The 144,179-nt window shown below is 41.3% G+C and overlaps 3 protein-coding genes and 1 pseudogene across 4 annotated transcripts in view; 2 read left to right on the forward strand and 2 right to left on the reverse strand.

Moving 5' to 3' along the window:
* Positions 1-2,563, forward strand: part of Trappc6b (trafficking protein particle complex subunit 6B) — a 17,600-nt gene extending 15,037 nt beyond the window's left edge. The window contains exons 5-6 of the mRNA XM_075947768.1: positions 470-563; positions 1,322-2,563. Coding sequence (XP_075803883.1) covers positions 470-563; positions 1,322-1,353 — 126 coding nt within the window. The 3' untranslated portion in view covers positions 1,354-2,563. The remainder of the gene's footprint in view (positions 1-469; positions 564-1,321) is intronic.
* Positions 2,564-10,180: 7,617 nt separating this feature from the next.
* Gemin2 (gem nuclear organelle associated protein 2) lies at positions 10,181-24,175 on the reverse strand. The gene is made up of 10 exons (XM_075948333.1): positions 23,979-24,175; positions 23,549-23,633; positions 20,795-20,884; positions 20,524-20,583; positions 18,312-18,425; positions 17,330-17,374; positions 16,075-16,143; positions 14,356-14,466; positions 11,827-11,885; positions 10,181-10,579 (listed from the first exon to the last, which is right to left on the reverse strand). Exons 1-10 carry the CDS (start codon positions 24,113-24,115, stop codon positions 10,540-10,542), a joined length of 810 nt encoding a protein of 269 aa, XP_075804448.1. The 5' UTR covers positions 24,116-24,175; the 3' UTR covers positions 10,181-10,539.
* A 2,476-nt stretch (positions 24,176-26,651) lies between these two features.
* On the forward strand, positions 26,652-82,502 carry Sec23a (SEC23 homolog A, COPII component). Of its 2 annotated transcripts, none has more exons than XM_075948334.1 (20): positions 26,652-26,973; positions 32,054-32,299; positions 33,846-33,903; positions 34,445-34,531; positions 36,857-37,093; positions 38,846-38,925; positions 40,234-40,378; positions 41,813-41,971; positions 42,965-43,080; positions 45,780-45,903; positions 49,128-49,208; positions 52,993-53,082; positions 54,928-55,034; positions 57,243-57,396; positions 58,813-58,890; positions 60,383-60,544; positions 62,622-62,708; positions 71,222-71,377; positions 73,436-73,501; positions 81,114-82,502. In XM_075948334.1, the coding sequence occupies exons 2-20, from the start codon at positions 32,079-32,081 to the stop codon at positions 81,201-81,203; spliced, it is 2,298 nt and encodes a 765-aa protein (XP_075804449.1). In that variant the 5' UTR covers positions 26,652-26,973; positions 32,054-32,078; the 3' UTR covers positions 81,204-82,502. The 2 variants fall into 2 exon arrangements, with proteins under 2 accessions (XP_075804449.1, XP_075804451.1); XM_075948336.1 differs by having other exon boundaries at positions 26,808-26,973; positions 32,058-32,299.
* A 37,828-nt stretch (positions 82,503-120,330) lies between these two features.
* On the reverse strand, positions 120,331-141,624 carry LOC142834731 (PRELI domain-containing protein 1, mitochondrial pseudogene; annotated as a pseudogene).
* Between the last annotated feature and the right edge of the window lie 2,555 nt (positions 141,625-144,179).

Below are 144,179 nucleotides of genomic sequence, written 5' to 3' on the forward strand. Positions count from 1 at the left end.
GCTGGATCCCTGTGCACAGCATGGAGAACACTCACAGGCCAACGCTATTGTTTCTTGACCTAAACTTAACCTGTTGCTGTTCTGTGGTTACACTAGATTCCGAGCCTTGTTCTGCAGCCCCCGGTTGGTTAAGCTTAGTCATTTGCCCATGTGCTTTAGTACAGTTAGCTTTCCTCCAACTGCCTTTTTACAATGTCTGCGCTGTTTCTTTCTTTCTAGTTAGAGGTTGTGTGGCCTTGAACTCAGAGGTCAGCCTGCTTCTGGATTAAAGGCCAGCTTCACAGCTTCATTCTTGATTACCTCTGCCTTTTCTTCTTGCTCTCACTTCCTTGTCCTCCCCTTCTCTCATTCTCCTGTTTAAATACAGCAATGATGTATTGACGCCACAGCTTAAATCAATTCCCTGTTTACCGATACCTTATTGTTTTAGTAAATCCTTAATATTTTTTGTATGTTTTCCTTTTTTTAGTATCTAGCATTTACATGTGGCTTAATCAGAGGTGGCTTATCAAACTTGGGAATAAAAAGTATTGTAACAGCTGAAGTATCTTCAATGCCTGCCTGTAAGTTTGTTCATCTTACATATGTTTTACATCATTTTTTTTCCAGGTCTGTTTCTTTTAAATGTAGAAGAAACTAAAAATTCTGAAACTTTCATTTTAGTATCATTTATTTCACATTTATTTTGGTAATATGTAATATCTTTTCACTCAAGGACTAACCAAAAACAAAATTTAATTGAGTTTCAATATATTTCTTTTCTTTTCCTTTTTATTTCTTTTTCCTCCCCCCCCCCCCCCAGTACAGGGTTTCTCTGTGTAACTTTGGGACCTATCCTGGAACTCTGTCTGTGTACCAGGCTGCCTTGAACTCAAAGATATCCTCCTGTCTCTGTCTCCCAAGTGTTGGTATTAAAGGCGTGTACCACCACTGCCCAACTGGATTTCTTTTTTATCAACTGACAAATTAGTAATGAAATACTCAGAATTGCTAGGCATGGTGACTCACGCCTTTAACCCTAGCACTGAGGAAGCAGAGGCAGGCAGTATCTGTGAGTTCGAAGCTTGCCTGGTCTGGTCTACATGTGAACTCGAATCCAGGGCTACATAATGAGACCTCCTTGTCTCAGAAACACACACACACACACACGGGGTCGGGGGGGGGACACCCAGGATGTAGGAAGGACAGACAACTGTCCAATGGGATAGACTTTATTGGCTACCTTAAGGAGCATGAAAAGACCTTTGACACAGCAAGTTCTTTGAGTGAAACTACTTCCTGAATGGAAATGAATATGCCTGTTTTCTGTTCTGTTCTTCAGGCAAATTCCAGGTGATGATACAGAAGCTGTAGAGTGCAGTGAAACGCGAGAGAGGCTGCTCCTGTGCAAAGTGTTGCAAGTGCTGATCTCTGCTCACTGTTGGCGGTCTGTGCTGGAGCAGAGGGCTTACCTCACCCATCGAAGGCTATCAATAAGGTCCTTTCACCATGATGTAAACTAGCTGAACTGTTTGACTAATGTCAGTGAACACGACACCAAGATGTACAGCTCTTTATTTTAAACATCTTTATTTCGTAGTGTTATATGTATTTAACCATAGATTGAGAAGTGAAACTCAGGGTGTGTTGAATTGCTGTATAGAAAAATATGTACCAATCAGAATAGTTTCTATTCAAATGACCAAAATTTGTTAAAGTATAAATGTGTTTTAGTTATTTAAAAAAAGAAACCACTATGCTAAATTAAGCTTAATTTTTATTGTATGTTTATAATTTATTTCTGTCGAGAATTTGTATGCCTATATAAGGATTTCATTTATACATTGTATGTTTATATGTATATATAAATACATATGTTACTGTCTAAATTGTTTGAAGACTTAATTTTACTTTAATAGATTTCAGTCATGAGCCCTCCACCGATTAATCGAAGTGAAATGTAGATTAGCTTGGTAACTGTAGCAGTAGAGAATATTAGGTATGTTGGAAGTAATTTTTATACTTACTCCTGCTCACATTATCCCTTTAAAAATATTTCATTTTAGTTTTTATGTGTGTGTATCAATTTTCCTATCTGTTCTGTTGGTGAAACTTAGGTTGATCCCATAACTTAGTGCTTGATATCAAGTTGACAAAAAAATCCAACCAGCTCATCTCTTCTACAAATGCTAGGAAAGTAATAACCATATGCAAAAGAGTGAAACCGGATCATTAGACTAAAAATACACTCAGGAATCAACTTGTGTGGATCAATATAAAATACTTGAGACTCCAGTGATTATGCAAAAGTAGACTCACTGGTTGTGGTGGTGCATGCCGGTAGAATTTGCTGAAGGAGGCTGAGGCAGGAGGATCACAAGTTCGAGGCCAGTATGAACTACATTTTTTTTTTTGCCGGCGGTGGTGGCGCACGCCTTTAACTTCAGCACTTAGGAGGCAGAGGCAGGCATATCTCTGAGTTCCAGACCAGCCTGGTCTACAAGAGCTAGTTCCAGGACAGGCTCCAAAGCCACAGAGAAACCCTGTCTCGAAAAACAAAACAAAACAAAAAAGAAACAAGAAACTCCGTAATCTATACCATTGTGGATATAATAGATGGAACATCTTGTTTTTTTTTTTTTTTTTTGGTTTTTTTTTGAGGCAGGGTTTCTCTGTGGTTTTGGAGCCTGTCCTGGAACTAGCTCTTGTAGACCAGGCTGGTCTCGAACTCACAAAGATCCTCCTGCCTCTGCCTCCCGAGTGCTGGGATTAAAGGCGTGCGCCACCACCGCCCGGCCTGATAGAACATCTTGGTATTCCCCCAGGTATGATACGATACTGCCCTTCTGTGTGCAGGTTCATGTAACAAGGGCAATTGACTAGTCACTCTGGATGCTTCACTGACATCCTGCTGGCATCGTCTATGGACGGTCTCGGGAAGTCCTTTGCAGTAACTCCCCTGCTGCTGGGATAAATGGTATTTATCCAAAATAACTGAAATGAAGGACCCTGGAGTGATCACTGCCAGGTTGACGACATTCTCACAATAGCCAAGAAGGGGAAATAGTAAGTATGCAGGAATGGAGACAGAAGGAAAATATGGTGGTTGGGAAATAGTATTTTCAGGTGTGTGACTTTTGTTTATGCTGCATTTGTTTAACTCTGTGAAGCTGTGTTACTGTACCTGTCTAAAACACTGATGGTCTAATAAAGAGAAGAATGGTGAATAGTGAGGCAGGAGCAAGGATAGGCGGGGCTGCCAGGCAGAGAGGATAAATAGAAGGAGAAATCTGGGAGGAGGGAGAACAAGCAGCAATGAGTGAAGGCCATCAGGGGCCAGCCACACAGCAAGTCACGGAGTAAGAAGAAAAGTAAGATATACAGAAGTTAGGTAAAAGTCTAGAGGGGTTAATGTAGGTCAAGAACAGCTGGCAAGAAACAAGCCAAGCTAAGGCCAGGCATTCATAATGCAGAATAAGATCCATGTGTTATTATTTGGGAATTGGGTGGTGGGTCCCTCAAAAAGTTAAAAGAATAAAACATACAACATATGGTATATACATACTAAATATTAACAGCCTTTAAGAAAATTTCTGGAACTATGGATATAGCAGAGTTGGTAGAGTATTCGTCTCGTATGCATGAAGCTGGGTGTCACCCCAGCACCACACACTGGACATGATGGGGCACAGCATCCCAGAGCTTGGTAGCTAAATGCAGCAGAATCAAGAGTTCAAAGCCATTCACCAGAACACTGTAGACACCAACTGTAGTCTTTGTGGGGTTTGAAACTAGCCCGTTTGTTCTACATGAGACTTTAAAAGAAAAAGTAAAGGAGTTTCTGCCATACTTCAACATGGATGAACTTTGCAAATATATGTTAAATGAAATAAGCCAGTCACTGTTTTCATTAAGATTCTAAATCCAGTCATACTGACAATGAAGATTGTCAAAATCTCCAATCCTTGTCCACTTGAAAACCTGACAATTACTTTAAATCATAAAATTCTTTTCATCCTATAATACAATATATGTTTAATTAATTTTTGCAAATGCCCATAATCCTTAGTATTCTCATAATTGTCCCATAGTCCAAAGTCAAGGCAACCTCATAAAACATGAGTTACATATTTGCAACATATAACGAATGGCAGAATAAATCTTCCTATTCCAAAAGGGAGGAATGGGGGCAAATCCAGAAAAGACAGACCTGAGCAAGACCAAAACCTAGCAGGGCAAACACCATATCCTCCACTTACACATTTCCCATCTAAGGAATCATGACCACTCCAAAGAACTTGGGTAGATGGCAACATGTTCTAACTTCTCTTGGGCCAGCAGTTCTCCATGTCCACAGCTTTCCTTTGTTGATATCTTATGGTCTTGGCATCTCCAACATCTCTGGGTCTCCATGGCACCTTAAGCCTCACTTAGTTTCATGTACCAGGTGATGATTCTACCATACATTGCTTAGCCTCAGCCTGGAACCTTAAAAATAATTATTGGTACATGCCTGTAATCCTAACACTCAGAGGGTTGAGACATAAGATCATTAATCTGCCTGGGCAGAGTTATTAAAAATTTGCTTCAAAAACAACAAACCCGGGCTGGAGAGATGGCTCAGAGGTTAAGGGCACTGACTGCTCCAGAGGTCCTGAGTTCAATTCCCAGCAACCACATGGTGGCTCACAGCCATCTGTAATGAGATATGGTGCCCTCTTCTGGCCTGCAGGCATTCATGGAGCCTGAACACTGTGTACATAATAAATAAATAAATCTTAAAAAAAAAAACCTAATATAATTCAGGTATGGAGGCACACGTCTGTAATTCCAGCACTCAGGAGGATCAGGAATTCAAGCTCATTCTCTTTACATAAGTTTTAGGCCAGCTTGTGATATGCACATGAGATACTATTTCAAAAGATTAAAAGCAGAGCATAATAAAAATAGGTTTGGATGCTTGGTATGATGTTGCATGCCTATAATCCAAACATTCAGGATGCTGAAGTTGGAAAAGGCTACAAATTTGAGTCCAGTATTGGTTACATATCTTGCTGGCTAGTTTTATGTCAACTTCACAAACTATACTCATCTGAAAGGAAGGACCTGCATTTGGGAAAATGCCACCATAAGAATGGGCTGTAAGCAGAGGGGCCCATAAGGCATTTTCTTAATTAGTGACTATAGGTGGGGACATCCCTGGGCTGGTGATTCTAGGTTCTGTAAGAAAGCACTCTGAAGAGCCGGGCGGTGGTGGCACATGCCTTTAATCCCAGCACTTGAGAGGCAGAGGCAGGAGGATCTCTGAGTTCGAGCCAGCCTGGTCTACAAAGCTAGTTCTGGGGCTGTTACACAGAGAAACCCTATCTCAAAAAAAAACAAAACAAAAAAAAGCACTCTGATCTAGGGAATAAGCAGCATTCCTCCATGGCCTCTGCATTAGCTCCTGCCTCTGTGTTCCCTCCCTGCTTGAGTTCCTACACTGATTTCCTTTGATGATGAACTGTGATATGGAAGCACAAGTCAAATAAATCCTTTCCTCTCTAAGTTGCTTGTGGTCATGGTGTTTCTAGCAATAGTAACCTTAATTAAGACAGAGATTGGTACCAGGAGTAGGGTATTGCTGTGACAGACCTCACATTTGGGAGAATTGTGAAAGAACTTTGGAACTCTCGGGATAGAAAAGCCACTGAGTGTTCAAAGCTTGGCGAATGTTCTGTGGGAGCTTGGAAGATAAGTATTTTATTGAGAGAAATGCAGACATTGGAGGGAGGCCTGGCTTATGAAGTTCCAGAGAAGTTTGAGAGTTATTCCAAGTCTTTCTGGGAAGTTGCACTTCGAGACCACTGCATATTTTAAATTAAGAATCTGTGGTTCTGGTTATCTGGGGCTGAAGAATGGTTATGATTACAAGATACCAGAACCACTAAAGTGAAACCCTTGCTTTGCTGGGATACTTGATGCTGGTCAGCTGGAGCTGAGAAGTTAGCAGTGATTAAGAAGAGGCCGGCATCATTGAAGTGAAATCTGGGAAGTGTTTGATAAGTCAGCACATAAAAGCCGTGTTCCAGAGGTGGTCAAGATTGTACTTCATTCATAGCTGGGTGTTGGGGCGCACACCTTTTTTTTTTTAATGTATTTTTTTATTGATAAAAGGAGAATAAAGAAAAGAAAGAAAAAAAAAACAAATTTCCACCTCCTCCCAGCCTCCCATTTCCCTCCCCCTCCTCCCATTCTTCTCCCCCTCCTCCCACCCCTCTCCCCTTCCCCCCACTTTTCTCCCCCTCCCTCTCCAGTCCAAAGAGCAGTCAGGGTTCCCTGCCCTGTGGTAAATCCTAGGTCCTCCCCGCTCCGTCCATATCTAGGAAGGTGAACATCCAAACTGGCTAGGCTCCCACCAAGCCAGCACATTGCGTTGGATCAAAACCTGGGGCGCACACCTTTAATACCAGCATTCAAGAGGCAGAGGCAGGTGAATCTGTGAATTTGAAGCCAACCTGGTCTACAAAGTGAGTTCTGGGACAGCCAAGGAGCCAAGGATGTTACAGAGAAACTGTCTCAAAAAACCAGATCTCAGCATTTTGGAGATGCCAGTACCATGGGACAGCCGTCAAGAACTGCAGCAGCAGTGGAATGGAGCTGGCCTGAGCTTAGGAGACAGTCTGTGTAGGCTACAGTGGGTGGAGCCCGAGAAGTGACCCAGGCCTTTTGGAGGAGCCCAGAAGTTTGTGAGTGGATCCTAGGCATCGGACACTGAGTTACTCACACAGTTGGAGTTTGGTTTCATATTGTGACTATGCCCTGGTTCTTCCCTTGAATTGCCTTTTTGATTTTATAGTCCACAGTTGTCGACTTTGGTTTTTTTTTTGAATTATTTTTTTAAAGAGACTAAACTTTCTAAGTGAATTTGTAAGAAGACTGTGGGACTTTAAAATTTGTAAAGTACTTTATATTAGTAGTTCTCAATCTGTGGGTCATGATCACTTTGATGTCGCATCAGATATCTTGTAATCATATATCTACATTACGATTTACTGTGTGATCTTGGGGATGAACAAGAAAGGGAAGGTTGTGGCTAATAGTGATATTTGTGTGTCAAGGTGACAAGAGGTTAGTTGTACTGGCTAAGGGAACACAGGGAAATCCTATCTTCAAAAGCCCAAATCTCTCTCTGTCTCTCTCTCTCTCTCACACACACACACACAGTAAAAGTATAATAAAAAATTGTCAGGCTGCAGAGATGGCCCAGAGGTTAAGAACACTAGCTGCTCTCCCAGAGGTCCTGAATTCAATTTCCAGCAACCACATGATCGATCGCTCACAGCCATCTATAATGAGATCTGGTGCCCTCTTCTGGCATGCAGGCAAATATGGAGGTAGAACACTGAATATATAATAAATAAATCTTAAAAAAAGAACAAAAAAACACCCCCCCATATTGTCACAAAATACTGCACTATATATAGAAGTATACATACGAACAGTTAACATCAATGCTCCAGGCATAAAAGTTACAAATAAATTGTGAAGTCGTTCTCCAAGGCTTTTGACACCCAGCCTTTACTTTTTTTTTTTTTTTCGAGACAGGGTTTCTCTGTAGCTTTGGTTCCTGTCTGGAACTAGCTCTTGTAGACCAGGCTGGCCTCGAACTCAGAGATCCGCCTGCCTCTGCCTCCCGAGTGCTGGGATTAAAGGCCTGTGCCACCACCGCCCGGCCAGCCTTTACATTTTGTGTGTGTCTTGGTGCTGAAGTAGGAGCCGAGAGGAATGGGCAGGCAGCAGGAAGAGACACTGGGACTGGTTTGGGCTTTTGAAACTCTCAGTGACACACTTCCTTCAACAGAGTCACACCTCCTAATGCCACACCCTAAGCATTCAACTATAGGAGCCTATGGGGACCACCTTCTTCAGACCACCACAGTGGATATTAATTACCTCCACAATAACTGTACTTCTGTTATGAGAAGTCAGGAGCTGGATGAAGGGTGCGGACAGTTCTAGAGTCCTGAAAACACCCGTGGGGTTACTGTGCAAAGGTCTTATGGTTCAAAATGTTTACTTCTAATTGTCTCCAGCACCCAAAATATCCCTACACCAAATTAAATCATTATAAAATGGTTTCTCACTTTTGTTCACAATCCTCAAGCCAAATCAGGTATGGTGGCTCATAACTGTTATAGTATTTGGGAAACTGAGGCATGGATTAACAAACTTGAGACCATGTTGGGCTACAGAGTAACTTCCAGGTCAGGCTGAACTATGGAGTAACATCCTATCTTAGCAATAACAATCCTTTAGCTTGCTAGTGGAGATGGAATTGCATTAAGGTAATAGTTTATTATCTCTTAATCCACTCCATAAGGAAAACTGCTTTGTAAATGTTACCTACTCAGGAATTTTACTGTAAGTAGTATATATAACTTTATGCTACTGGCTATAGAAACTAAAACAAACAAACCATAACTGACACTTCATCTGTATCGTATCATCAGTTCCCAGTGCATCCTTCCTTATTTATGTATATGAGTGCTCTATCTGCATGTACACCTTTATGTGAGAAGGGCATCAGATTGTACTATACATACTATCTATCATTGTGAGCCACCATGTGGTTGTTGAGAACTGAACTCAGGACCTCTCTAAGAGCAGCCAGTGCGCTTAGTGGCTGAGCCGTCTCTCCAGTCCCACAATGTGAAGCTTTAGGTCCAGCTGTGGTGCATGTTCTTGTTTTTAGACTTTATTGTTTAGATTTGTTTATTTTTAATGTATAGAAGTGTTTTGCCTTTATGTAACCCAGTATGCATGCCCAGCACCTGGAGGGCAGACCACGATATAAGATCCTGACATGCCACCTCCTGCGGAGTCTGTATGATCTCTCACGTAGGCTGTAGCACAAACTTCAAGGAAGAGTGCCTGCAGAGAAGGCGTGTGTGTACTGTGCTTCCTGCATCGGAGCCCTTGCACCTTTGGCATTACCTGCTTATGTCCTAAGGAACGCAGTCTGGTTTCTTCTGGAAGGGAAGATAGTATGTTTAAGTTTCCAGAGTCTACTGACGAAACACTGCCATATATAGGAGTACATGATGCTAATGGAGAAAGATGGGTTAACATTTAAAGCAAAAAGGTTTCCAAGTTTAATCTGGTGCTGAGTAAATAAAGAACAAAAGACAAACTTAATTAAGCAATTAAGACAGAATCAGCAAAGATGGGATAAGAAGAGAGAGATAACTGCCTGTAACTTCTTGAGATTGGTTTTGGGGAAGGTTTGAGGAGTTAGAAATATGGAGGAGAAGAAAAGAAGTTCTGCATAGATGACAGAAATATAAAAAGACTGTACACCGTGTGACTGTTAACCACAACCACTTGCCCTTAGCTCAAAATGCCATAAACTCATGACCTAGATAAAGATTTATATCGACCAGCCTGGTCTACAAGAGCTAGTTCCAGGACAGGCTCCAAAACCACAGAGAAACCCTGTCTTGAAAAACCAAAAAAAAAAAAAAAGATTTATATCGAAACTAATGCCAAGCCATGTATAGCATGACCAACTGCAGACTCACCCCAGGGACATCTGTCTGATGAAATTCTATTCTCATGTATCTGATATAATTATTCTAATAATCTGTATCACATGAAAAAATAATACATGCTGTTAAGCAATTTTTTTCTGTATAAGGATGAGTCTCATGCCTAGTAAAGATGCATTCAGATGCAATTCCTTTGAGTCTTGGGTCTGTTTTTCATTTGCTGACTCCTCACCCACCTGTTCCTGAGACCCTGTCCTGTCTGAGCTGGTCTATCACAAGATGCTATGAAACTGACGGCACAGATGGTTGGCAGCTGCTATGCAGGTTCTGGGAACTGAACGTACGTCCTCTGCAAGAGCAGCAAGCGCTCCTAACCGCTCATCATCCATCTCTACTCCCTTGTTTTTTTGAGGTAGAGTCTTATTATGTAGCCTAAATTGGCTTAGACCTCCAAATGCTGGGACTACAAGTTCGTACCATCATTAGGACACTACTGAAAATGATCTGCTAGAAAGATCTGGTGGTACAATTAAATGACTGAGTTTAAACCTGAACATTTAGTTAGTTTTGTTGACTATGAACATATTTGCCATTTCATCTGTATGAATTCTAATTATAAGGACACCCAGTCTTTTATTTTGTTCAAGAGTCAAACAAAATTTGAGTAGTCAAAATACATTTAACATAAATACATATGTATATTTGTAAACAAACAATGAAACAGCACCAGGGACCGGTATAAAATTTCATCAGTTTTTATGCAAGCTGCTTAAGTAATAAGTCACACTTGATCTATTTTCAACGCACATGACTGAAGAAACTATCCCAACTGTTCATCAGATACCCGTGGGCTTTTCCTTAGCTATTTCAATACTGTCTACATTTTGAATATCAACTTGAGCTGCAGATTAAGATGAAACACTTCACAGAGTGTGGAAGAAGTGATGTACTCTGTTCTCAAACTGGCATTATGCTTCCTCGGACTCAGGCCGCCTTCGACGAACTATCTTCCATCCCCAGGAGTTAAGCTCTATCAAGATGGCTCATCAGCTAAATCACGCTGGTCAAAATACCTAGTAATAAAAGGAATTCAGTATATGCATTCATATCAAGTATAGCACTACCTGTAGCAGTAAAAGCTCTCAACTCTATAATAAAGAGATTAAACTACAGCCTTCTACCTGATGGGAAAACAGCTTACACATGAAAAAAATGGGGCGAGGGAGGGGGATGCTGAGTTCTTCAGTAAAGCTGCCTGGGTTTGGATGCTATCTACCATACTACATCTGTGATGTTCAGGAAGGAGGAAAGTTACTTTTCATCTTTTTGCCATAGTTTCTTCATCTCTAAATCAATGGTGTAGGGTTAAATGAGTACCTATTATGAAACACTAAGAAAAAAGAGTGATATAAAGCACTCAGTAAAATTAAATCTATTAAACAGTGTAATTATTAATAGACCAAGAAACTAGATGAGCTGGGTAGCAGTGGTGGATGCCTTTAGTCCCAGCACTTGGGAGGCAGAAGCAGGGGGATGTCTCAGTTTGACACCAGCCTGTTCTACGGAGTAAATTGTAGTATAGCAATTGGGACTAGCTAGACAAAGAAACCTTGTCTCAAAAAAACAAAACAAAACAACAAAACAAAGAAAAACCCCTAGAAGTTCAGTTCAGTTCAGCATATGTGTATTCTCCAATCCTATCTTGTCTATGAAAGGGAATGGCATCTGGGTATTTAGTTAAGCATTATTTATGAAGCTTTAGAAAGGTGCTAGCAAAAACAGGACAAAGCAAACAAACAACAATAACAAACCACTGATCAACAATTAAAAACATGTCCAGAAAGAGACCTAAAATCAATGTGTGCCTTTTGTTTAGATTTAGAATATATTTCCAAATCAATCCAGGTGAAACCCTGATACAAGGTATTCAACCAAACAAGGAATGGAGAAGCAGCTTAGCTGGTAGACCCTCGCCTGTCATACAAGACAATGGGTTATTTCCCCAGTACTGATAAAGGGCTGGAGAGACTGCTCAGCAGTTGAGAGAGCAAGGGCTGCTCTTTCAGAGGTCCCGAGTCCAATTCCCAGCAACCACATGGTGGCTCTCAACCATGTCTAGTAGGGACTAATGCCCTCTTCTAGCATAAAGGTTACATGCAGATAGAACACTTGCATAAAATAAATAAATCTTAAAAAGAAGATATCTATCTTTAAAAAAAGAAAATGAAATTAAACATACTAGAAAAAAATATACAGCAACTGAAAATGAATGTTCTACCTTATGTGGATAACAAACAGGAAGTCAGATCTCCTAATTTACCTGCTAACTAAGCAGATCAGTAAATTCAAAGCAGGAACTCTTTCGTCATCTTTACTGCCCTGGAAAACAGAAAAAGTACAGTTTTTCCTTAATAAATTTCCTTTTAAGATGAAAACGTGAAAATTTTATTAGGTGATAGCCGTCACCACATGGAATAAACATCGGTGCTGGTGTTTGACTCACGCCTTGGGCAGCAGAGACTGGGAAGCAGAGGCAGGCGGAGCTGTGAATTTAAGGCCAGCCTTGTCCTCAAAAGGGACAGACAAAAGAAAACTGAACTTACATATTCCCTGAAAACATTGGGGTATTTTTTTTTTTTTGAGGCAAGTTTGCACTGTATACCCCAGCTGGCCTGGAACTCCTTATGTACACTGGACTGCGTATGTAGACAGGGACCTGTCTGTTTGGTCTCCTGAGTGCTTAAAGGCATGTCACTACATCTGGGCCATCTTTTATTTATAAAATAAAATTAAATATAAACACATTATTTTCCCTGATCCCAAATTTCCTCCCTCCAATCATTTCCAAGTACTCCTATCTTACTCTCTTAAATTCATGGCTTCTTCTCCTCTTTACACACACACACACACACACACACAACCTGCTTAGTCCATATGCTGTTACCTATGCACACAATTTCGGGGCTGGCCAATTGGTGTTGGATAACCAATTTGGGGGCCTCCAGGTATCTGCATTCTTTAGTTACTAACAAGAGGCCCTTTATTTTACTCTCAGGCTTAGGTTCCATGTAGTTCAGTGGGGCCTAAAATTCCTATGTAGTCTCCAGGCTGTCCTTGATCCTCCTGCCTCCACCTCCCCAGTGCTGACAAGATTGGGTCATCACACTTAAAATATGCAGTGCTATGGCTAGAACCCTGTGCATGCTGGATGAACACTGTAATCAACAGGCTATAGCCCCAGCTACAATCTCTTATTTTACTGGTTTTTCAAGACAGGGTTTCTCTGTGTAATAGTCCTGGAACTCACTTTGTATACCAGGCTGGCCTTGAACTCAGAGATTCTCCTGCCTCTGCATCTTAAATGCTGGAATTAAAGGCATGTGCTACCACCATGCAGCTTTATTTTATTTAATTATGTTTCTATTTAGTGTGTGTGTATTTCCCAGTATATCAAACTCAGGTCATCAGCCCAAGATCATTATCTAAAGAAAGATGCTGTTCAGAAAGATTAACAATTAATGATGGGGCAGTGGGGGCGCACGCTTTTAATCCCAGCCCTTAGGAAGCTGAGGCAGGCGACCTTTTGAATTGGAGGTCAGCCTGGTCTACAGAATGAGTTCTAGGACAGCCAGGGCTACACGGAGAGACCCTGTCTCAGGTTAAAAAAAAATTAATGCTGTTTCCAAGGGTTCTAGGTTTATGGGCACTACAACAGGGGTTGTTACATACGCTCCCGTTAGGTGAGCCTCCCCATTATATCACGATGTAGCTGGGAGGTAGAATAGATGGGGCCTCTGAGCTTCCAAAACTGAACTAAAATCAGTTTCTTTTCAGGCTGGGAGAGTGCTTGCCCAGCACACTCAGGTCCCTGGATTCGACTCCCCGGTACTTAGTAAACACCGGCTTTAGGCACTTTGCTACCGCAGCACAAAACAGACTAAGAGGAGGATAGAAGTCACGAGCATCAGAGCCGAAGTTCTGGGACTCGGCCACTTTAGATCTTGTCTGTGTACCTTCACACTTCCTTTACCTGGGGGAAAAATCTTCACTGTACTTTTTTTCCACATTCTTCTTTTTTTTGAGACAGGTCTTACTCTGTAGCCATGGTTGGCCTGAAGCTCACTTGCAGACTAGGCTGGCCTTACAGAGATCCACCTGCCTCTGCCTTCTAAGTGCTAGGATTAAAGGTGTATGCCATCATGCTTGCTCCCTCCCCCTTTTTTAAAAAAATATTTATTTATTTATTATGTATACAATATTCTGTATACATGTATGCCTGCAGGCCAGAAGAGGGCACCAGATCTCATTACAGATGGTTGTGAGCCACCATGTGGTTGCTGGGAATTGAACTCAGGACCTCTGGAAGAGCAGGCAATGCTCTTAACCGCTGAGCCATCTCTCCAGCCCTCCCCCTTTTTTTGAGAGGGTCTTTTGTATAGCCCAGGCTGGACTTAAATTGCATTACTCCCCTTTCCACCTCCTAGGTGACAGGATTACAGTCTTGCCCACCATATTTGGCTTTACATTATTTAATTTAGCATATTTGAGACTTATTTTTGTGGCCGCTTTATTCTCAACTAATAACATATCCCACATTTTTTTTAAAATTTTTCGAGACAAGAGTTTCTCTGTAGCTTTGGAGCCTGTCCTGGAACTAGCTCTTGTAGACCAGGCTGGCCTTGAACTCAGAGATCCGCCTGCCTCTGCATCCTGAGTGCTGGGATTAAAGGCACGTGCCACCACCGCCTGGCTAATCCCACATTTTTCTACTTCATATATCACTGATATCTTCTCTCCCACCATATACACAAGTAGACAATAAGAATCTGAAATATACACTGTAACTCACCACGAGGAGTCTAACTTCAGAGCATCTTCTTGCAAGCTGTCGAATCAGTGAATGAGCCTCAGGCAATAAAGGCTTTTCAAGACAAGCCAGCAAAGCATAAAACCATCTTCCCTAAGTAAAAATTAAGAAGTAATAAATAAACAATGAAGCACCTATTTAATCTGCTTTTCTAAATGCCTAATGCTGTTATCTGCCTACATGCTATGAACAAATCAAAGGACAAATAAATCAAATGATAGTTCTTCTGTCTTGTAGCCACAGACCTAGACCACTAGCTCCTTTAAAATAGCACCCAATTCCCAACAAACTCATTTCTGCTATTTGTACTATCGTTTATTTCCCTCCCCACCTTTTTTGTGGATACAGAGTCTCATTGTGTAGCCATGGCTGGCCTGGAAATCACAGAAATCTACTTGATTCTGCCTCATGAATGCTGGGATTAAAGGGGATCTTAAACCATGCCTTGTTCTGAGGATATCAATTATAAGAAAAATCATTTTTGTTTTTTGAGACAAAGTTTCATTATGTATCTCTGGCTGGTCTCCAGCTTGCCTCTGCCTCTACAATGCTGTGATTAAAGGTGTGTATCGTGTATCACCACACTGGGGTGTATTATCTCATTAAAAAATAGGCTAAAGAATTGTTTTTGTTGAGACAGGGCCTACTTTGTAGACCTTGCTGGCCTTAGACTTGCTATGTAGTCCAGGCAGGCCTTGAACTCATGAGTGATCTGCCTGCCTCTGCCCTCAGTGCTAGGATTTCATTACTACATGTGCTACTACACCTGCCTGAAGATTGAAAGAGTGACTCTCAGAGAAGACCACATCCAGGTTCCTGGTGAGTATTAATTTTCTTTGAGAAAATTTTTTTCTCTTAATACCCACGTTTAAAACCTGCATCATATATATATATTAAATATATTTTATAGATATAGAAACACTTTACATATATTATTTCATATGTTACTGTATTATAGATTATATATTTATACATATCAATTTAATTTATAAACATATTAATGTATAATTAATACATTTCTAAAAGTTTTTCCCCTTCAAGACAGGTTTCTCTGTGTAGCTTTGAAGCCTGTCCTAGAACTCACTGTGTAGACCAGGCTGGCCTCAAACTCACAGAGACCTGCCTCTCTTTGCCTCCTGAGTGATGGGATTCATGGCTCGCGCCACCACCATCTGGCTCCCGTTTTATATTTTTTAATTATTATTTATTTATTATGTATACAGTGTTCTGTCTGCATGTTGCCTGAATGTCAGAAAAGGGTATTAGATCTCATAGTAGATAGTTGTGAGCCTTCATGTGGTTGCTGGGGATTGAACTCAGTACCTCTGGAAGAACAGTCAATGCTCTTAACCTCTGAGCCATCTCTCTAGCCCCCTGTTTTGCGTTTTTGAGATAAGGTCTTATTCTGTAGCCTAGGCTGACCTACAGTTCACTATGGAGCTGAGGCTGCCCTCAAACTCTTACATCTGCCTCCCAAGTGCTACAATTCACAGACAGGTGCCATGGTAATCCCAGTCCCTATGACCTTCTTAATGAGGAAAATACGGTGCTTATTTATAAATAAGATTTGGATTTTATATTGCAGAACACATGAATACATATACATGCATACACATATGTAAATATAAATACCCCAGTTACACCTCATATAAGTAAACATAATTTTGCCTGCATAATGAAAAGAAAAAGATGCAATACTACCAATTCTGGAGTAAAATCTCTTTCTCCAAACCAATTACTCAGATATTCCAAGACACTAGTGACTGTTGCCTAAAAAAAAAAATAAATAAAATAAAATAAAAAGCAGTGGGGTGGGGACAGGCAGCGACATTAGAGATAAAACACTGACAAGTTCAACACGAGCTTCACTAACTATAGCTAAAAAGCAGCTGCAAGGTTAAAGTGGCTTTGATCTTTAGGCTTCCAGAGAAAACCCTCAGTAACTAGCAACCGGTCTTTTGTTTTGTTTGAGACATGGTCTCGCTATGTGGTCCTGACTGGCCTGGGTTCACAGCGCAGAGAAGAGGGTCTCATACTTGTGGCTGTCCTGCGGCCGCTGCCTCCCAGTGTGAGCACAAGCCTGATGTAAAGTCTTTTCAGAGAAATAGTCTTACAGTCTCGAGTGTTAACTCAGCCTTTAAATTTAGTTTGTCACTAGTAAAAAATTTCAAATACGCCTCCAAAAAGAGCCTTTAGTTTACTTACCAATTCAAACAAACTTGAAAACCAACTCTAAAGAGAAGCAAACTTAGCTAGAGAAGGCTGTTTTAAAATCACACAGATGAAATCATCAATGCGTGGAGAATTGGGTACTTAAAAAAAAAAAAACCCAACTATGACTACCAGCTTCTTTCCTTTCTGAGACAGGGTTTCTCTGTGTAGTCTTGGCTTTCCTGGAACTCGTTCTATAGACCAGGATGGCCTTGAAATCAGAGATCCACCCTGAGTGCTGGGGTTAAAGGCTCAATCACTGATTCGATAGCTTCATTTGCTTTAAAGCTGGCAATAAAAATCTCCTCTCCTAAAGGACTAATGAATAAAATTCTGTTTTTCCCATTCGGTCTAATAAATTAGTTATTTTATCCAATAAATTATGTATCTTAACCTTCACTAACTATGCTGAGACAGGTCCTTTAAAACTAGAACTGTGTCTTGGCCTCAAGTACTGAATTTCAGATGTAGGCTTAACACACATAATTAAATGTACACAAATGAACACGTTAGTACCATATCAGGAACACAAGAGCCATCTGTCACGGGATCCTTTTACTTGATGAAATTTTGTTTGCTCAGCTATAAAACAGCCATTAACATTATTCTCTCACATAGAAATACAATCAGAATCACTGCAGGGCCTAGGACAAGACCCTGAACACTGTAAATGCTGAGTAAGTGGATTCAAACCCTTTCATATAAACTGCAAGAAAAGACTGAGTTACTGTTTGAGGATGCTTACCTGATTCATTCTGCTTACAATGCTAAGCAGGGGAGGAAAACCAATCTGAAAGAGAAAAGGAGACTGGGGTTTACTAATGTCAGCACAAGTCGGGCTTCATTTACTTCTGGTCAAACTGGAAAATTTCGCGCCTAACAAAGGACAGAAAATTCCATCATGATTATGAGGTCAAGGCCATCCTGGGCTACACAGTGACTTCCAGGTCAGCCCTGGGCAAGACTCTGTCTCCATATCCTCCACAAAGTTATGAAAAATTTAAAAATACTCTCAATATTTCATCTGCAGAATAAATTTATCAATAACTACTTATAACTTAGTATTTAGCCCATGCTCAATCATTCAAAACAAAACAAAACGAAGAAAACCAAAGCAGCTCTTGAGAAGTACACACCTATGTTCCAGGGCATGCATTTTTTTCAGTGCCTCTTTCTCTACTATTCTTTGTGCTTTGAATTCAGATTAAAAATGCCCTTTATTAATTCCCAACTCTGCTTCACAAAAATCAAACCAAACCAAACAAACCAGCAAACCCTGAATCTTAGGCAGACAGGACAGCAATGTACGCATAATCCTAGCTTACTCAGAAGACTAAGGCGGGAGGAAGGTAATATCAAGGCCAGCCCCAGCAATGAGACCCCGCCCCAAAATAAAACCCCTTCCACCTTCCATAACAGAATCTTTTAACTCACAAAATCATTATATAACTAACATACGAGAGAATATGAGCCCAGTAAATTAGAAAGTGGGCTGATACTGTCTAAGCCAATGAACTAAGTGGGAAGTTGGTTAGTATTTTCTACACAGAATCAGACAGTAGTTCGTCTTCGCCAGTCACACTCGGCTTTGTTTGTAAGGACCTGTGAGAAGAGAGCGAGCCGCTCTCAGGTCACGAGGCGCACACAAACAGGTTGTGGTAACTCCAGTCTACTAGTCAATGTCTGCATGTCTGTCACTGCTAATGTTCATCTAGGTCACCACCTACTTGGACATAATCAATCCCAGGGCTTTCATCTGTAGATGGTCCAAGAGCCCCTTCAGCACATAACCTTTCACCCAGACAAAATTTTTTCCAGCCTTCTTCATCTTCAGATTTTGGCTGAAAGAAAAAAAATTACTTATTTCTATTTATTTATTTTTACACTGATCATCATAAAAACAAGCGAGGCTAAAGATGCCACTGAAGGGAACTTCAAATGCAAAGAATAAATAAAAATTTTGGCTCATTTTCAAGAAAAAAAAAAAGGAAACCGAGGGTTCCCTATATCTCGATTACCCCAACTCAAAGACATGGTGCTAGCTATGGACATAACTGTGTACACTCTCTAGACCCCTATGCTGGGACTAACTGCGAGAACTGTAGGCTGTGACTGCTGTTGAAGATGTGACCTTTAAAGCTGCATAGTGAACTCTAACTCGATGTCCTCTTTTCCAAAAACTCAAACCAATTCTACTATTCATTCATGCGTGTACATGTCAGAGAACACCTTGAAAGAGTCAGTTCTCTCCTTTCACTATGTGGGTTCTGAAGATTAAACACTGGGTCATCAATTGCCTTCACAAACGGAGCCACCTCACTGGTCCCTGCCTGGTCTATTTATAAAGGGGGATTTGGATCATAAAGAATACATTTTTGGGGCTGGATATATGGTTTAGCAGTTAAGAGCACTAGCTGCTCTTCCAGAGGTCTTGAGTTCAATTCCCTGCAACCACATGGTGGCTCACAAAAAATCTGTAATCCATCTGGTGTCCTCTTCTGGCCTGCAGGCATACATGCAGACAGAACACTGTATACATGATAAACAAATAAATCTTTTTTAAAAAAAGGAGTGTATTTTCTTCTCTTTCAGAAGATAAATAGTTTTTGCCACTTTCTTAAATGTGTGATTCTCTAAAAGATTGGAGAAAATTGCCTAGAATAATGTATTCATCTCTTCCCCAATTCTAATCTTTAACTGCTAATATTTTAGGAGGTTAATTAATTATATCTAAGTTGCTATGACACAGAAAGAAATATCCCAATATGGATCACAGGCTTCACTATTACACAGGTTACCGTGAAGCAGTATAAATATGTTCATTGCATGACATCAATGTCTCACCAAGAAAATCTAATAATCCCCCCTTCAGTGTCTTTAGATTCTGAAAATGTATTTATATTCTAAAAAAGCAACAGTTTAGAAGAATCCTTAAAAGCCTGGAGAGGTCACACAGTCACCATTTGTCAACCTAAATGAAAAAACCAGAGATGCCCGCACGGCAGCACATGCCTGTCCCAGTACTCAGGAGGTAGAGGCTTGAGGATTCCAAGTTTAAGGCTAGGCTGAGCTACATAGCAAAACTTGTTTTAAGAAATCAAGGGCTAGGTATAAGAACTACATAGCATATGCAAGGCCCTGAGTTCAATCCCTAGCACTGCAGGAAAAATAAACACATAGGAAGCCATAGGAGTACTTAGGGAGGTGGAGGAAAGGACCAGAGCAAACTCTGAAAAAGAAGTCTGAGGGCAAACAAAGAGCAACTGGGCAGAAGTCCTGGTAGAGGTTTGCATTTACTTGCTTTTTTGAGATAAGATTATCCTATAAGCCCAGACTGACCTTTAAATTACTCTCGCTGGCCTCAAACTTATGGTCCTCCAGCTTCAGCCTCCGGAGTGCTGGGATTTAGGAGAGTGCCACTGCTCCTGACTCAGAAGTCCTTCTGTATAAGGTGGTGGTGGTCTTGTGTAAGATTGTAATTTGACAGTCTTTTATGGATATTGTTAGGCTATAATCCTAAGGACACAGCCTAACTTCTCAGCCTTACTTATTATTTCGGCAGAACTGATACAGCAGTAATACTCTATTTTGTTCCTGACCATTTTCACATATCCTAAGTCTCTCAAGATAAGGTGAATCAAACAGTCAAGGGCCAGTCTTGGTGGTGCATGCCTTTAATTCCAGCACCACCAGAGGCAGAAGCAGGCAAAACCCTTGTGTCTAAGGTTAGCCTGGTCTACATAATGAGTTCCGCATCAGCTGGGGCAATGTAACTAAACACTGACTCAGACTATTACTATAGCAAACTGATATACACACATATTGGCATAGGTAGGAAAATAAGAATAGTATAGACTAACCATTTAACTCTTTAAAGACTAGACTACGGATTATTTCACAGGCACACACTGGACGACGTAAGCTGAGAAGCTCACATACCATTGTCACGTTGCTGTCCAACTGCTGAGCTCTCCAGTGATGTCTGTGCTTGTTCACACTCTACAGGAAGGAAAGTTAATCATCTTCAGAGAACGAAAAACTAAAAACTACCCTAAAATTTAAAAAATACATAAATGCCAAATATATTCTGATGATTAGAATAATTTGGTAAGTAATTCACAAATACTTGAGTATTTATAATTATTTCAATTACAGACAAAGGACAGAAGTACATCTGAGGAGGTTTAATTTGATTGAAGGGGACATTTACCTGTCGAACAGCTGAGAACTGGACCACTTGCTGCTGCTGCCACTGAAGTGTTGGAGAATAACCTTCTGGGGCAGGCTGGCATCCTGAAAGCTGGAAATCAGGTCACAGATGTTAGGCTGTTTCAGTGCTGTAATTAGAATCTATGCCTATGCAGAGTAAGAGCAAAATCAAGATGAAGAGTAAATACGTTTTAGTGAATGATAAGATTATTTAAGAGAATAAAGGTACATTTTATTAGAGCAGAAAGGCAGGTAGTTTACTTTACATCTATGAACCAGTTAATAAAAGAGATCTTTTGGGGCTGGAGAGATGGCTCAGTGGTTAACAGCATTGACTGTTCTTCCAAAGGTTCCAGGTTCAATTCCCGGTACCCATATCACAGCTGAAAACTGTCTGTAGCTCCAGTTCCAGGGGATCTGATGCCCCCATACAGACACACAAGCAGGCAAAATACAAATGCGTTTTAAGTAAAAATAACAAAATCATTTTTTTAAAAAAAGAGAGCCGGGCGGTGGTGGCGCACGCCTTTAATCCCAGCACTCGGGAGGCAGAGGCAGGCGGATCTCTGTGAGTTCGAGACCAGCCTGGTCTACAAGTGCTAGTTCCAGGACAGGCTCCAAAACCACAAAGAAACCCTGTCTCGAAAAACCAAAAAAAAAAAAAAAATAAAAAAAAATAAAAAAAGAGAGACCCTTTGTCATTTTACTTAGAAAAATATGGGCTGAATGTTGGAGGTGAAGTTCTTATGAAATATGAAGGATATGAATCTAAAGGATTATAACTTAATTCTATTTTTCTATAATAGTGAGGAGAAACAAAGAAGAGAGAATAAAAAATTTTGGAATGGTCAAAAATGAAACCCAAAACTCAAAGATAGTTGACTTGAAAAAAAAAATCTACATTTTTAAACCCCCCTTTTTTTTGGGGGGGGGGTAAGGGTGGGCATGGTGACGGCATCACGACCCCAGGAGTTCTCAGACAAAGTAGTTAAATACCCTATGTGCCTAACCTTACTCTTGTTTTCCAAAACAGCACACAGATAACAAGTGATCAGGCATCGTCTTCTAATAAAACAATTGGGTAAATTTGAAAAAAAGCTAAGTTTACATGAAATCATGTGCCATCAAGTAAAAATTTGTGAAGCTATATAACCTTATAGTGCCTGAATTAAAGTATCCGTATTATAAACATTAAAGGAATTGCCTCAAACACAAAAAATTTATCAAAAACCTTCCAAAAACACCCAAAAACTTGATCTCAAGCTGGGTGGTGGTAGCGCACGCACTTTAATCCCAGGCAGAGGCAGGCGATCTCTGTAAGTTCAAGGCCAGCCTGGTCTACAAGAGCTAGTTCCAGGACAGGAACCAAAAGCTACAGAGAAACCCTGTCTCAAAAATTAAAAAAAACAAAACAAAACAAAACAAACAACCAAAATACTTGATCTCAGCAACCGCCTACCTCCCTCCTCCATTTTTCTGAGATAAGGTTTCCCTTCATGGCCTCGGTTGTCCTGGAAATCACTGTGTACACTGGGCTAGCCTTGAACTTCACAGAGGTCTGCCAGCCTGTCTCTCTAGTGCTGAGAGATTTTTAACTAAAAAGTTTCATTTATTTTGTGTGCATGTTTTGTCTGCATGCATATCTGTGTACTATGTGCAGGTCTGGTACCTGAAGGGGTGAAACGAGAGCATCAGAGCCCCTGGAACTAGAGCTTAGTGATAGTAGTGAGTAGTCACATGGGTGCTGGGAACTGAACCTGCATCCTCTGGAAGAACATCCAGGGCTTTTAACCACTGTGCCATCTTTCCAGGCCTGCAGTCATTTTATTAATTGAGTGCTGTTCATTTTCTTCATGCAATGACCAGATGGCGTAATTATTTGGTTATTTTCTGTGTCCTTTAGGAAACTGTTACTGTACAGGCATAGGGGACTTCCCTCATTCTTTCCTTCTGAGATGAGGGTCTTATATATTCCAGGCTAGCCTGAAACCCTCTATATAATAGAAAATTACCTAGACCTCCCAACACTCTTGTCTCTACCTCCAAGTGTTGGGATTACAAGTGTTTACCAACATGCCTGCTCTGTAGACACCTTTCCTCTATTATCTTCTGCTGTGTTCCTAGTATCCAGCGCAACCTAACTGCTTAATAAAAAGTGTGCAGGATAAGCAAACGAATAAAGACCAGAGTCTGCACGGAAAGGACAGAAGGATGCTACGACATTTGTGTTTCCGTTCTGAGAAAATACCAGGTCAAATGGAGAATGTGCACCAAGCACCAGTTTGATAATAACTATAAAGGTATAGCCAGTAAAACATTCCTTCATATTTTACTTGTAAAGGTCCGCATTAGTAAACAATTGAAGTATTTTTTCGAGGTGTGTGTATGTAATCTTTTAAATGACACACACATTTACACTTTCAAAGGGGTCTCATAATGCAGGCTGGCATCCAAACCAAAATTTGTGAGCCTGCAAGTGATGTCTAAGTTTGTAGGGAGCAATCTAACCTTAACTAATTTATTATTTTTTCTTCTTCTTCTTTTTTTTTTTTTGCGAGACAGGGTTTCTTTGTGAAGCCTTAACTGTCCTGGAACTAGCTCTGCATACCAGGCTGGCCTCAAACTCCCAAATGCTGGGATTAAAGATGTGCACCACCACTGTCAGGCCATAACTGATTTTCTTGATAAGATAGAAAATCTTCAGTCATTTGATTGTGTGTGGTTAGAAGAGTCCCATTTGGTTAGTAAAACTCACAGAAATATTCACACTTTGCTTCCTCTTCAACTTCTTTGGATCAATTTGGGCTACCACAACATCTGGACACTGAGCCGCTTCGATCCTACAAGCAGTACATGTGTGAAACTTATTATTATTGCTCTTTGCTCGTGTCTCGTGTGCAGTGCAATAGATGCATGTTACTTCATTATGAAATCGCAAATAAAATTCAGACTCCCAACAAAAGAACAAAACGCCTGACACTGCCTAGATTAAAAGAGATTTAAGAGCACACCTTTTAACGTGCAATCAAGTTCAAGGCATATTTGCCCACGGTAGGTTGTATATACAGGGATCTTAAACTTCCCAGACAGCCCGAGACAGGAACCCAAACAGAAAAGGGACTCTGTCGCACACTACGGGTCAAGCGCGACACCAGGTCTATGCCCACTCGCGCAACATCACTCACTGCACCCTTCTCAGGTATTCCTGCGGCGTCCTGGGGGGCACCGAGGGATCGAAACCTTCCGTCAAGTCACAGGGCTCCACAGGTAACAACCGTGGCATCAACTCTTCCACCGCAGACTCGGCCTGAACCCACGCCATGGTAGTCAAACCCGCCAAGCCCTGTTGCGCCTGCGCTCAGCTGATGCTGAGCTCCGGCGACCTCCGCAACGCGAATAGGCCTAGGGGGGCGGAGCCGCGCAAACCTGCTGGTTGCATCAAGTTTATGGCTCCGGCGGTGAAATGAAGCTAACAGAAGTGGTTCCGAAAGAATTTCTAGGTCTTTTTTTTTTTTTTTTTAAAAAAAAACCTAATTCCATTTTCTCTTCTGAAGCTTGGGTAGGGAGCTGGGACCGAGGATGAACTTTTATAGCATTGAATAGTGTCTAAATTAATGCTGTACTGATCATTTTTAGAGTTCTAAAGAATTCAACCACTGGTTGAAGCACATTACAGTCATCTAAATCTTAACAATCCTTTGAAGAGGGTGGTGCCTTTCCGGCTTTGCGGGGGAAGAAATTGACACAAAGTGGAAGAATGGAGAGCTTTATTTATTTATTTATTTATTTATTTAAGATTTCTGTCTCTTCCCCGCCACCGCCTCCCATTTCCCTTCCCTTCCCCCAATCACGTCCCCCTCCCTTGTCAGCCCAAAGATCAATCAGGGTCCCTGCCCTGTGGGAAGTCCAAGGACCACCCACCTCCATCCAGGTCTAGTAAGGTGAGCATCCAAACTGCCTAGGCTCCCACAAAGCCAGTATGTGCAGTAGGATCAAAAACCCATTGCCATTGTTCTTGAGTTCTCAGTAGTCCTCATTGTCCGCTATGTTCAGCGAGTCCGGTTTTATCCCAGGCTTTTTCAGACCCAGTTCAGCTGGCCTTGGTGAGTTCCCGATAGATAGAACATCCCCATTGTCTCAGTGTGTGGGTGCACCCCTCGCGGTCCTGAGTTCCTTGCTTGTGCTCTCTCTCCTTCTGCTCCGGATTTGGACCTTGAGATTTCTGTCTGGTGCTCCAATGTGGGTCTCTGTCTCCTTTCATTGCCTGATAAAGGTTAATATTCAGGAGGATGCCTATATGTTTTTCTTTGGGTTCACCTTCTTATTTAGCTTCTCTAGGATCACTAATTATAGGTTCAATGTCCTTTATTTATGGCTAGAAATCAAGTATGAGTGAGTACATCCCATGTTCCTCTTTTTGGGTCTGGCTTACCTCACTCAGGATAGTGTTTTCTATTTCCATCCATTTGTATGCAAAATTCAAGAAGTCCTTGTTTTTTACTGCTGAGTAGTACTCTAATACGTATATATTCCATACTTCATCCATTCTTCCATTGAAGGGCATCTAGGTTGTTTCCAGGGAGAGCTTAATTTTTATTTTATTTTTTCTTTTTCGGAGAGCATCTTAGTGGTGTGCAGCTCATGCTATTCTTTTTTTTTTTTTTTTTTTTCGAGACAGGGTTTCTCTGTGGTTTTGGAGCCTGTCCTGGAACTAGTTCTTGTAGACCAGACTGGTCTCAAACTCACAGAGATCCACCTGCCTCTGCCTCCCGAGTGCTGGGATTAAAGGCGTGCGCCACCACCGCCAAGCTCATGCTATTCTTGAACCTATTAAGTAGCTCAAGTTGTTTTACAATCTGTAGCGATTCTCCGGCCTCAGCTTCCTTAGTCCTGGGATTATACGCATGAGCCAAATATCCCACGTGGATAATTTTTCGGGTTTTGAGATTGTGTCTCTTCAGAAGAGTGCCCAGAAGGGTCTACAATTTGCAATGTAAATTGAGCTGGCCTGTCTTTTTACCTTGACTCTCGGGATTTCAGGCACGAGCCGCCACCACCACCTTAGAGAGACACTTAAAAAGTGTAAAATGACGATGTTTGTGATTTTGCATATGTGTGGATGCGTGCATGTGATAGCAGGTGCGGAGGGCAGAGTATAACTTTGGAGAGTAGGTTCTCCCCTTCCACCTCTGAGTTCTGGAGCAAGCGAGTTTACTGGCTGAGCCATTTCATAGACTCTTAACACACTGACGAGAATTCAAAATTAGAAGGACCTTAGCATCTCTTTGTAGTAAATATTTCAAATATTGTTGACTACTGCCTTGTTTCTCCATCTGAACGGATAAGATCTGTCAGAAAAAAAAACCCTCAGGAGTTTTTTCCTATATATTAGAAAGCTGGAAAACAATTATTCAAAGAGTAGACACGAAAGGCCCCTCTGGCGGTGAACAGGAAATATTTTCTCCCGTAACTCTATCCCAGTCGTGCATTGACTTTTTCCTTATTTTATTTTTTTTCAGTTTTTCTACACAGGGTTTACCTCTAGCAGCTTTGGGGCCAGTCCTGGAACTAGCTCTTATAGACCAGGCTGGCCCCGAACTCACAGAGATCCGCCTGCCTCTGCCTCCCTCTGATGGGATTAAAGGCCTGTGAGCTACGGCCGCCCGGCTCTCAGTCGCGTATTTTAACCTTAACATGACTCCCCGACTCCCGAGATCTGCAGCTTCGCAGCGGTGCCTTTCCGCCACGTCCCACTCCTTATTACCCGGGTTACAGCCTTTCCGCCGCTCGCCACCCCCCCATTCCTGAACTATCCCCGCCCTCTGCCTGGGCCACTCAGGGACGTCTTTGCTCGCCCCACCCTCTTTATTACCCCCGGTCCGTCTCTTCCGCCACTCATCCCGCCCATTACCAACTGAGCGCCCCGCCCCTTCCGGGACTGTCCCCGCCCTTGCCTCTTCTCGCCCCGCCCCTCCGCTGCCCGCCCCTCGTCGCCTCCTCCCCTTTGACGTGGCAGAGGCGGCACCAGCCATGTTGTCCAGGCCGAGGCCGTCCTGGAGGCCGGGGGCGGGGTGGTGCCGCCCCTGATTGCGGTGCCACGGCTGCTCCCGGGCGGCGGAGGAGACTGACTTTGCAAGGCGGAGGCTGCGACTGGCGCGGAGCTCGTCGGAAGGTCCGGTGGTAAGGACGGGCGTCGTTGCCACCTCTGCTCCGCCCGGGCTGGGAGGCGGGCAGCGGGCAGCGGGCCGGGGTCTTAGGACGGTGTTGGCTCTGTCCTCGTTGTCCCCAAGCCTGAGGGCGAGGCGCGCCGGAGGCTGTGTGGCCCAGCGCTGACCCGAGAGCGCTGAGCCTGTCACGGCGACCGAGCGCCCTCATCTCCATCTCCAGGACTCCTGGTTCAGGTGGAAGCCTGGGAGCGGGGTGCAGAAGGGAGGTCCGAGCAGCTGGCCCTGCACCCACCCGCACCCCCTGGATGACACGCTTTACCATCCCTGCCCAGGGCTCCTGGGCCCTGGGCCCTCAGGGTTCGTTTCTTGACTTCATCAGGACTGCCCTAGACTTTGAACCCAGGTGACTACATCACCCGTGATTCGGCCTTGGGCCTTGGAAAGGTTAAGGAGAAAAGTACCGGGGAAAGCTGATGCCTTGGGCCCGTTCCTAATGCTCGCCTTTCGGAGCGGAGCAGTACCGTGCACTCGGGCATCCATTCTGTCGGTGGAGCTTTACTGTTTGTGGAAAAGGAAGAGTAAGATTCACAGTAAATGCAGAGGTAGACTAGAGGGATGTGGATTCATTTTCTCACCTCACCTTCTGTCTGGTCCTGTCTTAACACACTCCCACCCTAAGCCGCGCGCAGCTAGGTATATTCGCTTAAAGAAATTTAAATATAAATGCATTTTAAATCTCTTCTTTCCAGGCTCTTCAAAAGTCCACATGGTTTTAATTGTTTCTTAGACGCTATAGTATTATTGCTCAAATTTCTCATCTAACTGATGTGAAGATTAAAGGCCAGGGAAGTTTATTCCCCAAGAGCATAACATTTGTTACTCAGTTCATTTCAATGAAAATTTTACAACTGGGCCTGGGAAGATGGCTCAGAAGTTAAGAGCAACCAGTGGGTTGCTCTTTCAGAGAACCTGTACAGACGTAGACAAGCACGCGCGCACTTGCACACACACACACAGCGGCTCACTACTGTCTTACAACCATCTGTAACTCCATTTGTAGGGCGTCCACTACTCTCTCCTGGCCTCGACAGGCACTGCACACACATGATATACAGATGCACATGCAGGCAAAACACCCATACCAAAAAATGAAATGGAATAAATACATATGTAAAATATTTTACAACTGAAATGTAGAGAGGAACAATGGTAACAAATAACTAAGGAGCTTAAATTTATTTGCAATTTGTGTGTTTTTCAATTAGGAATGCAATAAGGAGGTTAAAATTGGAATACAGAAAAACAAAACTAGGGAAAGCCTTTCAAGATACTATAGGAAAATATTTGCTGTGCTATGTGAAAGTGACATGATGCTTTTGTTCTACCAGGAGGAATTATTAAAATAGTTTTCACTGCTATAAATCTTTGGAAAAACGTGACATTTCTTTAGGATGGCCTTTTGTATCTTATGTCACTTTTTTAAAAAGATGAGTTTGTTAAGTCTGCATTCTAATGATATTTCAGGGTGTGTGTGTGTTTAACAGGGTCTCCAGGGTCTCAATCTGGCAGCCTGGAACTGACAGGAGATCTACCTGCCTCTGCCTCCCAAGTGCTAGGATTAAAGTTGTGTGCCAACTTTATGTTATGTTGAATTTATGTTAGGTAATATAAAACTATGCCTGGCTAATGCTAATACTAGAGGTAATAAAGTGCTTGCCAAAAATTGTTATCACATTAAGGAAGTTCGCGAAAGGGCTTTTGTGCTGGTATTTGTGATTTTCAGCGTGAGCAGTTACTGCTATTGAAAGTAACGAAGTGTTGTTCATGGCCCTGTAACTAGACCAAGTGAGAGCAGGTGTGGCCTGCGCAGAAGTTCAGAAACACAGCAGATGTCATTGAGTAAATGTGATTTTAAAGCAGAGAGGTTGGGAGGAACACACGAAGGAAATGGAAATCGTGCTCAGATATCACTCAGGTGACATTTTGCATATCGTAATAAAATACAAGCCTTCGGAGTCCTTCGGAGTTAGAATCCAGTCCATAGGCTGGAGAGATGGCTCAGCCAGTAAGAGCCTTGGCTGCTCTTCCAGAGGACCAGCATTTAATCCCTACTCCCCCACGTGGCAGCTCACAACTGTTTATAACTCGAGTTCCAGAGAATCCAACACCCTCACCAAATACAAATGTAGGCAAAACAACAATACACATAAAAAGAGCAGTAAATCATTTAAGAAAGTATTCTGGATGTAACATGCTTAAAAAAATATCCAGTCTATAACCTGTTGTGGAAACTTAAACCTGGCTCTTTCGTAAACACCTTCTGAGTCTTTGAATCTTTCTCACTGAGAGAGACCTAAACAGTGGTTCTCGGGACCTCCTTTTAAACATTGTTGATGATCTGAAGAAAAACATGCTTACTTTTGTATCTCTTAAACAAAGACTGCTATGTGTAGTCTGCATTCCAACAGAGAGGAGAGGGGAAACAGCTGAAGATTTTTATTTATGTAACCATGTCTTACTATGTGATCTCTGCTCAGTTTCTCTTCTCCCCTTACTTTTAGTATTATTTCTTTGAGACAGGATCTCACTCTGTCAGCCTGTAGCGCAGGTTACAGTAATCCTCCTGTCTCAGCCTCTCCTAGTGCTTGGGTTGCATGTTTGTACCGTCATACTTCTCTTTGCTGGTTATACCAGACTGGTTGGTTGTTTCTCTTTTCAAGGAGAGAGCCTAGCACATAGGACAGCAGCAGATGGAAAGTCATCCAAGCTTGGTGGTTTCCAGCAACTTCATCCATTAGTGCGGAATGGCTCACAGAATTAATCCTAAGTTTGACAACACTTTCCCACCTGGTCATATCAGTATTTTTTATTGACTAGAAACTTATTTCTCAGTTTTAGAGGGAATCCCAAATCAAGATGCTATATTGGGTGTCTGGTGAAGGCCTTTTCTCTGGTGCATACGTGGTACTTTGCAGTGTATTCTCACATAGCAGAAAAGGCAGGATAGTTTCCTGCAGTCTTTTAAAAATAAAGCCAACAAACCCATTCATTTAAAATCAGTTTTATTTCCCACCATCCTTCTTGGCAACTTTAACATCCTTATTCTTTCTTCTGAGAGTGTAGGTCCATGATTTTCAATTCTGTTTTTAAACTTAACTGAAAAATATTTTGTGTTATGTGTATGGGTGCTTTGCCTGCGTGAATGCCCGTATACCACTTGTGTGCCTGTTGTCTTCAGATGCCAGTAGGGGGTGCCAGATCCCCTGGAACGCGAGCTATAGAATCTGGCTGTGGACACTAGGAATGGAACCCAAGAGCCAGTGCTCTTAACCACTGACATATCTCTCCAGCCCTCCTGTTCCTTTAAGTTGTTTCTTTTCTTTTCTTTTTTTTTAATGTCTGTGGGTACTTTGCCTGCCTGAATGTTTTTGCATTACTTGTGTACCTGGCGTCTTTGGGAGCCAGAAGAGAGAATCAGAGCCCCTGAAACTGCAGTTACAGATATTTGTGAACTGCCATGTGGGTGCTAAAAACTAACTTAGGTCCTCTGCAAAGAGCAGTGAGCTCTTAACTATTACCGTCTCTCCAGCCTCAGTCTTTTAGCCCGATTTCCTTCATTTTTGTTGATTAGTACTTGAAATTCTGTATTTTGTTTAAATTCTTTGGCTTCCATTCATGACAAACCACTCTGTGGTTTAAAAGCCTGAGTCAGGACAATTCTAGATGGGAAAGCCGACACCTTAGCCAGCCACTTAGAAAGTAATAAGCTACCTGGTTGTAGCGACACACAGTTATAATCCCAGGGCTTGGGAGGCTGCAGCTGGAGGGTGACCTGGATTATATAGCGAGACCTTTCAGAACGATGAGAGTGACAAACAATAACCAGAAAGCCTAAACCTGGCTGTGGTTTTGCAATAGTATCTTAGCATTTTATGTCTTAAAATGCCTTCACAAGTTAGGATTCCGTTTCTACGAGGAGCTCTGCGCTATGTGAATCCTGGGACACCACTTAACAGGCGTTTGTTTGCCTTGCCTCTAGTACTCTCTACCTGGTTTCAAGAGAAGCTTTCTTGTTAGCAGAAATGCTATTAAATGCTCTCCTCTAGAAAGTCAGGTGAGAGCTTGCCATTTTTGAATTAAAAACCATGTATATTTTAGAATTTTATGATTTTATATGCTTATTAGAATTACATGACTTACAAAGTTGATGGGAATCATAGGGTCTAGTTCCCTATTCCCTTTTTGTCCTTTTTCCTCTATACATATTTAGATAAATAATAAGGATGCTTACTATATATTTGTCATAGTTTCTTATTTTTTTAAATTTTACTTATTTCTTTTGTGTGTGACTAAGTGCATGTGGCTCATTATGTGCACAGCACACGTTTGGAAGTCAGAGGACAACTTTGGTTCTCTCCTTGTACCATGTGGGTCCCAGGGATCAAACTCTGGTCATCAGACTTGGCAGCAAGTTCCTTTACCCACTGAGCCCTCTTACCTTGTCAGTAGTTTTTTTTTTTAAATATTTATTTATTTATTATGCATACAATATTCTGTCTATGTGTATGCCTGCAGGCCAGAAGAGGGCACCAGACCCCATTACAGATGGTTGTGAACCACCATGTGGTTGCTGGGAATTGAACTCAGGACCTTTGGAAGAGCAGGCAATGCTCTTAACCTCTGAGCCATCTCTCCAGCCCCCCCTTGTCAGTAGTTTTAAGAGTGAATTAAGTTATCTAAAATCCCTTCCTCTTACTAAGCTTCACGAGCAATAGGCTCCGTAGAGCCATTATAGATTATGAGTGGAGTTACTATATTTTCATTTGGTCATAATTTTTTTTTTTTCGAGACAGGGTTTCTCTGTGGCTTTGGAGCCTGTCCTGGAACTAGCTCTTGTAGACCAGGCTGGTCTCAAACTCACAGAGATCCGCCTGCCTCTGCCTCCCAAGTGCTGGGATTAAAGGCGTGCGCCACCACTGCCCGGCTGGTCATAATTTTTAATGTGTTAATATTTCTGGAGGTAGGAAAACATTTTTACTTTGAGTTTCTTATGAGGCTTCTGGATTTTTAAATATCTTTAATTTATGTTTCAGACAGAAATAAGAATCAAGCACTAAAATGACAACCTATTTGGAGTTTATTCAACAAAATGAAGAACGAGATGGTGTCCGCTTCAGTTGGAATGTTTGGCCATCTAGTCGGCTGGAAGCTACGAGAATGGTTGTTCCAGTGGCAGCCCTGTTCACACCGCTAAAGGAGAGACCCGATTTACCGCCCATTCAATACGAGCCTGTCCTGTGCAGTAGGACCACTTGCCGTGCAGTTTTGAATCCTTTATGGTAATTAAAATACATGGAAGTAACTACTGTGGTAAAATAGTTCAGAACTGTAATTTGTGCCGGGGATTAGCTCAGTTGATAGAGTACTTACCTAGCACACACAAAATCCTGGGTCCAGTCCCCTGCATCGCATAAACCAGCACACCTGCGATCTCAGCATTCAGAGAGTGGAGGCAGAGGAATCAGAAGCTCCAGATTATTTTTAGCTACATAGCAAATTCAAAGCCTGGGCTACATAAGATATCTCAATAAAAAGTTATTTATTTAAAGAATTCCATTTTTTTTTTTTGTATTTGGAGTTATAGTCAAAGAAATCCCAAGAGTTTAAATTTTAGTATTCTAGTTATAATGAATTAGTAATGTAAAGAGACCAGATACAAACATCATTATAAGAACTATTATATCCTATTAATGGTGCTGGCTATGTATGAATGGTGCTGGCTATGTATGTAGGACTTGGAAAAGTCATAAATGAGTTAGCATGATATTCAAAAGGTGCTACTTATTTCTAAGGCAAAATCTCCAGAAACATTTTTTAAATTTCTCTTTCTTTTGCCTTTTCTCCAATCCAGTTTGCTAGGGAATGCTGTCAGGTCTAATCCAGAGCACTGTGGAGTCTTCATCTTTTACTTGGTGTTGCTAGTGCTGGGATTATAGGCGTACCCAGTCTTCTTGGTTGATGTACCATCTTAACATCTCTTTTCTTCCTGAGCCTTGAGCATACCAGCTTACTTACAGCCTGGAACTGTGTCTTCAGCTATTGTTCTGCCTCCAGTTTTTCTTTTCCTTCAGGCTGCTCTTCAAGTTTTGAAGGATCTCTTTTGTTTTTATTGGTTATCTTTGCTGCTGTCAATTTGTGTTTTGTGAGACAGTCTCACAATGTAGCCCCGGCTGGCCTGGAACTTGTTATGTGCCCAGACTAGCCTCAAACTTGCTGTATGTAGTCCTCCTGCATCTGCCTCCCAAGTGCTGGGATTGCACGTATGTGCTGCCGTGCTTACCCAAGAAGGCTGTGCTGTAAAGTAACTGCTCCACACACACTTTGTAGAAATATCTCTCTTTGTTTTCTTATCTGTATAATTAAATAAATCGTGTGTGTGTGTGTGTGTGTGTGTGAGAGAGAGAGAGAGAGAGAGAGAGAGAGAGAGAGAGAGAGAGAGAGAGAGGGAGAGAGAGGGAGAGAGAGAGAGAGCGAGCGAGCATAGAGGTCAGAGGACTACTTTTAAGACCTGGTTCTCTCCTTCTCCCTTGGCTCTGGGTATTGAACTGAGGTTGTTAGGCTTACTTGGCAAGCACTTTGACCCATGAGCTGTCTTGCTGGCCCATTAGTCTTTATTATTGCTACTTTATAATCTTACATTATTAAGATGGGTGTGGTAGCAGAGGCCTACTACCTGGGTTCTTACGCTCCCAGTTAAAAGCAAGTCACTTTGATCATCAATTTTAATCCGTTCATGTTTTTAAATAAAATTAATTTTATTTAAATTAAGGTCCTTGTAAAATTAACTGAAACATTACCTAACTAATCTGTCTTTTCTTAAAACAGTCAAGTGGACTATCGAGCAAAACTCTGGGCTTGCAACTTTTGTTACCAAAGGAATCAGGTAAGGACATCTCTCTTTTTTCTTTTTTTTATTATTATTGAAAAAATTTCCACCTCCTCCCCGCCTCCCATTTCCCTCCCCCTCCCTGTAAGGACGTTTCTTAAGGATGCTAATGCTGTAGTGCTGGTCATGTAGGGACTGCTTATGTGAAAAAGGATAAAATAGTTGTTTTCCTTGCGTTCACTGGTTGTGGGTGGGTGTGCATGTGCAGAGGTGAGCATGTGTAGGTAAGAGGACAGCTTGAGAGGATTTGAGTCTTTCCTCATACTCCAGGGGCTCCAGGGATCAAACTCAGGTAGTTAGTGTTAGAAGCAAGAGCCCTTAGCCACTAAATCATCTCACTAGCCTGAAAATAACTTTTTAATGATTAAATGAGACCAGCATGATCTGCATAGTGAGTTCCAGGACATCCAGGGGTGCATAAAACAAAAACAACAGAAACCTAGACAAAAATTTAAATGATAAAGAAATAATTTTGAGTTTAAAACCTTATTTTTGGCAATAATTTGATAACTTTTTTTTGTTGTTTGTTTGTTTGCAGTTTCCACCTACATATGCTGGGATATCTGAACTGAATCAGCCTGCTGAGCTTTTACCCCAGTTTTCAAGCATTGAATATGTAGTTCTGGTAAGAACGCGAGAGTAGGTATTTAAGAAAGCTATAAGTAGGCAAGGGCTTATGTCAGAATCATTATGAAAATGGAGATCACATTAAGGGCCTGACAGCAAATTGAATTGAGCATTTCACAGTTAAGAAACCTCAAGGTCGATTTGATGAAGGTCATTTCTGACTGAAATTATCTGATGATAGTCAGAATTCAGATTAGTCATGTCTGTAATCCCAGGTCATCTTGGTCTATGAGTTCAAGTCCACCTGGACTTTATGAGATCCTGTCTCAAAGCAACAAAAATCACAAGAGTGTGGAAATTTAAAACTATAAATGTATTTTTGAGATAGTGCCTGTCTCCAAAGCATTGGCTGGCCTGCAGCTCCCTCTGTAGAGCAGGCTTCCTCTGTCTGTCTCTCAAGGGCAGGGCTTAAAGGTGTACATCATTATGCCTGGCTAGGAACAGAATTGTGATTCACTAGGACTTGTCACTATGTTTGACAAACCGGATTAGGTTTTGATTTTCTGAAGAGTCATCCCAGGCTTAGGAAATTATTTTCTAGACATTATCTCATTATTATTATTATTTTAAATAATCATTTATTTTTATCTTATGTGCATTGGTGTTTTGTCTACATGTATGTCTGTGTAAGGGTGTCAGGTCCCCTAGAACTGGAGTTACAGACAGTTGTGAGCTGACCTGTGGGTGCTGGGAATCGAACCCGGTTCTACTGGAAGAGCAATCAGTGCTCTCAACCTCTGAGCCATCAAATTATTTAAATATAGCTGTGCTGGGTTGGCTCTGTGGTTAAGAAGACTTGCTGCTCTTACAGAGGACCTGAGTTCAGTGTACAGCACTGTGCCAGTTTGTTCAAAACTGCCTGTAACTGCAGCTCCCAGTGCAGCTGAACTGATGCTCTGTGCTGGTCTCGGGGGGCACCTGCACCCACACACCCACACACAGATACATAGTTAAAAGTGAAATAAGCCCAAACAAACAAAAATAATTTTAAAAAGTGACTGTACTTTCAGAAATACACTCACGTGAGTAGTATATTGTTTCACTCATAGTAGAAGGATATTTAACTTATTTTATTTTTATTTAAGTTTTGACCAAAAACTTGGTACATGGTTTATACTTTTAAAGTAATATATATTATCTCTTGTTTTTTATCTAGCACCCCGCTTTGTTATTAAACCAAGCTTGTCCTGATTTTGTTGTTCTAAGTGAGATCTCCCTGAGTTAGCTGAGACTACAGGTGTGCCCATACCTGGCCTGAACTTTGTAGTTGTTAAATGATTATTTGAAAATACCTTAAAATCATTATTATTATTTACAGCATATTCTCATGTCTGTCGTGCTGGCCTTGAGTTTCCTATGTAGATGAAGATGGCCTTCAGTTCTCTGTGGTCCTGCTTGTGCACTACCACACTCAGTTTGAAAATGATAAATACTTATAATAAACTAAACTTCATGTCATTAAGTAACCCCTCATGCATGTGGTGTGTGTTGAGACAGGATCTTCTTCTACAGCCCTGGCTGGTCTGGAACTCACAGGAATCTGCCTGCCTCTTACCTTCCAAGTGCCAGGATTAAAGGTGTGTGTTAACACACCCAGCTAAATATAGCTAAATATATGTGTATGCACATATTGTATTGCAGGGTCTTTCTGTTACCCTCCTTTTTATTTTATTTTTTGGTCTGTATTGCTATATTGTGTGTGATCCCCTACCCCTGAGCTGAGGACCAAACCCAGGGCCTCTCTGTACTTGCTAGGTCAGTGCTCTACCACTGAGCTAAGGCAGGGTCTTTGTGTGAAACCAGGCTGGCCTTGAATTTATGTTGATCCTTTTGACTTGACTGTCTTCTAAGTTCTGGCATCAAAGGCGTGTATCTCCATGAATATGCTTCTAAGTTTAATTTTTCTTTAAAATTTTTTACATTTAAATTTAAAAAATTTTATTACGTGTGTGCACAGCACAGGTTTGTGCCTGCTGTAGCGTGTGTTTGGGGGTAGAGGTCAGTGCTGTCCTCCTCTGAGGACTCTGGGGCTGGACTCAGTCCGTCAGGCTTCTGCCACAAGTGCTTTTCCTGCTGTGTCACCTTGTCAGCCCTTTAAACCTCAGTCTTCATTCCGTGCTGTGTCCCAGAGCTCTCTCCTAGAGCACATATATAACCTGTTTCTTTTCCATGGTTCCATGGTGACTCTATTGTTAAAAAGAGTATGCACATATTAATATTTCACTGTTTGCAGTTTTAATTAGTTCTTGATTGACTGTCTTGAATATTGTGCTAAAATGTTAATACCTTTATAAATCCGTTTCTTACTGCATTTTTTTTAAAGCGTGGTCCCCAGATGCCTTTGATATTTCTCTATGTGGTTGATACTTGCATAGAAGATGAAGATTTACAAGCTCTGAAGGAATCCATGCAGATGTCATTGAGTCTTTTGCCACCTACAGCTTTGGTTGGACTTATTACTTTTGGGAGAATGGTGCAGGTTCATGAACTTGGATGTGAAGGCATTTCAAAAAGCTATGTCTTCAGGGGAACAAAGGATTTGTCTGCCAAACAGCTGCAGGTGAGTGAGAATGGGAGTGCTCACCCGATTCTTTGTGTACTATGTATGTTAATACTTTCTAGATGCATGCATTTTTTTTTTCCGAGACAGGGTTTCTCTGTAGCTTTGGACTTGACCTGGAACTCCCTTTGTAGACCAGGCTGGCCTCGAACTCACAGAGATCCGCCTGCCTCTGCTGGGATTAAAGGCGTGCGCCACCACCGCCCAGCTAGATGCATGCATTTTTAAGAAACATGATGAATTCATTTTATTATAATTGCACTATGACAAGGCTTTAACTTTAGTATTGACTTCAATTTTGTTTCTTATATAATTTAGCTGTCATAAAAATTGAAGACTTTTTACTTTTCATAGTGTGTCTTTGATATCTCTTCATGCCCACATATATAAGATTTATTTATTATGTATACAACATTCTGCCTTGATGTATGCCTGCATGCCAGAGGAGGGTGCCAGATCTCAGTACAGATGGTTGTGAGCCACCATGTGGTTGCTGGGAATTGAACTCAAGACCTCTGGAAGAGCAGCCAGTGCTCTTAACCTCTGAGCCATCTCTCCAGCCCCTTTATTTTATTTTTTTTTCAGCCCTTTTATTTTTATATTTTGTTTATTTTGGAGTCAGGCCCTCCCCTTGGCCTGGAACCTGATGGTTAGGCGAGGCTGGCTGGCCATTAAGCCCCAGGTCTCTGTCACTCAAGTAGTGGATTAAAGGTTTGCACCACCACACCCAGATTCTTTTGTTTGTTTTGTTTTTTGAGACAGGGTTTCTCTGTGGCTTTGGAGCCTGTCCTGAAACTCGCTTTGTACACCAGACTGGCCTTAAACTCACAGAGATCTGCCTGCTTCTGCCTCCCAAGTGCTGGGATTAAAGATGTGCCCACCACTGCCTGACTCACCCAGATTGTTTAATTCATTCTGCAATTGACATAGATCTTCATGCTTTTGAGGCAAATCTTTTCCTAAGTCATAAACACTCTTTCTGACTACAATGTCTCGCTCTGTAGACCAGGCTGGCCTCGAACTCACAGAGATTCACCTGCCTCTGCCTCCCGAGTGCTGGGATTAAAGGCGTAAACTGCTACTGCCTGGCACATGAGTGCAGGTGCTTGCAAAGGCAGAAAAGGGCATTCGATTCCCTAGAGCTGGGGTTGCAGGCTGTGAAAGACTGGTAGGCTGATGTGAGGGCCACGCGATAGAAGTGCTGATCAAACTGGTTTTCTGCAGCAGCTGCAAGGTTCTTAGCTGCTGAGCCATGTCTCCAGTCCCTGTGTGCTTCCTCATGCTGCTGCTGCTAAGACTGCTGTATCGGATAGCTTCAATTCTTTCTTCTTCTTAGGATTTTACACTACTTTATTAATAATATATTTTTTCTAGATTTTAACTACTATGAGAGCAGAGAGTATTTTTATTTAAACTACTATATTCCTGCTACAGAGTACGTATTTAAGGTAATAGTTGCTGAAAAGGATAAATGCGTATAAGTTAAGAAGAAAGACATTTAAGTAACCATCAATGTATTTTGACTGCATGAGGTAAGAAGTACTCCTGAATACCTTGCATTTGCTCTCTCCTGGTGACTTTCTACTGAGGGAGCTCAGTCTCCATAGCTAGACTGTTTGCCTTCTGGGGAAAGAGACCTTATGCTTATTTTGTGTTCCTAATTTGTAGCGTAGCAACGTGAACATCTTAAGAAGTTGACAAATATTGTTGAAGTAAATAAACTGATCTCACTGAATTCACATCTCTTTATAGGAAATGCTGGGACTCTCGAAAGTACCTGTAACTCAAGCCACACGTGGTCCTCAGGTCCAGCAGCCACCTCCTTCCAATAGGTAATTAATATGGCAACAGAATTCTATAATTCAAGTAGGTGCTTAAACACATCATGCTCTTGCCTGGGCAGTAGTGGCTCACACCTTTAATACCAGCACTTGGGAGGCAGAGGCAAGCAGATCTTTGTGAGGTCAGCCTGATCTACAAAGTGAGTTCCAGGACAGCCAAGATTACACAGAGAAACCCTGTCTTGAAAAACTAAAATAAACAAACATCATGCCCTCAACTTGAACAAAGGCATTAGGTGATACTATAATATTTAGTATTGTCAGGGATATAAATAGATTGCAGTAATATATAATTTTAAAAAACAAACTATAGTTTTTTGAGGCACTTTCTTTTTTACTGAAATGATTCATTTCTTCATCATTATGATGTTAGGAGTTTAGTTTTGATATGTTTCTTTTTATTTTTAAGTTCATAAAACCTTTATGTGGTTTGAAGGCAGCTATATAAAAATAGGGCCTCAAAAACTTCTATGGGTAGCTTTCCTATAACCTTCTAACCAGAGGTGCTGTTACTAAAATTGACAGATGTGTTGATGTGTCTTCTAACTATGTTGGTAACCTTAAAACTTTAAACGAAATTGATAGCAACTGTATTCCTTAGTTTGTAGCAGTAATACAACTGGAAGTAAAAAACAGACTATAGTGTGGCGCCTAGTAATAGCTCTCCCCCACTTTCTCTGGAGACAGTTTCCTATGCATTAATGAGTTTGATCTCCTGATCCTCCTGCCTCCACCTTCTTAGTGCTGGGATAACAGGCATATACCATCATGCCTGACTCATTTCTTTCTCCCTCTTCTCTTGCCTCCTTCTCTTTCTCAGTCTTCTCTTTTCCCCCACTTCCTTGGATCCAGCCTAGGGTCTCCTACCTGCTAGATAAGCCCTTTTCTGACTGAGCTAGCTCCCCAATAGCAACCGCTTTTTTTTTTTTTTTTTTTTTTTTGGTTTTTTCGAGACAGGGTTTCTCTGTGGCTTAGCAACCGCTTTTGAAGAGACACTCCAGTACGTTCTGCTGCTCACAGAAAATTGTGAACTGCTGGTCTGCTGTGCATCAAATATTTTTCTCTGTTTTTAGGAAAAGTTCTTAAGATATCACACTTGAAGCTGTGCGGTGGTGGTGCACACCTCTAATCCCAGCACTTGGGAGGCAGAGGCAGGCGGATTTCTGTGAGTTTGAAGCCGGCCTGGTCTACAAGAGCTAGTTCCAGGACAGGCTCCAAAGCAACAGAGAAACCCTGTCTCAAAAAAGAAAAAAAATTATCACACTTGGAAATGGCTTTTGGTTTACTGTTGTTTTGCAGATTCTTACAACCAGTACAGAAAATAGACATGAATCTCACGGATCTTCTGGGAGAGCTTCAGCGAGATCCTTGGCCTGTACCACAAGGAAAGAGACCTTTGCGTTCCTCAGGAGTGGCACTTTCTATAGCTGTAGGACTACTTGAGGTAGTGATGATGAAAATGTAGTTTTGAAATGTGTGCGTGTGTGCACATGAGTGTGTGTGCACATGCGTAGTAGTAAAGTTGTGAGCCGAATACCATGGTGGTGGTTGGTGTGAGTGTCCCTTTATTTTTCTCTCCTTCTTTTCTTCTTTTCATCTTTTTCTTCTTCTTTGCTCCGCCTTCATCTTTGTCACCCTTTCTTCTGTCTTGCTATGTAGTTCAGTTAGTGCTGCACTTGAACTACGGCATCCTCCTTCCTTAGACTTGTGAATGTAGGACTATCGCTGTACCACCCTGCACTGCTCTTCTCTCATTCAATAATCGCTGTACAGTACTGTTTGTTAAGCTCCACATCTCAGGCAGTTCTGGGGCAGAAGCTAGCTGCATATCTATTTACTAGAAGTAGCATTAGTTTTCACAGTTAAGGGCTTGGTTCTACGAACCTGCTGTTCACTTCAAATACCAGCTACAAGTAGTGGTTGTTAATTGTACTTCTATGAGTTGGGTTTTCTTCAGGTTTGATTAATGCTATAGTGTCTGGCTCAGAGAACTTAGAGAAACCTTTTACTTTACTTATAGAGTGTTACAAAAGCCACACCCTGATAGAAGAAATACATACAGTTGAGATATCAGAGAAAGGGCATGTCCCTTCTACACGCCACACTCTAGAAAGCGGCATGGGTTCAGTTATCCAGAAGCTCTCCAAATCCAGTCCATATGATTTTTAAAAAGGAATTTATTTTTGCTATTTTAAATTATGTGTGTGTGTGTGTGTGGGTGCGCGTCTATATATCTGTGTGCATGTGTGTACATCTGAGTACAGGTGCCCGCAGAGGTCAGAGGTCAGAGGCAGAGCTGGAGGTGTGGGTGTTGGTGAGATTTCATTGGGTGTAGCTTCTCTGACATTTCTAGGAGACACAGTCTTACAACAAACTTCCTGTTCCTCAGACTGGTTAAAGCTTCTCCTCCGTCCGCAATGATTCCTGAGCCTCAGTGCAGGAGTTGTGTTGTGGATGTTTCAGATGGACTGTGCTCTTCCACTCTGCGTTTTCTTTGATTGTGGTTTTCTGTAATGGTTTCCCTGTTGCAAAGAGAGGCTTCCTTGATGAGGGTGTGAGGACTATATTTACTGGTTAGACTTGGAGAAGGATGTCTTTTTCTTTAATTCATTATTATTATTATTATTTATGGGGAGGGAGGGAGTAAGGGAGGGAGGGAGTAAAAGAGGGAGAGAGTTCGTGTGTGCCGCGTGTGTTTGTATGAGGGCATGTGTGTGTGTGTGTGTGTGCAGCAGTCCTTGGAGGACAGAAGAGGGTTCTACTCTGGAACTAGAGCTGCTGTGTGTGGGCTGGGAAGTTATTTATTTGAGACAGAAGTGTATGTATCTGCGTTTTGTTATCCTTTACACTTTCTGACTGAGTTCCTTTTCTCCAACAGTGTACTTTCCCCAACACTGGTGCTCGGATCATGATGTTCATTGGTGGTCCTGCTACCCAGGGGCCTGGGATGGTGGTTGGAGATGAATTAAAGACACCAATAAGATCCTGGCATGACATTGAAAAGGATAATGCCAAATATGTTAAAAAGGGGACTAAGGTAATTTTTAGTTGTTTTTTTTGTGTGTGTGTGTGTGAATTATTTTCTATTTGTGTAACTTTCTTCTTTCTTTCTTTCTTTCTTTCTTTTTTTTTTTGGTTTTTTTGAGACAGGGTTTCTCTGTGTAGCTTTGGAGCCTGCCCTAGAAATCACCCTGTAGACCAGGCTGGCCTCATACTCACATAGATTCTCCTGCCTCTGCCTCTTATATGCTGGGATTAAAGGCGTGCACCACCACCACCTGACTGTAACTTTACATTTTTAGGAGTGGTTTGCAAAGCTATATTTCGCTAATGGTGATTCTTGACTCTTTGATATTTTTTATGCTTGTTGATGTCCTTGTTATTCTTATTTTTACTTCAGGCTATTAGTTGCTGTATTGTTTGTTATTTTTTGGTAACCACTGTTATATTTTTAACAATAATTGATGTCATAATTTTTGACACTGAGCACTTCTGTCTTCTAATGAGTTTCACATTTGAGCTCAGAATTTTCTTTTGTTAAAGCTGCATTAAAAATGCTTTAGGTTTGCTTATCTTCTTTTTTCCCCTCTCTTTTCGGATGTGTTTTTTATTTGCCTGTGGATTTAGCTAGGAAAAGGAGCTGTGTAGTTCTCTGTTTTGTGCGTGTTTGTGTTGAGGAAGAGAATGTATGACTCTCTTTAGTTTTGCTTTACTTAAAGTCAAAGATGTTAAAATATCAGGCTTTAGTTATTTATTTGAGACAAATCTTTGTATATAGTACAGCCCATGATCCTCCTGTTGTAGCCTCCCCAGTGCTGGGATTTCAGATGTCTGTCTCATGTCTGGCTGTAAGTCAGGCTTCTAGAAGTCATTTTATCATTTTTATGAAACTGTAGAAAATTGAATGAGACTAAATCATATGTAAATTATGACAAATTATTCTTTTACTCTTAAATTATTTTGATCTGTTAGGAAAAATATTTATTGGAAAGTTAGGCTATATATTTGATTTAATCAAAATCTCTTGTAGCATTTTGAAGCGTTGGCTAATCGAGCTGCTACAACTGGGCATGTTATTGATATCTACGCATGTGCATTAGATCAGACGGGTCTTCTGGAGATGAAGTGCTGCCCTAACCTTACTGGGTATGTATGTGTGTATCTGATAATGCCTGCTTACAGATATGGACCAACACTGAGAGATTGGGAAATGAAAAACCCACTCATCATCTTGCAGCTTCATGGCAGTATTTGCTGACAGCTTTGCTGTGTCTTCTTTGGATTTTATGTTACTTTTTTTTTTCTAAAAAAGCAGGATTATAAAGGCACAAGTTCTTTTGAAAAAGTTTTTCCTAAAGTTGCTCTGTTTTAGTAGTGTTTTTGATACAGCACATTGTAGCAGGCTTTTTCTTTCGAGCTACCAACAATCTCCCGTGTTGAAGAGAGGAGGCTGCTTGTTGGTTCCCGGCTGCTCAGCCCCGAAATAATCACACAGAAACTGCATTAATTAAATCACTGCTTGGCCTATTAGCTCTATCTTCTTACTGGCTAGCTCTTACATATTAATTTAACCCATTTCTACTAATCTGTGTATTGCCATGAGTCTGTGGTTTACTGGATAAAATTCTGGCGTCTGTTTCTGGTGGGCTACATGGCTTCTTTCTGACTCCATCTCCTTCCAGCATTTAGTTTAATTTTCCCCACCAACCTAAGTTCTGCCCTATCAACAGGCCAAGGCAGTTTTTTTATTCACCAGTGATATTCACAGCATACAGAGGGGACTCCCACTTCACTCCCAAATCATGACAGGGAGACTTCTATTAGTTTACTAATGCTTGGCCTAGCTTAGGCTCATTTCTGGCTAGCTCTTTTAACTTACCCTGTTTCTCTTTATCTTCCTCAGAACTTCTTACCTTTTCTTTCTGTATGTCCTACCTTTCCTGCTTCTTCCATGTCCGTTTGTCTGGTGGCTGGCTGCCTGGCTGGCTGGCCCTGGGCATGTCCCTCTTTTTCTCTCTCATTCTCTTCTTCTTTTCTTCCCCGGAGCCTACATTTCTCCTCCTATTTATTCTCTCTGCCTACCAGTCCCACCTTTCCTTTCTCTGCTTAGCTATTGGCTGTTCAGCTTTTTATGAGACCAATCAGGTGCTTTAGGCAGGAAAGATGAAGCAGCAATACATCTTTTTATAACTAAACAATTGCAGCATAAACAAATATAATATGCCCTTACACAGTTAAAGTAATCTTTTTCAGTGTAAACAAATGTAACTCATCTTTGCCTAATTAAAATATTATTCCACAACAGCACAACTTGAAATTTATCCATTTAAAATGTTTGTTGAGGTTTTAGTATGTTCACAAGTATATGACCACTACTGTGATTAAATTTAGAACTCTTGTCTGGCCCTGGAGAAACTGCCTGTTTCCTGTCACTCTCCATTCCTCTTTCCTGTCTCACCACATCCTCCTGCCTCGGCAATACTACTTGCCTCTTCTGGATGTTTCCTATAAAAGGAATAATAAGTGGTGGTTTACCATTTGCTTCTTTTAAAAAAATTATGTGTATGAATGTCTTGCCTATGTGTGGGTACTGTGTATTTGCCTGGTGCCCATGGAGGCAGAGAGTTGGGTCCTTGGAACTGGAGTTACCAATGGTTATGAGCTACCTTGTAAGTGTGGGAGCTGAACTGGGATCCTCTGCAAGAGAAACCAGTGCCCTCGACCAGTGAATCATCTCTCCAGCCCACCACGGGCTTCTTTATTATGCACATCTAGTATAGCCAGTATTTCTTTTCATTGCTGAAAAAAAGTAAAGTAGGGGTTCATCTTCATCCAGTATTGTCTTAGATACACCTATGGAAGTACAAACAACTAGTAAAGGAGGGGTTCAGCTTCATCCAGTATTGTCTTAGATACACCTATGGAAGTACAAACAACTAGTAAAGGAGGGGTTCAGCTTCATCCAGTATTGTCTTAGATACACCTATGGAAGTACAAACAACTAGTAAAGTAGGGGTTCAGCTTCATCCAATATTGTCTTAGATATACCATGGAAATGCAAACAACTAGGAGCTCAGCAGGGAAAGTTCTAGATGTAAAGGCCCTGCTCATCTGTGCCAGACATTACAGACACAAAGTAATGCAGGGTGGAGATGAATTATTTCAGCATTGTGAAGGTCATTGAGAATCTCACTGAAAACAATGAAAGTTGGCCTAGAGTGAATCAGAAAGACGACAAGAGGAGAGACTTGGAAGTAGCTGATATGGACAAGAGGTTCTCGGGTTTGTACAGATAACTCGGGTTTCTTGTTAAAAACCAGTGCTCTGTAGTATGTGTGAGGTGGGGCTTGCTAGTGGTGTTAATGTTGCTAGACCAAGGACCACACTGTGAGAAGTAGAAGTAGAGACAACTTTTGTAAACACCTACTGTGAAAAGGAGCAGTCATTAATGCATGATGCATGATCAAGTGTTGTGTAGCATGGATAATCTTAGATGATGTGCATGAAAGGAGCAAATCTGGGCTGGTTGGGTGGCTTAGTGGGTAAAGGCTCTGATGGCAAGCCCGATGCCCTCCGTTGGGTACATGGGACCCACATGGTGGAAGAAGAAAACTAGTGACCTGAAAGTTGTTCTCAGACCTTCACATGCACGCTATGTTGCGTGCACACCCATATACACAACGTCATCAATGTAATTAAGAATTATTAATGAAAATAGTGTTAATCACATTTGTTTTGGGGAATGTCTTTACTATTTGTTCATAATCTAAGTAATTAATTTTTTTCTAGTAACACATGAGCCCAGTTAATTGTGTTCTGTATGTTTATTTGCCTTTTCTGTGCAGAGGTTACATGGTAATGGGTGACTCTTTCAACACTTCCTTATTCAAGCAGACTTTTCAAAGAGTCTTCACCAAAGATATACATGGACAATTTAAAATGGGCTTTGGTGGCACATTAGAAATAAAGGTAAGAACCCAAACTTGACATGTGTGATGTTTATCAAGTGAGAACCTTGTAGGCTTAATGGTAACTTTAAAATTAATCAGTCAAATTCAGATGTACTTTAAAAATAATGGTTACTTTGAACCTTGAATTAGAGATTTTGTTTCCCAGTAAAAGGTGTCATTAAGAGTATATGAGACTGGGATCATATAATAATGGTTAGAGAAGGAGCATCATGTAAGTAAATTTCTTATGTTGGATATTTTTGTGTTTTAGAGATAAGGTTTCATCTAGTTTGTCTTCTAACTCCTGATCCTCCTGCCTCAACTTTCCAGGTTTTGCCATGCAGATGTGTTCTACTAACCTGGCACTAAACATTGCATATATATTTTATACTAAATGTATATGTTAGTTTTTATTTATTTGTTTGTCTTATTTTTCAAGATGGGTTTTCTCTGTGTAGCCCTGAATATCCTAGAACTCACTTTGTAGACCAGACTGCCTCAAATGCAGAGATTTTCCTGCCTCTGTCTCTTTGAGTGCTAGGATTAAAGGCATGCAATACCATGCCCAGCATATGCTAGTTTTTGTTTTGTTTGTTTGTTTTTGTGTGTGTATGTTCTTTTTTTTTTTTGGCAGAGTTTCTCTGTGTAGCCCTGACTCTCCTGGAACTTGCTCTGTAGACCAGGAGGGCCTTAAATTCAGAGATCTGATTCACCTGTTGCTGCCTCCCAAGTGCTGGGATTAAAGATATATACTATCACTGTCCAGCTGTGTGTTAGTTTTTATAATGGCAGAGGAAATTATTCTTTAGTTTTGTGGTTAATGTTGGCTGAACATGAAATTCCATCATGAATTTCAAATTTTGACTTAAAACACTTGTAAAGCTATGTGTGAATTACATGGATATTATAAAAATACTGATTTTTAATTTTCAATAAATGTTTCTTATTGACATTATCTTACTGAATGCTTACCATGTAATTAGTATGATAGTAGGAAATTGTAGAGATATGATTGGATCTGTAAGGTGGAAGTTTTTGATGTAGGAGTCCCTTTTGTATGCTCTGAATAATGTTTTATTGCTGTTGGTTAATAAAGAAGCTGATTTGGTCAGTAGCCCAGCAGAATAGAGCCAGGTGGGGAAATCTAAGCAAAGATACAGGGAAAAAGAAGGTGGAGTCTGGGAGATGCCAGCAGGTGCTGGAGAAACAAGATGTGAGAGAACAAGCCTCATGGTAAAATATAAAATAATAGAAATGGGTTAAGTTGTAACAGCTAGTTAATAATAAGCCTGAGCTAATAGGCCAAACAGTTTGTAATTAATCTTAAGCCTCAGAGTGGTAATTTGGGAATTGGTGGGTGGGAGAGGGACCTCTAGTTACAGGTCTTGTTATTAGGGAAACTTCATCTGGAGAGAGAGAGATTAATCTAATGTATATGATCAGATGAACTAGCAGTAGAAAACAAAGTGGTGTAGTTTAGGAAGAGAAGCGAGAGCCGGGTATAGTGGTGCACACCTTTAATCCTAGGACTCGGGAGGCAGAGGCAGGTGGATCTCTCAGTTTGAGACCAGCCGGGTCTACAAAGGACAGCCAGGGCTAACAGAGAAAGCTTGTGTCTCAAAAATTAAAACAAAATGGCAGGGGAGTGTGGCTTTTATTAATTTCTGAAACATGAGAGGAAAATGGATTTTGTTCATTAGCCCAATGTGAGGGGAGTCCTGAAGGTGAGCATCAACATGAGATGTTTGAGAAGAATGTCTTGTGAGAGTGGATGGTTTCTGCTGAAATATAGGAACCATAGTATTAATTATGTGAGCTGCTTGTAGATTGGAGATGCACATGTCTGTTGTTTGAGGGCTAATGAGAACCCTTGTTTCACTTGTATAGCCTGGTTGCCCTGCAGCTCACTATGTGTGCCAGATTGTCCTTAAATTCATAGAGATCCATTTGACTCATGTGCTACCATGCCCGGAAAAGTAGATTTTTTTTTTCCAGTGCTGGGAATTGAACCTAAGGATCTTTTCTTTTTTTTTGTTTTTTTTTTTTTTTGTTTGTTTTTCGAGACAGGGTTTCTCTGCAGTTTTGGAGCCTGTCCTGGCACTAGCTCTTGTAGACCAGGCTGGCCTCGAACTCACAGAGATCCACCTGCCTCTGCCTCCCAAGTGCTGGGATTAAAGGCGTGCGCCACCACCGCCCGGCCCTAAGGATCTTTTCAATGCTAAGCTAGTACTCTGTCACTGAGCTACAGTCCCAGCCTTTTTTAATTTTTTATTTGCAAGACAACATAGTAGCTTAAATTTGATAGGAGAAACTGAAGAGAGACTGGTCTTGGAGCTGCAGAGATAGCTCAGTGGTTAAGAGCACTGGCTGCTTTTCCAGAGGACTCAGATATGATTCTCAGCATCAACTCATAACTGCCTGTAACTCTAGTTTCTAGCCATCCAGTGCCTTCTTCTTGTCTCTGTGGACACTAGACATGCTTGTGGCGCACAGATATACATGCAGGCAAAACGTTCTCACACATAAGATATTTAAATAAGAGAGATCAATCTTAAAGACAGTTTTCTGTGGATAAGCAGTAGTTAAGCCTAGGGTTTTGATGTATGTAATTTGAATTTAGGGTATGGCATGACTTTGAAGTTAGGGTCAGATTCCCAAATGGAGTTCTCCTTTGGCTGGTGGTAATAGAAGGCGAGAGTTAAATTAGAGCTTAATGGCTAATTATTTTAATTTTAGCATATTTTTATTGCCTTGTTTTTGAGATGGAGTTTTCTATGTAACTGTGGCTGTCCTGGAACTTGCTATATAGGCCAGACTAGCCTCAACCTCACATAGATCTGCCTGTCTTTGTCTCCAGGTGCTGGAATTAAAGTTGCATGCCACCATACCTGGCTTTTCACTGACTTTTGAGATTTAAATGTGGAAGAATGTCTTACATTCTTAAACACTTAGAAACATCTGAATTTGTTAAAAAATTTTACTATATTTTTTGTGTGTATGTGCATGTGTGCATATATATGCGTGTGTGTGTGCATGTGTGCATGCGTGCGCATGCACATGCTGTGTTGCTTGTATGGAGGTCTGAGGGCAACTTAGAAGAGTTGGTTCTTTCTACCATGTAGTCTCTGGAATTCAAATTCAGGCGGTCAGGCTTGGTGGCAAGTACCTTTGTCCACTCAAGCCATCTTTCGAGCCCTGGCTTTACTTTTGAGGGAACCAAATGTACCATGTTCTTATTTACAGACCTCAAGGGAAATAAAGATTTCAGGAGCTATTGGACCCTGTGTGTCTCTTAACTCTAAAGGACCTTGCGTATCTGAAAATGTAAGTAATGTTTGTCTTAAAAAATATAGTCAATTTCTAGGCTAGCACAAAACAGATCCATCATGGAAACCTCTAGTTTTCCTTTAAAATTATTGTGTGGTTGAGTTTCCGTTGCACTTCCATGGTAGTTGTTTTCCACACACTGCTACCAGTGCTCCACTTTATGTGGCTAAGCTATCCCTTGTCTTAGTGTTCTCTTAAATGAATTCTCACGACTTGGAAATTTTTAGGTTTCTGAAAGCCAGAATTAATTTCAAGTGTTTTTTTGTCACCAAAATTAGCAACAGAACAACCAAATCAGGGAGATTTAAGTTTCAACTCCTTTTTTTTCCCTTTGTCTGTTGAGAGACTATAATACATTCCAAAATTACAGTCATGTTGTTGTAGATAGGATGATAAGACAACACAAAATAGATAATCAGTTTTTGAAAATGACAAAGCAAAAAAAATCAGTTTATATGCCGTTTTTTTTAAATGTTTATTTATTTATTATGTATACAATATTCTGTCTGTGTGTATGCCTGCAGGCCAGAAGAGGGCACCAGACCCCATTACAGATGGTTGTGAGCCACCATGTGGTTGCTGGGAATTGAACTCAGGACCTTTGGAAGAGCAGGCAATGCTCTTAACCTCTGAGCCATCTCTCCAGCCCCTTATATGCCGTTTTGATGATAAACATTTGTATCTAAATTTTCTTGACATTTAGAATGCTTATAATCCTGGTGCAGAGGACCTAGTCACATATGCATATATATAGAATCCCTTTACACAGATAGGAAGGTTAGGTAGAAAGATAATTGTAGTAATAGGGGTGGCAGCGGGGCTACGTCCCCAAAACCCCAGCCGCCTGCCCGGCTCGGCTAGCTTATGCCCCGAAATAATTACACGGAAACTGTATTCTTTTAAACACTGCTTTGGCCCCTTCCTATCTAGCCTCTTCTAGGCTAATTCTCACATATTAATTTAGCCCATTTCTAATCATCTGTATAGCGCCCCTAGGTGCGCTTACCGGGAAGATTCTAGCCTAAGTCCATCCTGGGTCGGAGCTTCATAGCATGCGTCTTCCCTGGAGCAGGTAGCATGGCGTCTCTCTTGCGTCTGCTCCGGAGAGGAGAGCTGTGGAGTCTGACCTCACTTCCTCTTCCTCCCAGCGTTCTGTTCTGTCTGTTTACTCCACCCACAGGGCCAAACAGTTTCTTTATTGCTTAACCAATGAAATCAACAGATTGATATATGACACTCCCACATCACTTCCCCTTTTTCTGTTTAAACAAAAAAAGGAAGGCTTTAACCTTAACATAGCAAAATTACATATAACAAAACAGTTATCAAGTAAAAGTTACATCAGAAACATTTATACATATAACAAAATTGACCGTAAATCTCTATCAATAAAGCAAAATCTATACTAATGCAAATTATTCATGTCTATATCATATCCCCCTTTAAATGTAAAAGAACGTTTTATAAACCATATTTGGGAACATGGGCGCAGTTTTTTCTCTCCAAACTGCTTCCTGCTGAATGGGGGCGTCGTTAATCAGATTATTTAGGGTGTAACCTGTGTGCCAGGTTTATCTCAGTTGGCAGTTGAGCAAAGCAATTTTCTGAAGATGTTCACAGCCACCCTTCAGGAGGACGTGGTCCATCATACCAAATCGGGATAGATGCAATCCACAAGGTCTGATCCTCTGTGAAAACAAAAGAAGACTCTCTCCAAAGCATCATATCCTTAGACCCAAATTCTGAAATCGTAATACCCTTATATCCATTCTGGTTTAGCTTGGCAGCCCATGTAATGAAATGTCTCTCTGTACTTAGCTCCTTCACAGTCAAAAATTTTAAAGAAAACACAATGTACATAATCCAGACTCTCTGTGAATTTTCCATCTTTACACGGCTTATTTTTATTTATATCTATAACTATCTGTACTCTGTCTCTTTAAAGACTTTACTTTTACTTTTTTTCTTTTTAAACCATTAACTTTATTCTCTATATTCTTTTTCTTCTCTCTCCCAAGCCTACGTACATTCATCCAACAGTGTGACTCATTTAGTGGTCTGAATCTGTCCTATTTGTGAATCTGCAATTTTTTACTATCCAGGAGCACTTTTGATTTGCGCCTTTAAATCATTAGGCACTTAAGAATCTAAGCTGAGACATTCCTAAGTTAACTTTTTGCTTTTTGAGCGTATATCTGTGGACCAGGCTGTCTTTGAACTCTCCGAGATCCGCCTGTCTCTGCCTCCCAGGCATTGGGATTAAAGGTGTTTGCTACTACACCTTGAACTCACAGAGATCTGTTCGTCTCTGCCTTTTAGGCACTGGGATTAAAGGCGTGTGCTGCCACACCTTGAAGTCACAGAGGTTTACTTTAAGAATTTTAACTTTTAGTCTGCATATATTTTTAACACACAGTAAACCATTTAGAAATTTTCTCTGTCTTTGAATCTCTCTTTACTGTATATCTCTCTTTTTCTGACCACAAGAGCCTTTAATTTGCCAAGCAATATCAGTAGGACTAAAGGCGTGGCTTTGCCAGCTAGATCCAGTCCATTCCTTAGCTTTCCAGCCTCATGGCGGATATACAGGCTGCAGCCATGTTTATAGCCACACCTCTATGGCATTCAAGGTCCCTGCCAGCCAGCAAGCTACAACAGACAACACTCAAGTCCTCTCTCAGTAGCCGGCCCTCCTGCCTCAGACAGTCAGAGTTTTCCCTGGCAGGATGGCCCAGAAAGCTGGCATTTTTAAACAGCGCAGCTTTTTTCCTGCTACGGCTGAAAACCGAAAAGCATGCGTTCAGCTTTTCGTCAACACCATTTAAGTGTTTCGTGGCAGGACCTCTTAATGAGCTGCAGGCTTTTGCAGCTAGAGCTGAGTCAGGAAGCCTCTCTTAGATGAGGCGCTTGCTTGCCTCTGGCAAGCAGAGTAGACCCGAGAAATTGCCACAAGAAACATGCTTTACTCTATTCTTTTCCAAGCTTTCTCAGGCTTTCTGTGGACTCAGTTAGCCAGCCACACGTCTGGGCGTCATTTGTAGTAATATGAGCGGCGGCGGGGCTGCGTCCCCAAACACCCCAACCGCCTGCCCTGCCCGGCTAGCTTATGCCCCGAAATAATTACACGGAAATTGTATTCTTTTAAACACTGCTTTGGCCCCTTCCTATCTAGCCTCTTCTAGGCTAATTCTCACATATTAATTTAGCCCATTTCTAATCATCTGTATAGCGCCCCTAGGTGCGCTTACCGGGAAGATTCTAGCCTAAGTCCATCCTGGGTCGGAGCTTCATAGTGTGCGTCTTCCCTGGAGCAGGTAGCATGGCGTCTCTCTTGCGTCTGCTCCGGAGAGGAGAGCTGTGGAGTCTGACCTCACTTCCTCTTCCTCCCAGCGTTCTGTTCTGTCTGTTTACTCCACCCACAGGGCCAAACAGTTTCTTTATTGCTTAACCAATGAAATCAACAGATTGATATATGACACTCCCCCATCAGATAATGTTACTGATTAATCCTTCGTTAAATAGTGCATGCTTCAAAATACCTTGTATTCTTTTAATTTACTCAACAAACCTTTTAATGATCTTAATGTTTTGTCATGTAAAAATTGCTTACTTGTATTTAATTATGTGTTTGTGATTATGGTGTTTAAATTTTCTAAGCTTTTAACATTTATTGAATAAATCTGAACACTATGTTTTTCTTACTGGAGGCTTATCTCTGCTTTTCTTCCTCCTATAAATTGATAAATAATGTTCTTTCAAGCACCTGTGTTTATTGTTCTAGGAGATTGGAACAGGTGGCACTTGTCAGTGGAAGATTTGTGGGCTCAGCCCCACTACAACCTTAGCCATGTATTTTGAAGTTGTTAACCAGGTATGATGTCTACGTTTTTTTAAAAAATAGGTTTTTGGTATTTTGAGACAGAATATGTAGCTCTTGCTCTCTGGAGCTGACCTTGAATTCAAAGAGATCCGCCTGTCTCTGTTTCCCAAGTGCTGGGATTAAAAGTGTATGGCACCACGTCTGGCTGCTTTTTAATACTGGAGGGTAAGCAAGTACTAAACTGAGACACTGAATTTTTCATATGAGTTGAAGGATTTATTTTCTAGTTCTGTGAACCATGTCATTGGTATTTTGATAGATTGGCAATGGATCTTTCTGTAGGTTGAATTGGGTAGTGTGGACATTTTAAAAATACTGATTTTTCCTGTTCATGAACAAAGATACCTTTCCATTTGTTTATGGTTTTGTTTAATTTCTTTGATCTTTGTTTGGATTTATTTATAGGTATGTTTTCACTATTATAATTGGGAATATTTCCTCCCCCTCTCTCCACTTCCTTTCCTTCCTTCCCTCAGCAGTACTGGGGATTGAACCAAGTTTTTTCCCCTTTGACTAAGTCTTTATTCTTGCTAGGTAGCTAGGTAGATGTTCCACCATTGAATTCTCTATGCCTAGTGTTGATTTCCATTTCAGAGAATTTGGTATAGATGTATTACAGTTTTTTTTTTTAGACAGTCTTATGTAACCAGGCTGCCTTGAATTCCCTGCGTAGGTGTTGATGGCCTTAAACTTCTGGTCCTCTGTCTCTAAAGTGCAGGGATTACAGGCATGTGCTAACATGCCTGACTTTTTAAAAAATAATTATTTCAAAGTTATGTACATATGTGGGGGTTATGTGCCTATGTGTGCAAGAGCCCACAGAAGCCAGAAACATCATATTTCCTGGAGCCATAGTTAGAGGTGGTTGTAAGTCATCTAGTCTTTGTTCTGAAATCAACTCGATTCCTCTGCAAGAGTAGTATTCACTTTTTTTTTTCTTGAGACAGGGTTACTCTGTGTAACAGCCTGGCTGGGAACTCTCAGATATCAGCCTGCCTCTGCCTTCTGAATGCTGGGATTAAAGGTGTGTACCACCACTATCCGGCCAGTATTCACTCTTTTTATTTTTCTCAATCAAAGCAAAATTTATTGCCTCCTGGTACCAGCTTATTGTAACAAGGTGATCTTTCTTTGTATTTAACTAATTTATTTTATATAATGACCACATCCTCCTCTCTCTCCTCTCCTCCCATCCCTTCTCTATATTTGCTAAGAAAGGGCCAGGGCTCCTGTGAACATCAGCAAAGCATGGCACATCAAGCTGCTTTAAGGCCAAGCACTTTCCCCTGTATTCAGGCTGGGCAAGGCAATCCAGCATGAGGGATAGATTCAGAAAAGCCAGTCTAAGCACCAGGGACAGCTCCTGCTCCTATTGCTAGTAGCCGCACAAATAGACTAAGCTACACATCTTTTACATATATGCGGAGGGCCTAAGTCCATCCCATGTAGGTTCTCTGGTTGTTGTTTTAGACTTGTGAGTTCCCATGAGCCAGGCTAGCCGTTTCCAGAGAGGCTAGGTAACGAGGAGGGCTCAAAGGGGGGACACGTGGATCTCTGTGGGAAGGGGAAATAGAGGAGGAGAGCTCATTGGACTAGGGGTGGGTGGGCAAGGGAAACTGAGGGTTCGGGTTGGGGGGTGGATGGAGGGGAAGAGTGCTGAGAGATGACTGGAAAGCGGGGTAGAAGCCTGATGCTCTTAACTGCTGAGACTTCTCTTTAGCCCCTGGACTTTTCCTTGCCCTAGAATGATTTTTTTTTAGTGCTAGAGAAGATATAGTTGTTGATACTGTGACACACCATAGTAGATTTTATTTTTGCTTCTTTATTTTTATACAGCATAATGCTCCAATTCCCCAAGGAGGACGAGGTGCAGTCCAATTTGTGACCCAGTATCAACACTCAAGTGGGCAGAGGCGTATCCGAGTGACCACAATTGCTAGGAAGTAAGTTTTTTAAATTTAATTTTAATTTTTTATTAGAGGATTGTAGGTCATATTCTCAAGTTGGGTTTCTTATTTGGGTAACGTTTATGACTAGAAAACATTTATGATTAAGGGTTTATTTGTGATTTATTTCTTTCAGACCTAGCTTATTTTGTAGAATAGTCAGTGATAAGTGCAGTAGCAGTTTTTAAACAGTACTCCTCAGACAGCTAGGGCTGTACAGAGAAACCCTGTCTCAAAAACCAAGAACAAAACAAAATGAAATGTACTCCTCAGGGTTGGGAAGATATCCCAGTTGGTAAAATTGCTTGCCTTGCAAGCATGAAGACTTGAGATTGCTCCCCAGAACCCATGGAGAAAAAGCTGGATGTCGTGGACCCATGTGTAATCCCAGCTCTGAGATACAGAGACAGATGCATTGTTGGGACTCTCTCTCCTGCTAGTCTAGTCTGTTTGGTGACCTCCAGGCCAGTGAGAAATCCTGTCTCAAAAAAATAAGGTGCCTGGCTTCTGAGGACAACTCCTCAGGGAGATACTTCCCTGCCTTCCGTATCCAATGCACAAAGTGCTCCTGAGTCACACACTTAAAAACGTGTTTATTATGACCAGGTATGGTGGCACACACTTGTAATCTCAGCACTTGGGAGGTAGAGGCAGGAGGATCAGGAGATTCAGGTCATTCTGATGGAGTTAAGCCAGCTTGGCATACAAGAAACTTTCTCAGAAAAGCAAACAAACAAAGGGCTGAAGGAATGGCTCAGTAGATAAGAGCACTTGCTGCTGTAAAGAAGACCCAAATTCAGTTCCTATCACCCATGTCAGGTAGCTAGCAACTGCCTGTAACTGGTTTCAGGGGATCTAATGCCTTCTTAACGCCTCGCAGGCACCCACGTATACAGACACATTTACATATACTCACTGCTAAATAATAATTAGTAACAAAATCAAAGTAGAAATAGATAAGTAAACAAATTTATTTACATTATCTCCACGGGGACAATCAAATGTTGTTATTTAGTAATGACACACACACACATACATATATGCTGCCTATGACACTGAGTGAGCCAGCTGGGGCCAGTGATAGAGAGCTCACTCACCCTGGTGGTGAGGACGCGAGAGAGCTGGCAGGTTGACCAACTCAGCTACCACCCAGGCCCAGATCCAGAGCTATGAATTGGCCAGTCCCGGCATCCACCCCATTTATGAACTGCTGGAGCACAAGAGGGGCCAGTCCTACAGATCCAAACCTGTAGGATCTCCCCACACAGGGCAACAACGGGATAACCAAAAGGAGTCCCAGTGAGGATCCAGTATTGATAGTGTAGCAGAAGCCAGAGGCCTTGAACCCATGCAATGACTCATTGCAACAAACATTTGCAAGTAAAGATGTCTGGACTAAAAGTGTGCTTTGTGACTTCACTGTGACATATTATAGCTACCATGTTGAAATTTTTTGTTTGTCTTTTAAATTTTATTTTATTTTGGGGGAAGGGTTGCAAGGGCAGAAGGTGGATGCAAACGGATGGGGAAATGAGTGGGTTTGGGGTGCATGGTGTGAAATCCACAAAAAAAATCAATATAAACTTAAAAAAGATAAAGACTGGTAGAAGTTAGTATATGTTTATACATACATATATGGTATTCTCTGTCTATAGTGTGTGCTTATGTGCATGTATATGGACTTTAATTTTGTGAAAAGAGTTCTTAGGAATGAGGTCACCATCAGATTTTTATATCATACATTCACACATGCTATTTCATTAAAAAAGATCTTGATTTGTGTAAGTATGTGTGCACATGTGCAGGTCACTGTTTGCAGGTAGAGGTCAGAGGACAGCTCTAAGGAGTAAGTTTTCTCCTGCCACGCTATGGGTGCTAGTGTGTCTGCCCACTGAGCCCTAGCCTCCTGACCCATACATAGTCTATTATCTTTACTATAAAAGTCTTGATGTCCTAAAGAATATGTTTGGTGATGTTCCTTTAGAGTTATTTTAGAAAATATTTTAAGGTTTGGTTTTATTTTTAGGCAAATCAGTATAATGAACAGCTAGTTGTGATGTTTTAGTAATGCTAATTAATCTGTGTAGTATTATAATCTTGAAATATTGAGGAGGTGTTTTATATTCTCTAAGTGTAGCTCTGTGTGGCAGCCAACTGTGGTATTATATAATTCATTTATAATTCTGTGCTTTCTTATTTCTTTAGCTGGGCAGATGCTCAAACTCAAATCCAAAACATTGCTGCATCTTTTGACCAGGAAGCAGCTGCCATTCTCATGGCCCGGCTGGCAATATACAGAGCAGAAACAGAGGAAGGGCCAGATGTGCTTAGGTGGCTGGACAGACAGCTCATTCGCCTGGTAAGAAGCCGACGTGTACTTTTCTCAGCTTGTCAGCTTTCATTTGTAGTGAATGTGCTTTACAGTGGGTGGGGAGACTGCAGGACGAACTCTTCAAAGGACGGGACCTCGTGGTAAAGAGCAGCGTTCTCCCAACTCCCGTCAAAGTGAATGGCAAGCAAGACTTAGGATTGCAAGTTTTAAAAGAGTCCTTAGCAGGCTTAGGCTTCTTTTCTGTCTCATATCTCACCTTCACAAACTGCTGTAATTACCTGTTATATTTTAAAAAGAGAAACACTAATAACCAAACGAGACAGTTGTACTAGGCACAAAACAACATTTTTCACACTGTGTGTAGCCTGCTCTTAGCCTCACACTGAACATTCTGCAACACGTACACAGAGCAAGGCAGCTAGGCCAGAGGGCAGGCTGTAGACGGAGTGGAGGGTCCCATCAAGAGATTAGTGGAGGTCATTTGGGAGGGAGGCTGGTACAATCAAACTACTCTTCTGCTTTTTGTGAAACATCTATTGCTCATTTTTTTGTGCCTTAGCTGTATGGTGTCCAAAACTGAGAATGGTTTTATCCAAATATGTCACATTTGCTTCACCACAGCACAGGAAGGAATTATTTTGGCTCATAGTTTTTGGGTTTTTGATTTATGATCCTTGGCCTGTGATGTTGGGGCAGAAAGGGAGACTATGATTATATAGCTCCCTTTAAGGCATGCTCCTAGAAATCAAAATACCTCCTGTTAGGCCCTTTCCCTCCCCACTGGTGCTGTGACTGGTGGTGGACCAAGCCTCTAACACATGGGCCTGTAGGGCAGAGAGTTTTTGCTTGACAAAGAGAGGCTGGTAGTTAAGGATCATTGCCTGTTGTAGTAAGAGCTCACCATTGTGCAAGGCAGCTGGATGCCTTTTGCCATATTCTTGTACTTGCTTCTCTGTTACCTGTGCGAGTGACCTTATTTTATCCTAATTTTGTTTCTGTAAATCCTTTTCTTTACTAAACTTATGTTTTCTTTTGGGCACTCTCAGTTTGGCAAACTTTGTACTAACAGCTTACTTTTGTAGCTGCTGTGTTGTGTTGGTTGTGTATCTTTTTGTCCTTGGCCAGTATTGAAAAAGATATTCTGATAGTCTTAGGAAGCTTTGTTGCCCACCCCATTGGCCTTTACATAATCTTTATTTGCTACAAAAGTCACTTACTTAAAACAAATACAAACCTTTAGAGTGAGTTATTGCATTTCTGAATTCAAATGTTTTTTGGTTGTAATTAATTTCCTGCTAAGTCAATATATAATATTCTAATTTTACCCTATGTTGAATATCTGTCTCCTAAAAAGTAGCAACTTTTTTTAATAAACAGAATATTTATGTGCAGAATTTTCTTTATTCTATCAGAAACAAATCGAAAATATTTTATTTTATTTAGTGTCAGAAGTTTGGAGAATATCACAAGGATGATCCAAGTTCCTTCCGATTTTCAGAAACATTTTCCCTTTATCCACAGGTAAGCAGGTCAAAGAACTGCTCTTTTCTCTTGTTACCAATAGCACTGAGTTTCATCTTTTTTGTTGTTTTATCTTTTAATAATCATCTATGCATTTATTTTATTAGATTATTCTTTTAGTTTGGTAAATTTTTGGATAACCCAGCAGTTAATTTTATGCTCTGTGGTTAATGAGAAGAATATAATATCCCTGTATGGGCCTTATAAATAGTCACTGTTTGTGGTGCCTGAAGGCTAGCTGAAGGTGCTGTGGGTGCAAGCAAGGCTAATGTCCATTAGCGGGCCATCTGAGGTAAGAGTTTCTAATTACAGCAATGCCAAAAGAGTGTCTGTGCAGTGATTTTTACCAATGACGTAATCTGGGGTATATTCATCGTCTGAGAACAGTTTTATAGTGTTGTACCAGGTGAGAGACGTGAGCCTAACTTGCCTTACAGCTCCTTTACCATCTCTGTGCTTGTCTGTCATGTCCGTCCCCCGTCCCCCTCCTTGTTTTTGAGACAGGGTCTTGTTTTGTAGCCAGTGTTCATTTTGAGCTTGTCATGTTCTTGCCTTAGTCTTCCAAATGCTGGGGTTATATACTTGTACCTTTAGTGCTTCAGTGAAATTCATTTTTGCTTATAAAAACTTTGTCCTGGGACTTCAGCTTATAATGTATAATGTTTTCCTTTTTTCCCTTTCTTTTCTCTTTCTCTTTCTTTCTTTCTTTCTTTCTTTCTTTCTTTCTTTCTTTCTTTCTTTCTTTCTTTCTCTCTTTCTCTCTTTCTCTCTTTCTCTCTTTTTCTTTTTTTTGAGACAGGGTTTCTCTGTGTAGCCCTAGCTGTCCTGGAACTAACTCACTCTGTAGACCAGGCTGGCCTTAAACTCAGAGATCCACCTGTGTCTGTCTCCTAAATGCTGGGATTAAAAGTGTGCACCACTACCGCTTAGGCCTCCCACCTCCCCACTTTTTTCTTCGTGAGGCAAGGTCTCCAGCCTAGGCATGCCTTGACCGTCTCGGATAGCTCGTTATTTGGGTGCCCGAGCAGAGCTCCTATCCCACGCTTACCTAGCAAGCTCTCTTCCTGCAGAGCTATTTCACCAGCCCAGACATAGCACATGAATATCAGGATAAGCTTTCTTGGGATATACTTTAGAATATTTTAAAGCAAACATTTATTTTTTCATTTTAAATGCCTGTGTATGTGTCTGTATGAGCTTATGTGCACCATGTATGTACAATAGCCTGCACAGGTCAGGGCTTCTGATACTCTGAAATGAAGTTACAGGGAGGTGTGAACCACCCAGTGTGGGTTCTGGTAATTGAAAGCCTCTTACCCCTGAATTCATTAGTAAGTACACTTAATCGCTAAGCCATCTCTCTAGTTCTACTTTAGTATATTCTTAACAGAACGTGTTTTTGTGGGTTGCTAATGTGACAAATGCTTTGTTAGAAAACTGCTGCTGCCATATTAAAATCAGTAAAAGCTGTCTCACCTGTTTTATCTTGTAGTTTATGTTTCATTTAAGAAGATCTCCTTTTTTGCAAGTTTTTAATAATAGTCCTGATGAGAGTTCGTATTATCGTCACCATTTCATGCGTCAAGATCTGACCCAGTCTCTAATCATGATTCAGCCCATTCTGTATGCCTATTCTTTTAGTGGCCCCCCAGAGGTAAGAGGAAAAAGAGATGATTTGTCTTGTGACTGTGACATGTGGCATGAGAGAGTGAAAACAACATTGTTTTGAAGTGAAGTTGGAATTTGTTAAATTATTATTGCGAGATACTAATTTAAAAATACTTATGTGTGTTCCCTATTTAGTAGGTGGTGTGGTAGTTATATCATTAAATACAAATCTGTTATAGAATATTCTCGGGTGACTGTGTTTAGTTTTTGGTTGACAAAGCTCCCTAGAGTTATGATTAGTCTTTGAAGGCTCTGACATGGCCATGGTTCTGGAGCAGATGGCTGGCATCCTAGCTTATTGTCCGAGAGGACAAGCTGTCACGGTCGAGTCTCTTGTTTTCATGTGTCTTGTTTGCTTCTGGTCCTTTGAGAACATATGATACGTTGATCATAAAGGTATGGGTTTGGAAGAGTGATAAAATCACCCTCAGATATTTTGGGAAACTGTTCCACACACGTTTATCATTATCAAATAAATAGCTTTCTTTATGATAATTTGAATTGTTCATTTTACCATTTAAAACTATATAACTGCCTTTAATTCCAGCATTGAGGCAGATATCGTCCTGCTTCTGCTTCCCTAGTACAGGTGTGTTCTACCATGCCTGGCTTATTATTACTTGTTCCACGTGATAGCTGTAGAATATCTTAGAGCTGGAGTTCTCCAGCTTGAGCACCTGTCCCTGATCAGCCCTAGTCATTGTGTAACTGCATTTGCCTAATGCTTTTCTTTTAGGTTCTCTTTCTCTCCCAGTTTTTTTTCTTCCTCTACCTGGGCCGTTTTCATTAACATAGTAACTTTTTTTTAAAATTTAAATAAAGATTTATTTTATATATAAATATAAATATATATATATATAGTATTATGCCTGCATGTATGCCTGCAGGCCAGAAGAAGACACCAGATCTCATTACAGATGGTTTTGAGCCACCATGTGGTTGCTGGGAACTGAACTCGGGACCTCTGGAAGAGCAGCAAGTGCTGTTAGCTTCTGTGTTCTCTCTCCAGTCCTGTTGTCTGTATTTTCTGTCCTCACATTCTCTTCTCAGTTTATTTGCAGCAAACTTTTTGGACAGTGTCCTTCAACGAATTATCAACAGCATTTCTCTGCAGAGGGCTCTTCAAAAATTTTGGCTCTGGACTTTGTCTCCTACTAGTCCTTCTCAGTTTTCTTTCTACCCACAAAGAACTTTTTAGTCTCATTTTTCTGGTCCCCCCCCCCTTTAGACTTCTAAATCCAAGTCTTAAAAAGAGATTAAGAAGTTAGTCTTTTTTGTTATTTTGAGACAGTCTCCTACTTTATAGCCTAGACTGGCCTGGACTCTTCTCCTGCTTCAGCCTCCCAAGTGCTGAGATGACAGGCATACGCCTCTCTACTTGACACGGGCTCAGTCTTTGTATTTTCCGTATATTCAGTTTCTCTAAATGATGCAGTCTAAACCTATAGCTTTGGTTGCTATCTTGGTTTATGTGTTAATCAAACTTATAACCAATTCAGGATGCTCTATTTTGTATTCAGAGCTATTTTCTCATATACCCTCAATTTCTTATATCCCAAGCCTTCCTCTTTCTCTCAGTGTTATTGTCATCAGGCTTGGGGACTGTCTTTGATGTCTCCTTAATTATATTATTTATTCATTCACTCACTCATTCATTCATTTATTTATTAAGACAGAGTATTTGTATATAGGTATATAGCTTTGACTAATCTGAAACTTGCTGTGTAGACCAGGTTGGCTTGGAACTCACAAAGGTCCTTGCCTCTGCCTCTTAAATGCTGGGATTAAAGTTGTGTACTGTCATGCCTGGCACATTGATTTTTAAAATTGTTACTTCAGTGTTAGAGAGATTCCCTAGAAAATTAGAATCTATTGAGAATTCATAATGTCAGGTAATGTTTGATAAATTTAAAATTTAAGAAATAAGATGAAGAGGGAGAAGTAGCTACAAAGCACACTCTGCTGGATAATGCTGTAATAGCTGATACCTTATATGCAAATTTAAAACAAAAATTAAAAGAACTTAGAGGATAACCTTTCTATCTATCATTGCTTCCTTTCAGCCAGTTCTTCTGGATAGCAGCAGCATTCTTGCAGATCGCATTCTTCTCATGGACACATTTTTCCAGATTTTGATTTATCATGGTGAGGTAAGACAATGACATTTAAAGTTATGTATGTAATATCTTTTTTCTCTAAAAAGTTTTTCCTGTCCAATATGTGATTCATATTTAGTCCATGATAAGCCTTGATTTATAATAAGATACAGGTTGACTGTCTAATCCCAAAATTAAAAGTTTAGTGTACTTCAATATCTAAACATTTTGAGTACATTCATAGTTATTTAAATTTTTTAAATAAAATAAGTTTTTATTTATTTTCTGTGTAAAGAGGAATGCACGCACATGTGCAGAGGTCAGAGGGTAACTTGTGGGAATCAGTTCTTCCCTCCCTTAGTGAGTGCCTGGCATCAGTCTCAGTCATCAGGCTTGGAGGCAGTTGCCTTTACCCGCTGAACCGTCTTCCTGGCCCTAATGCTCAAAAGTATTTGAAATGCAAGTACTGTCTTTAGACATAAGACGTTTTTAAAACCTAAGTGAATTTTGTGTTTAGACTTGGTTCTCATTCCCCAAAGTATCTTAATATGAATCTATTCATACCTATAATATACATATAAATACATAAATGTACCTGAAATCCATAGCACTTCTTCTCTCAGGGATTTATATACAAAAATATATATAAATGTGCTCCTTCGTGGTATAGGATTTTAGGCATCAATCTAACTTATCCTGCTGGAGTTTATTTTGTTGTTTTGTTCACACACTACACTAGTGGACAAATGGATTTACACATAGCACAGTGTATGAAAGTATAAACATGGACATATCGCTCTCTTAGGATTTACACATAGCACAGTGTATGAAAGTATAAACATGGACATATCGCTCTCTTAGGATTTACACATAGCACAGTGTATGAAAGTATAAACATGGACATATCACTCTCTTAGGATTTACACATAGCACAGTGTATGAAAGTATAAACATGGACATATCGCTCTCTTAGGATTTACACATAGCACAGTGTATGAAAGTATAAACATGGACATATCGCTCTCTTAGGATTTACACATAGCACAGTATCATGAAAGTATAAACATGGACATATCGCTCTCTTAGGATTTACACATAGCACAGTATCATGAAAGTATAAACATGGACATATCGCTCTCTTAGGATTTACACATAGCACAGTGTATGAAAGTATAAACATGGACATATCGCTCTCTTAGGATTTACACATAGCACAGTGTTATGAAAGTATAAACATGGACATATCGCTCTCTTAGGATTTACACATAGCACAGTGTATGAAAGTATAAACATGGACATATCGCTCTCTTAGGATTTACACATAGCACAGTGTATGAAAGTATAAACATGGACATATCGCTCTCTTAGGATTTACACATAGCACAGTGTATGAAAGTATAAACATGGACATATCGCTCTCTTAGGATTTACACATAGCACAGTGTTATGAAAGTATAAACATGGACATATCGCTCTCTTAAGATTTACACATAGCACAGTGTATGAAAGTATAAACATGGACATATCGCTCTCTTAGGATTTACACATAGCACAGTGTATGAAAGTATAAACATGGACATATCGCTCTCTTAGGATTTACACATAGCACAGTGTTATGAAAGTATAAACATGGACATATCGCTCTCTTAGGATTTACACATAGCACAGTGTATGAAAGTATAAACATGGACATATCGCTCTCTTAGGATTTACACATAGCACAGTGTATGAAAGTATAAACATGGACATATCGCTCTCTTAGGATTTACACATAGCACAGTGTTATGAAAGTATAAACATGGACATATCGCTCTCTTAGGATTTACACATAGCACAGTGTTATGAAAGTATAAACATGGACATATCGCTCTCTTAGGTTTCACCTAAAGAATCAGAGGGGAAAAGTCAGCTTTTGTCAATGGGCAAACTTGTCTTTTCATTACTAAATGTAATCTAAATGTTTTTCTTTTTTCTTTTGTTTTGTTTTTTGGTTTTTTGAGACAGGGTTTCTCTGTAGCTTTGGAGCCTATCCTGGAACTCGCTCTTGTAGACCAGGTTGGCCACAAACTCACAGAGATCCGCCTGCCTCTGCCTTCCGAGTGCTGGGATTAAAGGCGTGTACCTCCACCAGCTGGCTCTAAACATTTTTCTACACGTTCAGTATAACCTGAAAACTCATAAGGCATAAATGGAAATTTATAACTTTTTGAAGTGACGAAGGGCTGGAAGAAAAGAGTGGATAGTTGTTAAGCTCTAATTCGGGTATTTAGCAGAAGTCTGTTCCTGCATTTATTCATTTAACCAATACTTCAGTATATCCCCCATGTATGAAAATATTGCCATAGTCAGTTTGGAAGGCATGTTTATTTTTCCTGGATCCGTGCTTGAGCTTGTAGTGGATATTATAATTTAAATGGATTTATTTTTCTAGTTGCCTTACTTGTAAACTATTTTATATTTTGTTTATTGGAGAGATAACTGAGTGTTGACACACTGATATATGATAGCCCAGCCTTTCCTTGGACTCATAATTCTCCATCCTCAGCCTCCTATGCTGGGATTACTGGTGTTAGCCACCACAGGTGGCCGTCTAATAACCTTTTAAATAATACTATCCAGTATTTTAAAAAAGGATTTATTCACTGGACTTGGTGACATATGTCTTTGATCCAGCACTTGGAAGTCTGTTCTGTGAGTTTGAGGCCAATCTGCTTTACATAGCAAGTTCTAGGACAGCCAGGCTGCATGGTGAGACTCTGTCTCAAATTTTTTTTTATTTCTTTTTCTTTTTATTTATTTATTAAAGATTTCTGTCTCTTCTCCGCCACCGCCTCTCATTTCCCTCCCCCTCCCCCAATCAAGTCCCCTCCCTCATCAGCCCAAAGAGCAATCAGGGTTCCCTGCCCTGTGGGAAGTCCAAGGACCACCCACCTCCATCCAGGTCTAGTAAGGTGAGCATTCAAACTGCCTAGGCTCCCCCAAAGCCAGTATGTGCAGTAGGATCAAAAACCCATTGCCATTGTTGAGTTCTCAGTAGTCCTCATTGTCCGCTATGTTCAGCGAGTCCGGTTTTATCCCAGGCCTTTTCAGACCCAGGCCAGCTGGCCTTGGTGAGTTCCCGATAGAACATCCCCATTGTCTCAGTGTGTGGGTGCACCCCTCGCAGTCCTGAGTTCCTTGCTTGTGCTCTCTCTCCTTCTGCTCCTGATTTGGACCTTGAGATTTCTGTCCGGTGCTCCAATGTGGGTCTCTGTCTCTGTCTCCTTTCATCACCTGATGAAGGTTAATATTCAGGAGGATGCCTATATGTTTTTCTTTGGGTTCTCCTTATTTAGCTTCTCTAGGATCACTAATTATAGGCTCAATGTCCTTTATTTATGGCTAGAAACCAAATAGGAGTGAGTACATCCCATGTTCCTCTTTTTGGGTCTGGCTTACCTCACTCAGGATAGTGTTTTCTATTTCCATCCATTTGCATGCAAAATTCAAGAAGTCCTTGTTTTTTACTGCTGAGTAGTACTCTAATATGTATATATTCCATACTTTCTTCATCCATTCTTCCATTGAAGGGCATCTAGGTTGCTTTCAGGTTCTGGCTATTACAAACAATGCTGCTGTGAACATAGTTGAGCCTATACTTTTGTTATATGATAGGGCATCTCTTGGGTATATTCCCAAGAATGGTATTGCTGGGCCCAGGGGTAGGTTGATCCCGAATTTCCTGAGAAACCACCACACTGCTTTCCAGAGTGGTTGCACAAGCTTGCATTCCCACCAGCAATGGATGAGTGTACCCTTTACTCCACAACCTCTCCAGCAAAGGCTATCATTGGTGTTTTTGATTTTAGCCATTCTGACAGGTGTAAGATGATATCTTAAAGTTGTCTTGATTTGCATTTCCTTGATTGCTAAGGAAGTTGAGCATGACCTTAAGTGTCTTTTGGCCATTTGAACTTTATCTGTTGAGAATTCTCTGTTCAGCTCAGTGCCCCATTTTATAGTTGGGTTGATTAGCCTTTTACGGTCTAGTTTCTTGAGTTCTTTATATATTTTGGAGATCAGACCTTTGTCAGTTGCGGGGTTGGTGAAGATCTTCTCCCAGTCAGTGGGTTGTCTTTTTGTCTTAGTGACAGTGTCCTTTGCTTTACAGAAGCTTCTCAGTCTCAGGAGGTCCCATTTATTCAATGAGGCCCATCCAGTTTTGCCAGCACAATTTGTTGAAGATGCTCTCTTTTTTCCATTGTATACTTTTAGCTCCTTTATCGAAAATCAGGTGTTCATAGGTTTGTGGGTTAAAGTCAGGGTCTTCTATTCGATTCCATTGGTTGACTTCTCTGTTTTTATGCCAATACTAAGCTGTTTTCAATACTGTAGCTCTGTAATAGAGTTTGAAGTCAGGGATGGTAATGCCTCCAGACAATCCTTTGTTGTATAAGATTGTTTTGGCTATCCTGGGTTTTTTGTTTTTCCATATAAAGTTGATTATTGTCTTCTCTAGATCTGTGAAGAATTTTGATGGGAATTGCATTGAATCTATAGATTGCTTTTGGTAGAATTGCCATTTTTACTATGTTGATCCTCCCAATCCAAGAGCAAGGGAGATCCTTCCATTTTCTGGTGTCTTCTTCAATTTCTTTCTTCAAAGACTTAAAGTTCTTGTCAAATAGATCTTTCACTTCCTTGGTCAGAGTTACCCGAAGATATTTTATGCTATTTGTTGCTATCGTGAAAGGTGATGCTTCTCTAATTTCCCTCTCTGTTTCCTTATCCTTAGTGTATAGGAAGGAAGGCAACTGATTTTTTGGAGTTGATCTTGTATCCTGCCACATTACTAAAGGTGTTTATCAGCTGTAGGAGTTACTTGGTAGAGTTTTTGGGGTCACTTGTGTATACTATCATAACATCTGCAAATAACGAAAGCTTAACTTCTTTCCAGGCCACCCAGGCTGCATGGTGAGACTCTGTCTCAAAATTTTTAAAAATTACTTTTTTGTATTTTTTAAGATTTATTTTTTAAGTGTGAGTGTTTACTTTGGGCCCCATGCACCCCTGAGTGCAGGTGCTAATGGAGTTAGAAGAGCTGGAGACAGGCAGTTCTGAACTGCCTGATGTGGGTGCTAGCAACTCAGCTTGTACCCTCTGCAAAGTACTCTAAACCACGGAGCCACTTCTCCAGCTACTACTTTTTGGTTTTTGTTTATTTTTAATTGATACCAGCTTCAAATGAACCTTATATCTTAGAAAGAATAATAGAGACAGGGTTTCTCTTTTTTCTTTTTTAATGGTAATTTTTGCTTTAAACTTTGTTATTTGAGGAAGTCCAAAGTACATTAGTCTTTGAAATGCAAAATATAAAATTATAGAGATTACACATTGATTGACTCAGATAACTTGGATTCTAAACCAGCCTTAAAATTTTAAATTAAATAAAATGCCTCTAGACTTATTTAGTTAATATAAAAGTGGATACAGTTGCCTTTCTACAATGCATTGTCTTTATAACATTATTGCTATCATTAGTAAAGTTTAGTTTATGTCTCTTATCAGAATGTAACCTTTTTTTAAAGGTTGTTACTTTAATCTTTTTTTATTAATTTTTATTGAACTCTACATTTTTCTTTGCTCCCTTCCCTGCCTCGTCCCTCCTCTTCAACCCTCTCCCACGGTCCCCATGCTCCTAATTTACTCAGAAGATCTTGTCTTCTATTTCCCATGTAGATTAGATCCATGTCTGTCTTTCTTAGGGTCCTCTTTGTTGTGTAGGTTCTCTGGGATTATGATTTATAGGCTGGTTTTCTATGCTTTATTTTTGAGTACATATGATAATTGTCTTTCTGAGTCTGGGTTACCTCACTCAATATGATGTTTTCTAGCTCCATCCATTTGCCTCCAAATTTCAAGATATTTTTTTTTCTTCTGTGCAGTACTCCACTTTGTAAATGTACCACATTATTCTTTTCCATTCTTCAGTCAGGGGGCATTTAGGTTGTTTCAAGGTTCTGGCTATGACAAACAAAGCTGCTACGAACATAGTTGAGCACATGTCCTTGTGGTACGATTGAGAATCCATTGGGTATATACCCAAAAGTGGTATTGCTGAGTCTTGAGGAAGGTTGTTTTCTAATTTTCTGAGAAATCACCACACTGACATCCAAAGTGGTTGTTAACAGCTTGCATTCCCACCAGCAATGCAGGAGTGTTCCCTTTACCCCACAACCTCTCCAGCATAAGTTGTCATCAGTGTTTTTGATCTTGACCATTCTTACAGGTGTAAGATGGAATCTCAGAGTTGTTTTGATTTGTCTTTCTCTGATGACTAAGGATGTTGAGAATTTCCTGGTGTCTTTCAGCCATTTTAGATTCCTCTGTTGAGAGTTCTCTGTTTAGGTCTGTACTCCATTTCTCTTATTGGATTATATGTTCTTTTGATGACCAATTTCTTGAGTTCTTTGTATATTTTGGAGATCAGACCTCTGTTTGATGTGGGGTTAGGCCAGCACCATTTATTAAATATGCTTTCTTTTTTTCTATTTTATATTTTTTGCTTCTATGTCAAAAATCACATGTTTGTAGGTATATGGATTAATATCCGGGTCTTTGATTCGGTTCTATTGGTCCTCCTGTCCGTTTTTATGGAATACCAGGCTGTTTTCAGTATTGTAGCTCTGTAGTAGAGTTTGAAGTCAGAGATTGTGATGCCTCCAGAAATTCTTTTATTGTACAGGATTGTTTTGGATATCCTGGTTTTTTTTGCTTTTCCATATGAAGTTGAGTATTTTTCTTTTAAGGTGTTAAGAATTTTGCTGGGATTTTATTGGGCATTGCATTGAATCTGTAGTTTGTTTTGGTTAGATTGCCATTTTTAGTATGTTAATTCTACCTTCCCAAGAACATGGGAGATCTTTCAATGTTCTGATATCTTCTTCAGTTTATTTCTTCAAAGATTTAAAGTTCTTTTCATACATGTCTTCCACTTGTTCGGTTAGAGTTACTCTGAGATATTTTATGCTATTTGTGGCTGTTGTGAAGGGTGATGTTTCTCTGATTTCTTTCTCAGCCCATTTATCATCTGTGTAAAGGAGGGCTATTTTTTAAAAAATATTTATTATGTATACAGTATTCTGTCTGCATGTATGGCTGCAGGCCAGAAGAGGGCGCCAGATCTCATTACAAGTGGTGGTGAGTAACCATGTGATTGCTGGGAATTGAACTGCTCTAGAAGAGCAGTCAGCTCTTAACCGCTGAGCCATTTCTCCAGCCCGCTACTGGTTTTTTGAGTTAATCTTTTTTTTTTTTTTTTTTTTTGGTTTTTCTTGTATCCTGATGCATTACTTAAAGAGTTTATGAGTTGTAAAAGTTCCTTAGTAGAATTTTTGGGGTCGCTTATTTAAGCTATCAAACTATCATATAATCAGCAAATAGTCAAGAGTTTGTTTGACTTCTTTTCCAATTTGTATCCCCTTGATCTCCTTTTGTTGTCTTATTGCTCTAGCTAGGACCTCAAGAACTATATTGAATAGGTATGGAGAAAGTGGACAACCTTGTCTTGTTCCTGATCAGAATGTAACTCTTATTGAGCATGGGGGTGCATGCCTTTCATCTCAGAACTTGAGGTAGAGGTAGGCAGATCTCTGTGACTTTGAGGCCAGCCTGGTCTACAGAGCCAGTTCCAGGATTATCGGCCAGCCTGGTCTACAGAGCCGGTTGCAGGACTATAGGCCAGCCTGTTCTACAGAGCTAGTTCTAGGACTATACTGAGAGGCTCTGTCAACAATAACAACAGCAAATGGAAAACAAAGACTGTAAATACATCGGCAAAGATTCCTTGAAAGTCATTATTTTTGAAGTCTCTAGGAAGTCTCAATAGAAACCCCCTCACAGAAAAGGAAAGATATATTTTAGTGAATATTAATTTGATATGATAGTGTTTTAATGTTTTCCTGACATTTCTATTTCTTTTATTTTGGGTTTAAAAACAGTATAGCTTTACTTTATATTTCTTTTTGTTCCTTTTGTTTTCAGTTTTTGAAACATGCTCATACTTTGTACTCTGGTTGGTCTGGACTTGGTAGGTTGGCCAGGGTGGCTTCAAGCTTGTGTTGATCCTCTTGCCTCTGCCTCTTCAGTGCTGGAACTACAGGCATGCACCATCATGCCTGCTTTGACTTTACTTTCTTAAAATGTTTTTATTTTGGTCTCTTCCTTCCTTCCCTCATCATTGATTGGGATGTACTCATCGTCTGCATTGGTTTTGAACTCTGAGCTTAAGGAACCTCATCTCAGCTTTCTGAGCAGCTGAGGCTACAAGATGTGTTTATTGTTCCTGGTTTTGTTTTACTCTTAAATTGGGAAAGAACTATGCTAATTTTATATTCAGTTATATTTAATTAACTGAATTAAATATACTCTACTGAAATAAATACTTGTAAGTTTAGAAATTGAGGTAAGTGGAAGTATTTTTTTATTCTCTCGTTTTCTGAAGATAACCCCCTTTGAAGAAGATTCTACTCAAGAACTTTAGATTACCAAGAAATTTAAAATAATTCCTTTAATTGTTTTCAAATTAGACCATAGCACAGTGGCGGAAGTCAGGATACCAGGACATGCCAGAATATGAAAACTTCCGGCACCTTCTGCAAGCCCCAGTAGATGACGCACAGGAGATTCTTCACTCCAGGTTTCCAATGCCGAGATACATCGACACTGAGCATGGTGGCAGCCAGGTGAGGAGCGTGCTGTGTTGTGTGCAGGCTGCAGTGAGATGCTGCTGCTTGTTCTGATTGTAACTGAGCAGTCTGCCACAGAAGGCCAGGGCAAGGGAAGGAGACAGGAAGCGAAGGCAGCTTTTTCAATGCTTTGAGAACAAAGCAATACAGTTATTGCCTAGTTGTCTAGAACAGCCGCATTCTTTAGTTCTGCGTTCACCATAGCTCTTAGAGCAGCCATGGTGTGCCATCCTGACAATGTGCCAGCTGGAGGTTAGCAAGAACATAGCAACAGTTTGGAAAATAATTTAGTGTGCTTTTCTTAAAGTTGTTTACTGGTAAGGCCTATGAATATGAAGTTTTGGTAATTTGTTTCAGTTTTGTAGAAAGTAACTTATCAGGTTAAAGGAAAGCACTGTGGCGTTAAAGAGAACTCTGTGAGCTGGTGTAGTGGCACGTGTCTTTAATCTCAGCATTCAGGGAGGCAGAGGCAGGCAGATCTCTGAGAGTTACAGGGCAGCCTGATCTGCAGAGTGAATTCTAGGACAGCCAGGGTGGTTACACAGAGAAGCCCTGTTTGGAAAAACTAAAACCAAAAAAAGGAGGGGGGTGCTTTACAGTTCTTAGAGTTCAGAGCAGTGAATAGATCTGTGCACACACATATGCATGGTCAGGTTTGGGCTACCTAGCACGCATTCATGAAATATATTCTGGCCACAGGTATAACAGCACTCTAATTTTAAGTTATTACACATTTTACTTGCTCCATAAATAAGAGAAGGGCATAGTCTGCATACTGTCGTGTCCCTAGTATTTAGTACAATGATATTCAACAACTTTAGATACAGTGTCAGTTATTACTTTTACTGTATTTATAATATGAGCTACCATGCAGTGAGACTTTGCAAGTATTTTCCATGCCTCCTTCATTGCGCCTCATGCCAATCTGTTGCTTTCTCTACTTTATATGTAATAGAGTTAAGACATTATTTGTAGTCAAGGAAGCACATTAAATGATGAAGCTAAGATCTTTCTTTTCTTTCTTTCTTTCTTTCTTTCTTTCTTTTTTTTTTTTTTAACAAAAAACACTATCTTTCTGTATAGCTCAGGCTGACCTTGAACATTTCTTCTGTCTCAGCCTTCTGGATACTGAGGTTACATTTGTAACCCAGCCAACCCAACTAGTCATTAGTAATTGAATTCTAGGTTTCTTACCTAGGACTAGTGCTGCTGAAGAGCAGGGAAAGATTTTGTATGGTTCTAAATTTCAAGGTTAGATTGCTTTTGTTTTTTTAAAATGAATTAAAGTTTTTGACAAATTTACTCATCAATATCTTGATATGTATAATGTTCCTTATTTATTTACTTATTGATTGATTTCATGATGATTAGCCGTAGTAGGGATGGATAAAATTTTACCTAAGTTATTGTCTGTGGCTTAAAATATTTGAGGTTCACTAAAGTAAAAGTATGTAAATTTTCATGTTTTTTTTTTGTTTGCATCATTTTATGAGGTTTCAGACTAGTTGGTAAAACCTGTATTTTCAGACTTATTTTAACATAATTCTTATGTTTACAATTAAAGCAGTTTTTAAACTTATTTTTATTTCATGTATTTGGGAGTTTCGCCTGCATTTACATTTGTAGATCACATTCATATAGTGCCAAAGGCAGTGGGTAGAGGGTATCAGATCCCTTAGGACTGAAATTACAGGTGGTTTTCAGTCACGTGTTTGCTGGGAATCCAACCCAAGTCCCCTGGAAGAGCACCCGGTATTCTTAACCTCTGAGCCATCTCTCTAGTCCTATATATATAATTCTTATATGCTGAGTTTGCGATTCAGTGGTTTATTACAATATGTATTGTTGAAAGAATACATTATTTATATTATGGCCTGTGCATTTTAAAATGTAATCCTTTTACCTAATTTTAGTAAAATTATTTTTACCAATATATTCAGTTAAGTTGATGTTAGATGGTTTGTTGTATGTAGCTTTTCTTACTAAGTCTGTTTTGACCGGCACTTTCATTTATTTACTTATCTAACTATTTTTTTATTTATGTTTGCTTTTAAGGCACGTTTCCTCCTTTCCAAAGTCAACCCCTCACAGACTCATAATAACATGTATGCCTGGGGACAGGTAAGTGTGAATGACAGTCTCAGAAATAATTTCTTTTTGTCTTCTTAGGTATTTCAGTAAAAGCTACATTTTCCCTGTGTACTTAGTGATGATTTCTGTGGGAAAATATAATAGAAGAATAGAAAATATAATTATCATTTGGTACTACGTTAGAAAATAAAAAAGTAATCTTGACACATAAAACTTCCTCAGATTCCAAGTTTAGAACCAATACACTGGAGACAAGAGCAATCACGTCTATAAGACAGGCATATGATAATTCAAGTGTAACGTGTAACTCTGAGCTACAGCCACAGGAAGCCAGGAGAGCCCAAGGATTCTGGTTTAAGAAGGAGAAGCAAACATGCCAGCATTCATAGACTATCCAGTCTGCATGGGCTTCTGTGCTAAGACTTCAGGGTGTGTGGTGACGGCCTGACCCACCTTTGGAGAGCTCGTGGTGGTCTAGTACTAGAGATGAGCTACGTCAGTGAAGTACCAGACAGAATATGCAAAGTGTGACTACAGAGAACTAGAGAGGACCGGAGGGGAAGACAAAGAAGCGGTCCCATGGTGGTGACAGAGAGAGTGTGTGAGGAGGAAAGAGCTCAGTGAGAAGACCGTTAGTTTAAGGAAGGCTTTTATCTCCATAGGTGGAGATGGCTGAGCAGGGAATTCAGCTCGCAGAAAGTATGGGCTGAGGTGATAGGGTGTATGTAGAGATGAGCTGTAGATCTTAAAACTGTGGAGTAAATTGTGGAGGACCTTGAATGCCTGGGTGAAGACTGAGCTGTGTTTACTTGATGTTTACTGAAAGCTTTTGGTCAGAGGAGCAAATTTGAATCTTAGACATGTGCAGGTATTAGTAGAAGTAATGCAGGCAAGGAGGAATGAAGCAAGGTGACACTGAGAATAGATGCAGGACGTATTTCAGGAGGTTTCATGGCACTTGCGTGGAATTTGCCGGAATTACATTATTCCAGGGTAGGGCAGCTTCGTACACAGTCTGAATCCTGACTGCATCCTGGGTTAGATGGAGGGGGTAGCTACAGTGAACGCAAATGTGGTGTACTGTGAAGTTTGAACACACACTGTCAGATAACTAATGCAGTACCTTGAGTGTGATTATAGTTTTGGAGTTATGTGACGTTTGTCACCACTTTTAGAAGGTACATCTGGATACATTTAGTGGTAAAATGTCTTGACGTTTTCACACTTTCAGAAATGATTCAGTAGAAAAGAAAAGGGAAACTTTAAAAACATAAAGCCAGCGTGGCTCAGTGCTAACCAGTGAATTTAGGTGTCCCACATGTGGCTGCTTATTGTACTTTCTTCCTAACTATCTTAAAAGTAGTTGAGAGGGGAACAGTGTAAGCTGGAGGTTTGAGCCCCGCCCACATCTCTGGGAGAACATGTGCCAGTAAGTGGGAGAATGGAAGGAAAATACTGATTTTTGATATCGATATTGTAGAGAGGTGCTCACCGACTAGCTGTGGGATACAGGATGGGAAGAATAATAACTAGCTGTTCAGGGAAGACGTCAAGCCAGAGCCCGCAGGCACCATTGCCTAGTGCTAAGAGCCCTCCTTGCAGCAGCTGCTCTAACGAGCCTGCTCTTATCAGCCCTGCCCACCACAGTCTTTTTCCTTCTGAAACTTAGCAATCACGCGAGCACATCCCTTTGCTTATAGAACTGTGCCAAAACTTGTCCTGATGGTTTCTCTGGGTGACTGCATCCATTCTATGGCTTCAGCTTTCATCTTTAGTTTGGCTTCAAAGTGAGCTGTAGACTTGAATTTCCTCTGGACATGGAAGGCCTTGACCTTACCTCCTTTTATACACTAGCTTGACCTTCTTGAGTTTCTGTTTCCACAGAGCACCTTTCTAGTCTCCTCATGCCCAAGGCTCAAAGCTGGTCATTTACAACATTGCCCTCATCTCTGATTACTCACGTCCATTTTGTCTATTTCATTTTCCCATTCCCTCTCATGCTTGCCATGGACCAAGGCCAGGCCCTCTTACTCCTGTCACAGACTGCTGGAATTCCTAGCTAAGTGATATTAAGACTTCAGCTACTCCATTTTCACAGTGCTCAGATTAGTCTTCTAATATAGTGGCCTGGAAGTCAGCTCTAAAATCAACACTCTTGACTAATTACATATGATATCAGTTACTCTTTATATTGTTACTGTGGGTTCTTAACTGCTCTACCCAAATATCTTTTCTGTGGTTAGCTACCATTTTGACTGGGAGGTGGTGGCACACGCCTCTAATCCCAGCATTTGGAAGGCAGAGGCAGGTGGATCTCTGTGAGATTGAGGTCAGCCTAGTCTGCAGAGCGAGTTCCAGGAGAACTAGTGATAGACAGGGAAACTCTGCCTCAAACAAACAAACAAACAAATAAACAAACAAAGCTACCATTTTGACCTTTTTTTCAAATTAGCCAAAGCTCATCTGCTTTGATGTCCTCTCTGTGGTTTTGTTTCTTCACTCTATCCCACCTCCAGAGTGGTGCCATTTCACTGAATCCCTGAGATCTCTCCTATGGTTGTGTGACTGACTATTGTATTATTCCTGCTGTGTCAGGAGTGTAGAGACTAGTGTATGGGAGATCTGTGGAGGTGGTTTGGAATTACCGTTTTTTGCTTGTTTGTTTGTTTTTGTCTTAGGTTTTTTTTTTTTTTTTTTTTTTGGTTTTTTGAGACAGGGTTTCTCTGTGGCTTTGGAGCCTGTCCTGGAACTAGCTCTTGTAGACCAGGCTGGTCTCGAACTCACAGAGATCCACCTGCCTCTGCCTCCCGAGTGCTGGGATTAAAGGCGTGCGCCACCACCGCCCAGCTTGTCTTAGGTTTTGTAATGCACATACATCAAATCCAAGATTGAAAAGTCATGCCGGGCGGTGGTGGCGCACGCCTTTAATCCCAGCACTCGGGAGGTAGAGGCAGGTGGATCTCTGTGAGTTCGAGACCAGCCTGGTCTACAAGAGCTAGTTCCAGGACAGGTCCAAAACCACAGAGAAACCCTGTCTCGAAAAACCAAAAAAAAAAAAAAAAAAAAGAAAAAAAAAGAAAAGTCATGAAAGATGGGGAGATATTTATAGTAAGGAAAGGAACTCAATCTTGGGAGGGTGGGAAGGGCATGACTATATGAAAGGATTTATGACTAAGCATACATATACGTTATCAGTATCGTCTTTCACCCACGTCCATTTTGCTGGAGGGACAAGAAGCCAAGTGTAATACTAAGAAATAGAGTTTTAGACACAGAATATTTCATCAGCCAGCCTTCTACTGTACTTAATTTTGAGAACTGAGTTTTGGATCCCAGAGTAAGAAAACTTAGATATAGTTAAGAAAGTAAACTAAAATCAAAACCAAGAGGCTAGGAAAATAGCACCAATAACGAGTTCAAAGAAGTAAGTAATAATTAGCATGGAGAAAAGGGGACAGAGGAGATTTTAAAATAAAATAGTACTTGTGGGACTGGAGAAATAACTAAGTCATTAAGACTGCTTACTGCTCTTGCAGAGGACTAGAGTGTGATTCCCAGGAAGCTATATGGCTGCACAGTTATTGTAACTCCAGTTCCAGGGGATCCGATGCTCGTTTCTAACCTGTGTGGGCCCTGCATGCATGTGATTCACATACATACATGCACATACATTCATACACATAAAATAATAAATAAACTTATAAAAATAATATTTGTGATGGATTATATATCAAGTGCTCCTAAGGACCAGGTGAGTCCCTAAAGGGCCAGTTGATTGGCAGACAAGCAAAGTTAGCTGTCTAGCTGGGTTTAAGAAAACCTGGCATTCAGTGTCAGTCCTGGTGAGCTAGGCTTTGTGGGGAAGAACAGTTTCTTCCTCCCTTCCTTCCTTTTTGTTTTTGTTTTTGACACAGTGTTTCTCTGCATAGTTTTGGAGCCTGTTCTGGAACTCACATAGATCCGCCTGCCTCTGCTTTCCGAGTGGTAGGATTAAGGCATGAACTACCACCACCCAGCGAGCAATTTCTTTTTTAAAGGCAGCAACTACACTTTCCCTTCTGACGATTACTACCATTGACACAGTTAAGTGGAAAAACCAAATGCGGGTGGGTAGCAGGTGAGATGGGTGGGTAAAGCTCTTCACACCAAGTCTGGTGACCTGGGTTCAGTTCCCAGGGCCACAGAGTGGAAGAGAGACTAATGCTCCCTAGTGGTCCTCTGACCTTAGGACGGATGGACGGACGGACACATACACACACACACACACACACACACACACACACACACACAATGTAATGAAATAGTAAAGAATAAAACACTACTAGCTTTCTGCTGCTACATTTCTGTATTTGTAAACTATGACTGAGTTTCTGAAATTAAACATTTCAAGGAAGCATTTCTTGTCATTGCTCTTTCTGGCCTTAAGTTTCAGTATGAAAATATAGTTGACAGGCTTATATAGGAAATAACTTGTCAGGTTGGTAATCTGGAAGGAACATCATTCTGGAATGCTGGTTGAGATTGCAAACTCTCTAAATTATTTACTTCTCTCTGCCTTCACTTCCTGTCTGCAGAGTGTAAGATTTATATGTGCTCCATGCAGACAATGATACCTAGTACACATTGACTATTAGTTTTCACTGTTGCCATTGGAAAGTAGCTTCTTAAAATAACACAGAGCTGGGTGGTGGTGGTGCACATCTTTAATTCCAGCATTGGGGAGGTAGAGACAGACAGATCTCTGTGAGTTTGAGGCCAGCCTGTCTACAGAGTTCCAGGACAGTCAGGGCTAAAGAGAAACCCTGTCTCAAAAAACAAACAACAACAAAAAACAAAGCCCAAAGACAGAACCAAAAAAATTACATTGGGGCTGGTTAAATGGCTCCACAGGTAAAGGCTCTTAGGACAGTCCCATAACCCGAGTTCGATCCCCTGGTTCTACAAGGTGACAAGAGAAAACCAACTCAAGAGTTGTCTTCTGACCTCGGAACACTGTGGCCCTTCCTTCCATATCCCCCCCCCCCAATATTTAACAAAGGGAAGAAAACCTATTTTGGACCTGGAGTTTAATTATTACTTCCCAGAAGCAGGGTTTTAAAAGCATAAATTTGAACAACAGGATTGTTTCTTTCTTCCTCTGTCCTCTGTCTCTTCTTTTAAAGACAGGACCTCACTGTGAGCCCTGAGTGGTCTGGAATGTGTTAGGTAGACCAGCTCTCCTCCTTTTTTTTTTTTTTTTTTTGACTAGATCTTACCTTGTTGCCTCGCCTGGCCTTGAAATTACTATCCTTCTGCTTTATCCTCCTGGGTGCTGGGATTACAGCTTGTGCTGCTACACCTGGCCCTGGCCCGATGGTCTTTCTTGACATATGGTTAACCAACAACAGCAGCAACAACAAACCATTTATTTATTTATTTAAACAAACAAAAGCTGGGCATGGTGGTGCACACTTTTTAATCCCATCACTTGGGAGGCAGAGGCAGGAGGATCTCTGTGAATTTGAGACCAGCCTGGTCTACAGAGTGAGATCCAGGATGGCCAAGGACCTGTTTTAAACCCAGGCCAGATTCAGAAGTTATATTTAAAATTAATTTAATAATTGCAATTTTGGAATAACTAGCTAAATATTTTATTAAAAATTAACGGAATCTGATCTCTTATTTTTCTAAAAATCAAGAACCCAGTGACAGCTGCACATGTTAACATGCACCTGTAACCTCAGCCTTTAAAGTTGAGGCAGGAGGATTAGGAATTCAAGGTCATCCTTAGCTACATAGTGAGTTTGGGGATAGCCCTGGGTACATGTCCTTGTCCCTCCTGTCCCCCCCCCCCAGGAAAAAGTCTTTTCTGCCTCGAGTGCTATGAGGATGAAGTCCATTCTCAGATGTCAGTGTGCCAGAAAACGTCAACATCACTGGGAAGGGGGACGCATAGTACTAGTTACTGTGAAGGGCTCCTGAGGAAGTCTCTGGAGGATCCTTTGGGAAGAGCAGGCTGTGGCTGTGGGCTGATGGAGGTCAGGGTTGGGAAGGAACTGGCTGCTGTACTGTCTGTAGTCAGTGCACACCATGGCGAAGATGTCACCTGGGGCTTCCATCACAGGAGGAGATCTTCCTGTGCTTGCGTCTCCATCAGAGTTCACAGGGGGACACGTGTTGTTTGTTCAGATCTCAATTCCAGAAAGATGAGTTAATTCTTGAAGGGAATGACAGTGAACTTGTTTCAAATTCAGCTGCTTTGATTCAACCAGTACCAAGTTAAAAATAAGGACATCAGAAACATTTTGGATGATATCTTTGCTTCTGAAAATAGAAACACGTTGATCAATAATCAAAAAATAGAAACAAGATTCTGGCTTGCGAGTCAGGCCTGTGGGGGAAAAAGACTTTTAATAATACTAATAAAAAGAACACATGCATGCACACACCTACAAAGCTCTAGTGGGAGTGTTCTCCGTGAGTGGCCTGCAGAGGGCATCACTGTAACACTTGTGCAGTGCTTCACGTCCTCAGTGACGGAGAGCTTGAGCCTCTCTGTCCAGTCTCAGATGTTTTTAAATTTTGTTACTGGGATCTGTGGGTGTGTGTGTATGCACACATGCCACAGTACATGTAGAGGTCAGAGCCTCAATTTTATTCTAATTTGTCTCCCTGTCTTTTTGCCTTTTTCAGTCCCCTATGTCTTCTTCCCTTTTCTTGCCTTAAGTACTCCTTCTACTTTCATGTCAAATATACCCTATTGCTACACTCTTCGATTAAAATAACTTCTTCCTCTCTCACCGTCTCCTTCCTAGTCTTACCTCATATGCACACACACACACACACACACACACACACACACACACACACACACACACACTCCCTCTCAGGCCTAGGTTCTGTGTGTGAGAGAAAAATGTGTTTGTGTGTGTTTTTGAGTCTGGATTACTTTTCTTAATAGTAATTTCAAGTTTCATCCATTTTTGTGTAAATATTATGATTTCTTTGCATCTAAATAATATTGCGTTTTGCATGCATACCACGTTTTTTTGTGTCTGTTCATCTATTCATAGAGATCTTGGCTAGTTCTGCAGCCTAGGTATTGTGAATGTTCAGTAATAAATGTGAGTGTGCAGACATCAAGCATCTCTGTGGTGGGACTTAGATCCTTTGAGTACCACTCAGAGGCAGGACAGCGGGCTCATATGGCAGCTCTGGTTTTGCTTGTTGCTTGAAGGAATTGCTAACATTTTCATTGGTTCATACATCAATGAAAATAGTAAGGCGTGTTTTTGAAGAACATCTGTAGTGTATCTATGGTGGCACACATTTCCACCAGCAATGGTGGCTCCTCTTTCCCTGCATCCCCTGCAGGTCAGGCCATCTGAAAGCCCTAATCCTGCACCCTCATACTGTTGGTCTTTGTGGTAACTAGCCCATCCTGAGGTAGTTCATTTCCTAGTAGAGACTTAAGTTCTGGGAGCAGCCAGTCCTGCTACTCAGGATGCCCTGGGGATTTAGATGAGTTCCTTCTCGGGAACCGTGGCCTTAAGGTAGCCATTACTCTATTAAAAGTGAGTTCCTTGTCTGTTGTAGAGCTTTATGTGTTCATTCTTTAGTGCTACTGTGTGCTTTAATCACAAATCCTTCTCTTTTCCGCCAGGAGTCCGGAGCACCGATTCTCACTGATGACGTTAGCTTACAAGTGTTTATGGATCATTTGAAGAAACTTGCTGTGTCAAGTGCTGCTTGACATGCCAGACATGGTAGACATTCAAGATGAAATTCTACTCCGGTTTCTTCTGCTTTTTCCATTTATCTATGGAAACAACAGAAATCTCTCTCTAAATCTGTTTAGTGTCAGAATGATTTGAGGTGACATATGAAAAAATGTTGATGATTGTAGATTAAGCTGAAGAATAATAAGAGCAATGAGAACAAGTTTGTTTTGTTTGGTGCAGTATTATAACTGGTTTTATAAATTTGAGGTCTTTCTGATTTAATTATGTTTAAAGAGTTAGAATGGTCTGTTCTGTAGTGCAGATACCACTAATTGTATATGCAGACAGATCCAAAATGGCACTGTATCCTCACTGACCTGTTAGGGAGTATTTAATAGCAGCCAAAAAGGAACAAATTAGTAGTGATGATATACGAACAGTATGCTTCTTTGTTAAGTAATATTTCTGCTTTTTTTTTTTAAGCACACATGTATACCCTATTCTGTATTTTGTTAAGGTAGATTTATTTTTGTGATTGATTTAGGAATTATTTGACTTTATAGTAGTTATTCTTATGAAGGGAATTTAATTTTTTTGGTTATTTGCAAAAGTTATTTAGAGCTAAAAAATTTGAGTGAGGTTACAACCTCACTGCTGACATTAAATGTGAAATTCCCACAAAGTACCCAACTCATGTGACTAACTAGAGCAATTTTTTTTAAGGAAGCTAAAACAATAAAGCATGTTGTTAGGGTGATTAAAGAAATTCTTTGCAGTAAAAAGATTATTGTAACTATTAATTACATTTTGTTTTTGTTATATTATTTGGTTGTTTCCCCTTCTTAGATAAGTTTCCTTTTGTAACACTACTTTAGGAGTTTTCACTTTTAGTTTCTGTTTCCTTGTCAAATTTATTAATTTGTGGTTCTTACTGAGACAGTATTATATAATGTTTAATTATGTCATGTGGAGATATGTTCTGTTTGATTTATTGATTAATATCATTCAGTTTTACCTTTAAAGTTTACTTGTAGCAAAAGTTTACATTGCTAAAGCAGATAAGCGTGACGATGAATTCAGTGTATCCATGCTGCAAATGCGTGGTGGTGGCATCACGGTGGTGCTTTGACGGTGCTGAGGACGGTGGTGATGTCACGGAGGTGCTCTGATGGTGGTGACTGGGATTGTACTTGCACGAACACAATCAGACGATGGCAAAACAGAAACATCTAATTGTTATACTCAACTCTTTAAATAAACTGCTTTGTTCTGTTTTATTTGAACTGAACTGTGCTAGGCCAATATGCCAATAAAATATAACTTTCTCTGTGTTCTTGGTTATTTTAAAATCTAGTAACGCCCAGGAAGCGTAATGTAAAATTAGACTTTTTTTTTTTTTTTGAAACAGGGATTCACTATATTTTCTCTGGCTGTTCTGGAACACATTATGTATACCAGGCTGGCCTCAAACTCATAGAGATCCGTCTTCCTCTGCTGTGATTAAAGGTATGCGCCACCTGCCAGGCCTAAAGTTTTTGATTGATTGACACACAATTATATAAGTTTTTAAGTACAGTGTGATAATTTATTACTTCTGTATAGTCATGATCAGATGATCTTAATTAGCATTTTCATTTCTTCAACATTCCTTTGTGTGGGAAACCTTCAGACTTTTCTAATTCTTATAAAATATGCAATAAATTGTAAACTGTCGTCACTCAACTGTGCTAAAGAACACTGGAACTTTGTTCAGCTATATTTTGGTACTTTCCTCTCTATCCCTTCTTCCTAGTGTCCAGTGACTACTATGCTACTTTAGTATGTGTGTGTGTGTGTGTGTGTGTGTGTGTGTGACAGAGAGAGGGAGAGGGAGGGAGAAAGGGATACATATATATATATATACACATATATACATACATATATATATATATGTATGTATATATATATATATGAATTCCGGTGCATGAGTGCCACAGTGGTAGAAATCTGAGGATGACTTTTTTTTTTCCTCCTGAGACAGGTTTCTCTGTGTAGCCCTAGCTGTCCTGGAACTCGCTTCTGCCTCCCAAGTGCTGGGATTAAAGGCACGCAACACCATTTTCTGCCTGAGGACAACTTCTGTGAGTAGTTTTACCTGTGTACTCTGAGGCACAGCATCTACTTTCTGCCATGCGGCTCCTCCAGGATAGTTGACTTTTGAGCCTCCAGATGATTGTCCTGTCCCGAGGAGTCCTGGGATAACAGACGTGTGTTACTGTATCCAGCTTTTGCCCTGGTTGTGGGGATTGCATACAGGTTGTTGATTTGATTCAGGTGCTTTTATTCACTGAGGCATCTTGATGGCCAAATTCTGTTTCTGAAACAAACTGGACCTCCCTTGGCCCTTACAACAAAGTTCAAACATTTCAGCCTAGTCACCTCATATAATGTAACTCCAGAGTCTAGCCCTTCCCCTAGGAAATGGTGCAAAACACACAGTTGAAGAGTAGTGTGGAGTTGAGTGTCTAGTTTGACATGAGTGTTAACTTTAGGTCTGTTATTTGGGATCTGTGTAGTAACAAAACCCAATATATATTTTCTTTGTTTACTTTTCCTTTTAATATAGATAATAATACACACTAAGGCTCACAATGTGATCTAGTAATATGTTACATACATGTAACATGCAATGGTCAGGGTTATCAGTCTTCTTTTTTCATTTCCTTATGTATTAACTTTGGAACTCCTGCCTTCTGGTTCTTACAAAAGTCATGGACGGTTATTTTAAACCATTGTTGCTCTTGAATCTAAGACTTCCATCTGTTTGTTGGTGCCTGCAACCACTAACCTCCAGCAACCACTGTTCTCTTCTATTTTGAGATTAACTTTACATTCTTGTTTTTCGAGACAGGGTTTCTCCATGTAGCTCTGGCTGTCTTGGAACTTGCTCTGTATACCAGACAGCCTTGAACTCAGAGATCTTTATGCCTCAGCCCCCTGAGTGCTGGGATTAAAGGCATGTGCCACCATGCCTGGCTAACTTAAAAAGTTTTCACATATGAAAAAGAGCATTATTTGTTTTTCTAGGTTTGGTTTATTCAATATAATGACTTCTATGCATTTTGCTATAAATAGCAAGTTTTCAAACTTCTTATGATTCAGCAATACTCGCGTGTGTGTGTGTACATTAAAAGTTTGTATTAGTAAATCATGTGAGTGCGCGCACACACATGCCCCTAAAAGGGCATGCAGGAAATGCGATTGCATATTACTAAGTGTAAAAATTAAACTAAAAGAGCTATCTGCTGCCCTAACTAGCTGACATTCTGTAAAAGGTCAGACTGTGTGGGTGGGAGAAGTGAATGACTGAGAAGAGGAACAAAGAGGTGGAGACAAACATGGGTGGAGTGGTGGAGAGAACGCTTGGAAAAGATAGAGCTAACGCAAACCCTGATGGACTCTGGGTAATAATGAGGTTAATATTGGTTAATCAATTGTAACAAACATACCTCTTGGGCAGGAGATGTTGGCGGCAGGAAGACTGGGAGTGCGTGGGAACTCTCTGAACTTCCTGCTCTGTTTTACTGTTAACATTGTGTTAATGAAAAGACTATTAAAAATAATAGACAGATATGAACAAAATAAAAAAAGTTTGTATTAGGTCAGTATACAGAATAATGTGTTTCGTTATGGCATTTTTATACACATGCGTCATTACACTATATTCCTATTTGTTCTCCCTTCCCACTGCCCTCTCCCACTCTCCTGCTTCTCTCTTGCCTATACCAGATTTCATCTATGTCTTCATCTGAGTCCTTATCTTGGTTATTATAAATTAGTGTTGTAAGTGACATAGGAGTTCAGATAAATCTTTGATAGAATGATTCATTTCTGTGGGTAAATACCCAGAAGTGATAGCTGAATTCTGTGGAGAGTCCATTTTTAGTGTTTTTGCAATATTTGAATCTGCATTCCCACTAGACTCTAGGGTTGAAGAATATTTGTTTACACTGTGAAGATGTGTCACTGTGATTGGTTTAATAAAGAGCTGAATGGCCAATAGCTAGGCAGGAGAGAATGGGCAGAACTTTGGGGAGAGAGAGAACTCTAGGAAGAAGAGAGATGGGAGACGCCAGTGAGACTCTGAATGTAGATTAATAGAGACAGAGGTAACCAAGCCATGTCACAGAATGTAGATTAATAGAGACAGGTTAATTTAAGTTATAAGCGCTTGTTGGGAAAAAGCCTAAGCTAAGGCCAAGCTTTCATAATTAATAATGTCACTATGTCATCATTTGCAGGCAGGCAGCCCCAATGAGAAAGTAGAACTATCTTAGTACTAGAAGTTTGCAAAAGTTCTGTGTTGTGCAGTCTCACTAGCATGCGTTAGCTTTCACTTCTTTGGTAATAGCCACTTTGCCTGGGACGAAGTACCTCAGTGTGATTTTGCATTTCTCTGACAATTAGTGATACAGAGTAAGCATTTTTTTTTTTTGGATTTTTTTCGAGACAGGGTTTCTCCGTAGCTTTTTGGTTCCTGTCCTGGAACTAGCTCGTGTAGACCAGGCTGGCCTCGAACTCACAGAGATCCACCTGCCTCTGCCTCCCAAGTGCTGGAATTAAAGGTATGCACCACCATCACCTGGCAAGCATTTTTTTTTTTAAATCTACTTGGCTGCGAACCATGTTCTTTGTCGACTTCTGTAAATTAAATGCTGTGGCTTATTATACTTGGTTTTATTTATTTAATTTATTTATATATTGCTTTTTTGAGACAGGATTTCTCTCTGTAGCCCTGGCTGTCCTAGAACTCACTCTGTAGATCAGGCTGGCCTCCAACTCACAGTGATCCTCCTATCTCTGCCTCCGGAATGCTGGGATTAAAGGTGTACCACCATTGCCTAGTTCTTTATTTTGAGACAGGGTCTTGCTATGTATTTTAAGCTGGCCTTAAACTCATGATCCTCCTGCCTCAACCTTCTGGGGTGAGGATTACAGGCATTTGTCACAACATCTGTAAGCATGTAAATTTTCCAGTCATTTAAAAAATAGTATTTAAAATTCAGATTCATTTTTTCTAGTGACCTTGGCACTAAAAAATGTTTATTTTTTTTATGGGTATGAGTGTTGTCTGCATGCATGTTGTGTGCACTACATTTGTGTCTGGTGCCCTTAGAGATCAGAAGAGGGTGTCAGATTCCTGGAAACTGGAGTGATGGATGCTTGCCGGTTCTAGACTGACCTGTAAGCCACCTTTACGGGCCATTTTTGGAACTGATTTTGTCTTCCATGTCTACAGTATGTCTGTCTGTGTTCTTGTACTCGGCTGTGTTCTGTATCACTCCTGTGTCCTTTATATATTACGTCTTGCCATGCTTTTATTGATTTTACCATTTTCCCCTAATGGATATATTAGCAGTCGGCTAGTGTTTGCTCTGTCCTATATAATACTTTATGCCGTTTTGTATCATTAATAAAAACATACCAGCTTGCTTTCTGTTGAACAGATGTTGTCTTTTATCTGTTTACTTTCAAACATTTTTTAAAATCATTCTGCCTTGGTCATAATAGTTTTAGAGGCAGCAAATAACAGATTAAAAACAGTTTGTTCTGATCATCTTGACTTAACTTTTGTACCTGTTTTAACCATCTAGTTTTAAAAATTCAACTCATTCTTCCTCTTTCTCTGTCTTTACATTTTTATTTCTAAATCATTTCTCCTCCAACGAGTTATAATTTTAGTATTGTGACTATTAATCTACACTGCCAATTTGATTCAGTGTAGAACCCCAGGAGACATCCTTGGGTGTGTCCACAGCTTGTTTCTAAAGAGGACTGAATAGGAGGCAAAGTCACCTGAATGGGAGAAGAGAAAGATTGCCATTCCCCTTTCTCTGCCTTCGATCTGCCCAGATGGGAGCAGCCTTATTCCTGCAGCCAAAGGTGAGGGCAGCTCCCACAAAACCTTCCCCACCATTAGGAACTGCTTCACCAAACCGCAAGCCAAAGTAAGACCTTCCTCCCTTAAGCAGCCTTTTGCCAGGCAGGCTGTTGGTCACAACAATGAGCAAAGAAGCTAGTGTAAATGTACACTAAAAAGAAGGGGTGAGTTGAGCATCCAAACTGCCTAGGCTCCTGGATGGAGGTGGGGGTTCCTTAGACTTCCCACAGGACAGGGAACCCTGATTGCTTTTCGGGCTGGGGGGAGACTTAATTGGGGGAGGGGGAGGGAAATGGGAGGCGGTGGCAGGGAAGAGACAGAAATCTTTAATAAATAAATAAATTAAAAAAAATAACATCAGAAAAAAAAGAAGGGGTGATAGAGATAGATCCCAACCAGACAACTTCCAAACCACAAGGAGAAAGGAGGGGATAAATGTGATTTTATCAAAATAAGGAAAGACTAGCAAAGGAAAAATGGAGCCAATAAACAACAACAACAACAACAAAATAACAGGCTAATGCTTTTTAGTGTGTTTTGTGAAAATGCAAAAGTTAACTTTTGATGCGTTAATTGTATTATAGATTCTCTTTACTAATTTTCTTGCGAGTGTCATAAAACTATTGATGGTAACATAACCATTTTCTACCAAACTTACTCAAGTTTGTTACTCCGGCCTTGTTCATTGTTGAAGAGCACCTTTGTCAACTTCAAAGGTGTGTGTTTTTCTTTTTTCTTCAGTTTAATACAAATTTAAACCAAGTTGCTGAGTGCTGTGGGCAGCTTATACTTTTAGTAAACAGTGTATTGGATAGGATTTAATATTACATACTCAAATGAGGTTTGACCAGGATTTTTACAGGGCAATCTTTAAATCTCTCTTTTTTTTTTGCCACAAAGATTATATGATTTTTATTAGCTTTCAAAAGCGATTGATACAAACTGGTTGCCTTATAAAATGCAATTAAATTTCCTGGAAACTTGTCAAATGTGCTCAAGGGAAACATCATATATATCTGGGCAGAAATAAGATTTGTCATGGAAATAAAGAGAATCAACACTGTAAAAGTACCTCTTAATGCAATTTCACTTTGAAATGAGATATGGACAATTTCAAAACCATATATAAACCTGCCAAGTTAGAATTACATTTCTTTTTTTTCTTTTTATTATTTTTTAATTTATTTCTTTATTAAAGATTTCTGTCTCTTCCCTGCCACCGCCTCCCATTTCCCTCCCCCTCCCCCAATTAAGTCCCCCCCCCCTCAGCCCGAAAAGCAATCAGGGTTCCCTGTCCTGTGGGAAGTCCATATTTCTCTTTTACAAAACCAGCACATCCCTAAGGACTATGACTGTCGACCTATTAAACCACCTGACACTTTATGATATTGTCACTTAAGGAATTTAGGGCAGCCAGTTCAGTTGCTGACTAGGTGGAAAAAATGTTCGAGTCAGTTCATCAGAGAGACACACGGCCCACAGGACTAGCCACCCCTTTCCTAGCTGCAGTAACCTGGATATTTTGTCAGAGAAAGGAATTTAGCTAATCCTGGTGTTATGGATCCGTTACTTTGAAAACATGGCCGGATGTGCTGGTATTTTTTGTTTTTTTGTTTTGGCTTTTTCGAGAACAAGTCCCTCCACATATCCCTGGCTGTCCTGGAACTCATTATGTAGATCAGGGATCCTCTGCCTTCTGAGTGCTGGGATTAAATGCTGCATGGCCTTAAAAAAAAATGCATACATACATCCGTGAATGCTTGGGGGTTATGAATGACTGTGAGTCACCATGTGTGTGTGGATGCTGAACTGAACCCATGTCCTTTGTCAGAGCCTCAAGTATTTTTTTTGTAACTGGGCTGCCAGCTGGGCTGCATGGCAGGGTACACACTATGTTTTCTCTGCTGCTTAGTTGTCCTGTCTGGGTACTAGGGACCAGGAGGTGCCTGTCCCTCATTGCCTGATGTGTTTGGGCGCAGGCCATGTTTTTTACGTTTAACAGTTCCATCAGAGGCCAGTGTTAGAGGAGACTGAATAATTTACAGACTCTCAGGTGTTGCCTTTGTAGCAGCTCTGAGACTGAAGTATGAGACTACAAGCTTAGGTGGGTATAGCCATTTGATATTTATTATTATTTTTATTTATTTTAAATCTTGTTTTTTTTAAGTTTTTTTTTTAATATTTATTATGTATACAATATTCTGTCTGTATGCCTGTAGGCCAGAAGAGGGCGCCAGACCTCTTTACAGATGGTTGTGAGCCACCATGTGGTTGCTGGGAATTGAACTCAGGACCTTTGGAAGAGCAGGCAATGCTCTTAACCACTGAGCCATCTCTCCAGCCCCCTAAATCTTGTTATTATAAAATTAGGAGATGTTTTGAATCCTCTCCTCTGTTAAAAGCTATAGATTTATCCATATAGGTGTTTTGACTTGTGGGTCAAATTGTCTCTATGCATTTCCATTGCCCGGCTCTGAATGCTGACTGAGGGAGGTAGAACCCTTTAAACATTTTTGTTTTTTGCATTTTCTGGCATGGGCCAGACTCAGCTGGCTACAGCGTGTGTGCGTGGACTGCCACAATCTCAGCGGTAACCTAGGCCATTGCTAAGACAAACGTATTCTTTTTTACTCTTTTCATCTGTTTAGCAGCAACAGAGGCTGCAGCTCCGTGACCAAATCACCACCACTTGCAGGAGAAGGCAAGGCTGCACTTTGGCCTCCTTGAGACCTGGAGCAGCCCCACCTGGCAGGGTCAGGAATTTAATATTTACAAGCTCTAAATATCTCTGTTTTTGTTTTTGCTCCATTTTAGCTCCTCTAACTATTAAAATACTTTTAAGCAACTGCAGCAATATCATTTTCTTGTCCCATATTTACAACTATTTACAGTTTTACTTTTGATTTTTTTCACCATTTTCTTTTGTTTTTATTTACCATTATTTTTGAGTTCTTATTTTTCACCCCTCTGCCTGTGGTACAATTCCTCATGTAATCTCTTGTACACCTGGCCACACTTCTATGCGTTTCGGGGTTTACCGGTCAGCCCCACATTGGGTGCTATATGTCAAGGACTAGCCTCGACAAAAATACTTCTTACCAGAGTAGGGGCATGGGAATTTAAGGAATATAAGTAAAGAATATGAAGACGCATAAAAAAATAACAGGAAAGAAACCACAGAAAGTATTGGGAGGGTATTCCAGTATTTCTATGAAATACATAGAAAGTATTTCCGGGTATTCCTGAAATTTTTTCCACAGCTTTTATACCCAATATAAATGGGGTGGAAGGTAACAAAAGACTTTATTAACATGACACAAAAGGGACTCACACAGTCAATGGTTTTATCATTTTGAGACAGCAAATCATTAGCATTTTGTTCTGCGAAGGTGCTGAAGACTGGTCCTCCCCGGGTGACCTCATAGTTACAGCAGAAGAAGCAGAAGTACATTGACGTACCCTGACCACCTGTCAGGATGGCATTGAGCTCTCTTCATGTCAAAAGGACTCAGCAGTCACCTCCTGAGTTAGGATGGGCAACTATACCTGTCAATCTCCAAACTCTCTGACCATCAGACGAGGTGGAAATGGGCCTGCAGTTTTTGGCCTCCACACTGTATGTTTTCAGATAAATCGAGAAACTCATAAAATCAATCGTCGTAGGGATTAAAATCTTAAGAATAACAAATCTGGAGATCAATTGTGAATAAAGATTGCTCTGAAGTGGCATATCTACGAAGAGCCTCCTAAAAGGAGGAATCACATTTTACTTAGAGCCCTTTCTTCAAGGCAGTATAAAAATAGCTTAATCTCCAGAGATTTAAAAATTAATCTTTGTGAAATCTTCATGAGGTGCTCATAGGTTAAATGATGGGAAACATTTGTGAAGAGGTGAAATTTAACAGAAACAAGAGCACCCAACTCAGTGCCGCTTCAGCTTGAATGTGCATAGAAACACGATGTGTGTTTGTGTGTGTGTGTGTGTGCACGTGTGTGTGTGTGTGTGTGTGTGTGTGTGTGGTGATAAAATGTTGCCTTCCATTCTGTAGGAAAGTTTTTGGTTTTAACAGCTCCAAGGAGATACCAGTGCTGCCACTGTGGGGGTCAGATGTGTCTTCGATGTTTCACGACTTTCCCGGGAAGATGGACAGTGGGTAATGCGCATTTTGGAATCCTGAGACTCAGGTTTGGGGCCCACGGGCCTGGAATTGATAGCTCAAGTTCTGCAACTAGATGAGATGGCCCTTCGTTAATTATTTATTAGGAACTAACAAGGTGTGTAGGGAGCAAGTGTCACACAGTCTTCCTCCTTGGGCACGGATTATACTGTCATGCGTGGGCTCTTATGATGTTTAATTCTAAAACTCTATTTTTAATGAGAGCATTAAGCCTACTGATTTATCAAATATATATTTTTCAGCAAGGAAGTATTTCTATTAAAAAAGCGATCAAGTTGCTGAAATATTAATGGTAGTACGATATCATTTAACTGAAGAGAATGTTTTCATTGAATCCTGGGTTATGATACCCAGAATTATGTTCTGTATTTTAATGGGGATGTTAAGAAACTAAGATTCCAAAAAAAAAAGAAACTAAGATCCTGAGTAATAAATTGTGAAATGGTTCAATTAACAGCTGCTCTTAATTAAGAAAGATCTTACATTTAGGGATTTGTAGAAGAATGCCAATGCTTAGGTATGCTTAGTGATTGGTTAGCTAACTATTACAGGTGCATAGACATGGCTCCACCTGAAACTAAAATAAATAAATAAATAAATAAATGAATTTCACTGTGATCTGACTTTGGACCAGAGACTTCTGCTTTATGTTTGCTGTACAGTGCTTTTCTCATTTAAAGAGGGCTTTCCAGTTACATTTATTTATTGAGTACCGTGCACACTCCTCGCACACTCATGGAAATGAGTGATGATTGGTTTCCATTTGGCATCTACAGTCCAGCTTGGTTTCAGGGAGCTATTGTTTTATTGTTGCAGGCTTTTTGGCAAGACAGAATTGCTGTGCTTACTCAGCTTGTGTAGCGACAGCTACACCTGCTTCTCCATCGGCACCTTTTGAATCTAAGTCTATATAATTAGCTGTCTGTAACACTGAAGAGTCTTCCTGAGTCTGCTGAAGGAAACTGACTACTGGATTGGAAAATCTCCATCTTCTGCAAGCCCTTCCACAAAACTATCAATAGCTTTGTGGAGGGCCTTCCTTCCTCCTTCCTTCCCTCCCTTCCTCCCTCCCTCCCTCCCTCCCTCCCTCCCTCCCTCCCTCCCTCCTTCCTCCTTCCTTCCCTCCCTTCCTCCCTCCCTCTCTTCTTCCTCCTTCCTTCCCTCCCTTCCTCCCTCCCTCTCTCCTTCCTCCTTCCTTCCCTCTCTCCCTCCCTCCCTTCCTTCCCTACCCCCCCTTCCTTTCTTCTTGACAGGGTCTCATTATGTAGTCTTGGCTGTCCTAGAACTCACCTTGTGGCCTCAAACTCATAAAGATTCTGCCTCCCTAGTGCCGGGACTAAATGAATGTGCCACCTTGCCCCGGTTGATGCATTTCTTATGGATAAATTATTAAAGTGATGACTGCCAATCAGGCATGTGTTAGAATATGCAAAACCAACTTTTGTTAAGGTAATCACAAAATAGATTTGCTAATGATGTAGCTAACATTGTAGGCTATGTTCTGATTTATCCCTATACTAAAACCTGTTAATAATTTCCTATTCATAGTAAAATATCCAAATGCTCAACACAGGAGACTAGACCTGTCAGCGAGTGTTTTCACATCCTCTCATTTGCTGCTCTGCTGAACTAAGCAACTGATGGGGGAGAGTCTTCTGGCTTGTGTTAATTTCATTGGTTAAATAAAGAGACTGCCTTGTCCCTTTAATAGGACATAAAATTAGGTAGGCGGAGTAAACAGAACAGAATGCTGGGAGAAAGAAGCTGAGTCAAGGAGTCGCCATGGTTCTCCCACTCCAGACAGACGCAGGTTAAGATCTTCCCTGGTAAGCCACCTCGTGGGCTACACAGATTTTCCGTGTAATTATTTCCGACAAAGCTAGCCGGGTGGTGGGACACAGCCCCGCCACTCTTATTACAACAAGCAACCAGTGTCAGTCTCTTCCTTAAGCAAAGGTATGCGACCCAGTTTTCTCTTCTACCAAGTCTGAAGACTGGCTTGCTGATCTATGAAATAGTTTGGTATAGAAAAGTTTCCATCTAAGGATAATTAATGGCGGTCCATGAGCAGCTATATTCTAGAAAGGATGGATAGGAACATTCAAAGGCCCCAGGCATCCCGTGATGAGAGGAAAGAGGGTAGACAGAGGGGCAGCACACTCTAGAAGCAGTGACTTGGTGCTGGGACATCGAGGTGAAGGCTTCCCAGTGGCTGCTGCTGCAACATGGTTTCCGGATTGTGCTGAAGCTTCAGCATGGCCGTGAGTTCCTTTGACCATTGCTTTTAAATGAGTTCAGCTGTTGAAATAGCTATGCTTTATATGAGACAAATTAAACTTACCTATGGAACGAAGGTCCTGGTGACTAATGTTTTCCCTTTTGACCTGACTGCGTTGGAATAAATAGGTATCCAATATTTCCCAACCAACTCACAAATAAAATCTGTGGCATATTGGGTCAGAGTTCCAGGAGATGCCTTCTAATATTTTTCTTTTCTTTCCTGTTTCTCTCTGTTTTTCTGAGACAGGTTTTTCTGTGTAACAGCTCTGGCTGTCCTAGAACTTGCTTTGTAAATTAGGCTGGCCTCCAACTCACAAAGAGCCTCCTGCTTCTACCTGCTGAGTCCTGGGATTAAAGGCATGTGCCACCACCACCTGGCATCTGTTTTCTTAGAAAAGATAAATTTCACCCAAATGAGGTGTCTTATTTAACAATATCCAGCAGAATTAATATTTATGACTTTCTAAGTAGACAAGGATTTAAAAACGCTAAAGTTCCTTTATTTATTTGTGTGCACAGCTCTGAGTGGAGATCAGAGGACAACACGTGGGCATCTTTCCTTCTACCATGCGCTTCCAGGGACTGAGCTCAAGTCATCAGCACCTTTACCTGTGGCGCCATCTTATCTTCCAGCAACAGTAGGTCTTCATCAGGAATGGGAAATACATGCGATTCAACACAGACATTTGTAACTAGCACACTGAATAAACAAAAGCTGAATAATCACGGAAGGTGGATTTTTTTTTTGTTTTTGTTTTTTTGAGACAGAACCTCACTATGTAGCCACGGCTGACCTGGAACTCACTGTACACTAAACTTGAGTTGAATTCAAAGAAATTTGCTGCTTCTGCCTCCCTGGTGCTTGGATTAAAGGCATGTGATTCACCACACCTAGCCCTGACAGGTGTGTGTGTGTGTGTGTGTGTGTGTGTGTGTGGTGTGGGGGCTTGAATCCAGGTCCTTATGCATGCTGAGCACAGAGTACTGCTAAACTGTACTACCAGGCTCTATCAAAAACACCTACTGTATTTTTGTCTCCAGCTGTCCCTTCAATGTTGTTTAGTGTCCAGCCACTCAGTGAACACTATCAGCCTGATGATTTTGGCATCACGTAAAAGCCTCTCTATTACAGATAGCCCCACTTAACAATGGCCTCGTTTTGTCCCGTGCTGGGCTAAGAAATCATTTTATCTATGTTTCCCTGTGATGGTTTAGCTCAGCTCATGTGGAATCTACTGTGTTTTCTCGACATTAGGCCAAGCCCTTTGCTGCATATTTATGCACCAGAGGAGTATAGATGATACACAGGCAGTCCTCATCCTGATTCCAAGGGATGGTTCTTAACCACTGTCTTGGGAATGACTCTGTTCTATCTACTCTTCATTTAGTCCCTGGAGATTTCCATCGTGATTCATCCACTCAACTCTTGTCCCATAACGATTTCTCTAGTACATAGAAATTCTTTTTAAAAAAAATCTTGTAACTCATCGTCATAGATTTTGTTTATCAACTTTCCCCCAAATCTTAAAAACTGATTTTTTCCTAAACACAGACACATAGAAATTGCATATCTTTGTGGAGCATAATCAGATTTCTCATCATGTGTACAATGGCAAGAATTGAGCGGCAACCGATCCTAATGAAAGTCTGCTTTGGCTGTGAAGAGACCACTTGTCACAAAAGTATGAGGACACACGTAAACGGCTGGTTTCCAGCACTCGGGAGGCACAATAGGGAATCCTTGCAACAGGCTAGTTAGCTAGACCAGGAGGCCTGGCAATCTACAGGTTCATCAAGAGATTCTGCCAGCTGAAGACGCCCACTGTCCACCTTGACTTCTGCATACTTGTGGACCTGCACACACATGAGCATGCCTACATATGCAAAAACTGCATACAGGCATGTATGGTATCACATGAAATAGATAATAATCCATGCTTGCCTCTAAACTGCTGGGCAGTGGCCTCCTTCTGTTCCTAACGCAAATGGTTACTTGAGGTCACAACATCATATGGGCTGGTATGTGTGAGGGTTTCTGTCCATTGGCTTTGTTCTGGGCAGTGGTGGGGGATGGGGGTTGTATCCTTTGTAGACTACAGTTATGGCAAAGAAAGGCAAGTCCCTGCTTGCTTGGCGTCTGTACTCTTGTATGACACTGGTAAATGTCAGCCCAGGGATGCTACCGTTCAGTCGTCTTCCCTGTAGCATACGCGGGTGACATAAGCGCTGATAAACTAGAGGAGAAATGATTTATAGAGCAGCGCCCCGTGCTAAAAGTATCAGTTGCTGATGGTTCGAGAAAGGTAGAAACAGAAATAGCCCACCAGCCATATATCTTCAGGGAGAGAGGCACACGATATTTAATCATCTGTCCTCCCCAAACACTCTGGGAAGAAAACCATGATCTCATTTCAGATCATCAGTGGAAGATTTTCCCATGTGCTAGGTGACTCAGGCGTTAGAGTTTTGTCCTTTATTTGTGAATCTTGTGATTTGACAAAATTAGCCATGGAGTTTTATCTCTAGCCAAGTACTCTTTATCGCTAAATGTTAGAGTGTTGGACACTCAAAACTCAAAAGTCAAGAGATGCGGTTTATTCCGGGCTTGTGGTTCTGCTGGGACATGTGTCACTGTTTCTCTCCGTTGTGATGCCCACCGACTTGGACAATTGGTCCCATAGTTCTTGAGTGAATATTTAAATCTACCCAGGTTCCTTATGAATCTTTCAGTGAACAAGGGATGCAATTACTAAAGAAGTGAAATAAGGAGCGATACACTGAAAGGAAACAGGGAAATACGTCATCGTGCCCATCAAGCGCCAAATGCGGTTTGGCTGCACTAGCGCCTTTGCTCCACCAGGCGGCAGGAGTTACCACATAACAGGAAACTCCGGACTCCTTTCTGGTCTCTAAATTTGGAATTTTTTTCCCAATACTTTAAGTGATTTTTTCCCCCCTACCAACATCCATGCTTTGTTAATAATTGATCTTCGGAAGCTAATATCTGTTTCTGTCTGAAGTAATTGGACCCTAAAAGTAAAATACAGTTTGCTGAAAGGGTTCATAACGGGAAAACACTTTAGCTTTCCAACACAAGTGAAAAGCTTTCAGAGTCTGTGTTCCCATAGGAAAATGGTAAGTACACGAGGCCTTTAATTTTCTTTGTGACTCAGTTTATTTAAAAGTGGTAATTGTGACCCGGAAGACCTGGAAGCCTGTGTGGCCATGGAAGTCACGGCACCCTTGCATCCCAACACCAAGTTTGACCTCCATCCTCATGCACAGCGTTTAATATATTAGCTAAATTTCCATTTTGTCTACAACTTGAGTATAGATTTAAGGTATGAGGCTATTCCTAATTCAGCAAGAATCAGCCCCCAACCGGGACTTCACGTCAGAGAGCTAGCTACCTTTAGTGGACGATTTTACAGCTCGAAGCTACCTCGTGTCCAGTTCCCTTGCTTGCACCAATCACCTGCCATGTGAGCGGAGTTCTTCCGTGCAGATATGACACGGTGGTTAAGTGTTGTGGAGAGTTATTTCTAATCAGCCGTTTCTGAGTACCGGCTGGATCCAGTTTGCATAACCCAACAGTTTATCTAGAGAATTTAAAAAAGGATTTATTTTGCTATTAATGATATATAGTTGTGTGTATTGTGCATTCAAGTCTCTTCACCTGAGTGCCAGTGCCCACAGAGGTTAGCAACATCAGATCCACTAGAGCTGGAGTGACGGGCAATTGTGAGCCATCCTGTGAGGGGTTCTGGGAACCGAATTCAGGTTGTCTTCAAGAACAAGCAGGGCTCTTAACAGCTGAACCATTCATTCTCTAGCCCCAGACCTGTTTCCTAAAGACAAAGTCTCAAGTAGCCTGGAACGGCCTCCATCCACTATGTTGCTAAGAATAACTTTGAACTTCTGATTCACCTGCCTCTACCTCTGAAGTGATGGGATTACTGGTGTGTGTGACCGTACCCAATACACGCTAGGCAAACACTGGTCTTAGTGTTTTCGTAATCATTGCTAGAGGCCCGGAGAGATGACTGAATGCTTAAGAACGCTTGCTGCTTTTACAGAAGACCTGGGTTCAGTTCCCAACACCTACCCAGCAGCTAGAAACTGTCCGTGATCCCAGTGCAAGGGGATCCGACGCCTTCTTCTGGCAGCTGAAGGCACCAGGCACTCATGTGGTGCATATACACACCATAGGCAGAATACTTATGTGAATAAAATAAAAAGCTAAATCTTTTAAAAAGCATTATTAGGATTGGAGTGTAGCTTTTTAGCCTTTTTTGTAATTTTTTAAAAATATTTATTTATTATGTGTACGCCTGCAGGCCAGAAGAGGGCACCAGACCCCATTACAGATGGTTGTGAGCCACCATGTGGTTGCTGGGAATTGAACTCAGGACCTTTGGAAGAGCAGGCAATGCTCTTAACCTCTGAGCCATCTCTCCAGCTCCCCCCCCTTTTGTAATTTTTAAATGAAATATTAAACCGAAATTGTTCAGAAAACTGTCTGCATTTTAAAAACCAATGTTATTGTTTGTTTATTTGTTTCCAGTAATGAAGATTTGATAACTCCATTTGAGGTCCATTTTGTCAGCAAGAAAAGAATGAATGACTGAGTTGTGGGAAGCCATTTCAGCTTTCTAGCCATCTGAACATTTAAGAAATTTTCCAAGACAAGTGTGCTCCTGAAACAAAAAGAAAACAGACTCTCCCTTTATTTGGGAGGTTATTATTATCATTATTATTTTTGAGAAACCTGGTGCTTTACTATGAAACTTTCCCTCCTCTCCCCTCCCCTCCTCTCTTTCTCCTTCCCTTCCGTCCTCTTCCTCTTTCTCTCGGTCTCTCTCACCAATTATGAGAGCCAGTCACGTCATTTAGGGATTATTTACAAAAGCAATAGTAAATGTAACAACTGTTTTAGAATGGCAATGTCACACATCTCAGTGTATATGTAGGATATTTAAGAGATGAAGTGCTAATTTTAACGGGAAAGACTCCATCTATATTCTGATTAGGTTTGATTTAGTACTTTTGGGATCAGAACCTTCTCTTCTGCTCCAGTAGCTACATTCTTTTACCATATTCAGTTAAGTTTATAGGCTGCTCACAATTCTTGTATGTTTTATCCACTTAGTATTTTATAAGACAATACATTGCACATTGCCAGTGGCCATGTCAGAAGAACAGCAGAGGCAAAAGACACTCTGTGGGCTGTGGGCTGGGGGCCTTGCCTATCCCAGCTTTACTCATCAGGGTTTTGTTTCCTGCTGGGCTGGTCCCCTGAGGTCATTTGCCATCTGCTGCTCCTCCGACTGGGCCAGCAACAGCAGACTTTAAATAAGGAAGAAGTATTATCAAATGGCTCCTAGAGGGGAAAGAGGTACAAGAGCATTTTTTAAAAAGGAGAAATCTGATTCATGTTAACTTTGCACACACGCACAGGAAGTGGCAGTGTGCTCCAGAAACTCTAGGACACCACGGGGGTCCAAGGCTCAGCTTGCCACCTGCTGCTGAACGACTCTGGGCAGGTTCCCTAACTTCTCTGCGTCTGCATCCTTCCATTCATGAAGGGAAAATGCTAGACCTACACAGAGCGTGTGAGAGTTGATGGCTGAGTGCTCTAATATGCTGAGAACACTGTCTGTCTTGTGATAAATGCCCTCTGATTGCTGTCTGTCCTCATGGTCGCAGGAGGTCTTTGAGTCTCTCACGTGTGACCTACACCACATCGTCACCTGCCCTTACAGAGAGGGGCACAAAGGCTTAAGGATCTCAAGAAGGGTTTCGTGTCTGGCACACAGTGGACAGGAGGTGGCACACGGATGCCTGGCAAAGGCAAACTAATAGTCCTTAGTAGCGCCTGACACGAACGGAGGCTCCACTGTACACGGAGAGAGCATGTGGTCTGTGTGCTGATTGCCTTGAGATCGGACCCCATAGCGCTCTTTGCGAACGACCTGCGCTGTCAGCAGGGAGCTTGCCCCGGAACAGGCGCCCTTCCCCTTTCCTTGCCTCAGACAGCGACCAATTCTCTAGCCCATTTGGTCTCTGGTTTACCACACAGTCACCATATAGTCCAGGATTTTTCTCTCAGTGACCGTCCCAGGAGACATCAGCCCAGGTTTCCTGGTGCCAGGACGCTGATGTCCTTTTGCTAGCTGTGGACCGTCATAACTTTCCTGATCTGTCCCTGTGTCCACCATCTGTGACTGCTCACTGCCACCCAGGTCCGGTGTGCTGATTTTAGGTTTCCTGGTAGCTTCTGAAGTATTTTCTCTGTCGAGTCTAGAGGGTGCTGTCTCTCCACAGGCGTCTTGAGCCTCGGGTCTTACAATCTTTTCTCCCTCCCTTCTGTGATTTTCCTTGAGCTTTAGGTGTAGGGCTTGTATTACAGAGTGTCAGGTGGGGGTGGGCACCCCGCAGTCACTCATTCTCTGCATTTTGATCTATTGTGGATCTTTGCAATAGTGGATGTGTGCGTGAGAGCTGAACTTTTTTTTTATTAATTATTTTTTTCATTTATTTTGCATCCTGACCACAGTCTCCCCTCCTCCCTCCTCCCACCCCCACCCCCCCTCTAACCTCCCATCCACTCCTCCTCTGTCTCTATTCAGAAATGGCCAGGCCTCCCAGGGCATCAACAAAGCAGAGCGCATCAAGTTGAGGCAGCATCAAGCTCTCTCCCTGCACCAAAGCTGGGTGAGGCACCCCAGCAAGGGGAATAGGTTCCCCAAAGCCAGCTCAGGTGCCGGGGACAGACCCTGATCCCACTGCTAGGAGTCCCACAAACGGACCAACATATAAAACTGTCACTCACATGCAGAGGGCCTAGGTCGGTCCCATGCAGGCTTCCTAGCTGTTGGTCCAGAGTCGGTGAGCTCCCATGAACTCAGGTCAGCTGAGGAGAGCTACACACTTATATGGGAATAAAGGTAGGTATTTAAGAAACAGAAATTATGTTAGTTTAGGACGCTGAAGGAAGTACATTCTATTCTCGAGTCTGTAACCTCTCCTGGTGTGGGTAATTGAATAGGTCTACAATAGCAGGCACGAACCCCTTCTTGTTGAGTGTGTCTTAAGCCCAACTAGACAGCAGGTGGCTAGCCTCATGATAAAAGTGCTCCAATGTCACCATTGAAACACTCATTCTTGAAAACATTTGTTGTTTTTGCATCTTATTTGTGTATTTTGTGTCTCTCTACAGAGGTGTGCACACATGTAGAGATTAGATGACAGCTTCTGGGAATGGGTAATTTCCTTATAGATCACGTAGGTATGTAGAAAGAGTGGGCGGAGTCAGAGAGATGCCATGTAGCTACTGAAGGAGACAGATGCTGGATCCTTACCAGTAAACCACAGACTCGTGCTGATACAGATTAATAGACATGGGTTAATTTAAGAGGTAAGAGTTAGTTAATAAGAAGTCTGAGCTAATAGGCCAAACAGTGTTGTAATTAATATAGTTTCTGTGTGATTATTTGGGTCTGGGTGACTGGGAAACAAAGGAGCAGTCTCCACTACACCTGGGGACAAACTTAATGTGTTCAACTATATCCAGGCAGTAGTAACTAGAATTTTTTCAGAGTAACTGGGGATGTGTATATGGTGTATTGTATCTTTTTTTTTGTAAAGGCTTTTCAAATGTTTTAATCCTTTTTTAAGGGGGAGGGTCTCTTATTGGCATGGAATATGCCATGTAGGCTAGGATAACTGATCAATGGATGTGAAAGATACATTGGTCTCTATTTCCCTGGCACTTGAATTGCAAGCACATTTTACCCTTTCCAATTTTTCCTTCCCCAATTTTTTTGAGTGTGTGTGTATGTGTGCAATCTGAGGATTTAGCTCAAGTCCTTGAGCTTTCAAGGCAACCCCTTCACTAATTGAACTATTTTCCCAGTCCTGTGTTTCAACCTTATATTTAAGAATATTTTCCCACCTGAATGTCTAGTCCTCTGTGTTTACCTTTCTGTTCTTGTTTCCTAATTAGATTCTGCACAAACTTGTCTCTTGTTTTTTTAAGATTTATTTATTTATTATGCATACAAGATTCTGCCTCCATGCGTGCCTGCAGGACAGATGAGGGCACCAGATCTCATTATAGATGGTTGTGGGTGCTGGGAATTGAACTCAGGACCTCTGGAAGAGCAGCCAGTGCTTTCAAGCTCTGAGCCATCTCCCAAACCTTGTCTCTTGTTTTTAAGTTATAGTATTTTTTTTTTTTACTTCTTTTTCATTTGAGGGAACAATAACTTAAATGAAAATGAAAGCGATGCCTTAAGATAAGTGTGTTTTTTGTTTGTTTTTGTTTTTTTTTTTCTAGGAAAAGTAATTGCTACTAAAAGCTTATCCCTAGGAAGATGAAGCCATTAGAAGGAGAGATGGCTGCTTAGGACTAGAGGGATGGCCAAGATGGCTGGAGTAGAACCTCGGCCACCAGTTTCTCTCCCTGCCACCTTCACATGATGGAGTTCACTTTTGTGAAGCTTTGTAGCATTTGCTTCTACTCAGCAGTTATATTCCGCCAGTTGTTTAGGTTTTAATATTCAGTTCCTTTCTTTGCCTTACATTCACTGTGCTGACAGGGACTACACAAGATGGGGGGTGGGGTGGGGAGGAGAGTTATCATTAGTCTTACCCAGCGGTGTTTACCCTTGGGAGCTACACTAACTAGCCTAGCAAAATATGCCTACGAATGTAATAGTGGAATGAACCTTATGGGAGTAGCCATCAGCTTTCCAATTAAATTAAGGTCCACTCCACAATCGGGAACTCATGCTTGGCAGTGCAAACCCGATCGAGAAACCTGTGGCTATAGTGGTCACAGGAGGAGGCCCTGTTATTACCATTTTGCTAAATGGGTGTAGCATCAAAGTGCCTTCTCAGTATTTACCTTAATCCCTATAGATAATGCACTTCCCTCTCTTCATCAAAGAAGGTTTTTTTATTTTATTTTATTTTTTGGTTTTTCGAGACAGGGTTTCCCTGTGTCAACAGTCCTAGCTGTCACCTAGTCCTAGCTGTCACCTAGCCCGCCACCACTGCCCGGCCTGTTTTTTTTTTTAATATTTATTTATTAAGTATACAATAGTCTGTCTGCACGTATGCCTGAAGGCCAGAAGAGGGCACCAGATCTCATTACAGATGATTGTGAGCCACCATGTGGTTGCTGGGAATTGAACTCAGGACCTTTGGAAGAGCAGGCAATGCTCTTAACCACTGAGTCATCTCGCCAGCCCCGTCAGTTTTCTTTGGAGTCAGTTTCTTTGGCCCATGGTAGGTGGCCAAACCTCTAGTAGATGTCTCTGAACCCATGGCATATAGGCAGTATTAACTGTAGTCAGGGGATTATTAAAATACAAAACGGACAAAGTCGAGGTTGAGAGCTAAATGCGTGTGTGGGAGTCCAGAGGAGGTGGAGGAGGTAGTGGGCAGTGGGTATATTCTAAAAGCATTGTGTACATGTATGAGATTATTAAAAGACATTTGTCATGTTACTGGTTCTTTCCGGAGGCTGTCTTTTGGGGGTTCTCTGCCGCTTTAACCTTTTCAGCTTCCCTGCTTCCTTTCAGTACTTTCTTTCTCGCGTTTCTTTCTCATGCTTACCTCTAACTTGCTTCACCGCTTGTTTTCACACGTGCTCGGCTAATTTTGCTACCTTATTGTTACTATTTAAAGAGTTTATTTATATTTTCTTTTAGTGCCTCATTGATATCGTATTCTTTTCCAAGTCACGTTTTTGTTTTTGTTATCTCTAAATAGATTCTAATAATAGTTTTTTTCCCCCTAAGACAAAAGGTTAGAAGATTTTGAGAGGTAGCTTTTTGATTGTGGGGCGCATAATGTGATTTGGGTCAGGTGATTACCATTAATTGGTCATATGAGGCATTTGTTACAGCATTGGCCTGGCTCACACTTTGCCTACTTGATTTGTGAGAATGCAGGGAGGCTCTGCCAGTCTCTTACAACTTTTGACTTACTGAGAATGTACCCCGGCATTGAAAATCACTTCTAGCGTGTACTTCAGAGCAATTCTGACCAGAATTTACATTTATGACTATTAATGTGGCCCCAAGGAACGTGTTTATTAATACTGCCTTATACATGTTTATTAATAGTGCCTCTGTTTGCCTTGGCACTAAACGTCTTTCATGTGGTGCCTGTAATTCCAAGCACAGCGCCTTTGTCTCCCCTCCTGTATTTCCTTTTACTTTCCTTTTATCTCATCCATCCATGCCACTTTATATTCTGTGGATCTCTGTAAAATAGCAGCTCTCCATCCAGCCTGAAGCCCTTTGACTTCTGCACGTTTAGTCTCTTATCTTGTTTCGTGTTCTGTTTTCATATATCTTTGCATTTCCATTGTTTTGAAATACAGATCTTATTTTCCTTTGCTTTCATCTTTCTTTGATCTCTCTCTCTCTCTCTCTCTCTCTCTCTCTCTCTCTCTCTCTCTCTCTCTCTCCTAGTTACAAAGTTTTGTTGCTGGTGTTTTCAGATTATTTGACCAGACTCATGTCATTCAACCTGACTCCCAGCTTGCTGTGATCCAGAGAATGACTCTGAATTCCTCATTCTCTTGCTTCAGCCTATAGAGTGCTGGGATAACAGGCGTGTCCCACCTAGCTAAAAGCTCACATTTTTAAAATTAAAGCAAGGGGGCTGGAGAGATGGCTCAGAGGTTGAGAGCATTGCCTGCTCTTCCAAAGGTCCTGAGTTCAATTCCCAGCAACCACATGGTGGCTTACAACCATCTGTCATGAGATCTGGTACCCTCTTCTGGCCTGCAGGGATACATGGAGGCCAAGCGTTGTATACATAGTAAATAGGTAAATAAATAAATATTAAAAAAATAAAATTAAAGCAAGCATGTGAAACAGTGGGTTTCATTATTGCAGTCTCTCCCCTCCACCCCACATAGATGTCATTACTCTTTGCTCCAATATGTCTCTTTCGCTCTAAGTTTTTGTTTTCCAAAGCATCTCTTCACTTACATCTCTCTAAGTGTTGAGGAGTACAGCCATGTCTTTGGTTACCTTACTTGAGAGGCCCTGTTTACTTTTCAATTTTTAAGTTCTGACTAATTTCCATCCAGTTTTTGCTAGCATAATCTGGGTTTTAATATGCAGATCACTGTAAAATATGAAAAGGAATTATCAATAATATTTTGATATTACTTTGTTAAATTGTTTTCCCAATATTTATGCTTGTCTTTTTCTCATTAGTTTGTGGAGCCCTGGCAGGAAGTTATTTATCACTTAGTTGTGTGTGATCAATTTGGTCATACACACAAACACACATGCAATTTACATTTATTTATTTACTTATTTGTGTGTGTTCACACATAAGCCACAGTATAAGTGGAGGTCAACTAGCAAGAGTTGATTCTATTCCTTTTACCATGTGGGTTTTGGGGACCAAGGTATTGAGTTCAGGTCATCAGGTTTGGTGTCAAGTGCCTTTAATCAGCAAGCCATTTCAATGGTCCCTTGTCACATATTTTTCATAGACAATTTTGTGCAAATATAGAGGTAGCTCTTTTGGAGGATTTTAACCAGAATAAGTTTAATTTTGATGTTAGCAATATTTAGTTAGTAAAGAGAGAAACACGAAGGCAAGTGTATATTTTCTCTGCAGTTGCAGAAACATCAAAGTGTGATTGCACAAACCTAGATGATATAGCTTTGCTATGTACCAAGGCTGAATAGTATATACCACTTTTTATGTGGTATGATATTGATTGAAATATCCTTATTGGTTATATACATGATTTACAATAGCTGGAAACATTACAGTAAAGATACCTTAGCATCTGTTTAAAGAACCAACCTTAAATCTCCTTTGTTAATTTATAGAGTAATGGTTAAAGTTTTAGGATGAGATGATCACTATGATTTTGAAGAACTCGTGCTTTCAGATATTACATTATTAGACAAGTCGGCACTGGAGAATCTGGCTGAAGACATCTAGAGAATTGAAGATGTCAAGACAGACAACCCATATAATTAAAAACCACATCATGTTCACATGTCATCAGTAGAACAAATTCTCAGAGACGTAAACACTAATAGTTTACTTGAAATAGATTTATTTTTATTTATTTACTTTTGGTTTTTCGAGACAGGGTTTCTCTGTAGCTTTGGTGCCTGTCCCGGAACTAGGTCTTGTAGACCAGGCTGGCCTCGAACTCCCAGAGATCCGCTTGCCTCTGCCTCTCGAGTGCTGGGATTAAAGGCGTGCGCTACCTCTGCCCGGCTTTAGATGTATTTTTTTTAATGGACTAGCATAGTGGCTTTCAAACTTGGCTTGCATTAGAATGAATTGAGGATCTAATTAAAATGCATTCTTGTTTGTAGTCACACCCAAAATTATTGATCCGGTTGGGTATGTCAGGAAGTGACTATATATTCAACTAACAGTCTATCTTTCTTCTAGAAAGACAGGATCTCATGTAGTCAAAGCTGGCATCCACTGTGTAGCAGAAGATGCTCTGGCGCTAAATCTCCAATCTTCCTTCCTCCACCTTCCAAGTTTGGAATTTGAGGTATGTCTAACCATTGCCTGGCTTGGCTGTACATGTGAAAGCAGTGCCATTGACCTGAGGGTATTGCGTGTGAAGCTGGGGCTGGTGGCTACACCCAGGTGTCTATAAGTGTCCATGAAGGCATGGGAATTATCTGCACAAAGATTTGTTTTGAAGACAAATTTCATACCATAGCACTTCATTGTACAATGTACTTGCTGGCACTTGTTTTCTCTTGTACACCGAACCCAAAATTTAGTGGCTTGAAGGAAAAAAAAAACCTCTTAATTTTCTTAGAGTTTTTCAGTATTTACACAGTTAGATAGTTGTGTAGCTTTGCCCGAGGCCACTGCTATCACTCACTTGACTCTTGGTTCATTAGAGATTAGACAAAATATGGACGCTGGGATGGTTGGGACTCCTCCATAGTCTGTCAGAAGCCCCATGGGCTCAAATGTGGAAGTTTCAGATTTTCCCAAGACCTGAAACTGGCACAATATCATCTCCATTGCACTCTGTGACTACAGCTGGCCCCATAGTGAACTGTCAAGCACAGGAGATGAAAGTATAGTGTGCAGATACTTGGAGTTACAGATCACTGGGGCTACTGAGAGAATCTCACAGAGATCTCTGTGGGGGCAGACATTGGCAATGGGGAGACAATACAAGGGAGTGAAATTGATGTCTAATTATTACATCCTAGTTGGAGATACTGAGGATGTACAGGTACGGTTAAGAAAAAGTTCAGGCTACGGACTTTATTCAAATACAAGTTCAGGCTAATTCAAGTACCAAAGTACAGCTAAGAGAATACTGCTGTAGGCGCTATATTGCTCAAGAAGGGCCAGGGATGTGGTTGAAGGTAATGTGGCATTGTTTCTCAGAAGATGTGAACAAGCATCCACTCACCTTAGATAGGCAACCACTGACAAATCAAAGTCAGGTGTTGCTTACTCCTAAAGTCCATTGTGATGAACCAATGAGTTCTACTGGGAGTGGAAATGACTCAAGACAACTTTATCACCAAAAGCCCAGAGCAGCATGGAAAGCTGGAAAAGCTGGAATCTGGAGTTCATGCCATAACTTGAAGCCAGTTTGACAGGTTGGAGGTTTATAAGGTTGCCTTCTTACAGGCAGTTTGACTGGTCTCAGTCTCTTTTAGGCAGTTACCCTGGTCTGAGCTTCTTATAGGCAGCTCAGCGTGTCTGCGAGTGTCTCTTAGAAGTCCTTAATGCTCATATATGCTTGGGGAGGGAGAGGCCTAACGATTCTGTTTAGTTTCAGGAACTTCCTAAAGTGATTAAGTTGTTTAGCTCCCCAGTTCAGCAAACTTCCCTGCAAGATGAATTTTTTTTTGTTGTTGTTGTTGTTGAGAATATCAGGTATCTTAAGGAGCCTCCCTCTAAGATGGAATGTTTTATCTCAGAGGAAAACTAGCACACAGCAATGAATGAGCTCAATCCTTGTGAGACTGATAAATGTTGCCAAGAGGGAGGCAGTTAACTGTGTGCCTCCAAGGTCACCCAGACTGCAATAGCCCCACACCCCTGATGCTTGATATTCTCTCCATATAGATGTGTTTTAGAATATTTCTAGGCCACCATCATTCCTCATATGGCTTCTAATTTATTACGCAGAGGTTAGGGCAGCAGGGAAAGAAATGTATGTGGCAAAGGAAAAGAGGAAAAGTATTTGGCAAAGTCGAGACAAGGATGAGACTGTCTGATGTTTCAGGCTTGTCTACTGTAGGGGGGAAATGTCTTCACGTTTTCCGCAGGAATGGTGTCTCTTAGAACAGTGTTTTGTTTTATCTATCTATCTATCTATCTATCTATCTATCTATCTATCTATCTATCTATCTATCTATTTTCCTGTACTAGGGATTGAACCCAGAAATTTACACACTCTAGGCAAACACTCTTTCACGAAAGTTCCCAACCCTAGAACCATATTTGAAAAGATGCAAAAGGATACAAAGGGAAAAGAGACAGCAGTTATTAATTACTCCAAATAGCACTGTGGATGATGACTGAAAGGAAACAACAACAACAAGACAAGCTTTGCTGCATCTGGCTAGATGGGGCACTTCTGGCTTTAGTCAACTCAGTCATCACAGACAATAAATATCAGATCTGGCCTTTAGCATTTGCAAGGGGAATTTGACCTTTACATTTTAAAGGAAATGAGAAACAAAGAGACCACATAATTAAAAAATCTGTTTCTGTCTCTTAAAAGCAATTCAATTTAGGTCAGGAGCCAAGCATCTCCCTTTCCCTCTAATTGTTTTACCTTGGCTCCTGGTACCCTGCCCTTGCTTCTCCTGTGAATAGCTCATTAGTGTTGGGCCAGTGTTCCCATTGGGTGCACCACGCTAATGGTGGAAACAATAGAGGAAGCATTACAATCCAAGACATGTTAATATTGAATCCGAAGTAGAGTAATGAACGGGACCGTGTGCCTCCTACATGCCTGTTAGCAATAAACTCTCAACTGTGACTCATTTTCTATTTGACCTTCTTGGCTAACCACCATACAGAAGGACAGGATGAAAATGCTCACCACTCATCAGCTAGGGCTCTGAACCTGTCCCCTTCTATCTGACCCCTGTTACTTTTGTTGTCTGGGGACAGCCCAAGTAGAGAGGTTATATAAAAATATGCATGTGGACATTTGAATATTTCCAGTAAAAGAAAATCAAGACAAAATCAAGAAATTAACCACGAGTACAGGGAAATTCTGGGGAAATATGACAAAAAATAAATGAGTGAGAACTAAGTACCAGAAGACTAAAATTTTTGTTTTAGGGCAGGGAATACATTTACAAATTTCAATTATGAAAAAAATATAGAGAGGTTATTACAAGGTATTTTTTGAGGCTGTTAGGGATTCGCTTTTCTGACTTCGGACTGAAAAATGGAATTGTGTCAGATCCAAAGCTTCCATAGAGTGAAATAAATAATTTCCAACATGAAGGGATACCTACAGAATGGGCAAATATCCTTGTCAGCTATTCATCAGACATGGGATTAATAGCCACATGCATAAAAAAGCTAAAAAAATCAAATGCCCCAATGAACAAATAATCCAATTAACAAATGGGCAATTGAACTTTTCAAATGTCCCTGAAATATATGAAAAATAAAGGTCAACATCCTTAGCACTTCTGAATGACTTAGAGATTGCATCACACTTTGGGTAGAATGGCTGTCATGAGAAAACAAAGCCCAACGAGTGTTGGCAAGAGTGCGGAAGAAAAATCCTTCACACTATTGGTGGAACTCTGAGCTGGTGAAGCCATGTGAAAATCAGCTTGGGGGTTCCTCAGACTAAGATAGACCTAATGATCCAGCTTTACCAGTTCTGAGTATTTGCCAGAAGGAATCTTGCACAGCGTATTGCAGAGGCAGCTGCATGTCCTGTTGACTGCAGAGGCAGCTGCATGTCCTGTTGACTGCAGAGGCAGCTGTATGTCAGTGTTGAGTGCAGAGTGCACGTCCGTGTTGACTGTGGCACTTACTTCTGACAGCCAGTTATGGAATGACCTTGGATGTCTATCAGTAGATGGGTGATTAAAGAAAATGTGTATGCACAATAGATACCCTGTCTCAAAAAAAAAAAAAAAAAAACCAACGAGGGGGGGAGGGAAAGAGGGAGAGAGAGAGAGAGACCAGATCCAGAAAGACAGACATCTCATGTTTTCTTTCATATGCAGAATCTAGATTAAAAGAAAAATGTAGGCGGCTGGAGAGATGGCTTAGTGGCTGGGAGATCTTTTCGCTCTTGTAGGGGCCCCAGTTCAGTTCCCAGCATCCACATGGTGGCTCACAACCATCTGAAACTCCTATCCAGGATATCAGATGCCCTCTTCTGATCTCCATCTCTAGGCCAGGTACATGGTGTACATAAAAACATACAAGCAAAAACACTCACACAATAAAATAAATAAATCTAAGAAAACTCAAAAAACACGAAGGCAGAAGGGGGTTACTGAAGGTGTAGAAAAAGATAAGGTGGTACAGAATGATTTCATACTCTATTTTCACATTTCCCCCCAGTTAATAATACACATTCTGTGCTTTGTTATTCCATTCTTGTTATTGGGTATGCATGAGGCACATGTATGTGGTGTGTGAGTATGCTTGTATGCAGGTATGTACACCCATGCTTGCACACAGGGAACAAAGAAGGACATCAAGGGTCCTGTTCCCTCACACTCCACCTTATTCCCTTAAGACAAGGACAATCATTGAATCTGGAGCTAGGCTGGCAACTAGTGAACTCCAGCCATCGATCCTCCTGTCTTTGGCCCCACAACTCTGGGTTTACAGGCATGGATTTTCATGAGAGCTCCAGAGGATTTGAACTCAGGTCCTCATGTACCAAATTTTCATTATCCATTCACCTCTTGATGGTTATAGTGTCGGATTCTATTTCCTTGCTCTAGTAAAGAGAGCAGCAGTCAACATGCACATGCAAACGTCTCTATGCAAATGACGAGGCGTGGAGCTCTCTGGGTATGTGGCCAGGAGTAGAATTGCTGGGTCTTAGGTAGTTATATTTTTAATTTCTTTGGCGAACCACTAAACTGATTTTCACAATGGCTGTATTGATTAATTTGCACCCCCACCAGTGGTGAACAATGTTTCTGCTTTTCCCACACCCTTCCCAACATGTGTTGTCGGATTTCTTTATGACTGGAGTGGTGTGGTGTCTCAACGCAGTTTTAATTTGAGGTCCCCTGAGAAATAGGAATTCGAGCACATTTAAAAAGTAGTTACTGGCCATTTGTGTTTCTTCTTTATAAAACTATCTGTTCAATTAATTAGCCAACTTGTTGATTGACAGTTTTACTCCCTTTGCACTGAATTTCTGAGGTTCTTTTTTATTAACAAATTCTGAATTGTCTGAAGTGTAGTTGGCAAGGATTTTCTTCCATTCTGTGGGCTGTCTGTGTGCTCCCCTGATATTTCCCTCTGCTGTGCAGCAACTTGAATTTCATGTTCTCCCATCTATTGATCCTGGGGGCTGGTTCCTGTGCCATTGAAGTTCTTTCTATTCAGAAAGCTTTTGCTGACCTCGACGTCTTGAAGTCTCTTTCATATGCTTTTGTCTAAGAGTTTCAGCATTTCATGTTTTAAATTAAGGGCTTTGATGTCTTTTGAATTTATTTTTTCCACAAAGTGAAATATGAATCTAATTTTATTCTTCTGTTGGTGAATGGATATCCAGTTTTATCAGTACTGTTTGTTGAATTGGCTATCTTTCCCCTCCCTGTACTTTTATCAAAAATTAGATGGGTGCCTTAGTTAGGCGTCTCTTGTTGTGCTAAAACACCATGACCACAAGCACCTTGGCTAGGAGAGGGTTTATTTCAGCTTATAGTTTCTCATTGAGTCCATAACTGCGGGAAGTCAGGGCAGGAACTTAGGCAGGACTTAGAGGCAGGAGCTGATGCAGAGGCCATGGAAGGATGCTGCTCACTGGCTTGCTCCCCATGGCTTGCTCAGTCTGAATTATGATATAGCTCCAAGGTGAATTAGCCCATGGGTGATGCCACCCAAGTGAACTGGCCCTATCACCACCTCAACCACCAATCAAGATCAACTATCAATCAAACTGCACCACATGCTGGCTCAGAGGCCAGTCTGGTGTGGGAGCTTTCTCAACTGAAGTCCCTCTTCCTAAATGACTCTAATTTGTGTCAGGTTGACATAAAACTACCCAGCACAACGACCATAGCTTTGCCGGTTTATTTCCGGGTCCACTGTTCTGCTCCATCTAGCTAGTAGTCTGTTTTTCTGGCAGCACCAGGTTTTTTTTCCCCTCTAATTACTATATCTCCAAAATTAACTTGAATTTGGATGTTGTAATACCTCTAGCTACGTCCTTACTTCCTAGGATTGCTTTGGCTATTCATTTTCTTTCCTGGTTCCAGGACTAGAATAGGATGTTGTAAATTAAACAAAATAAGGGTCACTTACCTGAGTCTGTTGGAAAAGAAAAATACTTCTGAATAGAATGAGAGCAGCTATAATTATGTTATGTGTTAATTTGCATCTCATCTTCCAGGCAGTTTGTGCAGGATAGGAAAAAACAATGAGAATTTCATAATGTTAATAATATTTCAGGAGAATAACTCACATGTGGCAGTTAGATAGAATTCACAGGGTGATGGTGTTAACACACAGGAACCGTCTCTGTTGTAGGCCATGCTATTCTTTACTCGTTTGGCTTTGGGGGGGGGTCCAGCTCCCCAATAAACCTCTCACAGAGTCGTATTCTTACTTATGAATATCCAGTCTGAGTTTGGCTTGTTTCGAGCTAGCTTTTCTTAACTTAAATTACCCCATGTACCTTTTGCCTCTGAGCTTTTATCTTTCTCTGTTCCTGGACACCTTTCTTTTCTTTTTACTCCATGGTTTATTGTTTTGCTGGGTAGCTGGCCCTTTAACTCCTCTTCCTTTTCCCACTCCTAGATCTCCCCTTCTATTTACTCTCTCTGCTGGCCAGCTTTTCCTATCCTTTCTCCTGCCTCTTTATTAGACCATCAGGTGTTTTAGGCAGGCAAAGTAACACAGCTTCATAGAGTTAAACAAATGCAATATAAGAGAATGCAACACATCTTTGCATCATTAATCAAATATTCCACAGTATAAACAAATGTGACACACCTTAAGATAGTATTCCACAACAGTGTCTGCTTCGGTTTGTGTGCATTCTGCATTGTGCAAAGTAGACAGAGATTTCAGAGATAGGGTCCTCCTTGAATGAATGGCTAACCCAGGTTCTTTTTAAAAAAAAATCAGATTGCTGGCCTGAATGTGCTGTCCTGAGTGGAACTTGATTTTCCTTTATGAGAGACTGATTCTGATGTTTTGGGGTAAGGGCTAGCAAGCACCTCAGGGACTCTCTGAAGACCAAAGGGTTTGGGAGGGGGTGCTCTGCCAGAGAGGAAGGTTTGAATCAAACTGATCTGAATGCAGGGAATGATTTGCAATTCCCAGCTAGGTAAGCTTGGCTTCCTTTTTCCCTCCCTCCCTCCCTCCCTCCCTCCCTCCCTCCCTCCCTCCCTCCCTCCCTCCCTCCCTCCCTCCCTTCCTTCTTTCCTTCTTTGTTGTAATAAGAGCGGCGGGGCTGCGTCCCCAGTACCCCCGCCACCTGGCTAGCTTATGCTCCAAAATAACAACACACAAACTGTATTCTTTTAAACACTGCTTGGCCCATTTCTATCTAGCCTCTTCTAGGTTAACTCTCGCACCTGGACTAGCCCATTTCTAATAATCTGCTGTAGCCCACGAGGTGGCTTACCAGGGAGATTCTAACCTACGTCCATCCTGGGTCGGAGCTTCATCGTGTGTGCCTCAGAGAGCAGAGCTATCCCCGCGTCTGCCCAGGAGAGGGGAGCATGGCGTCTCTCTCCAGAGAGCAGAGCTTCGAGTCTGAGCTCACTTCCTCTTCCTCCCAGCATTCTGTTCTGTCTACTCCTCCCACCTATGTTTTAACCTATGAGGGCCAAGCAGTTTCTTTATTGCTTAACCAATGAAATCAACAGATTGATATATGACTCTTCCACATCACTTCCTCTCTTTCTCTTCCCTCCCACCCTCCCTCTCTTCCTTCCTCCTTTCTTCCCTCCCTCCCTCCCTTCCTTTCTTCCTTCTTCTCTCCCTCCTTCCCTCTCTTCCTTCCTTTTTCTCCTCCCTCCCCCCTCCCTCCCTCCCTTTTTTCCTCTCTTTCTCCTTCCTTCCTTCCTTCCTTCCTTCCTTCCTTCCTTCCTTCCTTCCTTCTTTTTTCTCCACATTCCACCAAATACAGTGCTAGGAAAGAACCCAGGTTCTCACTCTTCCTAGACAAGCACTGCACCACTGAGCTACATCCATGAATACATCTTAACCACTTTGCATTTCAGTTTCCTCATCTGGAAGATGCCTGACACTAAGTTTATGCCCTGCGCCCTTGGCTTGTTCTGAACAGGCTACGCTTGTAGCTGATATTCGGGAATTCTTCTAGTGAAGTGGCAGGAACTAAGGAGTGACCCCAGCTCTCTTTCCTTCCCATATTGCTTCTTGCCATTAATTCTGATTGTGCTACCTCTTTCTACTCTCCCTTCACTTCCTGATAGTTCTTCACAGCTCCCAGTCTCTGCCTTCTGAACCAAGAGAGAGAAGTTCCTGCAGAAAACCCTGCAATGACTTCATTTTATACATCTCACACACCCACACTTGGATTTCCAGTACTTTCTCAAATTAGTCCCAATCCATAGTTTCTGTCCTCTTTGCCACTCACTCGGGCGTTCCCTCTGATCATCTATTCACTGTTTCCGGTTTGCTGTGTGACTAACTCCCGGGCTCCTTTAATGCCCCTCTTCCCTCAAGGGCCCCTGGAAAGACTCCGTTTGAGCACAGCTCTGCTGCCTAATGGAGATTTCCAGAACAAAGCTGACCTTGAGGAGCCACTGGGAGAATGAGAAGAGGTGGCCAGAGCTGACCCCTCTGCTTCAGCTGTCTTTATGAGCGATTGCAGCCCCTGCTGAGTGGGCTTCACGGAGCTGAGACTGATGGTTAAAAGCCCAGATCGTGCGCTGTGACGACACCGCTGATGCCCCTTTCCATTTTCCACGCTGGCTGAACAGAGGCTCGCTTCCCACAGTGTCGCCGAAGACACTCCTGGAATGGGCTTATTATTCTTCTTAATTTGTGTCTTCAATTAGACGCAAACAGTGACTTCATTATGAGTCGAGGTAGGGAAAAAGGCCAAGAGCTGCACACCTGGCCAGTGTTTTTAAGACGTAGGTAAGGTTTCTTAATCTTTTAAAGGGTCACTAATTTTTGGTCACCCTCTATAGTAATCAACAATAAAAACCTTAAGATAAAGGTCTTATGAAAAATCTGCATACAAGATGTGGGACCAGGGGGAGGTCCTAACCAGACAGGAGGCCCCCAGCTTCCTTTCTGTGCACTCATCGCTTCATTGCAGCTTCATTATGGAGTTTTCTGAAGTCCTCATACATAGACTCTAGGAGAGAAGAAAGAAACACGGGTTGTTCTTTGTGGGATTCCCAGAGCCCAGGGCCCAGTTTGTGCATATCCCTGGGAATACCCCTTCCTTCCTTTCTCCTTTAATTTTTTAAAAATACGGCAGGAACAGCTAACCTCAGCACATTTCCCCCCCATTGGGAATGACATATAATTCTTTATTTAGTCTACAATAATCTTACTTAATATCTCCCCAGTTGACCTCTCCTCCTCTTCTTCCTGTCCTTTCTCCTCAAGTCAGGCTCCCATGTCACCCAGGTTGGCTATGAACTTTCGATGTGGGAAGGACAATTTTAACTTCTGGTCCTCCTGCCATCGTCTCCCTAGTGTTGGGGCTATGGGCGTGCATCACTAGTGGAAACCACGCCCCGGGGAGTGTGTGTGTGTGTGTGTGCGCGCGCGCGCGCGCTTGTGTGCAGGCTCTCACGTAGCTCACGCAGGCTATCTTCATACTTACTGCACCCTTGCACTTCTGATCTCCCCGTCTTTACCTTGAAGGTGCTAGGATCACAGTGTGCACCATCATGGCTAGCTTTATGTGCTGTCAGGGGCCCCAACCAGGGTCCTGTGCGCTCTAGGCAGGCGCTCCCCTAATGGAGCTGCGTCCCACACACCCCGGCTCCCAGCACTGAAATCTTACTATGTTCACCTAGGAAATCCCGCCCCCCCCCACCTCCCCGCTGCTGAGGATTGAACCCAGCGCCTTGTACATCCTAGTAAACTCCTTCACGAATCTACATCATCACTCCTTCGCCTTTTAATTTTACCTTAAGGGGATGATTCTGAGGTAGTTTCTGTTTTCAGTTTTAATGCTAGATATAGCACCTAAATTTTTATGAACTAATACAAGACTCATTTTTTAAAAATATTTACTTATTTATTATGTATACAATATTCTGTCTGTGTGTATGTCTGCAGGCCAGAAGAGGGCACCAGACCTCATTACAGATGGTTGTGAGCCATCATGTGGTTGCTGGGAATTGAACTCAGAACCTTTGGAAGAGCAGGCAATGCTCTTAACCACTGAGCTATCTCTCCAGCCCAAGACTCATTTTTAAATGGGGGTGGTGATGATGAAATTAATCTGTTTAAAGTCGAAACATTATGTTTATCTAATAGTAATATATCAATGGCAAACAAATATATTTATGTGTATTAATAATATCATGAGGTAGGTTCACATTATTTCTAAAGTAAGACCCTCAGGGCTATACTACCTTTTTGTTTTGTTTTGTTTTTCTTTTTTTGAAACAAGGGTTCTACGGATAACAGCTCTGCTGTCCCGGAACTTGTTCTGTAGACCAGGCTGGTCTTGAACTCACAGAGATTCGCCTGTCTCTGCCTCCTGAGTGCTGGGATCAAAGGTGTGCGCAGCCACCGATGGGCTGGTCAAACCTTGCTTTTAAAATCTCTAATTTCAGACTTTTTCTGCTTTCTGATGATGTGATAGGAACACAATAAGCTTCTTTCAAGTTCCTGCTGCCATGACGTCCCAACACAAAGAACTGTGCCCCGGAACTCTTTTGTTTCTTCTCCCCAGGCATGGTTTGCAACAGGAGCCTGACTCAGACCCTGACGCAACTTGTCATACCTGTAATCGCCCTGCAAGGAGACTGCACGGTTCCAGAAACCCCAGCTGCTATTTCACCATCCGCCACTGGAGGGCCTCAGACACCATTTTGAATCTCTCCTGCCTCGTATGAACCACACTCTACAGGCACCCTGCAAGCTTGGGCAGGATCTCTTCCCGGGTAATCACCTCGGTTTGATGCAGCCTCACAAAACTGGTTTCCAGCACTCCGGAAACATCGTCACCCAGATTAGGCAAGACCCTTACCTAGAAAATCTTCCTGCAAGTTTCCACGGCTAACCCGTGAGAGTCCAGTCTTCTATAGAGTCAGACACTGGCTATACCCTCAAACAGAGGGGCACTCAGAAAAAGACCTTCCTGGGAAGGCTTTGGTTACTGCTCCGTCCCCAGAGCTGCGGGAGAACGGTCAGTAGAAGCACTTCAAAGTTCACCTCATGTATTCACGGCCCCTGATACCTGGACCCCAGAGTCATCTGTGAGAGAAGACGGCATTGTTAACCCCACCGACTGCTAATAAGACCACTACCACAGTTTACAGCCAAAGGTTGAAACAAGCTTTAATTAAATACTGGTCAGGTGGGTGGGTTCTGGCCAGGTTCACCTCTGGTTTCCCCGAAAATAATGGCCCTGAATCAAGTTTTGCCACAGTTTTTAAGTATTTTCCATCAGATCCAATCAGGCACAAGCATACAGACTGACATATTTCCTACCCGTGAACCTCGCACCCACGTGTCATCAAGCACATCCCGCGCAGATGGGTCAAACAAATTTGTTTAGGGGAGTGAAAACACTTGTGATCTCCCTTAAACAACAGCCTCCAGCATTTTAGGAACTAGAGGCTTGTGGAGCAGAGGCATTTTTGTTTCAGGGATCTCTTAGGCATGGTCATTAAAACTTAAAATGTAACTTTGGCTCTCACATCACGTCTCCTGATTAGAAGGAAAACAGTCTTCTAGGCTGAATCTAGGCCCTGGAACTCCTAGCAGCTCAGAGCCTAGGCCTGTTCTGGCTAAGGGCACCCCTGAGAAACATGGGATGAACGTCAAATGGAGACGGTAGAAGGCAGAAAGAGAGAGAGAGAGAGAGAGAGAGAGAGAGAGAGAGAGAGAGAGAGAGAGAGAGAGAGAGAGAGAGAGAGAGAGAGAGAACTGGCAGGAACCAGTCCCTTGTGAAGATCTGACTGGATTTCACAGACATCAGCTTCCTCTCAACAACTGCAGACTGCCATCGAGTTTTTAAAGTCACTTTTCTGGCTCAGATGCGTATATGGAAAGAATAAATTAGAACTAGCACAAATAGGAAAAAGACTTATCTAGACGCCAGACGTTATAAGGAATTCATTCTAGATTTGCTTTGTAAGACACCTAGTATCACGGTTGAATTTAGTGTTATGAACTGTCAGTGTTTTTCTTGTGTTTTCTTACGTTTATAATGTTTGTAAATAAATGGCTGCCTCCCCCAATATATAATTTCAGTAATCACATATTGTAATTACTGTAAATGTAATTGTTCCAGTCAAGCCCAATCTAGTGCTTATTTATGTTTTCATTCTGTCTCAAGACGGATTAGTTTTTAAACACTCCAAAGAATTACAATATAAAAAAACACATATTTTTTTTTGTTGCAAAAGCATCAAAAGGACAGAACACATATCTTAGTGAAGAGAATGGATTAACTCAGACACCTTTGTCAGAGGATATTAGAGACTTTAAAGAGAGCTTTCAAAATGGAATAAAGTCTAATTTATTTTAAAGGTCATAGCAATACCGCCCTTCTTCAAAGAAATTTAGATTTATTTGTGTGTGTGTGTGTGTGTGTGTGGTGTGTATGTGTGTGTGCATGTGTGTATGCGTGTTTGTATGTGTGTACATGTGTGTGTATGTATGTGTTTGTGTATGTGTGTGTATGTGTGTTTTACCTAGGGCATCAGATCTCTTGGAGTTACAAATAGTTGGAAATCACCATGTGGGGGCTGGGAACTAAACCCAGGTCCTCTGCAAGAAGAACAATTGCTCTTAACCATGAAGCCCGCTGTCCAGTTCACTATGATTGGTCTTAGCTGCCATCTACACTCTATTTCTCTGAAGTTTATACTATCAGCCCCACTGAAACATGCTGTGAGCTATATTTGCCCTGTGGAAATCTGTGTCTCTTATGCTGACAATCGCCTACATAGTCACCACATAATAGGCAGTTGTCACCGTTTCCCTTGGAAATAAACAAGGGTTCATTTTCTCAATCAGAAGCAGGCTTTATTCCAAGACACAATGACATAAGGTAAAAATGCAAAGAACTGTGCAGTTGTGGGGGTTAACTTTTAAAGATTAGTAGTTTGGGCTGAATTACAAATAAATTAAACACTAAAATACTGAGTCCTTATGCGATGGAATGGATTCAGATGGACATAGGCTCAGGTGGCTGCGCACTGCTGGGAGGCAGGAGGCAAAGATGCTCGAGACTGGCATGTGCCTGGGTCATTCACTTACCCCCTCTTTTTTTTAAAAAATCTTTTTTTACTGTTAATTATTTTTTCATTTATTTTACATCCTGACCGCAGTTTTTCCTCCCGCTTCTCCTCCTGTCCCCCCCCCCCACCTCCTCTTTATCTCATGCTTCCTCGATTTTCTGTGTTGTCTGACATCTTATAGAACTCTTCACTGAGCTCATTAAAGAGGAAGCTTCCAAATTAGCCCCAGGACACTCATGACAACAAAAAATGTTGCTGTGTGTCCCATTAGTATCTATACCGACTTTCTCCACACAGGATGAGGCTGCCCGGAGGCTAGAGGAAACCGGTGTTGCTTATTCGCTGTATCAAGTCTGAGGGCGATGCTAGCGATGTTCAAGACTGAGGGTGGTGGTGTCCAGTCACATTCAGGGGCGTGACAGGAAAACAGTCAAGGGGAGTGAGGGAGATGTTGGGACCCTGTCAGGAGAGCCTCTGTCCCCTCCTTCCCTCCTTAGTGCATTGGACCTATATGGTGGTGCCTGGGTAGCATCTTATCACCTGGTGGGGTACTCTTAACAGTTTTCTAAAATTTTCTTTCTTTCTTTTCTGCCTTTGGGTCAACCAAATCAAGCATTATGGAGCACCCGTTATTAGCTAAATATTGTTCTGTGCAATTGGGACACATGAGAGAATAATAAGGAGCGACCGTACATACTGTCTCTCGTTTATTACTACCTCCCTTATGTACTACTCGTGACCTTTGGAAAGTCGCTGAACCCCTGTGCACCTGCCATCAGCTGCCCACTGGGGTTGAGGTCAGGATCAGGGTGGACACCCTAGCCTGGTGTGACACAGATGAGGGACAAGGCTCCTACTCACCATCCAGGTGGCAGAAAGGGCTGGAAGTGGACTCAATTTGTTTCTGTGGGTGTATCTACTTAATTATTCATATGCACGTATGCATGTGCGCTATGTGATGCCTAGTGCCTTCGAAGATGGTGCTAGAGAGGGCTTCGGAATTCCTGAACCGGAGTTACAGATGGTTGCAAGCTACCATGTGGTTGCTGGGAACTGAACGCTGGTTCTCTGAAGGAGCAGCGAGTGCTCTTAAACACGGAACCAGTCCTCTCCAATGGGGAGAAGGGAGAGGCCGGTGGGATACACACTGTTACCGCTGCTGTGGCTGCTTGGTGGCAGCCCCGTTGGCCAGGTCCTTGGCCTCTTCTGCAGTTGCCAGTGTTCTTTCTTTTTTCTTCTTTCTCTTTGGCTGCTTCTGTTGTCTCAACAAGTGTATTAAAACAATCCCTACCTTGTAGCTTTGCCAAGATGTACTCAAAACCCTTCATTGCCTTGATCACAATTTCTTTCTTTCTTTCTTTCTTTCTTTTTTTTTTTTGGTTTTTCGAGACAGGGTTTCTCTGTGGTTTTGGAGCCTGTCCTGGAACTAGCTCTTGTAGACCAGACTGGTCTCGAACTCACAGATATCAGCCTGCCTCTGCCTCCCGAGTGCTGGGATTAAAGGCGTGCGCCACCACCGCCCGGCCACAATTTCTTTTGAAGTGGTCAAGACCAAAGTCCTGGACAGCTCTGGAGATGCCAAAAAAGCTAGGAGGAGACCTAGGCTTCCTGTGGGTTTCGGTTCAGCAGCTGTTTTCAGAGCTCACATTGTTCCTTTATACCATCAACTGGTGTGGTTGATGTTCCCGGTGAAGGTGGTCATGTGACTCTGTGGTCCCACAGTAGAGTCTTCCAGAATGTACACCAACCGAGCAACGCTGGCAGGAACAGTTCCTCTGCCCAATGTGCCACCCTGTTTGTCTTGGTCAAGAATCTGGGACAGAAGATTGCAGTTAGGGGTCACCTCCCTGTGCACTGTGTGTTCAGTTAAGCTCTGTTTGCTATCGGGATTCAGGCGCCATTGCCACACGGCAGTGAGCACCTAGCCCCTCACGCTTAGAGCACTTTCTGGCCCACTGTGGCCTGGGGAGGTCTAGCACCATCAGGGTGTCTACCAGGCTCGCACCACAGCCTCTGCTGGCCTAGGCACAAGTTGCCGCCCCTGCCATAGGGACTACAGGGCTGTGAATTTTCTTAACCGAATATTATCTATTCTGTAGCATAGGTAGTTATTTAGAAATAACACTTAGAAAAAAGCGGAACTTGTCAGCGTCCAGTCACTCTCCTGCGGATGTGATACGATATCATGACTTTCCAAGGCAGTTCACAGAAGAATTTAATTTGGCTTACAGTTCCAGAAGAGTCCATTATGGTGGGTGGGGGTGGCAGCAAGTGGCAGACGCGGGGGGGGGGGGGCGGGGAAGCAGAGAGGTCATGTCCTCAACCGCAAACAGGGAGCAGAGGAAGAGAGAACTGAAAGTGGGGAGGGTTATCAATTCTGGAAGCCCATTTCCAGTGCTGCACCGTCTCAGACAGCACCCCTACCCGGGGACTGAGTGTTCCAGTGTCTGAGCCTACGGGGGACATTTCTCATTCAAATCATCACAGTCAGAATAAAAATGGAGTTGCTGGGTCAACTCTAATTGAAAACTGTTAACGAAGCCCAGAGGTTATGAGGAAGATTTCCTATATGTGGGCACTTACTAGAAAAGCCTTCCAGAACCATACACACACTTGTGCCAAGGACCCCACAACCTCACACACAAAGTACTTCTACAAGACATAGACTCAGCAACCTCAATCTCAGACTGAAGTTACTCTTAGTATTAGTTTCCTTGGTAAAAGGTCACTGTTTTAAAATATCTGATCTGATCTGGATCCTCTTCATTGTGGTCTTGTTTTTTAAATTCCCCCTTGCTTTGACCTGTTTGGACATACCCGTAATTTACTATGGAACATGTATATTCACATTGTACTTGTCTGTTTTCACATATAAACACCAGTGTCCCCATGTGTGTGCGTGTGTGTGGGCATGTGTGTATATGTGTGTGCGTGTGTGTATGCGCATGTCTGTGGACGTGAGAGGTGTTGTTCCTCAGGGATTGGCCCACATTTATTTATTTATTTATTTTATTTTATTTCCACATTTTTTTATTTATGACACAGGAGGGGCTGGAGAGATGGCTCAGAGGTTAAGAGCATTGCCTGCTCTTCCAAAGGTCCTGAGTTCAATTCCCAGCAACCACATGGTGGCTCACAATCACCTGTAATGGGGTCTGGTGCCCTCTTCTGGCCTGCGGTCATACACACAGACAGAATATTGTATACATAATAAATAAATAAATAAATGAATGAATAAATATTTATGACACAGAATCTCTTACTGGCCCAGAGTTTGCCAAGCAGGCTAGACTGTCTTCACAGCAGCTCCAGGCACCCTGTCTCCATCTTTCCAGAGCTGGGGTTACAAATGTTCATCATTGTGCATGAGTTCTGGGCCTAGACCCCAGGTCCTCATGCTGGCAAGGCAAACACTCCAAGCACGTCACCAGGCGAGCCATCCCTCAGCTCCACGGTCACCGCTCATTACAGTCTTTCCCTGATTGTTTCTCATTTAGATCAGGATTCATGTTCTGCTAGAAATGATCAGCATTTTATTTGTGGCCTGTGTGATTTGTGATTAGGTATCGTAGAAGTCACTGGCTTGTGATTAAAACGAATCGCAGTAGTCTGGGAACTGGAGAAAAGTTCCTTAGCAAGGATTCCAGTATTAAACCCCCAAATCTAAAAATAGAAAAGAGGCAATCCTTAGGATATGAGCGAGGCCTAACGCCTTCATCGATTTACGTATGAAGCATGTATTCCTTCCCTCATATACACATTGCTGAAGAGATGTCAAGCATTGTTACTTTCAGGTGCCAAGTTCTTTGTGTGTGTGTGTGTGTGTGTGTGTGTGTGTGTGTTTGAGGTAGGATAGCACTCTGTAGCTCAGTCTGGTGTCAAACTCATGGCAATCCTCCTGTTCCAGCCTCCGGAATGCTGGGATTATGTGTGTGAGCTGCCACATCTGTCTTGGTTACATTTAAAATTCTCTTTCAGATATACAATTGTAGCTTCAAATAATTTTCAAATAATTAAAAAATTTAAAGCAGTATTTCTTAATTGAAAATAGATTTTTTTCATACAATATATTATATTACGTTTTCCCTTTCCCTAGTTCCTCTCACATCTTGGAGAGATGGCACAGGGATTAAGAACCCTGGCTGCTCTTCCAAGAATTTCTGTTAATTCCCAGCACCCACAGGTACTCAATCATCTTTAACTACAGTCCCTGTGTGCTGTAGGAAATCCTTCAGCCAGTAGCCTTCAAGTTACCTGCCCACTTGGGCATGGCCTCTTATACTATAAATGCCAATGTCAAGTGCGCGCTCCCTCTCTCTTCTGGCTGCTGGATTTGGTTGCTATTCCCTGTTCGAGCAAAGGACTGTGATCTGTAAGTCTACCCCTAAATAAACAACCCTCTATTATACTCAGTTCTGGGCTAGTGTGGGATTTGTTTTTAGTGTCCACCTTCACTTGTGACTCCATGGCCATCTTCTGGTCTCTGTGGGTACTGCATGAACAAGGTGCATAGTCATACATGCACGTAAAACACTCATACACATAAAAAGCAAACATTTAAAATATTGATATTTATTTTATAAGAGGAAAGAATTAAAAATAAATCCCAAATGCGTATATCTATTTTTCATCAAAGCTAGATTGATCATCAATTACAGTGGGCATTTGGGATTATTTGTTAAATTTCTCTTTGGGTAATCTGAGTGGGCTCCATTGTTTAGCATAACAAAGAATTTTATTATTTAATTTTGTGCTACTGGGTATCAAACCCAGAGCCCTACACGTGTTTCTCAAGTGCTTTGCCATGGAACTAACCAAGCCTTCAGTGAACCATTCTAGAAGATAATTTCCCCTTCATTTTTAAGCTAATTTATTCAGTTAGCATTCCAAATAGCAGGCTCTCTGAGTACATTTTCAAGAGCATTAACCACTGTATTTTGTTTTTTGTAGGAACTCTTAATCTTGCATTATGAGTTGTTGACTTTCTTTCCCCTAGGCCCCTGGTGTCACGGGAAGCATATGCTGTCTTCTGAGTCGAAATACAGTTATTCTTCTCTTGATGTATACAGATTCGTCCAGAAGATGCTGGCATTTGTTATATAACCCGAATGTTGAAAGGATAAACCCATGGACATAGACGCAGAATTGAAAGCAACATTTCTGAAATTCATTGATCTCAGCTTTTCAGTCTCATTTGAGACTACAAAAAGATGCTCCAGGGAGAACGCAGATTCAGACTAAGGATTGAATCTGAGGGCGGCAGTGGGCAGGGAAGCCCCAACTTGGCATCATTATATTATCCTCAATATCAGTTGCACACAGATGGGAACACCCACTAGATACCTACGCCAACACACTTATGAGCTCATCTGAATTAATCTTTGTAAGAGCCTATGAGCCATGAATATGTAGTTGCTATGACAAACCATCCATGGGAGGACATATGACTTTATAACAATTAGAAAAGGCAGTTGGAACATCCCTTATCCTACAAGATCATAAAGAAGCCTCGGTTCACTCTGCTGTGGTTGAAACTTTGAAACAGAGGATGAATTCTCCATCATGCATTAGCATGGCTTAAACAGCTCAAAATTAAAGTCAGCAACACAATATTGATTACTCAAAAAACAAAACACCCAGCAGACAGCCCCCATGCTGCTATGAAACAGGTTATGATAGTGCCAAGGCTGTGCTTAGGGAGAGGGCCCTTGGCAGAATAAGGTAGGAAGCCTGTGAAGTGGGGGACTGAGCTCCTTTGCCCCTAAAATAAAGTCTGTGGATTTAAAGTCAGGGGAGTCAATTCAGTCTCTTTTAGTTTAAAACACACGGAAGCTATGGGTGAAAATGGAGGGTGTCTTTATTTTCTTAGACAATGTCTTTGAGCATTTTCTTCCCCCACTAGTACTGTGGGACAATGGTCTTGTACCCTGTTAAGATTTGCCATTTGTATTGGTTTAAAAAAATGCTGATTGGCTAGTAGCCAGGCAGGAAGTATAGGTGGGGAAACTAGAACAGAAGAATTCTGGGAAGAGGGAAGGCTCAGTCTGCAGTCGTCACCCAGACACAGAGGAAGCAGGATGAGAATGCCTCACTGAAAAAGGTACCAAGTCACATGGCTAACACAGACAAGAATTATGGGTTAATTTAAGATGTAAGAGTTAGTTAATAAGAATCCTGAGCCAATAGACCAACCAGTTTGTAATTAATGTAGACCTCTGTGTGTTTCTTTAGGGCTGAACTGGCTGCAGGACCGGGTGGGGCAGAAACCTCTGTCAACACACTAGACTTCTTGTTTTTTTTTTCCCCACCTGGACAATCCACACTGAGAGGCTTCACCTGGGTCTGCTACCTTCCTAGGTGTGGGTGCTGGAGGTCTGACCTTAGCAGGGAATCTGATCAGGAGCAGAATTGCTTCAAGTGATTGTTTTACGGTTTTAAATGCTCTGAAATATAACTGCATCCCAATACATCCATAGTATTTACAGAGTGTTACTTAAAATTATCTATTCTTGCTCCTCTTCTTTCCTTTAGCATTTCAGCATTAATATTAGATAGCAAGCCTGACTCTCACTGTCCCAGGGAAGGAAGGACACAACAAATCACAGAAAGAAGGGTAGAGTTCATTGTGCTCTAAATAGTTTTTTTGGTTTTAATCTATCTCTAAGTCATCAGTTACCTTTTTGTATGTGTGTGGGTGTCCACGTGCCACAGCGTGTAGGTCTAAAGCCAGCTTTCAGCAGTTGCGTCCCAATCTTATGGATCCAGGAAGCAACACAGGACCTCAGGCTTGGTGTCAAGAACTTACTCACTGAGCCATCGTCCTGGCCCCATGTGTTTCAAATCAGAAAACAACAACAGGGCTGGGGAGCTCCTTCAGTTTTTAGAGTGCTTGTCTAGCCTGCATGAAGTCTTGGGCTCAATTCTCAGAATATGTGCCAGCAAACACCCTTATAATTCCAACACTAAAGAGGTAGAGGCAGGAGGATCAGAAGCTCAAGGTCATCCTCAGCAAAATAACAAGTCAGTAGCCAGCTTGGGCTACATGACACCCAGTCTTTAAAAAAAATGAAGGAGGATGAGAATGAGGAGGAGAAAGAAAAAAGAAAAAAAAATCAAAGTAAAGCAAAACAATAACAAAATAAAAGAAACATCCAGAAGTCTCGAGGCAAGAGAGAAACTGTTGATTTAATGGCAAATACTTGATTCTGCTTTTGGCAATGGCACAAACTCCTATCAGAGAACTTTCTCTAATAGACAAAATCCTTCAGAAGAACAAACAGCAGTCGTCATCCGGAGGCACGAGAATGCCAGTCTGAACAGGCTGTGCCTGTGAATGTTACATGGACATTTGAAGGGGAGGAACAGTGCCGACAAGCTCTAATCTCATAGATTTTGAATTTTAATTTTTAGCATATATAATTTACATATAATAATGGGTTCCACGATATTCTTGGGTATTTGTGCAATGCATTTTCATCATGCTCACTGTCTTTACCCTCTCGCTTCCTCCCACTCCCATTAAAAATCTTTCTTTTCCTGTCTCCTCACTCCCACTCTCCTGTGCACACGTGTGTGTGAGCTAATGGGTTTCATTAGGATTGCTTACAACAGTGTATGTAGGTTGGAGTTTGTTTACAGGAGCACAGATACTTTCCTGTGGCTATGGAGCTAAAGAAAATAAATGTCTCTCCCCTATTTCTTATATTTTTAAAAATTGTTTTATATTGAGGTATACTTTTTTCTCCCCTCCCCTCCCCTTCTACCTTCTCCCATGATCCCCATGTTCCTAATTTACTCAGGAGATCTTGTCTTTTTCTCCTTCCTATATGGATCCTTGTATGTCCCTCTTAGGGTCCTTGTATGTCTCTGGGGTTGTGAACTTTATTTCTTACAAATGTTAACCTGAAAGGGAGTCATAGTTGTCACTCTAAGATGCTAAATGTGGATGGAAATCTCACAGCCTTCCTGAGAATAGAATTTAAAGTAACCACAATGACTGAAAGGGATGGAGGGATCTTGGCAAATAGAGCCACAAAAAGGGAGCCCCAAATTCTGTGTATCATCTTCTTGGATTTCTGTTGAAACCCTGAACTATCCATAGGAAACAAGGCTCCAAGCTACTAAGCCAAGACTGAAAATTGAGATTGGATGTCAGAATGGATGCTTGAATTCTACCAGCTTCACCTACAAGCAGGAGTAGCAATGTCTGCAGAGCAGGAATCCAGAGTCTCCATAACCTCTGATGTTCTAGATGCAACCAGAAGCTACAGGACAGGATGGTTGGGCGTGGCAGCGCTCATCTGTATTTCTAGCACCTGGAGGCAGAGGATCTCAGGTTTGAGATCTGGTTTCAAATATGCACTGAGAGCCTATCTCAAACAAACAACAGCAATAACAACAAATACCTCTGAATAAATAATGACGTAAAATTATTGACCAGAAAGATATAGAAAGGATACAAGATATATGCTTTCTCCTGTGTCAAGCAGAAAAGATGGACCTGATGGTGACCAGGTTTTTCACTTAGCAAAGAAAGGTCTCTAAGCAGAAAGTTACTATGTTCAAAGATGCCAAGGAAAATACTTTTCTTCTTATATTTTCATTTTTTAAAAATTATTGTTTGTTAGCAAACAAAGAATAGGTTTCACTGTGAGATTTTACACACACACACACACACACACACACACACACACACACACACACACTTTCATACCCCAGTGAAGAAATTGAAATTACAAAAATAACAAAATGGGAAAATTCGGAACTGACAAATACATCTGAAATAATCTATTGAAGAGGTTTAAAAGAAGGCTGAAGATGGCATATGTAAGATTTGAGGAATCTTAGGTAGGTCAATTGAAATGATCTAATCTAAAAGACAGAGGGGGGAAAAAGAGAAAAAGGAACAGAGCCTCAGTGACCTGTAGGTTACAAATAAATGGGAGAAAAGATACAGCATATAAGTGATAAGCCTATGAGGGCTGAGTAAAGTGTACAATAGCAGATAAAACTCTGAGACAAACATTACCATAAGACAAAGGGAGCATCATTGCATTAAATAGGTCAAGATGGGGGGTGGTGGTGACATATTCTTGTGTACCTCTGCAGTCATGAGGCTGAAGCAGAAGGATCTTGAATTTGAGGCCAGACTGAGCTACATAGAGAGACTTCAAAAAGCAAACAAACAACCCCCCAAACCAAACCAAACCACAACTACAATAGAACAAACACACAAACCAAAACCAAAGCACCACCTCTCCACTACTAGAAACCTAAGCAAGCAAGCAAACAAATGAGGTCAGTACATAAAGGGGTCTTGGCAATAGCAAATGCATGCTTGACAGCGGAGTTTTAAAATACGTGAATCAAAACGACAGAAGTGAAGATAATAAAAATAATTTATGTTATTTCAGAACTTTCCAGATGCTCAGTGGATTGGTAAGACTGTTTAAATCTTAAAAGTCAGAACCTGATATGCTCAGAGGAGGACGCTTACAAAATGAATCCAAACATAGAGATTATGTGGTGGCTATTTGTGGGGCAGGTCTGGAGCGTGGATCTTGGGGGGCTGAAGCCAGAGAAGCTTGTCTGATTTGGGACTGTCCTAGAGCCCAGAGAGCTTCCATAACATGGAGCAGGATGATGAAAAGCAAAGGATGAACAAGGCGGAGGCAGCCTCACTAGGACATCATGCTGAGCTCAGGGCAGCACACAGGAAGTAAGTGAGAGTTTCTGAGCCCATAAGAGCCACGTAAGAGCCACGTAAGAGCCACATAAGAGCCACGTAACAGCCACATAAGAGCCACGTAAGAGCCACATAAGAGCCACGTAACAGCCATGTGAGAGTATTGCGGACACTAATAGGATACAGATAGCCTAGGTCTCATGCAAGAAGATTCGGGCATGCTACCTCCAAGACCAGTACGGAGCAGAGGCTCAAAGTGAGCACACTATGTATCAAACACCAGAACATGTCTTCCAAGACTAGGGGAGATGAGCTACTAGTGATTGCAGATAATTACTCGTGGACCATTTAACCTCCTTTAGTTATCAGGGATTTTATGGAATCCCAAGGGAAATTATGTCATAGTCAGAGGAGGAGGAGAGGTGGTAGTGAGTGGAAGGATCTTAACTGATGGAGTTTATTCAACTAAGAGTTATAAACCAAAACTGAATGAATTAACTTTAAGCAGGGAGACCAAGAGACTGAAACACATCTCATACTTGAACATTAAAATGTTTAAAGGAAGGTGAACATGATGTATTTGTATAACAAATCACCCAGTTTAAGAGATGGACAAGCTAGTGTTTCAGATTCCCTCATTTCTCAATCACCCCCTTTTGGCCCCCTTCTTCCTTATAGTAACCATCATTTTATTATTTTCTTACTAATTTATACCTTGAAGATATTATTTTGGTGGTAAGTTTTAGCTACCTGCTGTCGGAGTAGTCAAAGCATGACGAGCCTTGTTTGGCCCATGATCACCCAGCCATAGCTTTCCAACGTCAGTCCCTAGAGATGGCTTTGCTGGGGTGTGGCGCCTACGAATCTTTGCCTTCACAAAATGAAGGCACAGCTTGTCAAGTGTTCCCACCAGTTTTCACATCTGGCAGCAGTGTATGACTGAACCCATTGTTCCACGTTCTTGGCAATGCATCCTTTTTTGTATATTTGTCAGACAATGTTTTGCCAGTCCTTCTTAGAGTATTTTTCAGTCTTGATTTTCAGGTGCTGAATTACCTTTTCATTCTCTAATAAAATAATAAATACCAGACGCGTGCCAAGTCCCATCACTACCCCTGAATGACTCTGGACTCTGCCTTTTCTATTCTTATGGAAGAACTGCTTGTACTCTTCGCCAAGGCCAGTCATTTCATTGCTGTGGATTCCATCTTGTAATATCCACTTAAGAGTTTTGCTCCAATAATTCTACTTCTTGCTTCTGTATTACCATTGTCCTCTCTACCGGGTCATTTTCACCAGCATCCGGGCATGCATGTATGCCTCCCAACTTAAAACACAGAAAATACCAGTTCCTAGGACCACCAACAAGCATTCCATTCCCTGGTTTTCCTTTACACCAGGACTTTCTGAGTTCTTATCTCCCTGTCTCCAATTTGCCTACCATTTTCTCTTAGTGTTCAGTTCAGTGTTCTATATCATTATTTCATTAGAATTTTTCCTCTTATTAGAGTGGCCAGGGATGGTTGTATTACTAAACCATTACTTTCCAGTTGTTTTTTAAACTCATCTATCATCTGAACTTAACTTTATCCCTCTAATGTTATTCTCCACGATGTAATCTGAATTCCCTATTGCTAGCTATTCTTTCTTGGTTGATTTTGCTGGCTATTCCTCATCAATCTGACCTTCCAGCAGTGGGCACTGCAGACCTCAGGCCTTTGTGCTCCCTTTGTTCCTTCTCCGTTGATGAGTTCATCTAGTCTCATGATTTTAAATAGTGTAGCGAAGCTGGCAACTTTCCAATTGTCTTTCTGGAGCACTTCAAAGATGTCCAGATTTGTTTATTCAACTGCCTTTTTGACAAATTATTTGGTTGTCTAGTAAATCCCTTACCATGCCTGCAACTAAACAATTTCTTAAGGGTTTCCATGACATTTATTTATTTAGTTTAAATTTAGACAGAGCCCTTATCTTCTTGCCTGTGTGAGGTGCACTACTTTGGCTGTGTGCACCAACGTGTATAGCTTATTTTAAGTTCCTCTTCAGAGAGTAACACCCACCCTCTTGTATTTCATTGAGCAGCCTCTCCATCCTTCCTGGTCCTCTCAGACATTTTGGAATTGTTCTTAATTTCTCTATTCTTTTCAGTCACATCCAACTAATCAACCAAGTTTTGACTGATATATTAGATTATGTAAGAGGAACTACACAAAGATAGGGAGGCCCCTCAAACCTGCCACCTTTTTCATGGTCTGTATTTAGAGTCTTAGTTACTGTTCTACTGTGAAGAGACACCATGACCATGGCAACTCCCATAAGGGAAGGCATTTAATTGGGGCTTGCATACGGTTTCAGAGGTTTAGTCCATTGTCATCATGGTAGGGAGCACAGGAGTATGCAGATGATGATGGGGCAGTAGCTGAGAACTACATGCTGATCGTGGGTAGAAAGAGAGAGACACTGGACCTGGCTTGGGTGTTTGAAATTGCAAAACCCACTCTCAGTGACATGCTTCTTCCTACAAGGCCACACCTTTTCAACCCTCCCAAGTAGTACTGCTCCCCGATGACCAAGCATCCAAATATAGGAGCCTGTGGGGACCATTCTTATTCGAGTCACTACAGAGAGGAAATGTTTACTTTCCTTCCCACCTTTTACGGCCCAGTTCATATTTTAGATCACTAACTCTGTTGAAAATTCATCAATTCATAAATTATCTTTTACTACTTCTCAGTCTGTTAGAATAGTTCGGCGTAACCTTCAATCCTGCAAATAAAAATGGCAAATCAATGCTGCCCAACACCAAAGAGTTTTTACGAGATTAAGTTGAGTTAGTTTTTAAAAAGAGATTATAATGGTGCCTGGCTCATGGTACATTTAAAAAAATGGCTCTATTGATAAGCTGATGATGTTACTGCCTCCCTGGGCCAATAATTTATCTGATTTGTTTTTGAGTATGCAGTATGTAACATTGCGCTAAGAATCTTGTGTAAGTTCGTTTACTAAATGTTTATTAATAAATGGGTTCATAGGATATAGGTGTAGTTAGGTAGTCACAGATAAATGCTAGAAATACATACTTTGGAAAAACTGCTAGATTTGAGAGATTCACTACCAATCTCTGGCTCATTCTTTACTGGTTGAATGACCTTCACCAAGCTACTTAAGTTTTTGAATAATAGTTTCTTCAGCTAAAATTAGATATAATAATATTCCTGAGTAATATGGTAAGGATCACTCAAGATGATGTGCATGGGAATTCTTGATAATCTCTAGCTCATGATGCAAATTAAGGTTATTTGGTATTAGCATTTGTGATTGAAGGCTTACCTATTGCAACTCTAAAGCAATGAGGCTTACTATACATTGTATAAGAATATAAATTTTGCCATTTTTATACATGGCTTGCCCGTATCTAGGGATCTCTTTGCTCCATGTGGGAAGGTGTTGTATGGCATATACTTCATCTGCACAGGAAGACTGTGGGAACAGTTACACACTCTGCTCCCTGAAGGGTTATATTTTGGCCTGCCTGCCTGATCACAATTACAGTCTGTTGCTCTTTGCAACACAGCCTCATAGTTTTCTTCTGCCTCAGAAAATTGGTTTGTAAAAGATAATGTAGGCTAAAAGCAATCAAACACAATTTTGAAAGCGGTTGGTAGAATTAAGATGAAAAAACCCAGTTGTTAGTCTGTTAGTAAATAACTGTTTACAGAACAAGTTAGGAAATGGTTATAAAACCATACCACCAAACCTCCCTTGACAATTATATAACTGTTTGGGGGGTGTTTGTAATCAATCTGTTTGCGTGATTGGTCAACTTGGAATCTTAGTCAAATAGAACCTACATCTTCCACATTTTCCCCCAGTGTGGGCTGGTCTGTCTAGACTGACACTTTTTTAGAAAGTAAATCTCAGCTCTTTTGTCTAGGGAAATCCTTGGGAGAGGCAGTTTAATCAAAATCTCTACTTGCTGGTGAGGCGGTGTTTCACCCCATTTGTTAAGGGTTTCTTCTGTGTCCACTCATAAAGAACTGTTTTGTATTCTCCTGTAATCTGTTTAAAGCCTGCTACTTTGAAATGTAATAAGCCAAGCTTCTGTGTTGCTGTATTGATTATGTTTCAGGTCCGAGGTATTGGTGATATGTTCTGTCATTGGGTGTTTAGCAACATTGATGAAACTGTTCAAGAGCTCATGAGTCACCAGTGGCCATGGCAGACTTGACAGTCATACTGCACTTTGTACATAATTGGTTTGGTCTGTAGGATATAACCAGAACCCTTGCACCTTGCAACTCTATTAGCTGCTTTATTGCTTGCAAATTTACTTCAAGATTAGCTGTGCTCTGACAGTCTTGAGAACTTCTCAGAGATGTAGAATAGCTAACATGAGAGTCATTCATTTCGACATTCTCCCCTGAAAGTGTTACATAGGGTGGTTGGTACCAATTCTACGTAAGAAAATGATACCTAATATGACTGAATAAGCAATTTTACATTTTAAAAACTGAAAGTATAGTATCATGAACTCTGAATAACTTGGGCTAGTGATTGGGGGAAACAATATTACATCTTATTTCTCTTTATAAGGGTAAATGACTCCTTAGTTCATTGTGTGTACATGCTTATGTGTATGTTATATTTCCTGGGGAAGGAAAGACCATTGGTCCAGCTGTGAATGAAAAAGTCAAGAAAGCTAGGAGGAAGAAAAAAAATCCTTAGTTTAATGTTCCAAATTGTATCCCAAGATGGTTTTCCTACGCCACTGAAACACAGTCTTTCGGAAGCCTTGCTACAGGGGTCTTGGTTTAAGCTAATCAAAAATTTATTTCATTTTAAATTATGTGTATAGGTATGTGAGTACAGGTGCTCCAGGATGCAAGAAGAGGACAGCATATTCTCCTGGAGCTCAAGACAGCTGGGAGCCATCTAACTTGGATGCTGGGAACTGAACTCTGGTCTTCGGCAGGAGCAGGATGAGCTGTTAACCTCGGGGTCATTTCTCTAGCCTGCTGAAGCTGAGTTTTAAAGAACAAGTGTGAATTAGCCAGGTCTGGGAGACGGGGGATGACAGTGCAGAGAGGAATAGGTAGAATAGTGATGCTATTCACCTGCCACTGTTGCTGTCATCGTCCTTGCCATCATCATTATCACCACACCATCCCCCTTTGCCCTCATTCCCACTCTCATTGGTATCTTCACCCTGGCACACGGTATCATGGTTCAGCAGAGGAGGAAGTATCAGAAAGGAAAAGGTCGTGACTACAGAACGGGGAGGCTGATTTGATGTAGGGTAGGTTCTATTTCCATAGGTGTTGTTCTTGGGCTTTGTATAGAACTGACACTCAGCTGGGAGATATGTGCTACAGCTAGACATCAGGATGGTTAGAATGAAGATATAACTTCAGTGGATGGGGAGGTGGCTCAGTGGGCAACGTGTCTTCTGTGCATGCGTGATGACCTGAATTAGGATCCCCAGCACTCATGTAAAATTTGGGTGTGGCAGTGGTGACTGTAATCCCAGGACTGGGTGGGTGTAGAGACAGGTGGGTCCTGGGATATTGTTGGCTATCCAGCAAATCCAAAACTGAGTTTATATTCAGTGAGAGATCATGCATCAAAACATGAGGTAGAAAGGGATAGAGGAAGATACCCAACATCGATTTTTGCTTTCCACTTGCTTGTCTTCATACACATGTGCACACATATGTATAGATTACATTTACACACACACACACACAAATGAATAGAGACCTCAGATTTCAAGGTTTCACTGTTTGCAAAGAATACAGGAGAGAGAAAGAGTGAGGGAGAAGAGAGAAAAATTATTTGGGGAGGGTTGAAAAATGTTAATTGATGATATGGGAAAGGAAAAAGAGAAAGGACAGGCGTCTAAGAAGAATGAGAAAGTTAGTAATGGGGAATGATGCAATATTAGCAGGAAAAGGAGGAAACAGTTTGTTCTCACACACTGAACAGCTACTGTGAATAGTGACAGAGGTAGCAGACATGATAAAAAGACTCCCCAGGGCTTATAGGCCATCACATTGACAGAACCCTGCTTGTCTCTAGGTGTTCACAGTGTATTAGTGGACAGAGAAGCACAATGAGGGGGTAAGTGCCACAGTGGGAACATTTTTCTGACTGGGATTAAGGCAGACTTTTCTGTTTTAGTGTGTGTGTGTGTATTTGCATGTGCGCAATAATGTCACAACATGAAAGTGAGTCACAAGACAACTCACAGGAGTTGGTTTTTCCTTCTATTATGCTGGTTCTAGGAATCAGTTTTATTAGGCTTGGTGAGACTTTTTTTTTTTTTTTTTGAGACAGATTTCTTCCTTGTGTAGCCCAGGCTGCCTTGAGCTCATGATCTTTTCGCGTTGGCCTCCCAAGTGTTGGGCTTACAGGTATGTGCCACAATGCTCAGTGGAAGGCATCTGCTTTCTTTTTAGATTTCCAAAATCTAAAGGGGAGTTTTTTTTTTGTGTGTTTGTGCGAGGGTGCCTACAGAGGCCAGAAGATGATGACAGCTCCCCAGGAGCTGGAGTTATAGCGCGTGAACTTCCCCATGTGGGTGCTAGAAAGTGACCTGCAGTCCTCGGAAAGAGCAGCAAGTGTTCTCAACAGCCAAGCCATCATTCTAGCTCCCTTTCTTGCTCCTTCCCTCCCCACTTCTTTTCTTCCCTTCTTTCCTTGATCTAACCATATAGCCTTAACTGGCCGGTAGCTTGCTATGCAGACTAGGTTAACCTTAGACTCACAGAGATGTGCTTGCCTCGGCCTCCCTCCTAAGTGCTGCATTTAATAGCATGGGCAATACCTGATGGGTTCCTTAATAAGAAGGAAGTACTTGGGTAGGGTCTGAAAGGCTCAGTGGAGAAGAGAGAGGTACCTTGTCGCTGAGGACACTGTATAAATTTTATGGACTGAATTGGGCCCCTGTCAAGTTCATATGATAAAGTCCCAACTGCCAGTGGGGTTATATCTGGAGCAGAACTTTTCTGTTAAGCATATGTAAATTTTACCTAAATTGGGGGCAATGCCATAGCGCCATTGCTATTTAGAAGCAGAAGAAGCTGTGAGCATCATTTTGTGTTAAGGGTCAGTGATGCCATACTGAACAGCTGAGTAAGAGTATTTCATTGTTGCTCATCATAGAGTGAAGTTATCTATTCCTCTCGATTTTTTTTTAGAGAAAATTTATTAGTGTATTTCAGGTGTACAGTGATAGGTTTTGTAATGACATTTTAAATTCAGATACAGCATGTGCTTTAAAATTTTCCTGTATTGGGCACTGAACCTAGAGCCTCATTGTTTGGCAAGTGTCTACCACTGAGCTGTTTCCCCAGCCCCCAAAACATACAAAGTATCAACTATGTATTAGACAGGAAGCTTTTGATTTTCTTAAGGTGCTGAAGATTGAACTAAGGGCCTTGGGTTTGCAAGACAAGTGCACTCTTACTGAACTATATCCTTATCCCTTAATATATTATGTGCTTTGACTATGTTGTCCTCTTGGTAGTAGTGGTCTGGGGCTGGACTGTGTGTTCTCAGGGTGCAGCCTCTTATTCAAGAATGAAATAAAAGCCTACACAGATTTCCAAGTAGTGAGGAAACTATTTAAAACACAACAATTATATAGATTAGAGAAGAACACATTGTAAGATTGACAGAAGACGCAGAAATGAGGGTACTCAAGGGCCTCAGGTCACTGACTGGGATAGAACTCAGGTCATCAGCCTTGGAGATAAGTATCTTTACCCACTGAGCAATCTTGCCAGGCCCCACCCCTTACACCATTCTTACGGTGATGCGAGATGGTTAAATGTGTGTGTGATGAGATGAAGTGAACAAGGAACCATGGTACGTAGCATTGACCCTTTTACCTTAATGCAAGCATTGAAATACCAGCTGGTCTGATGATCAAAATGGCTGCTAAGTGACTAATGAGTGTGTCCCTGGATATGTTGGGCAGTGGAAGGACACGCTGCAGGAAGGATTGATGGGACAACATGAGATTTCATTATCATACATTTCCTATAATTTTCACTTTATAATTCAGGTAAGCAAAACCAAAAGCAAAACTGGGGACACGTGGGGACTACTGTAACCACAGAATCTTGCTGAGAGTTGCTGAGAGCAGTCAAAGATGCCAAAAGTGAAACATCTGGAAGCAGGCTGGTGGCTGACCAGTGTTTAGTAAAAGTACCTAGTCCTGTTGCTACTGCTATTTCCTTATCGTCTTAGTTTTGTGTTCTCATTGCTATGATGAAACACCATAATCAAACTTGGGGAAGACAGGGTTTATTTGGCTTACATATCCTGCGTCACAGTCCAATGAGGGAAGTTTCTCATTCAGGGTTTCCACTGCTGTGCAGAGACACCATGACCACTGCAACTGTTGTAAAGGAAAAACATCTAATTTGAGTGGCTTACATTTTCAGAGATCTAATCCATTATCGTCATGGTGTGGTATGGTGGCATGTGCGGGCAGACATGGTACTGGAGAAGGAGCTGAGATTCCTATATATTGACTGGAAATATTCCTATATGCCATGCAACTGGAAATAGTCTGGGACACTGGCCGTGACTTGAGCATGTATAAACCCCGCCCCTACAGTGACACACTTCCTCCAACAAGGCCATACCTATTCCAACAAAGCCACACCTCCTAATAGTGCCGCTCCCTATGTGCTAAGGGGAGCTGGTTATATTCAAACTACCACACAAGCCAAGGCAGGAACTCAGACTCGGGGGTAACCTGGAGCAGAAACTGATGCAGAGGTTATAGAGGAGGGCTGCTTACTGGCTTGCTCCTTGTGGCTTTCTTAGCCTGCTTTCTCATAGAACCCAAGACCACCAGCCTAGGTTTGGCCCAACCCACAATGGGCTGGGCTCTCCCCCATTCACTAAGAAAATGCCCCGCAGGCTTGCCCACAGCCTGATCTTATGAAGGCAGTTGAGGTTCTCTCCTCTAAGATGACTCTGATTGTGTCAAGCTGACATAAAACTAGCCAGCACACTTATTATTCATGAGAAGTGCCCGACGTGTAGCAACATTAGTTCTTACTATTATTACTATCATTATTATTGTTATCTAAACTGGTTATTTTATAGAATGAATGAAATAGACACAAGGGTACAGATTTATGCATTAGCCTTCTAAAATATTGAAATGACAATGCATTTATTCACATGTACTTGCTAGATAACTTAAAATGCAAATTTATTTGAATTTTTATTTTTAGTTTGCATTTTTTTTTTAGAACCACCAGAAACTGTCTGAGACAGGTGAACCCACTTATCTGCACCTGTGCACTGTACTTGGCAGAGAGTATCTGTAGGTACTTGGGGGAGACAAAGCTTTTATCAGAGTCAAATTGGCATCATTGTGCTTTGGCCTTGGCATTTTACTGAGACATTTACTGCTTGCATCTTCCTCCCCACAGGTTGCCTAAGTGTTACTTCCTTCTCTCTGTTGTTGGCTGGCTCTTGCATGCTCAAATTCCATCTCCCCCCTGTTTTGAAGACTAATTGCAGCCTACTGCGCTTGCTAATCCACAGGATGGCTCTTTCTTGAGTCCAGTTTGCTTCCTAGCTTGTATTATCATTGGATGCCGCACTCTAAGCTTATTCTTGGGCGCTCATACCATCACAACTCATCCTGATCATATGGTCAGATCCTTTCCGAAAACATTTCTGTGGTAGATGAACATGTCAGAGAAGGTTGCTCTTTGTAACGTGACCTAAAACATGCCAGGAGAGAATTTGGTGCTTTGCCTCTGTGATTCATGTGAAGTGAGCAAGTGAGGACTCATCAAGCAGAAAAGAGAAGCAGATCTGAATTTCTGCCCTCAAGACCATCCTAACATCACAGAGGTTGGAAAAAAAAACACCTCCAGGTGACTTGGCTAATCTATCCATGTTCATCCTAAACAGTGGGCTTTAATTATCTTGTAGCCTTTAACCGCAAACTTGTGTAGCAGGGCATTCTTTTCAACCTCCTAGGAGAGTAAGTTTTAGTTTGTGTCACAGCTGAGAGAGTCCTTGATGACATGTTGACAGGTATTGGAAATGATGGGATTGGAGCGCTGACAGGTGACTCATGCATATGGATGTCTTCTGTGATTATACGCAGCAATCTATCTGGGGTTATTTATGGTAGCATTGTCATGCGATCAATGAGCAGTAAACAAAGCTCTCAAAGCTGTGGGAGGGTTTTATAGCCATCACCACCAACTGGTTCTTCCACGTGGAAAAGCAAGTTTCATGATAAGCTTATTGAACTGAAATATATATATATATATATATATATATATATATATTTCAAAGAATATAATTCAAAGGAATGATAATATATGAATATCTGATGAAGTGAAAAAAATGAAAGACTGGATTAGGAGTTGAATAGGAACCAGAGTTCCAGACCTTACTCGCTGGTTGTATGTATTAGCCAGGCCATTCATGTTGAATCTATTTCCTCAATGATCCCAAGACTATTGTAAGGAAGAAGTGAAATAATACAGAGGAAAGAACTCTGTGCATGCTCAGGAGAAATGTGCTCTCCAGCATTCTGTAATGGAGGGTACACATTATGTTTGTGTTTATTCTGGGAGCCAAGATCTTTACTTAATTGTTCAGGGATCTATGTAAAACAATGGTTTGGGGAGGGTCCTTAGCTTGAGTTGTAGGAAGAAGGCAAAGCATTCATTGAACATGCTTGAATCCATACTTTTAATGAGCTTCTTTACACTTGAGTCTACATCTGCTGACAACGGCATGTACAGCACACAGGGAAGTGTGTGCTGGCGACACTGTAGCTTCTCACACTGGCTGTCCGACAAGACCGACACAGCACATTTGAGCAGACAGATATTCTCAGGAGTGGAATGTTTAGTTCGGTATGGATGTCTCTCCTTATTTGTCTATCCAGCGGCCATCTTCTGCACTTGTTTAAACCTAGTCGCATATGACATCATGTCCTGGATGATGGAACGGATCAAGGGTCACTTTTGTCATAACTTCATCCGTTTTTCTCCTGCAAGACGCCGCTACTTTAAGGGGTAGAAACTCAGGATCCTGCTAGAGGGGAGCCTGTTGAAATGAGGTGCTTATCTAAAGAGGACAAAGGATTATTTTGGTAAGGTGGTTTGGATGAGAAATGTACCTCATAGGCTCAGCTGTTAGGAGGCTTGGCCCCCAGTCTGTGATTTTGTTTCGGGAGGTTATGGCACTTTGATGAGGTGCAGGCCTTGTTGGAGGAAGCACATCACTGTGGCACGCTTTGAGGCTTATAGCTTTGTTCCACTTCCGGTTTACTCTCTCCGTCACACTTGTGTGGACGGGAACTTGATGGGCCAGCTTTCCCGCTGTTTGCTGCGGTACCTCCTCTGTGGTTATGGATTTTCCCTCGGAAACCATTAGCCAAAATTAACTCTTATGTAAGTTGCTTTTGGTCATGGTATGTTTTAACACCGAAAAATCAAATATACTATAACATTTAACGAACAACGCAACTACCAAACACTAATTGTCAATTAGTCATCAATGGAGTAAATCACCTACAAGGGTGTGATTTAGTGGAAAACGGGCATGAAGCCTGGATAACTTGAACTCAAATCTTAGTTCCGAGTTAATATCTGAGGGTCATTTGGCAAATTATTTAGCTCTTTGTAAGCTTGGATTTCTTAACTTTCAAAGAAGACGTGAAAGTTTCAAATAATGTTTGCATGAACATAGGGCTTTTTATGTAGTAATTTCTCAATAGAAGTTAGCTACCATTTTTGTATTATATTAAAAATAGGGAAAGAGCTTTATTTTCTACAAAAGAAAAACATACAAAATGGCAAGCTGTGGCTATGAAAATTGATATAATCTTTCTGGAGAAAAACATTGGCCGTGTTAATCAAAAGCATTAAGATGTACATATGCTTTGATCAAGTATTTCCACTTTTAGGAATTACTATAATAAAATAATCAGGGGTTTTAATAAATATGTATGAAGAGAATTTATGCTGACAGTTTCTTATAATTATACAAAGCATAAATGAATATTCAGCAATAGGTAATCAGTTACATCAATTTTGTGAATTTTGAGCCAGGTTTCTATTTTTGAGGACACCATATAGACATGTGTATATTTTGCTTTGTTGTTTTTGGTTTTTTGAAACAGGGTCTCACTTTGTAGCCCAGGCTGGATTTGAACTCACGGCAATCTTCCTGTGCCGAGCGTTGGAATTACAGGCATGGGCTATCACACTTGTCCAGAATGTATATTTTTATTTAATTTTATTTTTTTATGTGTTTGAGTGGTTTGCCTGCATATATGTCTGTGCACCACATGTATACATGGTACCTACATAGGTCGGAAGAGGGCACTGGGTTCCCTGGAACTGGAGTTGTAGATGGTTATGAAGCTGCCATGTGGGTGCTGGGAATCAAACCTGGGTCTCCTCCAAGAACAATAGGTACTCTTTATGGACGGATGAGCCATTTCTCTAGTCCCCTGTATGTTTTGAATAGAAAAATACCCATTAAATGTCAAATGGAGAAGCAGAACATGACCATTAGAATCAGTATATACCACCAGACAACTAGTGTCCCTTATAAATGGAATATGTCTCAACCAGACTCTTCATTTCCTTTAATGTCCTCTTTTTCTACTGTCCCGCATTGCTGCAGATGACACTAGTTAGTTTAAAGGCCTCTACCTCACAGTACCTGTATTCCTGTGTTATAAATGTGCTCATCACCCATTGCTAGTTCCGCACTGGGAGCCAGCTCTGCTCTGCTCTATGGTGTTGTTAATACCTAGAGTGATGATCAACACGTATGAGATAAGCTACAGGTATTTGTTGATTGATTGAAGGGATGACCTCTTAACTAGGAAAGAGCATGCAGAAACACTATCAGTGATTAACTTCTGAGGGCAGAATTATGGCAGCATTTTGAAACTTTTTTAAAAAAATCTATTTTTTCTCTGTAGAAGGCACTGATTAAGAGTAGTATAAAAGGTTAATTTGTAAACTCACTGAATTTTGTCGTTAGGTACATGGTGTTCTCTTTAGTGGTCAGTGTGAATAGGAGAGAATGAAGCTGGTTAGTCTGCTGCATGAGAGTGTTACTAACACATTGGGAAGAGAATTCAGTTCATTATAAAAATGAACAGGAAAAAGAATTTTGTTTTAAAGAAATGTCTTGCTATGCATTCTGGCTGGCCAAGAACTCATTATCCTCTTGCCTCAGCTCTCCTAGTGCGGGGGTTACGGGTGTGCTGGGATTACAAAGTGTGTTGAGAGAATTATCAAGGTCATTCTAGTCCCAGAGAAATGATTCCTGTGGAAGGAATATGCTATGCTTGGAGAATTCTTGTCTCTTAAAGACTGAGAAAAAAATTACAAGTTTAATTTTAAGCAAATTTAGTTTCACTTTCCTTTATTAAAATTGAATTAACTGGGCCAACGAGTGGGTAAAGGTACCACCAAGCCCAATGACCTGAGTTCGATCCCCCAGGACCCGTGTGGTGGAAGGAGAGAATCAACTCCCACACATTGTTTTCTGTGCCCCACAACTCAAACAAATATATACATAAATACATTTTAAAATTGCATTTATTTTCTTCTAAAAATAAATAGTTTTTCATTATTGGAGAAAGACTGTTGACAGAGTTTTATATTGGATCAAACTTTTTTTTTTGAATTTTAAATTTCTTTTTTTTCTTTTTTTTATTAATTTATTTATTTATTAAAGATTTCTGTCTCTTCCCCGCCACCGCCTCCCATTTCCCTCCCCCTCCCCCAATTAAGTCTCCCCCCCTCAGCCCGAAAAGCAATCAGGGTTCCCTGTTCTGTGGGAAGTCCAAGGAACCCCCACCTCCATCCAGGTCTAGTAAGTTGAGCATCCAAACTGCCTAGGCTCCCACAAAGCCAGTGCGTGCAGTAGGATCAGAAACCCATTGCCATTGTTCTTGAGTTCTCAGTAGTCCTCATTGTCCGCTATGTTCAGAGAGTCCGGTTTTATCCCAGGCTTTTCCAGACCCAGGCCAGCTGGCCTTGGTGAGTTCCCAATAGAACATCCCCATTGTCTCAGTGTGTGGGTGCACCCCTCGCGGTCCTGAGTTCCATGCTCGTGCTCTCTCTCCTTCTGCTCCTGATTTGGACCTTGAGATTTCAGTCCTGTGCTCCAATTTGGGTCTCTGTCTCTGTCTCCTTTCATCGCTTGCTGAAGGTTAATATTCAGGAGGATGCCTATATGTTTTTCTTTGGGTTCTCCTTATTTAGCTTCTCTAGGATCACTAATTATAAGCTCAATGTCCTTGGTTTATGGCTAGAAACCAAATATGAGTGAGTACATCCCATGTTCCTCTTTTTGGGTCTGGCTTACCTCACTCAGGATAGTGTTTTCTATTTCCATCCATTTGTATGCAAAATTCAAGAAGTCCTTGTTTTTTATTGCTGAGTAGTACTCTAATATGTATATATTCCATACTTTCTTCATCCATTCTTCCATTGAAGGGCATCTAGGTTGTTTCCAGGTTCTGGCTATCACAAACAATGCTGCTATGAACATTGTAGAGCATATACTTTTGTTGTATGATAAGGCCTCTCTTGGGTATATTCCCAAGAGTGGTATTGCTGGGTCCAGGGGTAAGTTGATCCCGAATTTCCTGAGAAACCGCCATACTGCCTTCCAAAGTGGTTGCACAAGTTTGCATTCCCACCAGCAATGGATGAGTGTACCCCTTTCTCCACAACCTCTCCAACAAAGGCTATCATTGGTGTTTTTTATTTTAGCCATTCTGACCGGTGTAAGATGGTATCTTAAAGTTGTCTTGATTTGCATTTCCCTGATCGCTAAGGAAGTTGAGCATGACCTTAAGTGTCTTTTGGCCATTTGAAGTTCTTCTGTTGAGAATTCTCTGTTCAGCTCAATGTCCCATTTTATAATTGGGTTGATTAGCCTTTTAGGGTCTAGTTTCTTGAGTTCTTTATATATTTTGGAGATCAGACCTTTGTCAGTTGCGGGGTTGGTGAAGATCTTCTCCCAGTTGGTGGGTTGCCTTTGTGTCTTAGTGACAGTGTCCTTTGCTTTACAGAAGCTTCTCAGTCTCAGGAGGTCCCATTTATTCAATGAGGTCCTTAATGTCTGTGCTGCTGGGGTTATACGTAAGAAGTGGTCTCCTGTGCCCATGTGTTGTAGAGTACTTCCCACTTTCTCTTCTATCAGGTTTACTGTGTTCAGACTGATATTGAGGTCTTTAATCCATTTGGACTTGAGTTTTGTGCATGGTGATAGATATGGATCTATTTTCA

Source organism: Microtus pennsylvanicus, chromosome 14, assembly GCF_037038515.1.
Source record: "Microtus pennsylvanicus isolate mMicPen1 chromosome 14, mMicPen1.hap1, whole genome shotgun sequence".
Lineage (NCBI taxonomy): Eukaryota > Metazoa > Chordata > Mammalia > Rodentia > Cricetidae > Microtus > Microtus pennsylvanicus.

What these genes read in the sequence shown, in the direction of transcription:
- Gemin2 (XM_075948333.1), bottom strand. Translation starts at nt 24,115, where the DNA reads ATGGCGTGGGTTCAGGCCGAGTCTGCGGTGGAAGAGTTGATGCCACGG. An exon ending in AGCAAAGTGTGAATATTTCT is followed by an intron (nt 20,885 to 23,548) that starts GTGAGTTTTACT and finishes CCTGATTTCCAG; the next exon opens with CTTTCAGGATGCCAGCCTGC. An exon ending in CTGAAGTTAGACTCCTCGTG is followed by an intron (nt 11,886 to 14,355) that starts GTGAGTTACAGT and finishes TCTGTTTTCCAG; the next exon opens with GGCAGTAAAGATGACGAAAG.
- Sec23a (XM_075948334.1), top strand. Translation starts at nt 32,079, where the DNA reads ATGACAACCTATTTGGAGTTTATTCAACAAAATGAAGAACGAGATGGT. An exon ending in GTGGCACATTAGAAATAAAG is followed by an intron (nt 45,904 to 49,127) that starts GTAAGAACCCAA and finishes TCTTATTTACAG; the next exon opens with ACCTCAAGGGAAATAAAGAT. An exon ending in CTTTTAGTGGCCCCCCAGAG is followed by an intron (nt 60,545 to 62,621) that starts GTAAGAGGAAAA and finishes GCTTCCTTTCAG; the next exon opens with CCAGTTCTTCTGGATAGCAG.